Source organism: Lithobates pipiens, unplaced genomic scaffold (genome assembly GCF_037356315.1).
Source record: "Lithobates pipiens isolate NorthernLeopardFrog02 unplaced genomic scaffold, aLitPip1_a1.2 Scaffold_22, whole genome shotgun sequence".
Classification (NCBI taxonomy): Eukaryota; Metazoa; Chordata; class Amphibia; order Anura; family Ranidae; genus Lithobates; species Lithobates pipiens.
In genome coordinates this window covers 344,527,012-344,671,190 of record NW_027507784.1, presented here as the reverse complement: position 1 = coordinate 344,671,190, position 144,179 = coordinate 344,527,012, and the positions used below count along the sequence as shown (strand labels likewise).

Here is a 144,179-nt window from a genome sequence, read left to right as displayed (position 1 = left end):
CCGTAAAAAAAAAAAAAACATTGAAATCCATGTGTCCGGCGCCCTGCATGGAGATTAGGGGCTGGGCGCATGGATTGGGGGGCGTCCCTTATGGACGGGCCGCCCCTGGTGTCAACCTAGTCTAAGATTGGAAGATGAATGGATGAATTGTGAACCAATCAGTACATTGTGCACAGAGAAGTCACACAGATTCTGGTATTTTAAAGTACTTTTATATATATATATTTATATATTTGTTTTATTTATAAACAATATATGATTTTTTATTTTTTTTTTGGCAACGTCCATGATTTGAAATAACAGCAGATACGATACAATGGGGCCATACAAGCGATCGCTCCCACGTAGACAGATTTCACACTGTAGATTGGCTGATAAAGTGCATTATACTCGGGTCAGAGGACGCGGCTTTCTATGGAATAAACACAAAATAACGTACAACTTTCTCCGCTGCAAGAAAAAGTTTGATAGGCGATGCATCAATTTTCTTCTCTTTTTTTTGTAATCTTTTTCCACTTATATGGAAGGTGCAAAAATCAATGAGAATGCAATCTTCATATCTAACCAAATCAGCCTGTTCTAGTGATCCTCACAAGGGGGCGCTACAGAGCAGTGGATCTCATCAGAAGACAGAACGATTCACACACACGAGAGATCGTCAGCCAAGTTTTATGAAGAAAGTTCAAATTAAATAAAGTTTTGTTTTTAACTTTATCCAGAAGACGGTGATATCTTGTGTGCGTATATATTACTTTCTGTACAGGGCCACCGTTATAAATCATGGGGGCCCCCATACATCCTACCTGACAGCCCCCCAAAGCTTTGTTCACACAGAGGAGTAGAATAAGGCAATGTGCCAATGAGTGTGTGTGGGGGGGGGGGGGGGGCTTAAACTTCAGCACAGGTATCAGAAGTATGTGATGTACAGAGTGCAAGGGTCAGGAGAGTTTGACACCCAGCACGAAGGAGTCAGGATTGTGTAATGTACAGTGGGTAGGGGTCAAAAGTATGGAATGTACAGCGTGCAAGTTTCAGAAATATGTAATGTACAGAGCGTAAGGGTCAGGAGTAGGTAATGTACAGAATGCAGGGGTCAAGAGTATGTAATGTACAGAGCGTAAGGGTCAGGAGTATGTAATGTACAGAATGTAGGGGTCAGGAGTATGTAATGTACAGAATGCAGGGGTCAGGGGTATGTAATGTACAGAGCATAAGGGTCAGGAGTAGGTAATGTACAGAATGCAGGGGTCAAGAGTATGTAATGCACAGAATGCAGGGGTCAGGAGTAGGTAATGTACAGAATGCAGGGGTCAGGAGTATGTAATGTAGAGAATGCAGGGGTCAAGAGTATGTAATGTACAGAGTGCAATTGCCAAGAGTATGTAATGTACAGAGTGCAATTGCCAAGAGTATGTAATGTACAGAATGCAGGGGTTAGGAGTGTGTAATGTACAGAATGCAGGGGTCAAGAGTATGTAATGTACAGAGTGCAATTGCCAAGAGTATGTAATGTATAGTGTGCAGGGTCAAGACTATGCAATGTACAGTGTGCAAGGGTCAGGAGTATGTAATGTATAGTGTTGCAGGGGCCAGGCCTATGTAATGTATAGTGTGCAGGGGTCAGGTGTATGTAATGTATAGTGTGTAGGGGTCAGGAGTATGTAATGTACAGAGCACAGGGGGTCAGAAGTGTGTCATGCACACAGTGTGGGGGTAAAGGAATGTAATGTACAGAGTGCAGGGGTCAAGAGTATGTATAGTACAGAGCAGAAGGGTCAGAAGTGTGTAATGCGCACAGTGCAGGGCTTAAAATGATGTAATGCACAGAGTGCAGAGGTCAAGTATGTAATGTACAGAGCACAGGGGGCAGAAGTGTGTAATGTACATAGCACCCAGGGGTTAAAGGTAGGTAACCCAGTTTGGCACAGGCCTGGTACAGGAGGGGTTCCTGTATTCCCCCTATCAGCTGCCCTGGCTATATAGCGCCCCCTTGTGAGGATCACAAAAAAATCTGATTTTATATACAGCTTCCTTTGACTCAAACAGCTTAGTGTCCATCGGGGCTGAAAGTCCTTTGTGACTTTGTGAAGAGGGAGGAAGGGATGGTGATGACCCAGAAAACACACGGCTGGTCAGGAGTCGTCCAATCCAGAGAGAGGCTCAAGAGCAGAATTTCGGATATATAGAAACAAGGTTTTTTTTTTTGTTTTTGTTTTTTACATTTAGCTTATTTTCTGTTTTGTACATTTTTAGATCTTCGTCGTCTTCTCCTCCACATCGTCTATCCTGGTCTCATCCAAGTCCGGTGTTGGCTTCTTCATATCATCATCTTCATTGTCACCTTCCTTCAGGCCATCGGGGTCCACCGGAACTTAGAAGTATCCCATGATGGAGAAGATGATGGCTACAGCGACCAGGAGTGCGCCAAACAGGATAAACTCCGCCCAGGGGTGGACTGACAACTCATGGGGCCCCTGGGCAATAGATTATGGGGCCGCACAGTATACACAAACACACAGTATAAAATCAGACAGGTTACACATACATGTACACACACTATACACAGACATGTTTCTATTGGCTGAGAAGGTACTGGAGAGGCGGGGCAGCTATAATCTCAGGATTTTTAGACCAAAAGCATGTCGGTAAGGGAAAGGTAAAGGGAGAGAGGATTTATGCTAGGAGGGTGGATTTGTAGAGTAAGGATTTGTAGGAGGGGGTCATGCTCGGAGAAGGAGTTGATGGTGAGGAAGGGGGATTTATGCTGGGGGGGAGTTTTTATCCTTGGAGGGGGAATGATTAGTTCAAGGAGGGTGGATTTGGAAGGAGATTTGTGCTTGGAAGGGGGATTTGCGTTGGGAGGGTTGAATGAGGGGGAAGGATGGGGGATTTGTGCTAGGATGTGAAATTTTCTTTGGGGGGGGGGATTGTGCTAAGTGGGGGGATTTGAAGGTGAGAAAGGATTAGTGCTGGGGGAAGGGAATGGGGAAAGTAGATTTGTGCTGGAGTGGGGAATCGTAGGGGGGGATTTGTGCTAGGAGGGTGGATTTGTAGGAGGGGGGTTGTTCTTGGAGTGGGGGTTGAGGGGGAGGAAGGAAAATTTGTGCTAGAGAGGGGAGAGGATTACTGCTAGGAGTGGGGATTTGCAGAGGGGAGAGGGTTAGTGCTAGAGGTGGGACTTGTACAGAGGGATTTGTGCTGGGGATGGGATGGGGTGGGGGGGATTTGTGCTGTTGGGGGGGTTGTGCTAGGAGGGTGGATTTGAAAGGGGATTTGTGCTGGAGGCGAGAACGAGGGGGAGGATGGGGGGTTTGTGCTAGGTGGGGGGATTTGAAGGGGAGAAAGGTTTAATGCTAGGTAGGGGATTTGGGTGGGGATTTGTGCTAGGAGGGTGAATTTGAAAGGGGATTTGTGCTAGGAAGGGGAGAATGAGGGGGATGGGGGATTTGTGCTAGGAGAGTGGATTTGGAAGGGGACTTTGTGCTGGGGGGATAGAATGAGGACGACGATGGGGGATTTGTGCTAGGTGAGGGGATCTGAAGAGGAGAAAGGTTTGATGCTAGGTAGGTGATTTGGGGGGATTTGTGCTAGAAGGGTGGATTTGGAAGGGGAATTTGTGCTGGGAGGGTGGAATTTGTGCTAGGAGAGGAAATTCTGGGGGGGGGGGAGGGGATTTGTGCTAGGTAGGGAGATTTGAAGGTGAGAAAGGATTTGTGGTGAGGTAAGGGAATAGGGGGAGAAGATTTGTGCTGGGGGGAGAATCATAGAGGGGGGAGATTTGTAAGGGGGGATTTGTGCTAGGAGTGGAAATCTGGAGGGGAGAGAGGATTTACGCTTAAAGAAAGGAGAGGATTAGTGCAAGGAGAGGAGATGAGGGGATTTGTGCATGGAGGGGTGATGAGGGGGATTTGTGCAAGGAGGGGTGATTTGTGGGAAGGGGAATTGAGCTGTGAGAGGGGGGTGGAGGTACAAAGATTAGTGCTGGTAGGAGGGATTGCAGAAGGGAAGGGAGGGGGTGGGGATTTTTAGCAATTTTGTTTGGGGAGACTTTTGGCTTACAAAGGGAATTTTTGCTTGGTGGGGGTGGGGAATGTGCAGGTTAGTGCTACAATTATTATTATTTTTTTGTGGGGGGGGGGGATTTTGCATCTTTACCCTGGGCAGTTGAGTACCTTGTCCTGCTTGGCAGTATGCCCAATATAAGGATTCTACTGGGGGCTTTGCTCTACAAGAGAGTGAGGGATCGGGGAACGAGAGGTGGGACAGATGGGCATCAGAAGGCTTCATTTGCGCGGTATTATTGGAAAATCGCGTTAGCGGGAAATCGCTGTTATCGTATTGGGTTATGACTCTGATCATCAAACATTCACTGTTTTGAAATGGACAAAATTGCGGTTCGTTGTCTTCAGATTGGAAGACGCACAGATGAGGATTTTGTGCCTCAAATCCTCATTTGCAAACACCGGCGTTCGCCCCGCATATCCGCCACCGGCGAAGTTTATTACCGCAGCCAAAAAATAAATAAAGAGGATGAGATGGAACCCGCACACGGGGGAAGTGTCAGGATCCTCCTCACATTTTTATCCAAGTTGGGAGTTGACTGATGAATGTTACCTGTTCCATGGATCCGGCCTGGGCTACAATAAGCACGATGACGTTGCCGAAAGCCACGGTGAGCAGCCACCCGGCCTGGAGGACGGACTTCATACTGGCTGGAGCCTGGGAGCCGGGAGACACAAAGAGGTCACAAGTCAACATTTAGCACCTTCAGTGGCAAGAATCTAATCTAACTCTTTCCTCCCCAGCTTGACAGTCCCTGGCCCCCACCCCCTTTCATTCAGTTTGTTCAAATGAGTCCCTTCGAGACAGAGGAGACACCTCCATCAACCTCCTCACCCTCCATCATACGTGGAATTATCAGTTCTGGGTGGAGTGCCCCCTTTTACCCCATGTGTACCTTCTAGCAGGTGCAGGGGGAGACGTATTATCTCATTGTCAGTTATTACCTGGGAGTAGGAGAAGTCTAAGCCGGTGACTGAGAACATGACCTCTCCGGCGCTCAGCAGGACGTATTGGGGGACCTGCCACGCCACGTGCACGCTGTTCGCATCGATGTCCTCCACCTTGTAGGCTTTTATGACTTTCTTGGCTTCATCCACCTGATTAGAAAAGTTCACATGTGAGACGGAAACAGACATCAGCTGATACTGAGCTATTAAATATTTGATGTGTAAGGAAAAAAATAAAGACCATAGATCTCAACTGTCCCGGACTTGCCGGGACTGTCCCGGACTTGCCGGGACTGTCCCGGACTTGCTGGGACAGTCCCGCATCTTGACTAGGGATGAGCTTCGAGTTCGAGTCAAACCCATGTTCGACTCGAACATCGTCTGTTCGGCCGTTCGCGAAATTCCGAACATTATGGGCCGTTTCGCGCCAAATTCGAGTGGCGCGTCACGGCCCATAATTCACTGCGGCATCGCTGTGCATTGCTGGCTGCTGATTGGCCAAGCATGCACTATGACCCGCATGCTTTGGTCAATCACAGCGCAGAAAAGCAGGGTGGCTTTGGCCAATTATGTCTCAGGGGATTTGGTACACGCCCCACAAGGCCTGCATGGCGGCCTTGTGTAGTGTGTTGCGGCAGTGGTTAAAGACATAGAGAGAGAGTGTCATTTAATTTGAGTTAGATAGAGTAGGCAGGCGAGTTAGCTTCAGTTACAGTGTGTAGAGGATATATATGCATCCCAGGTGTTGTGTATATATATTTATACACTGTATTCAGTTTAGCTAGAACCCTTCCTGTTATTCTCTTCATAATATACTGACAGGCAGGGAGCTGCACTATTTTCACGTAGTGTACCGTGTCCTTTGCACAGTGTGCACCTAAAGCTTTACCTGAATGCAATTGCCGGCGTTCTCATACAAATACAGGCAGGAAGCTACAGTATTTTGTGTTAGTGTCCTTTGCACAGTGTGCACCTAAAGCTTTACCTGAATACAATGGCCGGTGTTCTCATACTAATAATACTACAGGCAGGCAGTTGATTCTGCTAGCTGCAGTATAATCAGTATATACATCCCAGCTTTGTGCAGCTACATCTCCCTGCAGGCCATTACTATGTCTGGAAGGCCAACAAGGAGAGGCAGACAGTCACGAGCCAATAAAAGAGGGCAAGCAGGCTCTGTGTCTAGAGGCAACAGTGCTGGTCATGGACACTGTGCATCCTCATCAGCACGTGGCCATGGGACATGCTTGTCCTTTTTTTTCGGCAGCTGGCCACGTTGAGCCACAACATGCCGAAGACTTGGTAGAGTGGATGACCAAGCTGTCCTCATCCTCTCTCACCCAGGCTCAGAGTACTTTGGCAAAGCAGCTGCCAACGCGGCCTCTTCCTTTGGCTCAGTGGCATCAGTCACTCCTTCCCTAGAATGTCCTCCTGAGAAGTCCCCCAAACTGTTTGAGCACAGTGTTAGGTACATGCTCCAGGAGGATGCCCAGTGTTTTGAAGGCTCTGATGATGGTACCCAGCTAGAGGAAGGCAGTAATGTGAGCCCAGAGAGAGGGGGTACCCAAGAAGGACAGCAATCTGGCAGTCATGTTCCCCCAGCTGCAGCATACTGCCAGGTTTGCTCCAGTGATGAGGAGGGAGGGGATAATGAGGTCACTAACTCCACGTGGGTGCCTGAGAGGAGGAGGAGGAGGCACATCTCCAACGAGGCAGGATACCTTCCAGGGGCCAGCTTAAGAGCAGCACACCGACTGCATCACACCGCAGAGCTCCGCATGTGCAGGGCCCTGCTGTCTCTGCGCGTTATTCCAAAAGTTCTTTGGTGTGGGCCTTTTTTGAGATAAGTGCATCAGATCGCACCGCTGCTATTCGCGTGGCCAAAACATCATGCTTGACCAGACATATGTCGACTTGCCATGCAGTTTGTTGGCAAGCATACCCAAGACTCACACCAAAGCACAAAGAGGACCTCTCCTTGCTCCTTATCAGCTGGGATCTCCAACCCCACTAGACCTTCAGTACTCTCTGAAACCTGCACTGAGAGGAATGAAGGTGTAGAATTAGGTGTGTCACAGCCAAGTACTTGCGAGCAATCTGCTATCGGTACACCAACGTCAGACTGTACCAGGCAAATTTCCCTGCCCTAGCTGCTACATCGCCAAAAGAAGTTCACTCCCAGCCATCCACATGCCCAGCGGTTGAATGCTAGCTTGGCTAAATTGCTAGCACTTCAACTGCTGCCTTTTCAGTTGGTAGACTCGGCCCCCTTCCGTGAGTTTGTACAATGTGCGGTTCCTCAGTGGCAGGTCCCCAAACGCCACTTTTTCTTACGCAAGGCGATTCCGGCTCTCTACCAGCATGTGGAAGGCAATGTCCTTGCCTCGCTGGACAGGGCGGTCAGCGGTAAGGTGCATATTACCACTGACTCATGGTTCAGAAGGCATGGACAGGGACGTTACCTATCTTTCACAGCGCATTGGGTGACTGCTGGCAGCTGGGAAGGATGCAGGACAAGGTGCAGTAGTGTTGGAAGTTGTTCTGCCACAACGCCTCCAAAATTCTACTAGTGGTGATTGTGCCAAACCTCTCTCCTCCACCCCCTCCTCTTCTTCTTCCTCCATGGCCTCTTCCTGTGCTTTGTCCTCTGAACCAGCGGTGCTCCATAGGCGTTCAAGGGGCTGCGCAAGTACGCAGGCAAAAAGATACCATGCGCTGGTGTGCTTGGGGGACAGGAGCCACACTGGGGCAGAGATTCTGTCAGCTCTGCAGGGGAAGGCTGAGAGGTGGTTGATGCCATGCCAGCTTAAGCCAGGAATGGTGGTTTGCGACAATGGCACCAACCTCCTCTCCGCCCTCCGACAGGAACAACTGACCCATGTGCCCTGTTTGGCTCACGTCCTTAACTTGGTGGTGCAGCAGTTCTTGGGCAGGTATCCGGGCTTACAGGATGTCCTGAGGCAGACCAGGAAAGTCTGTGTGCATTTCTGCCGGTCATATAATGCCAGTGCTCGGCTGGCTGACCTTCATAAGGAATTTAACCTGCCCAAGAACCGCCTTATATGTGACATGCCCACCAGGTGGAACTCAACATTGGCCATGCTGCAGCGGCTGCAACACGCAGCATCGGGCCATCAATGAATACCTGTGCGACTATGGCACCAGGACAAGGTCAGGGGAGCTTGTTTTTTTTCCCCACGCCAGTGGGCCATTATCAGGGATGCATGCACTGTCCTGTCACCATTTGAGGAGGCCATGAGGATGGTGAGCAGTGACAGTGCATGCATCAGCAATACTGCCCCTCTTGTCCACCTGATAGAGCACACGCTGCGTGGAATAATGGACAGGGCACTTGAGGCAGAACAGAGGCAGGAAGAGGAGGACTTCCTTACCGCTCAAAGCCCCCTTTATCCAGACAATGTTCCTACTGGTCCGCCGATAACACATGAAGAGGAGGAGGATTGTGTCAGCATGGAGGTGGAGCCTAGCATTCAGCAGCAGTCTTTAAGTAATCATTTACAGTCCCAAGAAACCCATGTACGTGGCTGCGGATCATGTCGTCCTTAGTGACCCAGCGGACTCCTGACCGAATGCCTCAGCAAACCTACTCTGCATGGCCTCCCTGATCCTGCAAAGCCTGCGGAATGATCTTCGTATTCGTCGGCTCAAGGAGAAGGATCATTGCTGGCTGGCAACTCTCCTTGATCCATGGTACAAGGGTAAGGTTGCCGACCTTATCGTGCCCTCACAGAGGGAGAAGAGGATGAAACATCTTCGGGAGGCCTTGCAGAAAGGTCTGTTCCCAGAGACTGGGAGGTTACCAATTCCTGGTCCTGGACAACATGTTGCTGAGTCTTCTGTCAGTCACAGAAGGAGCGGTGGAGAGGGTGTCTGTCTGACCGATGCGTTCAGACAATTTTTTAGTCCGCAGCCCCAACGTACGATCGGTTCCAGCAACCATCGCCAGCCTCTGATTTACATGGTGCAGGAATACCTAGGGGCAAGATCAGACTTGGACACCAATCCTCTGGGTTACTGGGTTTTGAGGATGGATCACTGGCCAGAGCTTGCACAGAATGCAATTGAGCTACTGGCCTGTCCTGCCTCCAGCGTTCTTTCAGATCGCACAATCAGTGCTGCTGGAGGCTTTGTAAACGATCACAGGGTGCGCTTGTCCACCAACTCAGTTGATTGACTGACCTTCATAAAGATGAATCAGTCTTGGATCACCACCAGCTACCAAGCACCAAATGCTGATGTAACCGAATTTTTTTTTTTTTAAATGTCAGATCCCTTCAAGGCTGCCTATGCTGATGCTGAGTGACTGTCCTCTTCCTCCTCAATGATCATGCTGATAGCTTGTAAGAACATTTTTGGTTCTGGGTGACGCCACCAGTTGCTGAGGACCAATTTTTCAGCCCCTGTTTAACAGGGGTGTGTAATTACAATTTTTGATGCAATACTTTGCAGCAGGGCTCATTCCTGCACTCCAACTAGAGTTTCTGTGAGGTGTTGCAGTGTTGTGGCACCAGTGCCTAAGGCCCAATTTTTCAGCCCCTGTTTAACAGGGACATGTAATTACAGTTTTTGATATAATATTTCACAGCAGGGCCCTTTCCTGCACTCACCAAGATTAACTGTGAGGACTTACATTGTTGTGGCACCACCACCACCAATGGCCCAATTTTTCTACCACTGTTCAACAATGGCATGTAATTACAATTCTTGATATAATAGTTCACAGCAGGGCGCTCCAGTGCCCACCAAGAGTCATTTTGAGGGATTACAGTGTTGTGGCAACACCAACCCCTTAGGCCCAAATTTCTGCAGAGCATATAGGGCAGGCCCCTACTTTCAAACATCCAACTTACAAACGTCTCCTACTTGCAAACGGAAGGAGACAACAGGAAGTGAGATGAAATCTACCCCTAGGAATGGAAATTCTCTCCTGTAAGAGTTGATATGGGAAAAACGTGTCTCCTGTCCACTGATGCTTTATTACCAATCCTTGTTTCACTAAAAACCCCACATTTAAAAAAAAAAACATTTGTCATTGGCACAGAAAGTGAGGTGAAATCTTCTGAAGAGGTGCACAGACAGCAAAAAAAATATATACAGGGGTGATAACCCTTCCCTATGTTTTCCAAAAAGCTTAAAAATATATTTTTTGACTGGAGCTACACTTTAAAAATGTACCAGTTCAAAACTACAAACAGATTCTACTTAACACAACAAACCTACACAGTCCCGGTCTTGTTTGCACCACCTGTATACTGCTGTTCTGAGTATATAGGGCCTGGGGGCCCCACACCTTTCCTTTTTTTAATTTGGGTGTGGGGTTCCGCTTAATATCCCAAAGACCCCAAGGGCATGGTAATAGAGGGGGGGGGGGGGGGTATCCATACCATTTGTTTCACTGATTTTCATCCATATTGCTGGGACCAGACATTACATTAAAGCCGCAAGCAGTTTTAAATGATTTGTATTCCTTTAAAAATTAAATTTTGTGCAGGGACTGTTCTAAACACTGGAAAAATGCGCCATTTTACAGACATACTATAGACACCCCCAGGTACGATATTTAAAGGAATATTTCACTTTTTTTTTTCATTTTCACTTTAAGCATCATTAAAGCGGAAGTCCGCCGTTTTTTTTTTTTTTAAAAGCCAGCAGCTACAAATACTGCAGCTGCTGACTTTTAAAATAATGACACTTACCCGCCCAGCGCGCCCGCGATGTCAGCACCTGAAGCCGATCTCTTGATTGTCTCTCGGGTGCTGCCGCCGCCATCTTGGGTATGGGAATCAGGAAGTGGAGCCTTGCGGCTTAATTTCCCGGTTCCCTACTGCGTATGCGTGAGTTGCGCTGCGCAATAAGGATGGTCCCCGCTGTCTCTGGGATCCGTGTGTTTCCCAGCAGACAGCGGGGGACCTTCGGAAAGGGGCGTAATCTATGCCCCTTTCCGCAGATAGCTATGCCAGAAGTGGGTGCAGATACCTGTACTGTACAGGTATCTGCACCCCCCCTCCCCCCTGAAAGGTGCCAATTGTGGCGCCGGAGGGGGAGAGGGTTCCAATGAGCGGAAGTTCCACTTTAGGGTGGACCTCCGCTTTAAAACCAGTGCTCCCGAAAAAAACGGTAGTTTTTAGAACTTTTTTTTTTGCATTGATACATGTCCCCTGGGGAAGGAGCCAGGTCCCCAAACCCTTTTTATGACAATAACTTGCATATTAGCCTTTAAAATTAGCACTTTTGATTTCGAATGTTCGAGTCCCATAGACTTTAACAGGTTTCTAAAGTTTGCGCAAATTTTCGGTCCGTTCGGGGGGGTTCGGCTCATCCCTATTCTTGACCCTCAGTCTAAAAATGATGATGTGTCCTGGGCCATGACCTGGGATCACAATTGTACCCTGATTGGGGGCTGTGCGTGGGTGGTCCCTGCATAACCTCAGCACATAACCCCACCCACAGTGTGCCTTAGGCCCGCCCAGTGACCAGGTGGTTTTGCCCACTCACTAGATTGAACCATCAAACCCTGCAGTTTAGGGTGTTCAGTATAGTGAGTAGGCAAAAGCACTTGGTCACTGGGCGGGCCCAAGGCGCACTGTGGGCGGAGTTGGGAACCCGGGACTGAAATGGTGCTGAGCATTTAAAACCAATTGTGGAGATTGTTGGATCTCTAAATATTGATAGTAGCAATTCTGCATTGCAATTCTGATCTGGGCAGGATAGTAATGAAAACAATGTATCAAATCAAAGCCTGAAATGAACACAATGTAAAGATTATATAGATGGAAAAATTTGTTATTGCCAATAGAACTAATGCTGCTATATTTAGCCTGAATGTCTTGTCATTAAAGACCTCTGTTCAACAAAGGGTTAAACACCACAATTCTTGTTCTGGAATGTTGTACTAGACGGGGGGCGGATTAAGAACATCAGGGGCCTGGTGCTGAGGATTTTGGTGGGGCTTTTATGAAACAAATAAATAAAAATGCAAACAATTTTTTATTATAACAAATTAAAGAGAGGGAGGGAGAGAGGGGTAAGGGAGGGAGGATGAGAGAGGGGGATGAGAGGGGTGAAGAAGGTGGGTGAGGGGTAAGGGAAGGGGGTGAGAGAGAGAGGATGAGCATGCATAGGAGTGACAGCAACACAGCCCAACCAAGGCAAGTGACTGTAGGCACAGACCCCGGAAGGAAGACCGAGTGAAGATGGAAGCGCCCGGGACCCGCCGGATTGATGACAGTGCAGCACTGGAGGGCTCCGTCTGGCAGGTAAGTGTGGCCTAATGTGCTAATATGCTGTTCATACTTGTACATTATGGCATAACCTACCTCAATGCCTCTAAAAAGTAGTAATGTTAGCGCAGTTTATTACCGCTTTAAGATCACAGGATCCCAGGAGCCTCTCTTGAGGCCCCCTACTGACCCGGTGGCCCTCGGGCAGTGCCCAAGTGCATAGTTGCCAACATTTCAAAAATAATTTCAGGGACACTTTTTTTTTATATATAAATATATATAGGTATATTTAGAGTAGCTGACATCCCCCGTGTTCCTCTATACATCATAATAGTGATTATAAAATGAAATGAGTACTAATAATGGGGCAGAACAAATATGAGGACTGAGAAGATTTCCTTTAGTTGAACTAACAAAAGTGCCCATTCTAGAGCTGGTAACATATATGAGGATATTCAATTTAATTTTAAATAACTGTTTTGTAGGTAAGAGGCACAGGGGAGGAGTATGGATGGTATAAAAGTGGAAAGTATGTGCAGGTGAGGGAGAGGAAAGTGGAGGGTATAACACTGGGCACTATGTACAGGAGAGGAGTGTGGAGGGTATAACACTGGGCACTATGTACAGCAGAGGAGTGTGGATGGTATGAGAGTGGGCACTATGTACAGGAGAGGAGTGTGGAGGGTATGATGGGGGGCAGTATGTACAGGAGAGGAGTGTGGAGGGTATGAGAGTAGGCAGTATGTACAGGAGGAGAGTGTGGAGGGTAAGATGGTGGACAGTATGTACAGGAGAGGAGTGTGGAGGGTATGATGGTGGGCAGTATGTACAGGAGAGGAGTGTGGATGGTATGAGAGTGGGCACTATGTACAGGAGAGGAGTGTGGAGGGTATGATGGGGCAGTATGTACAGGAGAGGAGTGTGGATGGTATGAGAGTAGGCAGTATGTACAGGAGGAGAGTGTGGAGGGTAAGATGGTGGACAGTATGTACAGGAGAGGAGTGTGGAGGGTATGATGGTGGGCAGTATGTACAGAAGAGGAGTGTGGAGGGTATGATGGTGGGCAGTATGTACAGAAGAGGAGTGTGGAGGGTATGAGAGTGGGCAGTATGTACAGGAGAGGAGTGTGGAGGGTATGAGAGTGGGCAGTATGTACAGGAGAGGAGTGTGGAGGGTATGAGAGTGGGCAGTATGTACAGGAGAGGAGTGTAGAGGGTATGATGGTGGGCAGTATGTACAGGAGAGGAGTGTGGAGGGTATGATGGTGGGCAGTATGTACAGGAGAGGAGTGTGGAGGGTATGATGGTAGACAGTATGTACAGGAGAGGAGTGTGGAGGGTATGAGATGGGCAGTATGTACAGGAGAGGAGTGTGGAGGGTATGAGAGTGGGCAGTATGTACAGGAGAGGAGTGTAGAGGGTATGATGGTGGGCAGTATGTACAGGAGAGGAGTGTGGAGGGTATAATGATGGGCAGTATGTACAGGAGAGGAGTGTGGAGGGTATGATGTGGGCAGTATGTACAGGAGAGGAGTGTGGAGGGTATGATGATGGGCAGTATGTACAGGAGAGGAGTGTATGACAACAGGCACTATGTACAGGAGATAAGTGTGGAGAGGATGATGGGGCAGTATGCACAGGAGAGGAATGTGGAGAGTATGACAGCAGGCACTATGTTCAGTAGAGGAGTTTATGAAAGTGGGCAGTATGTATAGCAGAGCAGTGTGGAGGGTTGACAGTGGGCGCTATGTATAGGAGAGAAGTGTGGACGGTATGACTCCGGAGAGCGGTGATGTCACTCCTGTATACTATACCTTATATCTGGAGAGCAGTGATGTCACTCTGTATAATATATCTTATATCTGGAGAGCGGTGATGTCACTCTGTATAATATATCTTATATCTGGAGAGCAGTGATGTCACTCTGTATAATATATCTTATATCTGGAGAGCAGTGATGTCACTCTGTATAATATATCTTATATCTGGAGAACGGTGATGTCACTCCTGTATAATATATCTTATATCTGGAGAGCAGTGATGTCACTCCTGTATAATATATCTTATATCTGGGGAGTGGTGATGTCACTCCTGTATAATATATCTCACATGTGGAGAGCGGTGATGTCACTCCTGTATAATATATCTTATATCTGTAGAGCGGTGATGTCACTCCTTCAATATATAACTTATATATAAAGTTTTAATGTACTGAAAAAGTGAGAGATTTAAATTGTTTGCTACCATTCAATCTCACCCTTTTCTGTTCTGTGGGCTGAAAAGTGCATCCGCCTTGTGATTGGCTGTTCTCTGGTGGCGGCCATGTTGTGGCGCAGCAGAGCGATGGTGTCGGCCTTTGTTCTATAACAGGTAATTGTTGTAGATGAGGATTTATGGAGGCCATATAACGGTATATACACACACATTAGCACACACAGCTCATATCAGCTCTAAGTCAATCGATCTCCGGCCGGGGAGAAAGTGCAGCAACCATTCTGGTAAAATCACCGGCTATAAAAGCAGCAAGTCTATATGACATTGTGATGATTGTGTGTATTGGTCCCATGATCCCGTGTACTGTGACCTCCAGCAGATAGCGAGGGTGGAAGATGGGGCCCCTGGGCTCCCCGAGAGGTGATTATCTGCACTGTGCTGCCAGGACAAGAAACAATAGCCGGTGTTCATAGTGCCCGCAGTGAAGGAGTGCTGTACAAATGCCTACAAGACCCCCCTCCCCCCCTCCCCCCCACCCCCACCCACCACCACCTTGCAGTGTATTGTTTGTCAGCTTCTGAAAATTGGGGCAGTTTGTTGTGGGCATGGCTATAGCTGCGCAAGCCATGCAACTGCATTGGGGCCCAGGACTCTGATTCTTGCAGGAGACAATAACCTTTTATATTTTTTTTATTAGGATTTTTCACTTTCAAAACAAAATCGAAAAGACAAAGAAAGAAATTGAAAAAAAATAAATAAATAAAGAAAAGTGATAATAATAATACTAATAATAAAACATAAAAACAATGCTAAATACATAATAAAAACAATAATAATAATAAACAAGGCTAAAAAAAATAACAAATACAGTAATAATAATACAAATGCTAATTACATGATAAATAATAATAAACAATGCAAAAATAATAATTAAAAAAAATAATAATAACAATAATAATAAACAATGCAAAAAAAAAAAAATAACAATAATAATAAAAATGCTAAATACATAATAAATAACAATGATAATAAACAATGCTAAAAAATAATAATAATAATAAACAATGCTAAAAAAAAATGACAACAACAATGATAATAATAAAAATGCTAAACACATAATAAACAATGATAATAGACAATGCTAAAAAATAATAATAATTAAAAAAAAGCTAAATATACATATTGAACTCTAAACAAAAAAAAGCATACATTTCCATATTTCCCAATATTGCATAGGAATCGTGTACTTTATATACGATATAATAATAAAAGATATGAACAATTTTATTGGAAAATGGGAAAACTTGACAAAACACATACTTTAAAAAAAAAAATGGGGGTGGGATGGTACCCCATGTCTTTAATTAAATAAGTATTTAATCATAATTATTTCAATTGGCCCTACTGGCCTTAACCACATAAGCCCCAGGCTTAATTTGCAGACCAATTTGCAGCCAAAGGACCAAGCCCCTTTTTGCGATTCGGCACTGCGTCGCTTTAACTGACAATTGCACGGTCGTGCAATGTGTCTTTTTTTCCCCCACAAATAGAGCTTTCTTTTGGTGGTATTTGATCACCTCTGCGGTTTTTATTTTTTGAGCTATAAACAAAAATAGAGTGACAATTTTGAAAAAAATGCAATATTTTTTACTTTTTGTTATAATAAATATCCCCCAAAAAATATATAAAAAAATATATCAGTTTAGGCTGATACGTATTCTTCTACATATTTTTGGTAAAAAAAAAAAAAAAAATCGCAATTAGCGATTATTGATTGGTTTGCGCAAAAGTTATAGCATTTACAAAATAGGGATAGTTTTATAGCATTCTTTTTTATATTTTTTTTTACTAGTAATGGCGGCCATCAGCAATTTTTATTGTGACTGCGACATTATAGCGGACACATCGGACATTTTTGACACATTTTTGGGACCATTGTCATTTATACAGCAATCAGTGCTATTTAAATGCAGTGATTCCTGTGTAAATGACACTGGCAGTGAAGGAGTTAACCACTAGGGGGCAGTGTAGGTGTTATGTATGATGTTATGTGTTTTTTTTTATTGTAGGGGGGCGTGGCCTGGTGTGACGTCACTGATAGTCTTTCCCTATAAAAGGGAAGAGACGATGGGCAACAGCCACAGTAGGAAGCACGAGGAGAGGTTTGTTTACACAGACCTCTCCTCGTTCTTCAGCTCTGTGACCCGATCGCGGGACACCAGCGGCGATCGGGTCCGCTGGCCGCGCGGCCACGATCACAGAGCTCAGGACCGGGCCGGTAGCGCGACGCGCTCCCGACCTACGGCTGGGCACATAAAAAGCAATGTACAGGTATGTGCTTGTGCCCAGCCGTGCCATTCTGCCGACGTATACGTGCAGGAGGTGGTCCTTAAGTGGTTAAAGTGGTTTTAAACCTCAGATATGAAATATGAGCAAAGCATATCCCTCTATAGTGTCTACTTGTCTCAATTTAGAGCACTGAGTGTCATTTCTCTCTGCTGCCTCCTTCCTCAGCACGAGTCACTTCTGACAGGGTTTTCTCTGACACCAAGAGATAAAAGGTGACAGGGGAGGGAGCTTCAGCACACAGCCTGTGACTGACAGCCTCAGCTCTGTTCCTGAGTACTGTGGGAAGGGGGTGTCCCTTCCCTCCAATCAGCTCTCAGAGCTCTTCTCTGTGAGTGTCACTTCTGTTCCCGCCCTCTGCATTCTGAAAGCTCAGACAAGCTGTATAAATTCTGGTCTCTGAATGGCTGTAGAGAAAAGAAGACTGCAGGTAAACAGGAACAACTTATGTAGGCGGAATTCAGGACAAGATGGCGGAGCCGGAACACAGCAACGTAGAAGAACACTGGGCTGGAAGGAAGACAATGTCGGACTCCATGACAAAGTAATTGTGTAATCCGGTTCTCGAGCCATGCAAACATGTTTCCATGTTTCTCCATAAATATCCGGATCTACAACAATTACCTTTTATAGAACAAAGACCGACACCATCGCTCTGCTGCGCCACAACATGGCCGCCACCAGAGAACAGCCAATCACAAGGCAGATGCACTTTTCAGCCCACAGAACAGAAAAGGGTGAGATTGAATGGTAGCAAACAATTTAAATCTCTCACTTTTTCAGTACAGTAAAACTTTGTATATAAGTTATATAGTAAAGGAGTGACATCACCGCTCTCCAGATATAAGATATATTATACAGGAGTGACATCACCGCTCTCCAGATACAAGATATATTATACAGGAGTGACATCACCGCTCTCCAGATATAAGATATATTATACAGGAGTGACATCACCACTCTCCAGATATAAGATATATTATACAGGAGTGACATCACCGTTCTCCAGATATAAGATATATTATTCAGGAGTGACATCACCGCTCCACAGATACAAGATATATTATACAGGAGTGACATCACCGCTCTCCAGATATAAGATATATTATACAAGAGTGACATCACCACTCTCCAGATATAAGATATATTATACAGGAGTGACATCACCGCTCTCCAGATATAAGATATATTATACAAGAGTGACATCACCACTCTCCAGATATAAGATATATTATACAGGAGTGACATCACCACTCTCCAGATATAAGATATATTATACAGGAGTGACATCACCGCTCTCCAGATACAAGATATATTATACAGGAGTGACATCACCGCTCTCCAGATATAAGATATATTATACAGGAGTGACATCACCACTCTCCAGATATAAGATATATTATACAGGCGTGACATCACCGCTCTCCAGATACAAGATATATTATACAGGAGTGACATCACCGCTCTCCAGATATAAGATATATTATACAGGAGTGACATCACCACTCTCCAGATATAAGATATATTATACAGGAGTGACATCACCGCTCTCCAGATATAAGATATATTATTCAGGAGTGACATCACCGCTCTCCAGATATAAGATATATTATACAGGAGTGACATCACCACTCTCCAGATATAAGATATATTATACAGGAGTGACATCACCGCTCTCCAGATATAAGATATATTATACAGGAGTGACATCACCACTCTCCAGATATAAGATATATTATACAGGAGTGACATCACCGCTCTCCAGATATAAGATATATTATTCAGGAGTGACATCACCGCTCTCCAGATATAAGATATATTATACAGGAGTGACATCACCACTCTCCAGATACAAGATATATTATACAGGAGTGACATCACTGCTCTCCAGATACAAGATATATTATACAGGAGTGACATCACCGCTCTCCAGATATAAGATATATTATACAGGAGTGACATCACCACTCTCCAGATATAAGATATATTATACAGGCGTGACATCACCGCTCTCCAGATATAAGATATATTATACAGGAGTGACATCACCACTCTCCAGATATAAGATATATTATACAGGAGTGACATCACCGCTCTCCAGATATAAGATATATTATACAGGAGTGACATCACCACTCTCCAGATATAAGATATATTATACAGGAGTGACATCACCGCTCTCCAGATATAAGATATATTATTCAGGAGTGACATCACCGCTCTCCAGATATAAGATATATTATACAGGAGTGACATCACCGCTCTCCAGATACAAGATATATTATACAGGAGTGACATCACCACTCTCCAGATATAAGATATATTATACAGGCGTGACATCACCGCTCTCCAGATACAAGATATATTATACAGGAGTGACATCACCGCTCTCCAGATATAAGATATATTATACAGGAGTGACATCACCACTCTCCAGATATAAGATATATTATACAGGAGTGACATCACCGCTCTCCAGATATAAGATATATTATACAGGAGTGACATCACCACTCTCCAGATATAAGATATATTATACAGGCGTGACATCACCGCTCTCCAGATACAAGATATATTATACAGGAGTGACATCACCGCTCTCCAGATATAAGATATATTATACAGGAGTGACATCACCACTCTCCAGATATAAGATATATTATACAGGAGTGACATCACCGCTCTCCAGATATAAGATATATTATTCAGGAGTGACATCACCGCTCTCCAGATATAAGATATATTATACAGGAGTGACATCACCACTCTCCAGATATAAGATATATTATACAGGAGTGACATCACCGCTCTCCAGATATAAGATATATTATACAGGAGTGACATCACCACTCTCCAGATATAAGATATATTATACAGGAGTGACATCACCGCTCTCCAGATATAAGATATATTATTCAGGAGTGACATCACCGCTCTCCAGATATAAGATATATTATACAGGAGTGACATCACCACTCTCCAGATACAAGATATATTATACAGGAGTGACATCACTGCTCTCCAGATACAAGATATATTATACAGGAGTGACATCACCGCTCTCCAGATATAAGATATATTATACAGGAGTGACATCACCACTCTCCAGATATAAGATATATTATACAGGCGTGACATCACCGCTCTCCAGATACAAGATATATTATACAGGAGTGACATCACCGCTCTCCAGATATAAGATATATTATACAGGAGTGACATCACCACTCTCCAGATATAAGATATATTATACAGGAGTGACATCACCGCTCTCCAGATATAAGATATATTATTCAGGAGTGACATCACCGCTCTCCAGATATAAGATATATTATACAGGAGTGACATCACCGCTCTCCAGATACAAGATATATTATACAGGAGTGACATCACCGCTCTCCAGATATAAGATATATTATACAGGAGTGACATCACCACTCTCCAGATATAAGATATATTATACAGGAGTGACATCACCGCTCTCCAGATACAAGATATATTATACAGGAGTGACATCACCGCTCTCCAGATATAAGATATATTATACAGGAGTGACATCACCACTCTCCAGATATAAGATATATTATACAGGAGTGACATCACTGCTCTCCAGATACAAGATATATTATACAGGAGTGACATCACCGCTCTCCAGATATAAGATATATTATACAGGAGTGACATCACCACTCTCCAGATATAAGATATATTATACAGGAGTGACATCACCACTCTCCAGATATAAGATATATTATACAGGAGTGACATCACCGCTCTCCAGATATAAGATATATTATTCAGGAGTGACATCACCGCTCTCCAGATATAAGATATATTATAAAGGAGTGACATCACCGCTCCACAGATACAAGATATATTATACAGGAGTGACATCACCGCTCTCCAGATATAAAATATATTATACAGGAGTGACATCACCGCTCTCCAGATATAAGATATATTATACAAGAGTGACATCACCACTCTCCAGATATAAGATATATTATACAGGAGTGACATCACCACTCTCCAGATATAAGATATATTATACACGCGGGACAGATGGGCACTGATGGGTGACACTGATGGGCATTGGTGGACAGCATTGATGGGCAGCACTGATAGGCGGCACTGACTGGGATGGCTAATGGGCACTGATTTGTGGCACTTGTAGGCAGTGTGGGCTCTGATCACTGGCATTGGTGGGCACTCCATTTTTTACACTTTATTTATATACTGTAATCAGGGCACTGATGATCAGTGCCCCGATTACTTCCCTAGCTGTCCCTTGTGAGGAGATGCCGCTGATCAGCTCTCCTCTCCTCACACTCTGTCAGTGCGAGGCGAGGAGCGCCGATTACCAGCATCTCCTTGTTTACTTGTGACCGCCTGTGATTGGACACAGCCGATCACATGGTTAAAGAGCCGCTGACTTCACACAGATCGGTGTCGCAACGTGTCGTCCACGACAATCATGTCGTGCCATGATTAAGGTCTGATGGCCGAAACGCGTTGGCCGACTTCCATGGCACCAGCCCTTCTCCTTCCTTGCATAAATGTATTTATGACTGGCAAAAGTGATACTGCACCTCATCCCTATAAATTAGTATAGACACCAAAAACAAATAAAGAGAGGACACTGGGTTGTTGGGTGCTACTGAATGGTACACAACATGTACAACGACATCTTATTCCTAAAAAACTTTATTTTATTTTGCATAGTTCTTTTAAAAAAATAAAAATTCTATATACAATAAGAGCCCATTCACACAGGGGCAACTCCTGATCCGACTTCAGGTCGCCCCTAGTCGCCTCAGGTCGCCTCAGGTCGGACAACATTTAAAAAGCAATGTAAGTGAATGAGAGCCGTGTTAATGCACGCTACTGAAGTCGCTCCGACTTCAAAAAAGGTTCCTGTACTACTTCTATCCGACTTGTAGGCGACCGGTACCCATTGATTTCAATGGAGGTCGCCTCCAAGTCGGATCTCCGTCTATACGGAGGCGACTTTGACAGAATTATCAGCTCTCAAGAGGGAACTCCACGGCAAATTTCTGAAAAAAAATTGGCGTGGGTTCCCCCTCCGAGAGCATACCAGGCCCTTAGGTCTGGTATGGATTCCAAGGGGAACCCCCTACGCCGAAAAAACGGCGTGGGGGTCCCCCCCAGATCCACACCAGACCCTTATCCGAGCACGCTACCCGGCCGGCCAGGAAAGGGGGTGGGGACGAGCGGGCGGCCCCCCCCCCTCCTGAGCCGTACCAGGCCGCGTGCCCTCAACATGGGGGGGTGCCTTGGGGGAGGGGGGGCGTGCGGCCCCCCCACCCCAAAGCACCTTGTCCCCATGTTGATGAGGACAAGGGCCTCTTCCCGACAACCCTGGCCGTTGGTTGTCGGGGTCTGCGGGCGGGGGGCTTATCGGAATCCGGGAGCCCCCTTTAATAAGGGGGCCCCCGGATACCGGCCCCCCACCCTATGTGAATGAGTATGGGGTACAATGTACCCCTACCCATTCACCTGTGAAATAAAGTACAATAAAACACACAACACAGAGAAAAAGTATTTTATTGCACAGCCGGGGGTCTTCCGTCTTCGGGGGTCTTCTCGCCGGACTCCTCCGCTATGTGTGTGTAGCTCTTTTGCCAGCGGAGGAGTCCGGCTTTCTTCCTCCCCGCCGCCGGCCTCTTCTCCCGACTTCGGGGGTCTTGTCCCCCTCTTCGGTTCTTCTGCCGGGCCACCGCGCCTGGTCCGGTGGCCCGGTCTTCTGTCGCCGTCTTCCGTTCTTCTGTCGCCGCCTTCGGTTCTTCTGCCGGGCCACCGCGCCTTCTTATAGCTCTTTTACAGGCGGTGGCCCGGTCTTCCGTCGCCGCCGCCGCCGCCGCCGCCTTCCGTTCTTCTCCTTCTTCTTCTCCTGGAGATGTTGACTCGACGAGCTCTCCGGCCACAATGCCAGGGACGCGCTCCGCTGCCTCTTATATAGGGACAATGGGGCGGTGTCACATGGGTTGATGTCACATGGGTTGGTCACATGGGTTGATGTCACATGGTGACCCCGCCCCCTTACCATGTGACATCAACCCATGTGACCAACCCATGTGACATCAACCCATGTGACACCGCCCCATTGTCCCTATATAAGAGGCAGCGGAGCGCGTCCCTGGCATTGTGGCCGGAGAGCTCGTCGAGTCAACATCTCCAGGAGAAGAAGAAGGAGAAGAACGGAAGGCGGCGGCGGCGGCGGCGACGGAAGACCGGGCCACCGCCTGTAAAAGAGCTATAAGAAGGCGCGGTGGCCCGGCAGAAGAACCGAAGGCGGCGACAGAAGAACGGAAGACGGCGACAGAAGACCGGGCCACCGGACCAGGCGCGGTGGCCCGGCAGAAGAACCGAAGAGGGGGACAAGACCCCCGAAGTCGGGAGAAGAGGCCGGCGGCGGGGAGGAAGAAAGCCGGACTCCTCCGCTGGCAAAAGAGCTACACACACATAGCGGAGGAGTCCGGCGAGAAGACCCCCGAAGACGGAAGACCCCCGGCTGTGCAATAAAATACTTTTTCTCTGTGTTGTGTGTTTTATTGTACTTTATTTCACAGGTGAATGGGTAGGGGTACATTGTACCCCATACTCATTCACATAGGGTGGGGGGCCGGTATCCGGGGGCCCCCTTATTAAAGGGGGCTCCCGGATTCCGATAAGCCCCCCGCCCGCAGACCCCGACAACCAACGGCCAGGGTTGTCGGGAAGAGGCCCTTGTCCTCATCAACATGGGGACAAGGTGCTTTGGGGTGGGGGGGCCGCACGCCCCCCCTCCCCCAAGGCACCCCCCCATGTTGAGGGCACGCGGCCTGGTACGGCTCAGGAGGGGGGGGGGCCGCCCGCTCGTCCCCACCCCCTTTCCTGGCCGGCCGGGTAGCGTGCTCGGATAAGGGTCTGGTGTGGATCTGGGGGGGACCCCCACGCCGTTTTTTCGGCGTAGGGGGTTCCCCTTGGAATCCATACCAGACCTAAGGGCCTGGTATGCTCTCGGAGGGGGAACCCACGCCAATTTTTTTTCAGAAATTTGCCGTGGAGTTTCCCCTTGAGCTCATTCTCTGCTTGGCCGCGGCAAAAGTCGCCTGGCCTGGGGCGACTTGTAAGTCGTCCCAAGTCGCGCTTGAAGTCATCACAAGTCGTTTTGAAGTCGTCCCAAGTCGCCGCTGTCAAGTCGTGTCCAAGTAGCCTGATCAAGTCGCCTACAAGTCGTGTTGCCCCTGTGTGAATGGGCTCTTACACAAGGAATTGAGAATCAGCAGAAAAATTATTTGTTTATTATGATCCCCCCCCCCCCAAAAAAATAAATAAATAAATAAACCCTCAGATACCTCACTGCTCAGCACAGTCTATTGCTGCGTACACACGGTCGGACTTTGCGACAGCAAATGTGCGATCGGAGCTTGTTGGAAATTTCCGACCGTGTGTAGGCTCCATCGGATAGTTTCCATCGCACAAAATTTGAGAGATCTGGTTCTCAAATTTTCCGACAGCAAAATCCATTCGCGTAAATTCCGATGCACAAAGCGCCACGCATGCTCGGAATCAAGCAGAAGAGCAACGCCGGATATTGAAACTTCATTTTTCTCGGCTTGGCGTACGCGTTGTACGTCACCGCGTTCTCGACGTTCGGAATTTCCGTCCAACTTTGTGTTACAGTGTGTAGGCAAGACAAGTTTGAGCCAAAATCCTTCGGAAAAAAATCCCATGGATTTTGTTGTTGGAATGGAGTCTCTATGAGACGAACTTGATTTTTTGAGGTAAGTGTTGATTCCACCAATGAAGTGTAGATGTGCCACAATGTGTTTTGCAGACCAAGGGCTCTACTTATAAGAAATCTATAGTCACAGCATTAAAGCGGAGGTCCACCCTAAAGTGGACCTTCCACTCATTGGAATCCTCCCCCCCTCCGGCGCCACAATTGGCACCTTTCAGGGGGGAGGGGGGTGCAGGTACCTGTACAGTACAGGTATCTGCACCCACTTCCAGCATAGATTCTGCAGAAGGTACGCCCCTTTCCGCAGAATCTACGCCCCTTTCCGAAAGTCCCCCCGCTGCCTGCTGGGAAACGCATGGATCCCAGAGACAGCGGGGACCATCCTTATTGCGCAGCGCGACTCGCGCATGCGCAGTAGGGAACCGGGAAATGAAGCCGAAAGGCTTCACTTCCTGATTCCCATACCCAAGATGGCGGCGGCAGCACCCGAGAGACGATCGAGAGATCGGCTTCGGGTGCCGACATCACAGGCACGCTGGGCGGGTAAGTGTCATTATTTTAAAAGTCACCAGCTGCAGTATTTGTAGCTGCTGGCTTTTAAAAAAACAAAAACGGCGGAACTCCCGGCGGACCCCCGCTTTAAGCGGTGAGCACTGAGATCTTTTCTTTTCTACCCATGAAATGAGATTGTGAGAGAAGTTTATGGTCCGTGTTAACCCTTTTGATACCCGCTTGCATGACCACCTGTTTGCACAGGGGGTCCATGCCATAAGGTGAGAGTGATTAGTTAGACCGGAGGTGGAGGGATTGTCACGCTACTGTGGGAAAAAAAAATTACTTACGTCAGTGCTACAGTTTGCATTTAAAAAGTATTTGTGTGAACTGTGAAGTTAAGTCATGGATTGTGGAAACGAACTAGTGTCAGGTGATTGTATATAGTGTATACCACATTTACCACTGACTTATGCAGAGTTGCAATGCAAGGAGATCAGCTAAAAAAGTAGTTGGATATGTATGTGCGTTATAATTAATCGAAATTAGCCGATTAATCGATTTTAAAAAAAATATCGATTAATCAAACACAAAATTTTTAATCAGTAACAGCCCTACTATATATATATATATATATATATATATATATATATATATATATATATATATATATAAAAATTTAAAAAAATACATATATATATATATATATATATAGTAGGGCTGTTACTGATTAAAAATTTTGTGTTTGATTAATCAATATTTTTTTTCAAATCGATTAATCGACTAATTTCGATTTTTATATATATATATATATATATATATATATATATATATATATATATATATATATTTTTTTTTTATTTTTATTTTTTTATTTTATTTTTTTTATATATATTTTTTTTTTATTATTTTTTTTTTTATTATTATTATTATTACAGAGAAGACGGACTGCAGTCCACTAATCTTCCTCCTGATTTTTATCTATTATGGAGAATGTAACAGAACAGACACACAACACCTCCCAGGTGGACAGGAACCGAACCATCAATTATGGTTGGGAAAATCATAATCATAATGTAAGGAGTCAACAGCTCACCCCACCTGTAACCAATATATGGCATTTGGGAGGACTGACCCTTTAATCCCTACTCCGGTACAATGAAGATCCCACATGCTGTTTGTTTCCCCGACACAGTGATGAAATACAGATAATGTTAATTATCACCATTAACCAGAGCAGACTGATAAACAAGTAAAACCTGTTTTTTTGTTTATTTGGTGTTCTGTATTTCTATTCTATTTTTGTGGTTTTGTCTGTATTGTGTCAATGTTGTTTTCATATAAAATAATAAAAAGGATTTGATTAAAAAAAAAAAAAAAGTTTTTTTTTTGTATAATTTTCCTGGCAGCATCTCATCCCTTGTGTGCCTAGATGGAGAGATAATTCTCATCTCCGAACACACCTCTTTCCAGCTCCGCATCCATCTAACCTGGCCTGGAATGTAAAGAGCCTTTGGAATGCAAGGACTCACCTGGATGGAAATGCAGTTAATAGGAAATGATTTGCAACATTATCTTTTTATTGGGATCTGAGTCCAGATTTCATCAGAGCCGGGGAAATCTCACAGGCGCCAGAGCAAGGCCTTGACATTAGAGGAGAGCCCTCCACCCCAGAAGTAGAAGGTTTTATCATTATTGACCTTTAACCACTTTCAGACCGGACCATTTTGCTGGTCAAAGACCAGACCACTTTTTGCGATTCGGCACTGCGTCGCTTTAACTGACAATTGCGCCGTCGTGCGACGTGGCTCCCAAACAAAATTGACGTCCTTTTTTCCCCACAAATAGAGCTTTCTTTTGGTGGTATTTGATCACCCCTGCGGTTTTTATTTTTTGCGCTATAAACAAAAATAGAGCAACAATTTTGAAAAAAACGCATTATTTTTTACTTTTTGTTATAATAAATATCCCCCAAAAATATATAAAAAAACATTTTTTTCCCTCAGTTTAGGCCGATACGTATTCTTCTACATATTTTTGATAAAAAAAAAAATCGCAATAAGCGATTGGTTTGCGCAAAAGTTATAGCGTTTACAAAATAGGGATAGTTTTATAGCATTTTTATTAATAATTTTTTTTTTTTTTTTTTTTTTACTAGTAATGGCGGCGATCAGCGATTTTTATTGCAACTGCGACATTGTGGGGGACCCATCGGACATTTTTGACACATTTTTGGGACCATTGTCATTTATACAGTAATCACTGCTATATAAATGCAGTGATTCCTGTGTAAATGACACTGGCAGTGAAGGGGTTAACCAGTGGGTGGCAATGTAGGGGTTAAGTGTTCCTAGGGGTGTGTTACTAACTGTGGGGGGGTTGGGCTTTCATTTAGTGAACACTGATCTCTGCTCCAATCACATGGAGCAGAGATCAGCGTCACTAGTTGCTAGGCAGAATGGGGAAATGCTGTTTACACGGCATTTCCTCCATTCAGCCGTCCCGTGAGACGATCGCGAGGATGCCCACGGCGATCGAGTCCGCGGGTCTCGCGACCGGACTCACGGGGGTTCCGACCAGCGCGGCAGAGCGGCATTGAATATTGGACGAATATTGCCAATATGCCTGCCCATGCCATTCTGTCGATGTACATCGTCGTGCGCTGGTCGGGAAGTGGTTAAAATGCAGTCTAAGCCCTTGTACACACGGTCGGACACTCCGACAACAAAATCCGTCGGATTTTTTTCATGACGGATTTTGTCCGAAACTTGTGTTGCATACACACGGTCGGACAAAGTTGTCGGAAAATCCGATCGTTCAGAACGCGATGACGTTCGTTCGTTACGGTGGGACTACGTTCAGGCTAGTAGCCCATAGCTTTGGTCTCATGATTTGATCTGAGCATGCGTGGCACTTTGTCCGATCGGAAATTCTCCACAAACGATCGGAACAAAGTCCGATTGGATCATGTTGTCGGAAAATTTTATATCCAGCTCTCAAACTTTGCTGGTCGGACATTCCGACGGAAAAAGGTCCGATGGAGCGCCCACACACGGTCGGATTATCCGACAACACGGTCCGATCTGACATTTTCCGTCTGAATTTCTGACCGCGTGTGCAAGGGCTAACAGGGAATGTTCTAGAACAGTGGTAGTCACCAAGGGCCCGCACTTTACATTCAATACATTTAATGCTACAAAAAAAAGTGCTGCAGACTTATTACAGAAGCTATGGTGCAGAAATGCTGGACAAGCTTGTTTGGAGACTTGGAATATACCACAGGAAGCCAGGGCCAGATTAAGAACTTCGTGGGCCTGGTGCTGAAGATTTTTGTGGGGCCTTTTATAAACAATAAATAAATAAAAATGCAAACTATTTTTGTTATAACAAATTAAATTAGAGAGAGAGAGGGAGAAAGGGGATGAAAGAGGTGTGAGGGGTAAGGGAGGGAGGGTGAGAGAGAGAGAATGCACATGAGCATGTTTGGGAATGACATCAAAGCAGCCTGGCCAAGGCAAGTGTCCGAAGGCACAGAACCCAGAAGGAAGACCGGGTGAAGATGGAAGTGCTCGGGCCCTGCCAGATTGATCACAGCACAGCACTGGAGGGCTCAGTCTGACAGGTAAGTGTACCCTAATGTGCTAATATGCTGGGCATAATTGTACATTGTGGCATAACCTACTCCAGGACCTCTAAGGCCGCGTACACACGGGCGGACTGTTCGCCCAACTTTGTCCGCTGAACAGTGTTTCGGCGGACAGTCCGCTCGTGTGTGGGCGTTCAGTGGACAGTTTCAGCGGACAGTTGGACGAACAAAGTTTTTCGGAAATTCCGAAAAACTGTCCGCTGAAACTTTGTTTGAGCGAACAGTCCGCCCGTGTGTAGGCTTGTTCGACAAACTAAGTTCCGCGCATGCTCAGAAAGGATTTACACGTCGGAAAGTTGCATTGCCGTGTATTGGACGTCGAATTTTTCGATCCGTCGTACGTGTCGAAACGTCATCGCGCACGGTTTCAGCAAACTGTTCGTTCGTCGTGTGTGGCCATGTCCGTCCATGCTAATTTTGAGCGGACTGTTTGCCGAAACTGTTTGACGGACAGAGTTGGGCGAACAGTCCGCCCGTGTGTACGCGGCCTAAAAAGTAGTAATGTTAGAAAAGTTTACTACCGCTTTAATATCACAGGCGCCTGTCATGGGCCCCCTACCTGTGGCCCTTGGGCAGTGCCTAAGTACATAGTTGTCAACATTTCAAAAATATTTTCAGGGACGCTTTTTTTACAAGTGCTATATCTGGAGTAGCTGACATCCCCTATGTTCCTCTATACATCACAATAGTAATTACAAAATTAAATAAGTACTAATAATGGGGCAGAACAAATATGAGGACTGTGAGATTTCCTTTAGTTGAACTAACAAAAGTGCCCATTCTAGAGCTGGTAACATTGAGGATATTCAGTGTAATTTTAAAGAACAGTTTTTGTAGGTAAGAGGCATAGGGGAGGAGTATGGATGGTATAAAAGTGGGAAGTATGTGCAGGTGAGGGAGAGGAATGTGGAGGGTCTAACAGTGGGCACTATGTACATGAGAGGAGTGCAGAGGGTATGGCAGAAGGCACTATGTACAGGAGAGGAGTGTGTAGGGTATGACAGTGGGCAGTATGCACAGCAGAGGAGTGTAGGGGGTATGACATTGGGCACTATGTAGAAAAGAAGAGTGTGGAGGGTATGACAATGAGCAATATCTACAGGAGTGTGGAGTGTATGACAGTGGGCCCTATGTACAGGAGAGAAGTGTGGAGAGTAGGACAGTAAGCAGTAATTACAGGGGAGGAGTGTGGAGGGAGGGTATGACAGTGGGCACTATGTATAGGAGAGGCGTATGGAGGGTATGACAGTGAGTAGTATGTACAGGAGAGGAGTGTGGAGGGTATGACAGTGGGCACTATGTATAGGAGAGAAGTGTTGGAGGTATGACAGTGGGCACTATGTATAGGAGAGTAGTGTGGAGGATATGACAGCGGGCACTATGTATAGGAGAGGAGTATGGAGGATATGACAGTGGGCACTATGTATAGGAGAGAATTGTGGAGAGTATGACAGTGGGCACTATGTATAGGAGAGGAGGATGAAGTAATCTGGGAATGAAAAATGTAAAGGTTTTTGGAAGGATGTTTAGGGACTGCGTAGTGCTTAAGCGGGCCATACATGGATTGAAATTACACCAATTAAGCAGAGACCAGCCATAGTTGATCTATGTATGGGCTAGCTGGTTTTACACAAGTCAACCTATTAACCGACTTGAGTACAACCAGCCTGTCAAGTTTTCCCCAAAACAATCAGTGCTGCCAGCTATAGTTAGCAACACTAATCATTGTATTCACTGGCAGAACACAATAACACTGCGGGAGTGATTGCCCCATTCACAGGTCAGCGGGTGAGAGGGTGTGTGGGGACAGGCTGGGGAGAGATACTAGTCAGTCCCTGGGTAGGCACTGGTTAGTATCAGAGCCAGATACACACAAGTTACATACGCCACCATCGTTACTGTGAGAGCAAGAATTCTAGCACTAGACCTCCTCTGTAACTCTAAACATGTAACCTGTAAAAAAATGTAAAGCATCGCTTAGTACACAACAAAAAATCGTGCTAACTTTAGCATTTTTTTTTAATGAATGAAACGTTTGAAAAATTGCTGCGCAAATATCGTGTAACATTGCAAAGACCACCATTTTATTCCATAGGGTGTCTGCTAAAACAATATATAATGCTTGAGGGTTCTGAGTCATTTTGTAGCATAAAAAAATGATGATTTTTACATCTAGGAGAGAAGTCTCAGAATGGGCCTGGGTGGCAAGGGGTTAATTATCATAAGTAATATAAAAATAATTATTATAAGCTATGTGAGTTCATCCTCTGAGTCTGCTGCAGAGTGTTCCAGCTTGTATTTATACTGACCGCTCTGTATGTAGCTTATGACAGTCTGCGCAAGGAGCCCCGTATCCATAGATGATAGCAGCCCCATATTTTAACCAGTGCTGGAGTGGGTCTTTAGCTACCTACTCCCCAAATGTGGGGTCTCTGTGACTGATTGCCGAGCTACAATCCTCGTACAAGTCTATCTTTAAAAAAAAAAAAAAAAAAAGAAAAAATTTTTTTTTTTTTTGGGCAAATGGGCCTATCTTGAGAAAGGGGCCTGGAGCTGCAGCTCCAATAGCCCCTATGTTAATCCGGCCCTGCAGGAAGCAATTAGAGACTGGGGAAATATTACATGAAACTGCTGGAGGAATATGGATGGCCTCTAAAAGCGATATCAATGGGTATTAAAACAAGGGTTGTACCATCATCCAAGACTTAATAAGATAAAGGGTTTTGGGAGCCTGGTCCCCCAGACAGGACTAACCAAGGAAAAGAAGAGCAAATGGACTATAGACTATAGGAGATAGTCCATTGGCTCCTCTTTTCCTTGGTTAGTCCTGGCTGGGGACCAGGCTCCCAAAACCCTTTATCTTATGAAACTTTTGGAGATCAAATACAGTATGTGCAGGCCACATAAAATTAGTGCCAAGCGACAGCTTTCATAGAGTACATATGGTGGTACAGAGAGTCCCGGAGAGGATGTGCTTCCAAGTTTTCTCCATAGCATGAGACCACAAGGCCTGGTGAGATTTAGTCAAGGAGCACATTGATTACTGGCTGCAAAGGAACATGGATTATGCACCAAAAGGTCCATGATAACCTTGGGTTGGTCACCAGGATACTAGAACGTTTCTTCCCCTAGTGACCTGGTAGGACAATTTGCCTCCCCTTAGGTTAATAATTTCAACAGTTTTTAAGCTGCCCATGGACATGACACTTTTTCAGTAGATCTGATGAAGATTAACCACTTGCTTACTGGGCACTTAAACCCCCCTCCTTCCCAGACCAATTTTCAGCTTTCAGCGCTGATGCACTTTGAATGACAATTGCGCGGTCATGCAACACTGTACACAAATGAAATTTTTATCATTTTTTTCCCACAAATAGAGCTTTCTTTTGGTGGTATTTAATTACAGCTCGGAGTTTTATTTTTTGCTAAACAAACAAAAAAAGATGCAAAAAAAAACATGTTTAATAGTTTGTTATAAAATTTTGCAAACAGGTCATTTTTCTCCTTCATTGAAGTGCGCTGATGAGGCGGCACTGATAGGCTGCACTGGTGGGCACTGATAGGCTGCACTGGTGGGCACTGATAGGCTGCATTGGTGGGCACTGAAAGGCATAGTTAAGGCGGCACCGATGGGCACAGATAAGGCGGCACTGATGGGCAAAGACGGGCACAGATAAGATGGCACGGATGGGTGGCACGGATGGGTGTCACTTAGGGGCACTGATAGGTACCACTGATAGATGGGACTGATGGGCACTGATAGGTGGCTCTGATAGGTGGCACTGCTGGGCACTGATGGGCGGCACTGCTGGGCACTGATGGGCACTGATGGGCGGCACTGCTGGGCACGGATATGTGGCACTGGGGTGCAGCACCTTTGTTGAGGCAGACTGTGGGCACTGCTGGGTGGCACTGTGGGCACTGCTGGGTGGCACTGCTGGGTGGCACTGTGGGCACTGCTGGGTGGCACTATGGGCACTGCTGGGTGGCACTGACAGGGGGACACATTTTTTATTCAGGCAGGCAAAGCAGGGGGCAGGTGGGCACTGGCAGGGGGCAGGTGGGCACTGGCAGGGCTGGCCGTGATCGGGACTGATGTCCCGATCACGGCCGTCAGTGATCGGCTTTTTAGCCGATTACCGGCTCCGTTATATCACATGATCAGCTGTCATTGGCTGACAGCTGATCACGTGATAAGGGGTCGGGATCGACCCCTTGCTCGGATCAGTGATCAGGCGAGTCTCGTAGACTCGCCGAGCACAGAGCGCGCCGCGCGCGCCCCTCAGGGGGCGCGCAGGCCGCTCATGCACGGGACTACTTCAATAGACGTAGTCCCGGAAAAGGAGATCCGCGCTGTAGCCGTCATTCGGCTATAGCGCGGGTCTCAAGTGGTTAAACAAAGTCTACCAAACTTAATAACAAACAAGAATTAAATATTACTCTAAAGCAGTCTCTCTCAAGCAGAGTTCTATGGAACCAAAGCCTTTGGGGGGGGGGGGGGGGGGGGAGGGGGCTGACACATGTAGGGGGCCTGGGCATCATATGCACTGCAGTTTTGCCAATGATTCTTTGGTGACTCCATGGTTGCTGTCCCACCTGCCGCCCACCACTGCCAGCATTAGTGGTTGGTTGCTGAGGCTGCCTGGCGTCTAGCAACCAACCATGTAGTAGGTCCGCACCCAGCATTCAGTGGAGGAGAAGTTAAACTGAAATTCCTCCTCCAGACCTGGCTGAGTCCACCATATCCCGCCCATCGAGTCCCACCTGCTAAGAGTTCTGGCTACTGGTATGGTGGTACCCCACCTCCCATTCAAAGGAATTCAATGTGGAGGACGCTGATGGGGACCTCTAATGATGAGAGTGTCCCATTACATTGTATCTCATTTTACAAAGCTGTATTGCATATAAGAAAAGAAAATCGGCTGAGAACAATAATTTTTACCTAGTTCACACAGAAGTTGATGGGGGACCGCTAATGAAGGGGACACCGATGGAGGGACCTTTAATGAAGGGGACACCGATGGAGGGACCTCTAATGCACTTGCAAAAAGATGGACTGCATGGCCGAGTCGCCAGAAGAAAGCTATTACTACGCAAATGCCACAAAGTATCCTGTTCACAATACGCCAAACAGCACAGAGACAAGCCTCAAACCTTCTGTGTGGTGTATGTAGGTCAGGCAGGTCAGTGTAATGGTCAGTGTCATGCAGGTGGGTTTAGTGGTCAGCATTGATGGGCACTGGTAAGTCACACAACCCCACCGCCCAGCCCCAAAAAAAGTCATGCCACATACAACACCCCCACCAAACCTCCCCCCCCACGGTTCTTGGACTTCAGGCTGAAGCCTCTGGTCTTTTTGCCACCTAGCAACGCCCCTGCCATGCAGTATACATAAACACACCCTAGGGACACATTTAACTCTTTGATTGCCCCTGATGTTAACCCCCTTCCCAGCCAGTGTCATTAGTACAGTGACAGTGCATATGTTTAGCACTGATCATTGTATTGCTGTCACTGGTTCCCCGTAAAGTGTCAAAAGGTGTCAGCTAGTATCAGAATGTCCGCCGTAATATGGCAGGCCCACTATGAGTCGCTTATCGCCGCCATTACTAATATAAAAAAAAAAAAAAAATATATATATATATATATATATATATATATATATATATATATATCCCATAGTTTGTAGACGCTATAACTTTTGTGCAAACCAATCAATATACACTTTTTTTTTAATTTATTTTTGCATAAATATGTAACAGAATACATATTGAACTAAACTGTTGAAGAAATTAGATTTTTTTCACTTTTTTTATAGCATATGTTTTATAGTAGAAAGAAAAAAATATAGATTTTTTTTTTCCAATTTTTTTTTGTTTTTTGTTTATAGCGTGAAAAATAAAAACCCAGAGGTGATCAAATACCACCAAAAGAAAGCTCTATTTGTGGGAAAAAAAAAAAGGACTTACATTTTTGTTGGGGTAAAGCATTGCAATTGTCAGCTAAAATAAAGCACTGCCGTATAGTAAAAAATGGCCTGGTCATGAAGGGGGGTAAATCTTCCAGAGGTCTAGTGGTTAAATAAAGTAATTCCCACCCACTGCTTGGTACCCCGATCCCCGTCGCTCCTTGGATGCCCGGTCCCCAACGCTGCTTGGATGCCTCGATCCCCACCGTTCCTCGACTGCTCGATCCCCACCGCTGTTTAGTGCCCTGATCTCCACTGCTCCTCAAATGCCCGATCCCCACCACTGCTTGGTGCCCCGATCCCCACCGCTCCTCAGATGCCGATCCCCGCTGCTCCTCGACTGCTCGATCTCCACCGCTCCTCAGATGCCCGATCCCCGCCGCTCATCAGATGCCCCAATCCCCACCGCTCATCAGATGCCCCAATCCCCACCGCTCATCAGATGCCCCAATCCCCACCGCTCCTCGGATGCCCTCTGATGCCCAATCCCTGCCGATGCCTGCCGCCTGGATGGGGTAAGTGGCGACGGACCGACCGCCAGACAGCGGGGAGGTTTGAGGCAGGGGCGTATCTAGAGCATTTGGCACCCGAGGCGGATCCTACATCTGGCACCCTCCCCCCCCACCATAAAATGTAAAAACACCCACCGTGTCCCCTGCATACCTCTGCATCCTTCAATATCTTTTTGTCACTACTGTGTACCCCCCCTCTCCACAACTGCACCTCTGTACCCCTTTAAATTACACAGCACCTTGCACCTCTGGACCCCTTTACATTACACAGGACCTTGCACCTAAGGACCTCTTTACATTACACAGCAGTCTACACCTCTGGACCCCTTTACATTACACAGCAGCCTGCACCTCTGGACCCCTTTACATTACACAGCAGCCTGCACCTCTGGACCCCTTTACATTACACAGGACCTTGCACCTAAGGACCTCTTTACATTACACAGCAGCCTGCACCTCTGGACCCCTTTACATTGCACAGCAGCCTGCACCTCTGGACCCCTTTACATTACACAGCTCTTGTACCTCTGGACCCCTTTACATAACAGCACCCTGAACCTCCTGACCCCTTTACATTACACAGTGCCCTGCACCTCTGGACCCCTTTACATTACACAGGACCTTGCGCCTAAGGACCTCTTTACATTACACAGCACCCTGCACCTCTGGACCCCTTTCCATTAGACAGGACCTTGCACCTAAGGACCTCTTTACATTACACAGCAGCCTGCACCTCTGGACCCCTTTACATTACACAGCAGCCTGCACCTCTGGACCCCTTTACATTACACAGCTCTTGTACCTCTGGACCCCTTTACATAATATAGCACCCTGAACCACCTGACCCCTTTACATTACACAGCCCTTGTACCTATGGATCCCTTTACATTACACAGCACCCTGCACCTCTGGACCCCTTTACATTAGACAGGACCTTGCACCTAAGGACCTCTTTACATTACACAGCAGCCTGCACCTCTGGACCCCTTTACATTACACAGCAGCCTGCACCTCTGGACCCCTTTACATTACACAGCTCTTGTACCTCTGGATCCCTTTACATAACATAGCACCCTGAACCTCCTGATCCCTTTACATTACACAGCCCTTGTACCTATGGATCCCTTTACATTACACAGCACCCTGAACCTCTGGACCCCTTTACAATACACAGCCCTTGTATCTCTGGACCCCTTTACATTACACAGCACCCTGCACCTCTGCACCCCTTTACATTACACAGCCCCTCACAGCTCTGGACCCTCTGCATGTTACACAGATCCCCTACAGTGCAGACCCCCCTCCCTACCATACAGACCCCCATCTACAGTGTAGACCCCCCTACAGTACAGAATGCTCCCCTACAGTGCAGACCCTCCTACAGTACAGACCCCTCCACCCTATAGCGCAGACCCCCCCCTACAGTGCAGACCCTCCTACAGTACAGACCCCTCCCCCTACAGCGCAAACCCCACTACAGTACAGACTTCCCTACAGTACAGACTCCTCACCTACAGTACAGACCCCCCTACAGGGCCGAATCTTCCCCTACAGTACAGACCCCCCCCCTACAGTGCAGGACCCCTTCTACAGTGCAGGACCCCTACAGTGCAGGACCCCTTCTACAGTGCAGGACCCCTTCTACAGTACAGGACCCCCCTACAGTGCAGACCCCACTACAGTGCAGACCCCCCTACAGTGCAGGACCCCCCCCTACAGTGCAGGACCCCCCCTACAGTGCAGGACCCCCCCTACAATGCAGGACCCACCACAGTAAAGAACCCCCCTACAGTGTACAGCCTCCCCTAAGGACCCGTAGTGTACCTCGAGCCCAAGGCAGCGGCATTGCAGGGGGGGGTGCGAACAGCACCCGAGTGGAGTGACACCTGTCGGCTCAGTGATCCGGCGCAATAATCCCCTTCTCTCTGTGGTCACGTGACTTACGTCGCGCCGTTCTGATCAGTCTCGGGCAGCGGCTGTCACTCACAGCCGAGCAGAGTGAAGCCGCCTCCCCCTCCTTGTCTACACAGTGCTGTGCATGGAGGAGGGGGAGGCAGCTTCACTCTGCTCGGCTGTGAGTGACAGCTGCTGCCCGAGACTGATCAGAACGGCCGCGCGACGAGACCACAGAGAGAAGGTGATTATTGCGCCGGGTCCCGGATCACTGAGCCGGCAGATGTCACTCCACTCGGGTGCTGCTCGCACCCCCGCCCCCGCGCAATGCCGCCCACTGCCAGTGCCTCGGGCTCTCTCTGTGTGGGCTGCGAACCGGAGGCACGGCGCGGTCTCCTCTTCATTTGCAGAAGGGGGGGACGGCGCTGGCCTGACACCCCCCCCAGTGTGTGGCACCCGGGGCGGCCCGTCCCCCGCCCCCCCACTTAGTACGCCCCTGGTTTGAGGTGCTGTGAGGGGGGGGGGTTTGTTTGCAGCCCCTGCCCAAAAGAAAAACCACTAGCCACCACTGGGAGCCGGTACAACAGTGCACAGACATGGTGTATCTGGATTTTGCAAAAGCATTTGACACAGTTCCCCATAAACGTTTACTGTACAAAATAAGGTGCGTTAGCATGGACCATAGGGGGAGTACATGGATTGAAAACTGGCTACAAGGGGGAGTTCAGAGGGTGGTGATAAATGGGGAGTACTCGGAAGGGTCAGGGGTGGGTAGTGGGCCCCCCAGGGTTCTGTGCTGGGACCAATCCTATCTAATATGTTCATAAACTACCTGGAGGATGGGGATGGGGGAAACAGCTCAATCTCTGTATTTGTGGACAATACTAAGCTAAGCAGGGCAATAACTTCTCCGCAGGATGTGGAAACCTTGCAAAAGATCTGAACAAATGAATGGGGGGAGGGGCAACTACATGACAAATGAGGTTCAATGTAGAAAAATGGAAAATAATGCATTTGGGTGGGAAAACTCTGAATGCAATCTATAGACTGGGGGGAGAACCTCTGGGGGGGATCTAGGATGGAGAAGGACCTGGGGGTCCTAGTAGATGATGGGCTCAGCAATGCCAAGCTGCTGCCAATAAAGCAAACAGAATATTGGCATTAAAAAGGGGATCAGCTCCAGAGATGAAACGATAATTCTTCCCTCTACAAGACTCTGGTCCGGCCGCACCTGGAGTATACTGTCCAGTTCTGGGCACCAGTCCTCAGGAAGGATGTACTGGAAATGGAGCGACTACAAAAAGGGCAACAAAGCTGATAAAGGGTCTGGAGGATATTAGTTATGAGGAAAGGTTGTGAGCTCTGAACTTATTCACTCTGGAGAAGAGACGCCTGAGAGGGGATGTGATTTCAATATATAAATACTGGGAGAAAACTTTTTCTGCGGAAGGGAGTTTAACAAGACTCGTGGCCACTCATTAAAATTAGAAGAAAAGAGGTTTAACCTTAAACTACTTAGAAGGTTCTTTACTGTAAGAGCGGCAAGGATGTGGAATTCCCTTACACAGGCGGTGGTCTCAGCGGGGGGGGGGGGGGGGGGCATTGATAGTTTCAAGAAACTATTAGATAATCACCTGAAGGACCACAACATACAGGGATATAAAATGTAATACTGACATATAATCACACACATAGGTTGGACTTGATGGACTTGTGTCTTTTTTCAACCTCACCTACTATGTAACACAGGGAGGGAGGATTTCAACTTTAGAGGCATTTCTTCCCCGGTTCCAGGGGGGTGGATTGCGTTGCGTCACATACAGCTGTCGTATTGCTCCGAGTCTCCCACTTACGTTCTTCATCATGTCAGCCGCACGTGTCTGCTGCACTGGGGATGAGTTAAAGTGTCACCTCGTCTAACATGGGACTTTGTTTTATGTCCGCCATAACCATAAATGAAGGTCTTAAAAATGAACAGTTCTCATTTAAAGTAAATGCAAGGCAGATGCAAAGAAAAAACAGTTCGCCTGACATTTAGTAACAGTTTACCTCCATGCCCGGCAATGGCTCATAAAGACACGGAGAGGGGGGAGGGGATTCAATTTGTTACAAAATGTAACAACTGACGGCCAAAAGGAAGCCAATGTCATTGGTGGACTTCCCTTTGCCCGGCTGTGATGCTGCTCCTCTGGCTTCAGTGTATTCTTTGCAGGTGATGAGCATTTTCAGAAACAGGTCAGCAACCGAACTTACATTTTAGGACAGATTTCCTTTCTTAAATTTTGCTGCCAGAACCATTTTTGCTTATTTTTACCGTGTGTATGCAACAGTTTTGGACAAGATCCGACGGACAAAATCAGACGGATTTGGTTGTCGAAATGTCCGACCGTGTGTGCAAGGGCTTAAAATGTGTTAATAAAAAAATCATGGCAACTGTGAAGCTTGGTGGAAGTTCCTTGCAAGTTTGGGTCTGCATTTCTGCGAATGGAGTTGGAGATTTGGTCAGGATAAATGATGTCCTCATTGCTGAGAATTACAGGTTACAGAGATTTCTCCATCATGCCGTACCATCAGGGAGCTGTGTGATTGGCCCCAAATTTATTCTGCTGCAGCAGGACAACCCCCCTCCCCCTTCCCAAACATACAGCCAAAGTCATTAAGAACCATCTTCAGTGTAATGAAGAATAAGGAGTCCTGGAAGTGATGGCTTGGCCCCCGCAAAGCCCTGATCATGGAGTCTGTCTTGGGTGAAGGATTGGAGACAGCCGACATCCACAGAATATCTGTGCTTAGTCCTCCAAGATGTACATAGAACAACCTACCGAGTTCCTACAAAAACTGTGTGCAAGTCTACCTAGAAGAAGGCAAAGGGGGGGGGGGGGGGTCACCCCAAATATTGATTGGATTTCTCTTCATTTACTTTCCATTTTGTTAATTGATAAAAAATAAAATACTAACACGTCTGTTTGAAAGCACTCTTCATTTATATCACTTTTTCACACCTGCCTAAAACTTTTGCACTGTAAAATATATATGATATATTATATATATATATATATATATATATATATATATATATATATATATATATATATATATATATATATTTTTTTTTTTTTTTTATTGTGCAAAAGGGGTATGAATACTTTTTGAAGGCAATATATAGAAATATTTTTTTATTATATATATATATATATATATATATATATATATATATATATAAAAAATAAAAAAATATTTATATATATATTGCCTTCAAAAAGTATTCACACCCCTTTTGCACAATAAAAAATAAATAAAAATTTATATATATATATATATATATATATATATATATATATACATACATATATATACATACACACACACATATATATCTCCCCTTCAAAAAGTATTCACACCCCTTGAAATTTTCAACATTTTGTCATATTAAAACCAAAAACAAATGTATTTTATTGGGATTTTATGTGATAGACCAACACAAAGTGTCACATAATTGTGAAGTGGAAGGAAAATGATAAATGATACAAATAAATAAATATGTATCATAGCGCCTCATATGAACTTCCTATTTAAGCCGTTCATTTGAACTTCCTTGTGCTCTCTCCAGCCAATATCTTGCTCTCATCTCTCCTGCTGCCCCCTGTATCGTCACTAACTCTCCTTCCCGACCTTTCGCTTGTACTGTGACTACGCTTCTGCTTGATACCAACTTGCAACCACTTGTTACTGACCTTTAGCTTATTTATTGACTACACTTCTGCTTGATCCCTACCTGCTATATCTGCTACTGTCCCCCAGGGCTTGTTCAACTCCTGGGTGGGCAATCCTGAGGACTGCAACCTGGTACTAACATGCAGCAAAACCCATCCCCACCATCAGGAGCTCTGGTGAATACCGGTTAATGCTTGGACCCTGCACCCCGGGTGAGCCTGTGTCACCCGCCAGGGTGACCTGCTTGTTTTCATATCCAGCTGGTCAGTGGGAGCCTCTCTACTGCTATAGTTACTGCCTGGTCTACGAGCCTGACTCCTGACCCCTGACCCTAACCAGCATAATAATTTAATAATGTGACCATTTGTGTGCAGGGCCAGGACAAGGGGTGGGGAGGAGGAGTGGCTGCCCTGGGCACTGTGGCATCATGTGAGGTGGGGGCGGCACCATGAGGGGCTTGGGGGGGAGGCAATTTGAGTTAGGAGAGGGAATTTGGAGGGTGGGTGGCAGGGGTAAGAATTGTTCTAGGAGGGGAAATTTGGGGAAGTGTGGTAGGAGTGGTGATTTGGATAGATTTGTGTGGGGCGGGGGGGGTGCCCATAGGAATGCATGGACAGTGCTTCAGTAGTGCCTGAAAAGTGCTTCTGAAGAGGTGCATCATGGGCGGTTTTAACCCATTTTTTCGGCCACTAGAGAGGGTTAAAAGTGCCCCCTCTAGCGGATAAAAAGCACCAATAAAACAAAGGTAAAGCACTTGCTAAAACGAGTGACGCTTTACCGCTAATGTGGCACAGCTACAGTGCGAAAGTGCGGGCTAAAGACCCCTCTGACACTGGGGCCACCTGTGCTTTAGCGCTAAAGCGTTTTTGGTTGTAACATGACAAAATGTGGAAAAATTTCAAGGGGTATGAATACTTTTTCAAAGCACTGTAGATGGGCAGACAACATCATGGGCTGCCTTTGGTCACAATGAAAGTGTTTGCAGTGTATTTGTCTCATTACATGAATAACATGTACAAAACTATAAAAAAAAAAAAAAAAAATCACATTTCCACGAAGGACAGTCCGAAGGTTGACAATCACCTCCATTCACATCTCATCCCGACCAGGAAAAAATAAATAAATAGGAAAGCTCGCTATTGGTGGCCGGATCTGCGGGTGAATGATTGACCACAAATTGGAAGAAGAAGAAAAGGAAGATGTGAAGGAGGAACGGCGCTCTTCCTTGGAGGACTGCGCAGGGAGAAAGGAGCGACCATGGGGGCAGGTAAAGGATGGAGAGAATCGCATTCACCTCTGCAGAGCTGTACTCGTATTGTCTGCTGCAGTCATGTGTTTATACATAGTAACAATAATAACAACTAATTATCAGCGAAAGGATAACTTTGAAAATATTTTGGGAAATATATAATTGTATCAAAAAAAAAGCAAATGTTTCTTAGTTGTAACTTTTATTGTAAAGCCCCATACACACTATCAGTTTTTCTGCTGAGTTTTTCCTTCAGATTTACCAAAACCATATAATATGAGGTCAAACCTTAGGAGTTTCAATGTGTATGCAATCAGGCAGGCCCTTCTACTACATGGTTTTGGTAAACCTGCAGGAAAAACTCAGCGGAAAAACTGATAGTGTGTATGGGGCTTAAGGTTTCATGTAGACTAGAAAGCCAAAAACTGCTTTAAAGAAATGCTATAAAAATCTTTATTTCCTGACAGACTCCATGGCAGCCTACATGTGGGTTTAGTCCCGCCCCCACTACCCTATAGGACGATACTCCCATAAATCTTTGCTCCCTGCCAGAGGCCGCGTTCTTTTTTGTCCTCCTCCGAAGGACCTATTTTGTGGTCTTCCTACCTGAAGATTTCCAATTATCTCCTGCGATGTGGACCGGCCGAGCTCCCTGGAGTCGCATAATTCCAATAAGCTCCAACTACTAGTAGGGTATGGAATGGGCGTATGGAAGAGGCGCTGAAGAGGTGTATTCCTAGTCGCTGACAGGCAAAACCGCGCTCTGGTCGTTTATCCTAGCTGCTAGCAGCAGGTGACCTTCACCCTACAAGTCCGGCATGCATGTTTGTTTACCTTTGGCCAGTTGTCGTTCGTGGACAGGGGCGGTCTGACAACTCATGGGGGCCCCCGGGCAATAGGAGATTAGGGGGGCCCCCGGGCAATAGATTAGGGGGGCCCCCGGGCAATAGGAGATTAGGGAGCCCCCCAGGCAATCAGAGATTATGAGGCCACACAGTATACACACACAGTATACAATCACACAGTATATACATACATGTACACACAGTATACACACACAGTATACACATACATGTACACACAGTATACACATACATGTACACACAGTATACACACACAGTATACAATCACACAGTATACACATACATGTACACACAGTATACACAGACATGTTTCTATTGGCTGAGAAGGTGGGGCAGCTATAATGTCCAGATTTTTAGACCAAAAGGATGTCGGTAAGGGACATTTCAGAGACGGATGTAAAAAAAAAACCACAGATTTTAACATACTGTCCCTGGTTTTACTGAGGCTGGCAACCCTGATGAGGCCCCCTAGTGACCCAGGGACCTTGGGCAGTGCCCGAGTAGCCAAATGGTCAGTCCGCCCCTGCGTGGGAGGGGCGAGTTTGTTCCTGTTGTGTCCATGGCAGGTGTTTTTGTGCTGGTCCCACGTCTTTCCCCTTGTTTGCCTGTGTTTCCCCACACACTGTTTTTTAAGTGTGTCTGGCTGGCATGGTGGCTGGTTCCTCTGCGTTCCAGCCACCGATCCACCTCCTCGTTCGTTCTCATGATCGCTCTGCGCTGGCGCAAGTGCGGCGTGAGAACGAGGCTTGGTTCGCGCATGCGCGTAGCGGTATTCGCGCACGCGCGCCATGGCTGTCGCATTGATGACATCATTAAGGGCGGCAGTTTTAAAAGGAAAAAAACAGCTTGCAAGCCTTGGAATGCTTGTTGGTTTGCGGCAGTGTTCCTGTGACTTGGTTTTTCGCTTCTAAGGTATGGGATCTCTAGGGGACAGGTATTCTTCCTGTCTTTCTGCCGTTTTATATTCTCCTAACAAGGCTGTTTTCCTTGCAGCCTGATGGACCCTTCCAGAGCCCTGGATCCGTCACAGCGCCTGCTAGTGGCCAGCCCTCTCGCAGCAGGTATATGGTGGGGGGGAGGTCTCCCTTGTAGTGCCTGCAGGGGGGGGGGGGGGGAATTGTTGGATCATCAGTATCTGATGGCTTCCATTAACACAGATGATTCCTTTCTCTTTGCCAGCCCTTCTAGGTCTATCCAGCAAAGGAGTTCATGCAGAGGAAGTGATTATTCAAAGTCACATCACCGGCGTTCCTCTTCCAGATCCAGACACCATGGTTCTCCCTCGAGATCCAGTCACGGTAGCCGGGAATCATCTCGACCTATCTATGGCTCACTCCAGTCATGCAACTGAAGGTCTCTGCTGGGGATGTAGGACTTATGTCCCCGTTAACAAGTCCCTCTGTGAAAGCAACTGGCGAAAGGAGTGATTCTGACCAGCAACTAAAATCTCTGGTTGAGAAGATGGTTAAGGACAGTTTAAGGAAGCTGGAGGTTCCCCACGTCTCCCATTGAGTCTCCTCGATCCCCAGCAAGGGATTTTCAGGCTCAGGATGCCTGGGAGTCCTCTTTACCGAGCCATCCATCCGCTGCCCTCTCAGAGAGTGAATCTGAAGAAGAAGAGTCTGGCACCGGTTTTGATTTCGCTTTACTCCCTCCTTTGGTCAAAGCCATCAAGGAAACTTTAAATTGGGAAGAGCCAGTGATGGCTCCTGCAAAACAGAGGAAATGTTTCAAGCAATTAAAGCGGTTGTATACCCGCTAATGTGTTGTTGTTTTTTTGCCACCTGCAAAGGAAAAGGCATAATGAGCTAGTATGCACCGAATACTAGCTCATTATGAAATACTTACCTTAGAACGAGGCCCCGACATCTGGCCCAATCCACGCCGAGGGAGCTGACATGTTCCCTCTGCGTTTCTTCCAGGTATCGCGGCTCCGGCGCTGTGAGTGGCGCTGTGAGTGGCCGGAGCCGCGATATAGTTACTCCCGCACATGCGCGTGGCAGATGTCATCCCGGCAGCATCCGGTGTCTGCCGGGCTTTCAGCCGAGAATCCCCTTGTGCACATGCGCCGCTGCAGTCAGCGGCGCATAGCGAGGGGAGATATTTTTTTTACCTACAGGTAAGCCTCATTATAGGCTTTCCTGTAGGTAAAAGTCAAAAAATTGACTATACAACCGCTTTAAAGAAGGAACGTATCAGCTTTCCTTTTCTTTCTGAATTGGGTGAAGTTATTACGGACGAATGGGGGAAGGTGGAGAAGAATTCCCTCCTCTCTAAAATTCAGAGGCTTTACCCCTTCAAAGAGGAGGAGGTCAAGCAGTTGGAGTCAGCTCCTCTGGTGGATGCAGCCGTAATGAGGCTGGTCAGGCACGCGAACCTTCCTTTAGAAGACACAGTTTCATTCAAGGATGCCCTGGATAGAAGGATAGATTCTGACTTAAAATTGGGTCTATCTTACAGCAGGCATGGCTTGTAAACCTGCCGTGGCTCTAGCCACATTGTCTAGAGCGATGGAGATTTGGTCTGACAATGTGGATGAGACATTCAGAAATGTCTCGGAAGACTTGGCCAAGAGCTCACCCATCCAAGAGTTGAGGTTGGCCTCGGCCTTCTTGGGGGAGGCCTCGATTGATATAATCCACCTGGTGGCCCAAGTTATGTTGTCTTCTGTCACTGCCAAGCGTGCCCTATGGCTTCGTCCCTGGTTGGCTGATCCTGAATCAAAACAGGTTTGGTGCCGGATCCCTTTTGATGGATCGTCTCTTTTTGGCAATAAGTTAGACTGTGCCATAACTCGGACTACTGGGGGCAAGTCGGGTTTCTTCCTCAAAACAGGCACCTACAAGGCCAAAGAAGATACTTTCCAAGGAGACAGAATCAAGATCGTGCCAGAGAAGCGCGTAGTTATAGGCCTGGACATGAATTTTCCAGGTCATGGAAGTCCAGGCAGTCATCTTTCAAGAAGTCAGCAAAGAGCAGTTCGACGGGGGAAAAGGAACCGACCAAGTCCTTTTGAGATCGGGCCCATCCAGACAGGCCAGGTGGGGGCTCGTCTTCTTCACTTTTGGCATGTTTGGGCAGCCTCGTTCCAGGACTTCTGGACCGTCAGAACGGTCTCTTCAGGCCACACCTGGACCTTCAGCAGCGCTCCCAAACTCAAGTGTGTTCCCACGACTCCTCCAGCTTCAGAGGAAAAAAGGCAAATCCTATCAGCCTACGTAAGATCTTTATTGGATCAAGGCGCTGCTATTCCCATTCCAGCCGATCAATGTGGTATGGGAATGTATTCTCCTCTTTTCATGGTCCAAAAGAAGAATGGGGCTTGGAGACCCATAATAGATTTGATGCATCTGAATCGCTTCATCAAAAAAGAAAGGTTCAAGATATAGACTCTGTCCACGATCCAACAGTCAGTTCAGCTGGGAGATTGGCTTGTCTCCATAGACCTCAAGGACGCTTTACTTCCACGCCCCCGTGGCAACAGACTTCCAACAATTCTTACAATTTACATGCCTTCCCTTCGGTCTGTCGACTTCATCACGTGTCTTCTCAAAGGTCCTTTTGGCGATTGTTGCCCTGTTAAGGGCCAGAGGGATACGTATCCATCATTACCTAGACTATCTGCTCCTTCTGGCTCAGGACAGAGATCGTCTCTTGGAACACAGAGATCAAGCTATCTCAACTCTCAGGGAATTTGGCTGGCTCCTGAACCTGGAGAAGGGTCAGATAGATCCTTCTCAGTCTCCTGTGTTCCTCGGAGCTCTCTTCAACACGGTAAGAGGTACCATCTCTTTACCCGAGGAGAAGATTGTAATAGTTTGGGACAGGATTCGTCTGGCTCTCTCGTCCCCTTATCTCAATGCGCGTCATTGTCTAAGGATCATAGGCACCATGGTGTCCACAATACCAATGGTGAAGTGGGCACAATGGAGGATGTGCCCCTTTCAGAAAGGGTTTCTTCACCAGTGGTCAGGAGACAAAGCCCAAATTATTCGCATCACTCAGGTTATGAGGAGTTCCCTTTTCTGGTGGCTTCAACTGGAGAATCCTCGAAGGTGTCATTCTATTCTGCCAACTACGTGGATAACAGTAAAATTGGATGCCAGCAGCAAAGGTTGGGGGGCTCATTGTCTAACAGAAGTGGCTTAGGGCACTTGGGATTTCCCCTCTCGGGAATAGTGTCAAACATTCTAGAGTTGCATGTGGCCTTCCAAGCGCTGTTGGCATTTCATAATTTGATAACCGGGGCTTCTGTAGTTCTCAGATTGGACAATACGACAGCCGTTGCCTATATAAGGAAACAGGGGGGCACCAGAAGTCGGTCCCTACTACAAGAGGTGGAACCGATCATGTCTTGGGCACATAAGAATCTGGCCAACCTAATGGCAACTTATGTTCCTGGAACTCTCAATGTACAAGCGGACTTCCTGTCGCGAGTCCACTTAGACAACAACGAGTGGTCTCTTCACGAGGATGTGTTCAAATGGATCCTAACCTTGGGGTTCTCTCCAGAAGTAGATCTCTTTGCTTCCCAGTTCAACAGGAAGCTGAAGTACTACTCGAGGTTCCGGGACCCTCAAACCTACGGGATGGACGCATTGATAGAGCGTTGGTGGTTCCACAGAGCATATGCCTTCCCATCGTCTTTCAATTCCTGAGGAGACTCAGATGGGAGGTAGTGGAAATAATAGCTATGATTCCTCATTGGCCCAACAGGCCCTGGTTTCCTCTCCTTTCTCTTCTCAGTTTCCAAGAGCCTGTTCCTCTTCCAACCAGACGGGATCTCCTCTCCCAAGGCAAAATTCTCCACCCGTGCCCAGCTCACCTACAGTTGAGGGCTTGGTTCTTGAGAGGGGAAGGTTGGAAGCATTAGGATGTCCCAAGGCAGTTATTCCCACTCTCCTGAATGCAAGAAGACGGAGTACTAACAGAGCGTATGAACGAATTTGGGCTAAATTCTCGTCTCATATGTCTTCCAGAACCAATTCATGTGGTACACCTACAGTTCAAGACAGTTTTAGTTTCCTGCAATCAGGTCTGGATTTACCCTTATCTGTTAGATCCCTTCGCGTACAGGTGTCAGCTATCTCAGCCTTTACTGGGGTGTCGTGGGCCAGACACGCTCTTATTCAACAATTCTTCAAAAGAGCAGTTAGATTAAGACCTCAAAGGAAACCCAGGTTTCCCAAATGGGATCTGCCTCTAGTTTTGGATTTTTTCTCACATCTCGATAAACCACTATCCGTCAGAGAGCTTACTATTAAAACTACCTTTTTGATGGCCATCACCTCGGCGAAGAGAGTGTCTAAAATTCAGGTTCTAGGAGCCAAAGAACCTTTCCTTACCTTTTTCCCGGACAGGGTGGTCCTGGTCCTGATGTTAGGGTCAAACCCTAAGGTCACTTCAATTTTTCATGAGAAACAAGAAATCTCTCTCCCCACCTTTAGATCCATCGGAATCTCAGATGTTCACCCTCTTGATGTTGGTGGGTCCATGAAGTAATATTTGGATGTAATAGCTCCTTTCCATCAGTCGGATTTTCTTTTTGTTCTGTTTTATGGGAAAAACAAGGACGGTAACAGCGCACTCAAGTCTTTCAAGAAGTCTTTCAACCTCATGGGCAGCGTCTCACCATGTGGCTCCTGAAGTGATCTGCAGAGCGGCATCTTGGTCATCGATTCATACCTTTATGACTCATTATTGTGTTGAGCCAGCGGCTTTATCCTCAGTTGACTTTGATGTTAAAGTACTGTCGGTTGATGGTATTAAATAAATCTTTGTTCTGCATTTTTTCCCACCCGGGTGTGTACTGCGAGTTACCACACGTTGCTGCCATGGAGTGTCAGGAAAACTGAAAATTCCTATCAAAATACTTAGTGTAATTTTCCTTTCCTGATGGACTCCATGGCAGCAAGAGTTCCCTCCCAAATGGCTGGAGTAGGCTAGTTCCCGAACGCGGCCTCTGGCAGGGAGCAAAGATTTATGGGAGTATCGTCCTATAGGGTAGTGGAGGCGGGACTAAACCCACACGTAGGTTGCCATGGAGTCCATCAGGAAAGGAAAATTATGGTAAGTGTTTTGATAGGAATTTTCCGTTTTTTTCATTTTTTTAAATTGCATTTGAAAGACCAGAGGTCCTCCCCATCACATCAGAGGTTCCCCCATCACATCAGGGGTCCCTCTATCATATCAGAGGTCCCCCCATCACATCAGAGGTCCTCACATAACATCAGAGGTTCCCCAATCACATCAGGGGTCCCTCTATCACATCAGAGGTTCCCCCCTCACATCAGGCTTCCTCCCATCACATCAGGGGTCCCTCTATCATATCAGAGGTCCCCCCATTACATCAGAGGTCCTCACATCACATCAGAGGTCCCTCTATCATATCAGAGGTCCTCACATCATATCAGAGGTCCCCCCATCACATCAGAGGTCCCCCATCACATCAGAGGTCCCCCCATCACATCAGAGGTCCTCCCATCACATCAGAGGTCCCCCCATCACATCAGAGGTCCCCCATCACATTAGAGGTCCCTACATCACATCAGTGGTCCCCCCATCACATCAGAGGTTCCCCCATCACATCAGAGTTCCCCCCATCACATCAGAGGTTCCCCCATCACATCAGAGGTTCCCCCATCACATCAGTGGTCCCCCCATCACATCAGGGGTCCCTCTATCATATCAGAGGTCCCCCCATTACATCAGAGGTCCTCACATCACATCAGAGGTCCTCCCCATCACATCAGAGGTCCCTCTATCATATCAGAGGTCCTCACATCACATCAGAGGTCCCCCATCACATCAGAGGTCCCTACATCACATCAGTGGTCCCCCCATCACATCAGAGGTTCCCCCATCACATCAGAGTTCCCCCCATCACATCAGAGGTTCCCCCATCACATCAGAGGTTCCCCCATCACATCAGGCTTCCTCCCATCACATCAGGGGTCCCTCTATCATATCAGAGGTCCCCCCATTACATCAGAGGTCCTCACATCACATCAGAGGTCCTCCCCATCACATCAGAGGTCCCTCTATCATATCAGAGGTCCTCACATCACATCAGAGGTCCCCCCATCACATCAGAGGTCCCCCATCACATCAGAGGTCCTCACATCACATCAGAGGTCCTCCCATCACATCAGAGGTCCCCCCATCACATCAGAGGTCCACCATCACATCAGAGGTCCCTACATCACATCAGTGGTCCCCCCATCACATCAGAGGTTCCCCCATCACATCAGAGTTCCCCCCATCACATCAGAGGTTCCCCCATCACATCAGAGTTCCCCCATCACATCAGTGGTCCCCCCATCACATCAGAGGTCCCTCCATCACATCAGAGGTCCCTCCATCACATCAGAGGTCCTCACATCACATCAGAGGTCCCCCATCACATCAGAGGTCCCCCATCACATCAGAGGTCCCTCCATCACATCAGAGGTCCCTCCATCACATCAGAGGTTCTCTCATCACATCAGAGGTCCTCCCCATCACATCAGAGGTTCCCCATCACATCAGAGGTCCCTCTATCATATCAGAGGTCCCCATCACATCAGAGGTCCTCACATCACATCAGAGGTTCCCCCATCACATTAGAGGTCCTCCCCATCACATCAGAGGTCCTCCCCATCACATCAGAGGTTCCCCCATCACATCAGAGGTTCCCCCATTACATCAGAGGTCCCTCTATCATATCAGAGGTCCCCCATCACATCAGAGGTCCTCGCATCACATCAGATGTCCTCCCATCACATCAGAGGTCCCTCCATCACATCAGAGGTCCCCCATCACATCAGAGGTCCCCCAATCACATCAGTGGTTCCCCCATCACATCAGAGTTCCCCCCATCATATCAGAGTTCCCCCATCACATCAGAGGTTCCCCCATCACATCAGAGTTCCTCCATCACATCAGTGGTTCCCCCCATCACATCAGTGGTTCCCTCCATCACATCAGTGGTTCCCCCCATCACATCAGAGGTCCCCCATCACATCAGAGGTCCCCATCACATCAGAGGCTCCTCCATCACATCAGAGTTCCCCCATCACATCAGTGGTTCCCCCCATCACATCAGTGGTTCCCCCCATCACATCAGAGGTTCCCCCATCACACCAGAGCCCCCGCATCACATCAGAGGTTCCCCCATCACATCAGAGTTCCCCCATCACATGAGTGGTTCCCCCCATCACATGAGTGGTTCCCCCCCATCACATCAGAGGTTCCCCCATCACATCAGAGGTCCCCCATCACATCAGAGGTTCCCCCATCACATCAGAGGTTCCCCCATCACATCAGAGGTTCCCCCCATCACATCAGAGGTTCCCCCATCACATCAGAGGTTCCCCCCATCACATCAGAGGTTCCCCCATCACATCAGAGGTCCCCCCCCCACACACACACACACACCATGGCGATTCATGATTCTAAATCAGGGCAAATCCAATGCTTACGGCACCCCAGGGGAACCCAAGCAGCACCTGACCCCCTTGGTTGAGAAGCATTGCCCTAGAAGACCTCCAGCTTGACTGATTCAACCTTGTCCTCTAATAGTAAATGACCCATAGATTTTATTGGCGCTTCTTTTCTCTATAGCTGTCCTTGTAGCACTCGGGGGGTATGTGCAGAATTTCTCTTCTACAAAAGGCGAGACGTGTGCCAGGATGTCATGCCACCCTATTGGCAGGATGCCAGGGAACGGCTGGCTCTCTATAGGCTGCTCCCATTGTTGGCTGATGATTAATTGGCATCCTAATTCATCGTCTCCCATAACAGGCGCCGTTTTACTTTGTTCGCATAATGAAGGTTTATGTATTTAAATACACCAGAGAAACCATCAGCATCAGCGGTGCTCCCCTCCTTAGCAGTTCATGTTTTCCTCTGTACCAGGTAGGAGCACAGCTGGATTCATTAGTGGGCTTTATTAGTGCACAGCTATTTTTGCATTTTCTTTTTTATTTAACATTAAAAAAAAAAATTACAGGTATATACAGTATATAGCGCCAACAGTTTACATAGCACTTTACACTTACATCAGCCCCTGCCCTCTAGGAGCTTACAATCTAAGGTCCCCACCTCACATACATGACCTGTATCGGGAGTGGTGATCAGTGTCGTGTCACACACAGCCCCCCCCCCCCCCCACAGCTAGAATCACTCCCTAGGACACACTTAACCCCCTACAGTGCCACCTAGTGGTTAACCCCTTCACTGCCAGTCACATTTACAAAGTAATCAACGCATTTTTATAGCACTGATTGCTGTATAAATGTGAATGGTCCCAAAATCACGCCAAATGTGTCCGCCATAATGTCACAGTCACAATTAAAATCTCTGATCGCCGACATTACTAATAAAAAAAAATATTAATAAAAATGCCATAAAAATATCCCCTATTTTGTAGACGCTCTAACTTTTGTGCAAACCAATCAATAAACGCTTATTGCGTTTTTTTTTTTTTTTTACCCCAAATATGTAGAAGAATACATATCGACCTAAACTGAGGAAAAAAATGTTTTTTTTATATATTTTTTTGGGGATATTTATTATAGCAAAAAGTAAAAAATAATGCGGTTTTTTTTTCAAAATTGTCGCTATTTTTTGTTTATAGCGCAAAAAATAAAAATGTACCCATAACCACTTGGAAAATTGAGATGTAACCACCTGATGACTGCTCACTGTAAATATACTGCGAGTGGGTGGCAGATGCAGGCACAATGACGTACCTGTATTTTGGCTGATTCTCTCGGGTTTGGCGGCACGAATGAACACAGAACTCTGTGTACTGTAAACAGCAATCTGGCTGCTTCTTCCCCTTGCAAAGCAGGGAGACAAAACAGCCAGATAATAAAGTAAAAGCAGCCCACATTACACAGAGTTAGGCACATAGTTAACCCCTTCATCGCCCTACATCACATATGTCGAAGACAAGGCCTGCGGGCCCTATGCGGCCCTCCAGGTCTTGTCATGTCATTGTCACGTGGCCCTCACACCCAATTTTGCAGCCAGAGCATGGCCGAAGCTCCATTCTTGCCGACTCCTCCTGCTCTCACCCTCTCCTCCCAGAGGATTCTCTTTTACAAGGGAAAGCTTTTCCCTCAGTGGCTACCGGATCGACCAGATTGCTGCATGCACTCAGGGCGGGGCCAAACTGTGCATAGTACACCCCTAAACCTGCACAAAACTCACCCCTAAACCCTGCACTCTGTACAAAACACACCCCTAAACCCTGCACTCTGCACAAAACACACCCCTAAACCCTGCACTCTGTACAAAACACACTTCTAAACCCTGCACTCTGTACAAAACACACCTCTAAACCCTGCACTCTGTACAAAACACACCCCTAAACCCTGCACTCTGTACAAAACACACCCCTAAACCCTGCACTCTGTACAAAACACACCCCTAAACCCTGCGCTCTGTACAAAACACACCCCTAAACCCTGCATTCTGTACAAAACACATCCCTAATCCCTGCACTCTGTACAAAACACACCCCTAAAACCTGCACTCTGTACACAACACACCCCTAAACCCTGCACTCTGTACAAAACACACCCCTAATCCCTGCACTTTGTACAAAACACACCCCTAAACCCTGCACTCTGTACAAAACACACCCCTAAACCCTGCATTCTGTACAAAACACATCCCTAATCCCTGCACTCTGTACAAAACACACCCCTAAAACCTGCACTCTGTACAAAACGCACCTCTAAACCCTGCACTCTGTACCAAACACACCCCTAAACCCTGCACTCTGTACAAAGCACACCCCTGCAGTTACCCAAGCAGACCCCGGCTGGCTGGTAGCGGGCTAGGGCAGGCAGCGCCGGGTTTTGGAGGGTAGCAGGCTCCGGTGGCAGCGGCAGGCTTCAGCGAGCAGCGGGCTCCAGTGGCACTGGCAGGTTTCGGGCTTCGGTGGGTTGCAGGCTCTGGCAGTGCTTCAAAAAACACACCTCCCACGCCCATCCCCGGCATAGGAATTCATGCGCCGGCATCCTGAAAGGAGCTGGGCGCATGGATAGGGAGGGCGGTGGGGCATGGATAGGGAGGGCGGCAGGGCATGGATAGGGAGGGTGGTGGGGTATGGATAGGGAGGGCGGCGGGGCATGGATAGGGAGGGGGGCGGGGTATGGATAGGGAGCGCCCACAATAGATGGGCCACCAATGCAGACAGTGTCTCCTAGCCATCCTATCATAGTCACAATATAAGTCACTGATCACCGCCATTACAATATAAAGTCTAAAGCTTTGTAAATCCCACTATACATCCCCTAGTTTGTAGACCCCATTACTTTCACACAACCTGATTAATATACATTTAGGCCCCTTTCACACTGATGTCCCGTTCAGGCCCGCCTGTCAGTTTTTCAGGCGGACCTGAACGGGTGCTCCATAGAGCTCTATGGAGCGTCGGATGTCAGAGGTGACAAGTCCGCTGACATCCGACCCGCTCCGATCCAAAAAAGTGTAACGGAGGAAAAAGCTATTTTTCCATCCGTCCGCGGATCGGATCGGGTGACGACGGGCACTGCGGTCCGTCGTCATCCGATCTCCCATAGGGGAGAGCGGCGCTGTGACAGGTCCGTCCCTGCGCAGTGTGCAGAGACAGACCTGTCATCTCCCTGCTCAGCGGGAATCGACGGAGTGATCCCCGCTGAGCAAACGGATATCCACGGGGCGGATCAGAAGTGATCCGCCCCGTGTGAAAGGACCCTTATTGTAATTTTTAATTTTATTTTTTATTTTTTTTACCAAAGACGTAGCAGAATACAGTTTAGCCTAAATTTATGAAGAAATTCGATTTTTTGGGTTGGATATATTTTTTTTAACAGCAAGTAGGAAATATCGCGTTTTTTCTAAATTTTCCGTCTTTTTTTGTTTATATAATAATAAAAAAATAAAAAAACGCAGAGGTGATCAAATACCATCAAAAGAAAGCTCTATTTGTGGGAAAGAAATTATATCAATTTAATTAGGGTACAGTGTTGCATGACCGCACAATTACTAGTTAAATAAGCGCAGTGATGAATAGCCAAAAAATGGGCTGGTCATGAAGAGGGTAATACCTTCTGGAGGTCAAGTGGTTAAAGCTTGTGGGCCCCGATGCAAAAGTTGACCTGGTGCCCCCCTCTCTACCATCTGCCATTTCCACCGTTTGCCAAGATACTACCAGTACATGCCAAGCTACTCCTGCTGCTGCCTGCTCATGCACACGAGGTGGGGACAGGCAGGCCACACTCAGAGCTGCTGGGTGAAAGCGGTGGGCTTCAATGTAAAAGAGGAAACTCGGAGGGCCCGGCCTGGGCCCCACCAGGGGTGTGCGGACCCCCTGACTTCCAGATTCTTACACACCCGGCAGCTTAGAGTGTAGCCTGCCTGTCCCCACCTTGTGTGCAGGGCTGGGAAAAGGGGGTGGGCAGGAGGGACGGTTGCCCTGGGCACTGTGGTATCTTGTGAGGTGAGATGGGGGGCGGCGGGATTTGTGTTGGGAGGGGGAATTTGGGGAGCGGCAGGGGGTAAGAATTGTTCTTGGACGGCAAATTTAGGGAGGTGCAGTAGCTAGGAGTGGTTATTTGGAGGGATTTGTCCTAGGAGGGGGGAATGGGGAAGAGGATTTGTGCTAGGAGGGGGGATTTGTGCTATAAAAGTAATATGGTAGAGAATAAATATTTTTGAGGGGGGGGGGATTTGTGCTAGTAGGGATGACTGGGGGAGGGGAATCTGTTCTGGAAGAGGGGATTTGGAGTGGGGGGGGTGTGTTTGGAGAGGCTTTTGAAGAGGGGTAGAAGATTTGTGCTAGGAGAGGGATTTTTTTTTAGAAGGGGGAATTGTTTTTTTGGGGGGCGAGAGGATTTGAGCTGGGTAGGATGAGGGGGGCAAATATTTCAGCAGGTTGCGGATTTGTAATGAGAGGAGGGGGAGTTTAGGTTTGAGGGGGTGAGCATTTAGATTAGTTATCGATTTTTTTTGGGGGGGGGGGTTTCCCCTGAGACATAATGCTCATACATCTTTTTTGGAGGGGGGGGGGGTGCAATTTGGCAAGCTCATGGTGTAGAACATGACGTGACAGGGAGGCCACAAGGGCCCCCAGGAGCATAGGCGGGGTCACCATTGCGACCCCTCGAGCTCCGCCCATACTGGAGGTCGGCAAACTCACCTGAAAAGTTTCACTTTCTGTAAAAACAGAAGCGCTGCGCGTTCTCGCGCTTTTTTGTAGGTAGTCTACCCTCTCCGAGCCTCCCAGGTTGTTGAGTCTTTTTCAATAAAGAAAATTTTTTTTTTTTGTCTTTTGAAGTTTTGGATAAAGCTTTGCAGCCGTTTCTCAGACTAACAGAGGAGCGTGTGAGAGGTGCGAGCCGTATTAAAAGTCCTTTTGATTGTGCAGAATTTTATTTCAAAGGGAGGATTCTGCACTTTTTATCTGAGGCTGAGATATTTGAAGGAAGATTTGAGCAATCGAAGCGGAACAAACAGAAAGTGACACGCTGGAGTCGATTTCCATATCTTGTGCTTTAGCGTGTCGGAGAAAATAAATAAATAAACGCACTGCAGAGATGTCAGCTGTGATAAATCAGAGAGGTCTGTATTCCTCCCAACGCAGCCCGGCGCTGAGACAAGGACACCGGCGCTGCAAAGGAACTTGTGGAGCTCTGAGGGCCGCTTGATGCAGAATTACAGCTGGTGCTAAATGTATAAAACGACGGCGTGTAAAGCCATGCTGCTCAACTTATAGGGGACAAGGGACCCCCCCAATGTGCCAGCTTAAAGCACCATAGGGCCACACATAATATTTAGTAAATGTAACGTTACAGAAGACTGTCAGAAACATCCTACAGGAGATGGTCAGAGACTGCAGACATGATACAGGAGATGGTCAGAGACTGCAGACATGATACAGGAAATTGTCAGAGACGGCAGACATAGAGATGGTCAGAGATTGCAGACATATTGCAGGAGATGGTCAGAGACTGCAGACATGATACAGGAGATGGTCAGAGACTGCAGACATGATACAGGAGATGGTCAGAGACTGCAGACATGATACAGGAAATTGTCAGAGACGGCAGACATAGATATTGGTCAGAGACTGCAGACATATTGCAGGAGATGGTCAGAGACTGCAGACATGATACAGGAAATGGTCAGAGACTGCAGACATGATACAGGAGATGGTCAGAGACGGCAGACATAGAGATGGTCAGAGACTGCAGACATATTGCAGGAGATGGTCAGAGACTGCAGACATGATACAAGCGATGGTCAGAGACTGCAGACATACTAGAGGAGATGGTCAGGGACTGCAGACAGGATACAGGAGATGGTCAGAGACTGCAGACATACTACAGGAGATGGTCAGAGACTGCAGACATACTATAGGAGCAAAGGCATGTGTACAGGGCGTGCCTGGGCACACCCTAATCACCCGCGCTGTCTCCCAAGATCTGCCCTGAAATGTTGCACTCAAGAGCGTGTGTGTAGCCTCCGATTGTGAGGTTTACCAGAGCCGCTGAGTGTGTGAACTGTCATATAATGTCACGGCTTGCAGAGAGAGAGACCAACTGTCAAAATTCACCGGTGATGACGGGGGTGGGCGGGACCAAACAGCTATCAAATACCAGCCAATGAGAAGGGGTCTGGTTGGGCTACTACATTTATGTGGCCCAGCCCCGTTCTTAAGCTGCCCAATCATTGGCTGGTGTTGATAGCTGCTTGGCCCCGCCCATCCCAGACATTGCGGCTGAGTTGTGATATCTCCTCTCTCCCTGTAAGTAGTTACATTATCTGACAGTTTCACACACCAAGCGGCTCTGGCAAGTCTGTCTGCTGCATGTGAAACTCCTCCTCTCCCCTGCCAGTGCAAATCAATGCTGCCTATCAGTGCCAGTGTCAACCAATGCTGCCTATCAGTGCCAAATAGTGCCAACCAATGCTGCCTATTTGTGCCAACCAATGCTGCCTATCAGTGCCAACCAGTGCCAACCAATGCTGCCACTCAGTGCCAACCAAAGCTCCCTATCAGTGCCTAAGCAATGCTGCCTATCGCTGCCAACCAATGCTGCCACTCAGTGCCAACCAGTGCCAACCAATGCTGCCACTCAGTGCCAACCAAAGCTCCCTATCAGTGCCAAAGCAATGCTGCCTATCGCTGCCAACCAATGCTGCCAATCAGTGCAAACTAATGCTGATTATCAGTGCCAACCAATGCTGCCTATCAGTGCCAACCAATGCTGCCTATCAGTGCTAACCAATTTTGTCATGCCAATCAGTGCCAATCAATGATGCCAATTAATGCCTATCAGTGCCAATCAATGCTGCCAATCAGTGCCAACCAATGCTGCCAATCAGTGCCCATCAGTAATGCCTGCCAGTGCCCATCAATGATGCCTATCAGTGGCAATCAGTGCTGCCTATCAATACCCATAAGTGTTGCCAATCAGAGCCCATCAGTGCTGTCTATCAGTGCCAGTGTCCATAAGTGCTCTAATCAAAGCCCATCAGTGCCGCCTATCAGTGCTGCCTATCAATGCCACCTATCAGTGCTGCCAGTCAGTGCCACCTATCAGTGGCACCTATCAGTGCTACCAATTAGTGCCCATCAGCGCTGCCAATCAGTGTGGCCTATCAGTGCTACAACTCAGTGCCCATCATTGCTGCCAATAAGTGGCAATCATTGTTGCCTGACAGTGTGCCCATCAGTGAACCCTACAGACTAATACACCATTAAAGTTCATGTGCGTGTAAAGGCTGTAAAGGTGTCCCAATACTTTTGACAATATAATGTGCGTGTATGCGTTTGAGCTTTGGGGTGCACATCCTAATGCAATAGGCTGTGCACACCTATGTACCGTAGAGGGTCAGAGACTGCAGACATACTACAGGAGATGGTCAGAGACTGCAGACATAGTACAGGCAGGGCCGTCTTCCCGAGCGGGCACACCTAGGCACAGCCCAGGGGCCCCAGATGCACATGGGACCCCAATGGGGCTTGTCAGATCTAGAGTGAAGGCATTGGAATTGCCTCCGCTCTGCTCGCTGTCACACACAGCCCCGCCTCCTCCTAACCCCACGCTTGTGATAGACAGAATGCGGGTCCAATGCTAGGATGTGTTCTGCCTATCACAGGCGCGGGGTTAGGAGGAGGCGGGGCTGTGTGTGACAGTGAGCAGAGCGAAGACAATTTCATATAAGCGGTAACAGCGTGCTATCCGCCCTGTGATCTCCGGCTCTCCTCTTCCTTCCTCTTCCACAGTGGGTCTGCAAGGGAGGGCACAGTGAGGTTGCAATGGGGGCACGGTGAGGCTGCAATATTGGGCACGGTGAGGCTGCAAGGGGTGCAGTGATGCTGCAATGTTGGCACAGTGAGGCTGTGAGGCTGCAATTTTGGGCACGGTGAGGCTGCAATGTTGGCACAGTGAGGCTGCAATGTTGGCACAGTGAGGCTGCAATGTTGGGCATGGTGAGGCTGCAATGGTGGGCATGGTGAGGCTGCAATGTTGGCACAGTGAGGCTGCAATGTTGGCACAGTGAGGCTGCAATGTTGGGCACGGTGAGAAATTATACTTTAATTCTTGAGAGTAGGTGCGAAAATTGGGATAGGCTTGTAGGGGCCCCAGTGCATTACTTTGCCCAGGGCCCATGATGCTGTTAAGATGGCCCTGACTACTGGAGATGGTCAGAGACTGCAGGCACACTACAGGAGATAGAAAAATAGAAATTACAGCGCTAAAAAAAAAACAAAAAAACACAATAACTAAAATAAATTAAAGCAGTTGCTAAAACTGTTAGATACACACATGTACAGATAAGAAACTAAATGTAGCTGCTCTATAAATATAAAAACAAATAAAATAACACAAAAAAATAAAATAAATTAAGACTAATCCAAACAGTGACAAAATAGACATTTTCTCTTTTTTCCATTGTGGACAAAACTTCAGCTGTGCGTTTACATTCGCTGGGACCTTCAGTCATGAGAGGATTAGTCTCTGCAACAACCCGTGCACCTTGGCCCATAGCAGGGGTGCCCAAACCTTTTGAAGAGTGAGGGCCACTTAAGAGACTTGGTAACCGGTCGTGGGTCACAATGAGCGGAGCGGGCGGATTACAGGTCCGTGTCTACTCTGCATATGCAGAGCAGACACAGACCACTCTTCTCTACGGGCCCTCTGATCTGTTCCTCCTAGACATCCACCATAGAGGTTAATGGAGGGACCTCATTGTACCAATCATGTGAAAGGGGCCTAAGGCTGCTTTCACACTGATGCACTGTGATTTACCTGCACCGTGGGTGCAGCACAGTGCACCTGTGGCTTTCCTGCGGGTTAACTGCACCTTGCCATAGAATTCTATTATATCCCGCAGGTGTGGTGCACCGAATCTCCTGCATTCAGGACTTCTGGTGAGCTTTCAGAAAGCGCACCAAACCCACAGGTAATAACAGAAGTCTATGGCTCAGTGCAGGTAGCCCACAGGTGCACTGTGCTGCACCTGTGCAGGGCCAGTGCTACCACTAGGCAAACTAGGCAGCTGCCTAGGGCGCACTGCTGCCTAGGGCGCCTGGCCACTGGTGTTTCTACTCTCTTCTCTTTCGAGCAAGCAACTAAGTCTCAGCATCAGCAGGAAACCGCCGCTCCATTCGCACATAGTGTCAGAGGCGCAGCAGCGGCGAAGAACTATGTCTGTGCCCCGACTCCCGAATGAATGGAAGCAAGCAAACATTCACTGATGGGCGCTGGTGAGGCTGCATTAATGGGTGCTGGTGAGACTGAATTGATGGGCGCTGGTAGGCTGCATTGATGGATGCTGGTGAGGCTGCATTGATGGGCACTGGTAGGCTGCATTGATGGGCGCTGGTAAACTGCATTGATGGGCACTGGTAGGCTGAATTGATGGGCACTGGTAGGCTGCATTGATGGGCGCTGGTAGGCTGCATTGATGGGCACTGGTAGGCTGAATTGATGGGCACAGGTAGGCTGCATTGATGGGCGCTGATATGCTGCATTGATGGGCACTGGTAGGCAAAATAGATGGTCGCTGGTAGGCTGCATTGATGGGCGCTGGTAGGCTGCATTAATGGATGCTGGTGAGGCTGAATTGATGGGCACTAGTAGGCTGCATTGATGGCCGCTGGTGAGGCCTGACCCGGCTCCGTTGACTCCGCTGATCTCTCCTGCTCCGACCCCGGCTTGTTTGACCCTTCTTTGACTGATTCCTGTTGCCGAACCTCTGCTTGTTACCTGATTCTTCTGCTGGCTCCTGCTTGCTTCTGTGTCTGCTACCTCCTCATCCAGAGATCCTCCCATCCTGGTTCCACGGTCCGTGGCCTTTCTCCACCAGCTGCCTTCTTGCTACAGAGAGCTCCTGCACCTGAAGATCTCTATCTACCTAACATCTGCCGCTGCACCTGGCTGGATCCTCCTACCCCGCTGCACTCCTGTCTCCCTGTTCCCATTCCAGAGAGACTAGAACCAGAGCCGTAAGAGAGGTCCCCTTCCACCAAGTCAGACTCACTATCTGAAAATCCTAACACCCCCTCAACCATACCCATTAATCCTCGGGGGGTATAGAATCATTCCTTGTCAGGATAGTCACATTCTTTATCAAGGGTTGTCGTAAAACAACTTTGGAGACAAGCCCTTTCCAGTCTGGGCCCCCCATATACATGCTCCAACCACTCCCAAAACAGATTCAGTGATTCTGGACATACAAATGACAAATCATATTCATAGGAACCAGCCGGACTGATAAGAGCATAAATATCCTCCGCCTTAAACCCCATGGCTAGGAGCTTATCCACAACCTCCCTCCTGATAGGTGGAATACCTCCTCCTTCCCACCTGAGCTGTACCACATTTCTGAGTTTAATAGAAGAAGGTGCGTTAGGTGGAAGTCGCACAACTGGCTCCTTTCCACTAGCAGCAGCATTACTTTGTCCCAACACAGCCTTAGCATAATTCCTAACTGGGACAAATGACACATTAACTGGCTGTGTAGGAACCTCTGAAATCTGGTTTGGTAAATTATCCACCACGTGATCCTCCCTCCTCCCATCCAGCACAACAGTCCCGCTCACCATAGTCCCAGAAGTACTACAGTTACCAGCAGTCCCGTTATCACGTAAAGACTTCTGTTTAGAACCCGAGTACCTGTCCCAGTCCATCTGAGTACCCGAGTACTGGTCACAGTTCATCTGAGTACCCGAGTACCTGTCACAGTCCATATGAGTACCTGAGTACCTATCACCGCCCTTCAGAGTACCCAAATACCAGTCACCAGGCCATCAGAGAACCTGTCATCAGGCCATCAGAGTACCCCAGTACCTGTCACCAGGCCATCATAGTACCTGAGTACCTGTCACCAGGCCAAGTACCCGAGTACCTGTTACCAGACCATCAGAGTACACAAGTACTTGTCACCAGGCCATCAGAGTACTCAAGTACCTGTCACCAGGCCATCAGAGTACTCAAGTACTTGTCACCAGGCCATCAGAGTACTCAGGTACTTGTCACCAGTCCATCAGAGTACTCAAGTACCTGTCACCAGCCCATCAGAGAACCTGTCACCAGGCCATCAGAGTACCTGAGTACCTGTCACCAGGCCATCAGAGTACCCGAGTACCTGTCACCAGGCCATCAGAGTACCCGAGTACCTGTCACCAGGCCATCAAGTACCCGAGTACCTGTCACCAGGCCATCAGAGTACCCGAATACCTGTCACCAGGCCATCAGAGTACCCGAGTACCTATCTGCAGCCCATCAGAGTACCCGAGTACCTATCTGCAGCCCATCAGAGTACCCGAGTACCTATTTGCAGCCCATGCCTCAAAGAATATACGTTGGGGTGTTTGCTTTCCAAAATGGGGTCATTTTGTGGGTAATTCCACTGTCCTGGTGCTCCTGGACCTTCAAAAGTGTGATGGGTAGGAATGAAATGAGATGTGTCATTTATGCTCCTAGAACGCCTGAAGGTACTACTTCAATGTTCGGCCTCTGTATGTGGCCAGGCTGTGTAAAAGTCCTACACATGTGGTATCGCCATACTCGGGAGGAGTAGCAGAATGTGTTTTGGGGTGTAATTTTTGCTATATACATGCTATATGTTAGAAATATCTTATAAATTCCAAAAACTTCTGGAAAAAATATTAACCGTTCAAAAGACTCATTATGCCTCACAGATTATACATTGGGGTGTTTGCTTTCGAAAATGGGGTCATTTTATGGGCAATTCCATTGTCCTGGTACTCCAGGGCCTTCAAAAGTGTAATAGGTGGCTGTGAAATGCTCGTAGAACATCTGAAAGTGCCACTTTAATGTTGGTGCTCTGTATGTGGCCAGGCTGTGTAAAAGTCTCACACATGTGGTATCGCCGTACTCGGGAAGAGTAGCAGAATGTATTTTGGGGTGTAATTTGTTGTATGCATATGCTGTGTGTGAGAAATAACCTGATAACACGGCAATTTAGTAAAAAAAAAATATATAATAATTAAAAAAAAAATCTTCATTTTGCAAAGAATTGTGGGAAAAAAATTACAACATAAAAAAACTCACCATGCTACTTACTTAATACCTTGGAATGTCTACTTTCTAAAAAGGGGTCATTTGGGGGGTATTTGTACTTTCCTGACTTGTTAGCGTCTCAAGAAATGAGATACACCTGATGTACTGAAGGCCTGATCAGATGTGATCAATTTTCAGTGATTGGCACCATAGTTTGTAGACTCTATAACTTTCACAAAGACCAAATAATATATACTAATGTGGGTTATTTTTACCAAAGATATGTAGCAGTATAAATTTTGGCCAAAATCTATGAAGAACAATTACTAATTAGCAACATTTTATGACAGAAACAAAGAAAAGGGCATTTTTTTCACAAAATTTACATTTTTTATAGCACAAAAGATAAAAAACCCACTAGTGATTAAATACCACTAAAAGAAAGCTCTATTTGTGTGGAAAAAAGGACGCAAGTTTCATATGGGTACAGCGTTGCATGACTGAGTAATTGTCATTCAAATTGTGAGAACGCTGAAAGCTGAAAATTGGTCTGGTCAGGAAGGGGGTGTAAGTGCACTGTACTGAGGTGGTTAAAGGAGACTGAAATAAAATCATTATATGAGTTTACACAGTGCTGGGGGTCCTCATAGCAGCTCTCTGCTCAAGCTGTATCCAGAGAAATGAGGCTCCATCTAAAACCGAACATACAATGTCCCCAAGTCCCTTCTGCCTTGCAATGAAGCTGAACAAATTGATCTTTCTGCTTAGTTAGCCATTTCAAACCTGATGTAGATGCATTAAGTAATTGCAGGATTAGTGTAACATCAGTGTATATAATTACCTGTAAGACCGGCTCCTCCCTCCTGGAAGAGTGCACCGACTTTGCTCTTAAAGCTGAACCCTGAGCAGTTAGAAAAAAACAATAATTAACACCGGTATGAGTTTTATTTAAATACTGATCAGCATGCTGCTGTGCATTGGGGGGGGGGGGGGGGGGGGGTTGGCTGCCTGAACCCGGAAGAGGTAGATGGTGTCCTATCATATACAGTCCCCCATCAGATAGTGTCCGCTGTGTACTGCGCATGCACGTTCTAGCCCCACCATCCAAGTGGACATAGAGTTGGAATATAAAAGAGCTGAACGCAGCGAGGCCGAGCCCGAAGCGTGGCGAGTGAAGCGAGCCCACGAGGGACCCTCTAATTTTCCCAACCCTATCTCCGCTTGGATGGTGGGGCTACCACCTCCACTCACGGCGCAGGCGTCGTTCATCTTCAGAGATTTTCCAAAGCTTCTTCTGCTCCGTACTGCGGTGCGCAGTATGGGGCGGACACTATATGATGCCCGGACTCTATATGCCAGAACACCGGACACCTGATGACATCACAGAAGAAGGTTGGATGTCATACCTGGGCAGTAGATTGCAGCAGGGCAATGCTGGATCCGCTGAATAGGGGAGTCTCTGAATCTAGAGCCCTCTGGGGGGGGGGGGTTTAGGGGAAGTTCCTTTTTCAGTATTCAGGGGCCCTAAATTTGGGGTGCTGATATACAAATAATGAGGGCACCTCTCTATAGTTTGAGTGGGGCACGGCAAGACGCCAACTTTACAGCTGGAAAGCGATGAGATAGAAGAAATAATTCTCAGCGTGTGCTGGTCAGCGTGCCACCAACTTGAATGACTTCTTAATTGCTGGAGGGCGCCCGGCCTCCCATGAAGGCTCATACACCCGCGCAGCCTTCCACAAAGCCCCATAAAAAGGCGTTCTGGTAATTTGGAACATAAGAATCACGAGAACACCATGTGGCCTCCAGCTGATAATTCTTCACAGAGAACAATTCCTCATTTATCTGCAGATTATTCCAATCCTCCTCTTATATCTCCGCTCTGCAATCACAGACAAGTATTTAAAGATTTGGAACAAATGGGATACAAAACAAAGAAGTGTAAAAGTATTTCCTTCAAATGTATCAATTCTATTATTATTATTACACTGAATATAAGAAACAAATGTAACCAGATGTATTACTTTTATTATCATTATTATATTGCACAGTATAGAATGTAACAAAATGTGTTATTTGTATTATTATTATATTAGAAAACATAAAATACAAATGTAACAAAATGTATCACTTTTACTATTATTATAATTATTATTATATTACACAATATAGAAAACAAATGTAACGAGATGTATCACTTCTTTTCTAATTATTTTATTACACAATATATAATACAAATAGAACAAGCTGTATCCATTTTTTGGCACCTTGAAAGCAATGATACAATTTTCAGGTTATTTAAAGCACTTTTCATGATTTACATTTCATTTTAATAAAATCTGATTGCGTATTATTGGATGATTGAAGTGAGCACAGCTTCACCCTATTTACTAAGCTTAGTAAACAATCACCAATCATTTGGTCCTTACCATCTCATCCTATAATATCTTTATTTTTCTATTATATGTGCAAGTATAAGGAGTCACTCCACCCAGAAGTCTCATATCACGTGGGGTCTGTTCTGCTGAGATATCTGGTCTGTTCACCCACTGTGCCTATTATGAGGGGTTCCCACCATCCCTGTGCTGAGTTCTTGGGTCTGTTCACCCGCTGTGCCCATTATGAGGGGTTCCCACCATCCTTGTGCTGAGTTCCCGGGTCTGTACACCCGCTGTGCCCATTATGAGGGGTTGTCACCATCCCTGTGCTGAGTTCCCGGGTCTGTACACCCGCTGTGCCCATTATGAGGGGTTGTCACCATTCCTGAGCTGAGTTCTCGGGTCTGTACACCCACTGTGCCCATTATGAGGGGTTCCCATCATCCCTGTGCTGAGTTCCCAGTTCTGTACACCCGCTGTGCCCATTATGAGGGGTTCCCACCATCCCTGTGCTGAGTTCCCAGGTCTGTAGACATGCTGTGCCCATTATGAGGGGTTCCCACCATCCCTGTGCTGAGTTCCTGGGTCTGTACACCCGCTGTGCCCATTATGAGGGGTTCCCACCATCCCTGTGCTGAGTTCCTGGGTCTGTACACCCGCTGTGCCCATTATGAGGGGTTCCCACCATCCCTGTGCTGAGTTCCTGGGTCTGTACACCAGCTGTGCCCATTATGAGGGGTTCCCACCATCCCTGTGCTGAGTTCCTGGGTCTGTACACCCGCTGTGCCCATTATGAGGGGTTCCCACCATCCCTGTGCTGATTTCTGGGGTCTGTGCATCCGCTGTGCCTATTATGAGGGGTTTCCACCATCCCTGTGCTGAGTTCCGGGGTCTGTACACCCGCTGTGCCTATTATGAGGGGTACCTCCCTCTAGCAACAATACATATCTCACACAACAATAGACCTCTCCCTAGGGTTGCCTCCTCGTCCCTTTAAATCTGAGCACACATTAATTACACAGGTTCTGAGGCTGCGGTAATAAAACTCACTAAGTGCCTTATCTGCATTACATGAACCTCAGAACCCGTGTAATTCATAGGTGTTCGGGTTTAAAGGGGTGTATTTGTCCAGAGAGTCCAGGCTGAAATCTGGAGGCTCAGTTTTATGTCTCTGGGTACCCTGGGGGTTCCCCATCCTGAGTCCCAGATGTGGGTCCCCTACAATGTCTGAAAGGTGAGATAGAGAAAATAGATATGGCGCTATACCTTTTTAAACTCACTAAATATAAGTGTCATAGAAATGTACAGATTTTCCAGCTTGCTGGCTTATAATTTTAAACTCTTAAAATCCTGAATGAACCAAGATATACTAAAATAGTAATAAACCCAATAAATAATATAAATAGTATAGTGCTAAGAATCAGTCAATATTAAATTGTGAATACAAAAATGAATATAAATTTTCCAGCGTGCTGGTTAATAAATTAATATAAAAATAGGGTGAGAATAAGAGTAGGAATAAAAAATGTATAAATATAAATGTGAATTACACAATATAATAAATGAATTAGATAGCTGAAATAAATGGATGAATGATTGATGCTATGTATACTAAACTCAAAGTGCCTGTGACTGTGGTGATGGCGTAACCAAGTGCTTTGGTTTACAAATTCAAAAAAAGTGTGACCATAAAACAGAAACCAAAAATCAAATTTGTACAATTGTGAACACAAGTGAAAAATGAAAAGTGCAACAAAAATATTGTGTTAGGTTTCAAAAAATTCCCAAGTAGAGATCAGAAAATTGGGAAAAAATACAAGTAAAAATCCTCCAAGACATTGTCATCATATCAGACCTCAGAGATGACTCGTATCTTTTCTCCTCCTCAGGGACCGGGGTCAGAAAGTTCTTCTCCAGAGATTCAGTGCCGACCAAGAAAGTGCCGGTAAGTTGTCCTGCAGTTCCTTAACCATTTTCTTACCAAGAAATCACTGGGTTGGGGCGGCTGTCATCCAGACATCCAAAGTTCTGAGCCGGAGAGGGACATCAGCCTGAGATCATGTAAGATGGGAGTTTATGATTTTCTGTTGTTCGGATTTCTGGCAACAAACACACAAAGCGAGTATCACACCGAGTACAGCTACAGCCTAACCCAATGAAGGGTGGAGACCGCTCCGCTATGCCTGGTACTCCAGAGAGTCCTTCTCCACCACATCTATTACTATAGAAAGTCTTGCTTCATCACATGCACTATATTGCCAAAAGTATTGGGACGTCTGCCTTTACACGCACATGAACGTTAATGGTATCCCAGTCTTAGCCCGTATGGTTCAATATTGAGTTGGCTCCGCCATTTGCAGCTATAACCACTTCAACTCTTCTGGGAAGGCCGTCCACAAGGTTTAGGAGGGTGTCTATGAGAATGTTTCACCATTGTTCCAGAAGAGCATTTGTGGGATCAGGCACTGATGTAGACGAGAAGGCCTGGCTCGCAGTCTCTAATTCATCCTAAAGGTGTTCTTTCAGGTGCAGGCCAGTCAAGTTCCTCCACCCCCAAACTCGCTCTTCCATGTCTTTATGGACCTTGCTTTGTGCACTGGTGGGCAGTCATATTGGAACAGGAAGGGGCCGTCCCCAAACTCTTCCCACAAAGATGGGACCATGAAATTGTCCAAAATGTCTTGGTCTTGTCTTGTCTTGGACGCCTTAAGAGTTCCCTTCACTGGAACTAAGGGGCCAAGCCCAACCCCTGAAAAAAAAAACCCACATCATAATCCCCCCTCACCACCAAATGATTTGGACTAGTGCACAAAGCAAGGTCCATAAAAACATGGATGAGCAAGTTTAGGGATGAACACATTTGGGATGAATTAGAGCAGAGACTGTGAGCCAGGCCTTCTCATCCAACATGAGTGCCTGGCCTCACAAATGCTCTTCTGGAAGAATGGTCAAACATTCCCCATAGAGCCACTCCTAAACCTTGTGGGCGGCCTTCCCAGAAGAGTTGAAGCTGTTATAGCAGCAAAGAGTGGGGCCAACTCAATATTGAACCCTCCGGACTAAGACTGGGATGCCATTAAAGTTCATGTGCGTGTAAAGCCAGGTGTCCCAATACTTTTGGTAATATAGTGTATATTAGGCAATACAGACTTCACTTGATTACCGATAACTCTGCTACGTTCTCTCCTGCAGCGAATATGTGGAACCAACTACCCGCTGAGTATTATGTTCATCATCGTCAACGAGTTCTGCGAGAGATTCGCCTACTATGGAATGAAAGGTGAGAGCAGCCGGCTGATAACACCACTCACATATGATTGCCAATCTTTGCCGTGTAGATGTACAGATGGACGCGGTCCAAAGTTCCGGGGGAATGCCAGCTAAGCCTCCATTAGCCCTGACCTTGGATATCGCTGTAACTTTTATTGCTGTCATTGGCTGTAAGAGGGGCGGGGTGCAGATAGATAACGTTCTCTGAACACAAGAGATAAACAGATAAATTGCAGAATATACGTTTGAAGCCTCCAGCAGAACAGGTATATAAAAATGAAATCCCTTGGATGACGCGTTTCGACCAATGAGGTCTTTATTAAATCCAATGTAAAAAGGTCCCATTACCTACTCGCTGTCTGACATATTAATAGGTCCTGACAGCAGGTGGTTATACCAGGAGCTGCAGACATGATTCTGGTACCGTTTTTTTTTTTAGTCGGCGATTGGGTAAAACTTTTACAGCACTCGGAAGGACCCTATCACGTACCTGGTGGAGTCTGGAATGGGATAGAGTCCTCCCTTGCTCCTCCCGCCAGGGGCGTAACTATAGGGGGTGCAGCAGTTGCGACCGCAACTGGGCCCTGTGATGCAGGGGGCCCATGCAGCCCCCTCTACATATGGCCGGCAGCAGCATAGGCAGCTAGGGGTACCAGTGCACCATGCACACAGGTGGCTGGAGGTGGAGGGTGACTAGCAGAGCTCCATGCTCGACTATCGCACTGGCTGCTCTTCAGTTGTGCATTCCCCGCATGACCTGTGTCCTCGGCCGGCTCCTCAGACTACCCCTCTCCTGCTCCATGCATTGCCACTCATTCCAATGTCTGTTCTCCCCAGCCAGAGTCCCGCCCCCCCTTGAGTCCGGCCCACACTGCACTGCATACTTCTCCCGGGTAAACAAACGTTAAGCACACAGATGCAGTGCAGCCCTATGAGAGCCCCCCGAAGGACACTGCAGGCTTGTCTGCAGCCCCTCTCCTCCCCCGTCATACACAGATGATGAAAGGTCTTTCTGGGAGAAATGCTGATCGCCCGTCCAGCACACTGGATGGAGCCCAGGCCAACATGGATGAGTGCGCGGCCTACAGCTTGGTCATGGTGAGTGAGAGGACCCCATCCCCCCACACACCATTACATACCCCCTCCATCTCCCCCTGGGGACAGGGACCCCTTCTCACGTGGGGACAGGGACACCCAACTCCCCTGGGGACAGGGACCCCTTCTCACCTGGGGGCAGTAACTTCATCTGCCCTGGAGAAAAGGTCCTCATCTCTTCTAGGAACGGGGACCCCATCCTGCCTAGGGACAGTCCCCCAATGGGGCACCTAAAAAAAAAAAACTACTAATACCTGTGGTGGAACTACAGGGCTCACAAAGGTCATACCTGTGACCACGCCCTGGAGTTCCACCGCCGGACTTGGAGGGAAGGGCCCTGGCTGGGGTTTAGGGGGACCCTTCATGGTTTCTTGCATCGGGGCCCTGAAGGTTCTAGTTACGCCACTGCCTCCCACCTACACTCCTGAAGGTGGGAATAGAAAGTGTAAAGGCAAGGAGTGGCAGGAGTGCCGGGTAGCTGGCTGGTGATGTCCCCTCTGAAGGTGGGTAGAGCTGGCAGTCACGGTCCTTGGAGCAGGAAGTAGAAGCAGCTGGGTACCAGAGCGTGGACAGGAGCGAAACCAGAAGAAGAGCAGTAGTCAGCAACAACCGGGCAGCAGATTACCGAATCAGCAGGCAAAAGCAAGTCCAGAGGGCAGGCCAAGGTCTGGTAACGGCCGGGCAAAGTGATACCAAGGCAGATCAAGTCCAATAAACAGGCCGAAGTCAGGATACCAGGTAACAGAGTACAGGAGCAAGCAGAGGGGAAGTCCAAAGGCGAGCCGGGTCATAAATGAACAAACAGGAGCAACGGATCAGGACTTGGTGGGTCAGGAAGGAGCTGAAGATCATCCAGCACTTGTTTGCAGTGACAGAGCAGTTTAAATAGGCCATTGGGCGCCAAGTGCCAATGTGTATGCAGGCGCGCATGTACGCTCGCAGCTGCGAGCACATGCACACTCGTTCGCGCACAAATGTGCGCACGTGCACATATCCGTTGCGTGATGAACTGGCATTGCGCGCATTATGTTGGTCCTTTGCTTATGAATATTAGCACGTGTGCATGGTGTACGAGCATGAGCAGATATCCGCACTGGTCTTTTAGTGGTGGAGGTCTGGTTTACCTTACAGGCCCTCCCCATCTTCTGCCACTGCCTGTGGTATTTCTCGGTCTCCAGGAAGCTCAAGACCAGAGTTAGGCAGTTGGGATGGCTTCCCACAAAGGAGATGGAGGAACATCCATTCCCCCATCTCCTCTGTGACATATAAAGTCATGACCCCATTTATTACAATGGATTTCGGGGTGTGTATGCACAGAATGAAGAGGACCCAGCAGGGACACTCTTGGAAGAACTCTTGTGCACCTCCAGGCCGGATTTCACAATGAAGATCACCAGAATGGAGACAGGGATAAGTACTGGACCAGGTGGGCTGCATTATGTTGTTGTTTTACCTTTATTTACCATTCTTTGCATTCTGGCAGTGTTTGCTCCTTATTCCAAGGGAGCCATGCCACCCCCCAGAATGACATCCTCATGTCATATATAATGAGAGGGTATGTAGGAGGAGCCTAGAGAAGGGAAGTGATAATACAGTAATATTACCCACAAGTAATCTGATGATCGGCTTTATAGTGAAAATTTCAAAATGGTGTGACAAATGTCAGCATGCCCAGGAAAACATGTCCTGTGGTGTGCACCATGGCTAATGGTGGTCAGGTATCTCCTAAAGGTGGGAGCGGCCTAAAAGAGGATGATTACACAGAAGGTGAGGCTAGTCGTTGTATATACTGCACACGTATGATGGGGGGGGAGAGGGAGAAAAAGAGGGGGGAAGAGACAGGGGACAGAGGGGGGGAGAGAGAGGGAGACAGAGAAGCGGGAGAGAAAGAGAGGGAGGGGAGAGGGAGGGAAAGAGAGAGGGAGGGGAGAGGGAGGGAAGAGAGAGGGGGGAGAGGGGGAGGGAGGGGGACAGAGAAGTGGGAGAGAAAGAGAGGGAGGGGAGAGAGAGGGGGAGGGAGGGGGGGGACAGAGAAGTGGGAGAGAAAGAGAGGGAGGGGAGAGAGAGGGGGGAGTGGGGAAAGTGATTGAGAGAGGGAGAGAGATGGAGGGGAGAGCGAGGGGGGAGAGAGGAATGAGAGGGGGGAGGGAGAGAAAGGGTAGGGGGAAAGAGGGGGGAGATAGAGAAAGAGTGGGAGTTGAGAGGGGGAGGGGGAGAAAGAGATTGAGGAAGAGAGGGGGGGAAAGAGGTAGGGGGAAGAGGGAGGGGAAGAGAGATGGGCAAAGACAAGCAGGTGTGAAAGAGAGGGAGGGGAGAGGAGGGAAGGGAGAGAGAGAGAGATGGGGGAGAGTGAGGGGGGAGAGAGGAGTGAGAGAAGGGGGGAGAGAAAGAGTAGTGGGGGAGGGATGGGGGAGAGAGAGAAAGAGTGGTAGGAGAGAGGGGGAGGGTGGGGGGACAGGGGAAGAGAGGGGGAGAAAGAGATTGAGATAGGGGGAGCAAGGGGAGAGAGGAGCAAGAGGGGGGAGAGAAAGAGTAGGGGGAGGGGGAAAGAGGGAGGGGGAGAGAGAGAAAGAGTGGGAGGAGAGAGGGAGGGGTGGTGGGGGTAACAGGGTAAGAGAGGGGGGAGAAAGAGATTGAGAGAGGGATAGGGGGAGCAAGGGGGAGAGAGGAGCAAGAGGGGGGAGCAAGAGTAAGGGGAGGGGGAAAGAGGGAGGGGGAGAGAGAGAAAGAGGGGGAGGAGAGAGGGGGAGGAGAGAGGGGGAGGGGGTGGGGGGAACAGTGTAAGAGAGGGGCGAGAAAGAGATTGAGAGAGAGGGGGAAGAAGGAGCGAGAGAGGTAGAGAGGGAGGAAGAGAAAGAGTAGGGGGAGGGGAGGGGGAGAGTGGGGGGGTGCAGAGAAAGAGTAGGGGGAGATATCTGTGTGTTTGGCCTCCCCTGTAAGCTGCTCCTGGCTGCGGTTGCACTTTTGCCACCAATGTACAATGCAGGGTTAGTAGCCCAGGACTGTGCATGATGACGGTAAGGCTCTGCCCGCAAATGAGATTTCGGGGAGATAACGGCGATAGAGCCCGCTGGAACAGGTAAGTAATACAGACTATTCTGAAGCTCCCTGGACTTAATGAGCATTTAACTCCTAGGCGGGTTGTAGTCACATAGGTAACATCCACAAGTGATGCTGAGAAACCACAATCGAAAGAACTGAAATCGAATGAATGAAAGGTGGACGGGGCCAGGAAAAGTCAGTTTGGGGAGGAAAGGGCTAGATGATGCTGGACGTCATCCAGCCAGGAAATGAGGCGGGGCTCTATCTGACTTGCTGCAGCTTCTAATGTACATTTGAGACAGTTTGGGGGAAACTTGACTGGCCTGCTCCGAGTCCTGACCTCAACTCGATACAAAAACCTTTCCAGAAGAGTTGAAGCTGTTATAGCTGAAAAGGGCGGAGCCAACTCAATATTGAACCCTAAGGACTAAGACTGGGGTGCCGTTAACGTTCATGTGGGTGTAAAGGCAGGCGTCCCAAAGCGCAATTTACAATGTTGCAAGGATAAAAATGAGAACTTGGGTTTTCCAAATTGTGCTCAGTCTGACATGTTTTAGGCACTGGGGGATAGATTATGATATTATATATATATATATACAGTAGGTATTATTCTTTATTACAGGTGCATCCCTGTAAAATATTCATTCAAATTGTCTCTCTTTACAGCTGTCCTGACACTTTACTTCCTGAACTACCTGGGATGGGACAGGAACCGCTCCACCACCATCTACCACGCCTTCTCCGGGCTCTGCTACTTCACCCCGCTCATCGGAGCCCCCATCGCTGACGCCTGGCTGGGCAAATTCAAGTGAGTTCAATGGTGTCTTCCCTAACCAATCTCAGGAAATAAAAGAATACTTCTGCCGCCAAGAAATCTGGCCTCAAGAAATGTCCACTGGGACACAGCCAATGACTGATCAGTGTACCGGCTCGGGGCCAGTACCATGTGACCTCCCTGACCAATCACAGCAGGTCGCATGACAGTTGTAGACAATGGATGGCATCCTTTCATGCCATCCATTGTGTACAATGGTGTTGCTAGCTGTGATTAGTCAATTTGATCACATGGTACAGAGACAGGGCCAATCGCAGCCCATCTGTACCATGTGAGTAGCTTTGACCAATCACAGCTGGTCACAACCATGATTCAGTTTCATTCAGTAAAATGCTTGCCAATAGCAACGTAATTCACTGCTATAAGCAAACATAATGTGTGGAAAAAAAGTCCCAATCACTTCCCCAGAGTAGTACAATGTTACTATGGTAATATTGTATTGCTCTGGTCACAGTGTGTTAAAAAAAAAAAGTAAAAATAAAATAAAAATAATAATAAAAAATAAAAAAACAAATTAAAAAAGAAACTTTAATTTATAACTTTTTTTGTACTATCATCAGTCAGTGTCCCTGATCACCGCCACACCAGTTATATGATGACTCTGTACTGCACTAGTGACAGTATGTATAAAAAAAAAAAAAAAAAAAAAAAAAGCACTTTTTTTTAATTTCTTTATTTTCTTTATTTTACAAAAAAATTGTGACAAAAAAATTGCTGAAAAAAAAAAAACTTGCAATACCTCTTACTAAATAGCTTGAACTGTCTACTTTGTAAAAAGGGGTAATTTTGGGGGGTATTTGTACTGTCCTGGCATTTTAGGGTCTCATGAAATGAGATCGGCCTTCAGTACATCAAGAACATTAGTACATCAATTTGATCGATCAATTTTCAGATTTATATCCCATAGTTTGTGGACTCTATAACTTTCCAACAGACTAAATAATATGATTTGGGCTCTTTTCACCAAAGAAATGTAACAGAATAAATTTTTGGATACAATTATGAAGAACAATTATTTATTTGCTAAATTTTCTAACAGAAACAAAGAAAATCGTTATTTTTAAAAATAATAATAATAAAATCTTTGGTCTTTTTTCATTTATTTAGCAAAAAATAAAAACCCCAGTGGTGATAATACCACCAAATAATACCACCAAAAGAAAGCTCTAGTTGTGTAAACAAAAGGATAAAAAATTTCCTATGGGTACATTGTTGCATGAAAGCGCAATTGTCATTCAAAGTGTGACAGCACTGAAAGCTGAAAATTGGCCTGGGCAGGAAGGGGGTGAAAGTGCCAGGTATTGAAGGGGTTAACTGGCAATTGCGCGGCCATGCAGCACTGTACCCAAATTAAATTGATATAATTTTTTTCGCACAAATAGAGCTGTGTGAAGTATTTGATGTATTTGAAGTATTTGGTGGTATTTGATCACTGCTGGATTTTTTAAATTTTTACTATATAAACAAAAAAAGAACAAAAAGTAAAAAAAATTAAAAAAACAATATTTTTTACTTTCTGCTTTCAATAAAACGATTTAAAAAATTCTAATTTATTCATAACTTTAGGCCAAAATGTATTCTGCTACATGTCTTTGGTTTAAAAAAATCCCAATAAGTGTACTGTATATTAACTGGTTTGCGTGAAAGTCATAGCACCTACATTTTTTTATATACCAGTAATGGTGGTGATTAGACATGGGCCAAACACCAACACCCAACCCCCCCCCCCTCGATTCGTGGCAGAACTTTTGAATATCGCAAAAATTTGGAACTGAATAACAAACCCCATTAAAGTCTATGGGACCCAGACTAGAGAAATAAAAAGAGCCCAATTTAAAGGCTTATATGCAAGTAATTGGGCATTCAATGGTTTTGGGGGTCCGGGCACTGCCCTGGGGGACATCAATGAAAAAAGTTTGTAAAAAACATAATTTTAAATGAGCGGTGATTTACTAAAATGAGAAATAACCATAAAAATGAAAAATTCCATTAAATGTAGTGCTTCCTGTAAAGTGGTACATCTGTACCATGTATAGAACCTGCTGCAGCAATAATTACATTTATAAAGCCAACAAAAATTACATTTTTTATTCAAGCTTTCTTTATTTTTTTGGATACATTGTGGTGTCTCTTTCACAGACTTTGTATAGAAGCAACAGGTGGGGAAAAATTGGTCTTTGGGTGTCGGTGGTGCCTTCACACCATAACCCTATAGAGGTACTCTTGATAAAAGCAATAATTGGCCTTGCTGTCAAAACTTTAAATGATATGCACCTGTCAAACAGTGGTGGAAAAATTGGTCTTTGGGTGTTTGGTGGTGCCTTCACACCATAGCCCTATAGAGGTACTCTTGATACATGCAAGAATTGGCCTTGCTGTCAAAAAATGAAATGATATCCACCTGTCAAACAAGTGTGGAAAAATGTGTCCTTGTGTGTATTGTGCCCATGAAACCAACACCAAAAAATGTCTTCCAGATGAAATAAACACCCACAAAGCTAGGCAGCCTAGACAGTCTTTCAGAGATTCCAAATCCAGAGAACACCTAATCAGCGACATCGGCATCAGGGGCTTGATATAGCTGCTGATAATCCAGGAGTGATTAATTTTGATAAATGTCAGCCGGTCCACAAAGTCTGTGAACAGACTGTCAGAAACCATGAAATCAGGCCAAGACAGAAGTACAGTTAAATCACACTTGTTTAATAATAAAAGTAGAAAGAACAAACGTAGTCAAAACATAGCCAGAGTTCAGAAACCAGAACGGATAGTCAAGCAAGCCAAACGTCAGGGAGCTGGAGATAAAGAAGTATATTCAGTAGTATAAATAGTAGTAAAACAGCAAGCAGGATGTGGAGCCAGAAAGGATGTAAGCCACGCAAGTCTTTAACAGGAACACAGGAGATAGTCTCTGTGATGTTGACCAAGGGGAAGGCAGAGATCCTCTGCAGTGAATGGCTTAAGTAGGCAGGACTGACGAGCAGGATATCATCAACAGCTGAGTAACTGTGGAGAGAGATGGCAGATGGCAATTAGCCGACAGCTGAGCGGCCAGCTCAGAGAAGGAAGGGCTGAGCCCAGCCCTGACTCAGACACGCTCTCTTATCTGTCACAAAATGCCCGGCAGCACTGAATGCCCCTTCGGAAAGCACACTGGATGCAGGGCGGTTCAGCAGCTCAATTGCATACCTGGCAAAGTAAGTGGTACTAACAAGGTAGAACTGTAAGAATTCTTTGCAACAAATTAAGTTAATTGGCAACAGGTCAGTAACATGATTGGACATAGAAAGAGCATCTTAGAGAGTCAGAGATAAGTAAAGATGGGCAGAGGTTCACCAATCTGTATAAAAGCTGCATCTAAAAATTGTCAAACAGTTTCAGAATGTAGTACAGACCTGCGACGGGCCACACTGATTTGCCACGGATTCTCTACCCAAATGGGTGTACAAGCAGCCAGGGACCCATTTTCTCCAATTAAACATTTGATATGTTATAGATTTTCTATTGTGACTAAAGTCTGGATCAGGATTGTAAACCACATCAGTGCCCATTTTGAAATCAATGGGGGTGTGGGGGGGGGGGGGGGATCTTATTGTAGATACATTGTATGATCTCCGCTCCTCATTACAACACTCCTCTGTTCCCACAGCACTATCTTTTGGCTGTCCATTTTGTACGTGTTCGGTTATGTGATCGAGTCTGTGGGCGCCATCCCGAGTATTGGAAACAAAGATTTGCATGTGTAAGTATAACCGCCCCCCCCCCCCAACCACCTCCCAAAAATACCATCATAACTTTGGTCAATGTAAGTGAGAATAGGATGGTCCCCTGTATGCAGGAGTGGGGGGGGGGGCAGGTAAGTGGACCCCATTATACATAATCTTTTGTCTATGTCTCTTTCTCAGAGTTCTGTCTATGATTGGTCTGATTGCCATCGCATTCGGGACCGGCACTATCAAGCCCTGCATCCCGGCTTTTGGTGGTGACCAGTTCGATGCAGAACATGTAAGATTTTATCTCTTTGGAAAGTGAGAGATGCTAATAAAAGCCCAGAAACATGAAACTTATAAATAAACTTTTCCCGTCTTCTCCAGGTAAAAGAGAGAGGAAAATTCTTCTCCATCTTCTATATGGCCATCAACGCCGGCAGTCTCATCTCCACCTTCGTGACACCGATTCTCAGAGGTCAGTTATTTTTATGCACCTCTGGTCCTATGAATAGGTCCTACAAATGTTGAGCTGATTGTTTTCTACTCTCATATATTTCTTTAATGGGGCTCCCAACAGGACGTCGTCTGTGTGCAGCAAAGTAATTCCCCCTCCGATCACAATATTACTTCCAATCTTCATGTTTGATCAACAGCTGTCACGTTGTGAAGACCCCCCCCCCCCCCCCCCCCCATACACAGCTCCATTCTTCATCTACTGACCATACACTATACAATCTGGTTGTACAATCTCAATAAGATCTACCATTAACCATGCTGTGCTAGGGCCTGCCTGATTGAATACAGATCAAATACATTGTTTAAAGTAGTTGTGAACACTCAATGTTATAGACACTTTCTAATCCAGTTATAACTATGGCACCACCAGTGGCGGCCCGTCCTTTAGGGGCGCAGGGGCACCGCCCCCCTATTCATGTGTCCTGCCCCCTAATCTACATGCAGGGCCTCGGACACATGGATTCCAATGGGGTTTTTTTTTTTTTTTTAAGCATATAATTAGAGCCTGAGTCTCTAATAGGCTATAAAAAAGGGTGGACTCGGGGCGCAGAGCAATGCACCTTGAGCCCACCCAGTTGTGTGAAAATAGAGAATGAATTATTCCCTATTATCACACTGATTCTCCTCCTGGCCAATCAGGAAGCGAGTCCTGAGACCTGGCCGAAAGGAGAAGCGAGACGAATGGCTGTCAGGAGGAGGAGGAGGGAGGAGACGCATGGGGAAGCCCGACCTACCCAACAGCCGCCACTGCGAGTCAGCGGGCTCCCATTTCTGGTGTACGGCTCCCAGCTCTGCGCTGTATACACTGTCTAGTCCACATGTCGGGATGAAGGCTCCAAGCATCATCCTGCCCTCCACACCCTGGCCTGCCTCCCATCCAGTGGCGTAACTAGAACCTTCAGGGCCCCGATGCAAGAAACCATGAAGGGCCCCCCTGAACCCCAGCCAGGGCCCTTCTCTCTGAGTCCGGCGGTGGAACTCCAGGGCGTGGTCACAGGTATGACCTTTGTGAGCCCTGTAGTTCCACCACTGGTATCAGTAGTTTTTATTTATTTATTTTTTACATTTTTAGGTGCCCCATTGGGGGACTGTCCCTAGGCAGAATTGGGTCTCCGTCCCCAGAAGAGATGAGGTCCTTTTCTCCAGGGCAGATGAAGTTACTGCCCCCAGGTGAGAAGGGGTCCCTGTCCCCAGGGGAGGTGGGGGTCCCTGTCCTCACATGACAAGGGGTCCCTGTCTCCAGGGGGATATAGAGGGGGTATGTAATAGTGTGTGCTAGCTGCCTATGCTGCTGCCGGCCATATGTAGAGGGGGCTGCATGGGCCCCCTGCATCACAGGGCCCAGTTGCGGTCACGACTGCTGCACCCCCTATAGTTACGCCCCTGCTCCCATCACACACCCTTCACACGCCGGGAGGTGTGTCTCCTTGTGCGGGCACACCTGCCGATCCCCCGAGCACCTGGAGTGAGGTCACAGAAGTCGCTGTACACCCCTGATTGGGGTGTACAGAGAGCCCAGAGAGGTCAGAGATGGGAAGAGACCTAGTTGGGGGGGGTCATTGGATGAGGAACCCCGGTGTGCTCCATCTATTGGGATTGCTCTGTCTATGGGGATGTCACCATGATCCGATCTCCACACTCATCCCATCATTATCCAATCACTGGCCAAATATGCATGTATCAGGGAAGAAACCAGAATCACCCCCGTCAGTTTTGCCATTTCCCTTCGCGCATGCGCGGCAGAATGGCGCTGCGGCGCACACGCATTCGCGGCTCAGTTGAACGGCGTGTGCATGCGCACTAGTGCACGCATAACGTGAATCCCGTGCTGGACTATAAAGCTGCCTGACTGTTCAAACAAATTGCTGGTTTGTCTCTCAGCTTTCCTTTGATCTTGTACCTGTTTCCTGCTGATCGTTTACCTGTTGTGACCCGGATTGCTTTGACCTACGCTGACTCTCTCCTGGACCTGACTTCTGGCTTGTTTTATGGACTCTGCTTACCTCCTGTGTTTGACCCTCGGCCTGTACCCGGATTTGTCTCCAGTCTCCTGTGCCTTGACCCTCAGCCTGTACCCGGATTTGTCTCCAGTCTCCTGTGTTTGACCCTCGGCCTGTACTCGGATTTGTCTCCAGTCTCCTGTGCCTTGACCCTCAACCTGTTCTCCGGATTGTCTCCTGTCTCCAGTGCCTTGACCTCCTGCCTGTTCCTGGACTTCCGGCTTTCTCCTGTGTTTGACCCTCGGCCTGCTCTTGGATTTCCTCTACCTGAATCCCGACTCCCAGCCAACCTAAGGACTTGTCTCTGCTGCTGGTTTCCCAGGCTGTTCTGGACTTGTTGTCCTACCTACCGGCGGGATCCAAAACTACCAGCCTTGTACAGTTATCCAGTCCCTCGCTGATCTTCACACAAGTCCTGTTCATCCTGTTGGTAGCTTGTGCCTCTTTGTGCAGTTCACCCTCTTTACCATCTCCAGGGGTGGAGTGCGCTTAGCTCTCTGCATCTTGGCCTTGGTGAGTACCCCTTTCCTGACAGTATGGCTTGCTGGAGAGGACTTCCCCACACAACCATCATGAGCAGCAGAATCAGTTTCTTTGAGGTGAGTACCAGGATCTGCACAATCTCTGTGCATTCTGCCAGATCACCCCTGCTGCTGTATGAGCTGCTAGACTGTGGGGTAGGGGGTGATGTTAGTTTGCACCCCCCCCCCCCCAAATATAGAGCGCTAGCCACCACTGGCTAGCACCATACAGTGGTGTGAAAAAGTGTTTGCCCCCTTCCTCATTTCCTGTTCCTTTGCATGTTTGTCACACTTAAGTGTTTCGGAACATCAAACCAATTTAAACAATAGTCAAGGACAACACAAGTAAACACAAAATGCAATTTGTAAATGAAGGTGTTTATTATTAAAGATGAAAAAAAATCCAAACCATCATGGCCCTGTGTGAAAAAGTGATTGCCCCCCTTGTTAAAACATACTATAACTGTGGTTGTCCACACCTGAGTTCAATTTCTCTAGCCACACCCAGGCCTGATTATTGCCACACCTGTTCACAATCAAGGCATCACTTAAATAGGAGCTGCTTGACACAGTAAGGTCCACCAGAAGATCCTTAAAAGCTACACATCATGCCGAGACCCAAAGAAATTCAGGAACAATTGAGAAAGAAAGTAATTGAGATCTATCAGTCTGGAAAGGGTTATAAAGCCATTTCCAAAGCTTTGGGAATCCAGCGAACCACAGTGAGAGCCATTATCCACAAATGGCGAAGACATGGAACAGTGGTGAACCTTCCCAGGAGTGGCCGGCCGCCCAAAATTACCCCAAGAGCACAGCGACGACTCATCCAAGAGGTCACAAAAGACCCCACAACAACGTCCAAGGAACTGCAGGCCTCACTTGCCTCAGTTAAGGTCAGCGTTCATGCCTCCACCATCAGGAAAAGACTGGGCAAAAATGGCCTGCATGGCAGAGTTCCAAGGAGAAAACCACTGCTGAGCAAAAAGAACATCAAAGCTCGTCTCAATTTCTCCACAACACATCTTGATGATCCCCAAGACTTTTGGGACAACATTCTGTGGACCGATGAGACAAAAGTGGAACTCTTTGGAAGGTGTGTGTCCAAGTATATCTGGCGTAGAAGGAACACTGCATTTCATAAAAAGAACATTATACCAACAGTAAAATATGGTGGTGGTAGTGTGATGGTCTGGGGCTGTTTTGCTGCTTCAGGACCTGGAAGACTTGCCGTGATAAAAGGAACTATGAATTCTGCTGTCTACCAAGAGATCCTGAAGGAGAATGTCCGACCATCTGTTCGTGTACTCAAGCTGAAACCAACTTGGGTTCTGCAGCAGGACAATGATCCTAAACACACCAGCAAGTCCACCACCGAATGGCTGAAGAAAAACAAAATGAAGACTTTGGAGTGGCCTAGCCAAAGTCCTGACCTGAATCCTATTGAGATGTTGTGGTATGACCTTAAAAAGGCCGTTCATGCTTGAAAACCCTCTAATGTAACTGAATTAGGACAATTCTGCAAAGATGAGTGGGCCAAAATTCCTCCAGGACGCTGTAAAAGCCTCATTGCACATTATCGCAAACGCTTGGTTGCAGTTGTTGCTGCTAAGGGTGGCCCAACCAGTTATTAGGTTTAGGGGGCAATCACTTTTTCACACAGGGCCATGATGGTTTGGATTTTTTTTCACCTTTAATAATAAACACCTTCATTTACAAATTGCATTTTGTGTTTACTTGTGTTGTCCTTGACTATTGTTTAAATTGGTTTGATGTTCCGAAACACTTAAGTGTGACAAACATGCAAAGGAACAGGAAATGAGGAAGGGGGCAAACACTTTTTCACACCACTGTATCTTCTTTTGCCTAGTTTAAGAAATTTTTTTACAAGGTTAAAGAGTTCTGTTATGTGACAAATCATCTCTCCTTCCTCACAGTGGGGGGCGGGGTTACAGGACTCTGTGCAGAAACACCGGGTGCCTGTATTCCAGAGTCTGTTGAGCCTGAGGAACGGGGGGCATGTTTAAGAGGCAGGCTGTGATTGGATGGCGTGTATGCCAAAGGCAGGCTGTATTTGAGAGGGGGTGTGTGCCAGAGGCAGGCTGTGATTGGGAGACGATGTGTACCAGAGACAGGCTGTAATTGGGAGGGGGTATGTACTAGAAGCAGACTGTGATTGGAGGGGTGTGTGCCAGAGGCAGACTGTGATTGGGAGGGTGTGTGTGCCAGAGATAGGCTGTGAATGGGAGGGGGCGTGTACAAGAGGCAGGCCCTGATTAGGGAGGGGAATGTACCAGAGACATACTTTGATATGGAGGGGGTGTGTACCAGGGGCAGGCTGTGATTGGAGGGGGTGTGTACCAGGGGCAGGCTGTGATTGGAGGGGGTGTGTACCAGGGGAAGACTGTGATTGGAGGGGGTGTGTGCCAGGGGCAGGCTGTGATTGGGAGGGGTGTGTGCCAGAAGCAGGCTCTGATTGGGAGGGGGATTGAACAAAAAACAGGCTGTGATTGGAAGGGGGTGTGTACCAGAAGCAGGCAGTGATTTGAGGGGGTGTGTGTCAGAGGCAGGCTGTGATTGGGAGGGGTTTGTGCCAAAGACAGGCTGTGATTGAGAGGGGGTGTGTACAAGAGACAATCTGTGATTGGAAGGGGGCGTGCACCAGAGGCAGGCTCTGATTGGGGAGGGGAATGTTCCAGAGACAGGCTGTGATCGAGAGGGGACGTGTACCAGAAGCACAAAGTGATTGGAGGGGGTGTGTACCAGAAGCAGGCAGTTATTGGAGGGTGTGTGTACCAGAAGCAGGCAGTGATTGGAGGGGGTGTGTGCCAGAGGCAGGCAGTGATTGGAGGGGGTGTGTACCAGAAGCAGGCAGTGATTGGAGGGGGTGTGTACCAGAAACAGGCAGTGATTGGAGTGGTGTGTGCCAGAGGCAGGCCCTGATTAGAAAGAGGAATGTACCAGAGACAGGCTGTGATTGGAAGGGGTGTGTGCCAGAGGCAGGCTGTGATTGGAAGGGGGTGTGTACAAGAGGTGGGCTGTGATTGGAGGGGATTGTGCCAGAGACAGGCTGTGATTGGGAGGGTGTGCGTATCAGAGACAATCTGTGATTGGGAGGGGGCGTGTACCAGAGACAGGCTGTAATTGGGAGGGGGTGTGTACCAGAGGCAGGCTGTGATTGGAGGGGTGTGTACCAGAGGCAGGCTGTGATTGGGAGGGGGTGTGCACCAGAGGCAGGCTCTGATTGGAAGGGGGTGTGTGACAGAGGCAGGCTCTGATTGAGGGGGGTGCGGCAAAGACAGACTGTGAATGGGAGGGGGCATGTACCTAAGGCAGGCCCTGATTAGGAAGGGGAATGTACCAGAGACAGGCTACGATTGGAGGGGGTGTGTACAAGAGGAGGGCTGTGATTGGAGGGGTGTGTGCCAGAGGTGGGCTGTGATTGGGAGGGGGAGTGTACCACAGGCGAGCTGTGATTGGGAATGGGTGTGTGCCAAAGGCATTGGTCAGGGGGCATGGTGGCTGAGCAAACTCTCCAATCCAGGCATGCCGTGTGTCTGCACAGTGTCCTTTACCTCTGAATGGCCAGCCAAAGGATGAAAACTGACCACGCTAACACAGATCAGCTTCTATACTTTGTGTAGTCAGTTTAGATTAAGGAAGGTGACTGGCAGGATTAACTAAGAACTTCAGATGGAAGAAGTACATGGAAATGATAGATACTATGGTTTATAGAATACACAGATGTGACCATACACCATATCCTGAAAAAAAAACATCTCCACTTCTGGAAACATCTCCAAGTTTCCAGAAGTAGGGGGAGGTATCAGAGATGCCTGTAAGTCATCCAGCCCTCCTTGAGTGACTCACACCCTGACCCAGAATACACCCCGGCCTGGCTGCCAGCCAAGCCAAATTTACCTATGCTAAACAAACTATGCACAATCCCTATTCTAGCACACTAGATGGTGCTACACATGGCACATGTGTCAACTTTCCCTGTTGAAGGGTAAACAGGAGGTTTGTGCCATTATCGCACATCACCATTCCTGGCTCAACTTGGCATGGCATGAACCACCTCTGGGCCTGTCCCTACAGAATCTCTGCTCCGGTGGGGCTCCTGTCCCCTAGACATACCAGCTGAAGCACTGCATGGCATCTTTTAGCCTGACTCCTTGAATAGCTCCTAGAATGCTTAGAGGGTACTGGTGGTTCATAGGACAACTAAGCAGAGGAGGGCATGGAGGAGGAGGAGGGGGTGGAGCTAATATATCTTGCATCATCACCACCAGCTATATGGAGACGTTTCAAGAAAACAAGCTCCAGCACTGAGCCCTTTCCTGCATCCTTCTGAGTTGCAAGCAGAGCTACCCAGTGTGCAATGAACGAAATATAGCGTCCCTGACCATGCTTGCTGGACCATGTGTCAGCAGTAACATGGACCTTGCTTCTGATTGCCTTGCCCAACGCTGCCACAACATTGCTTTCCCACATGTTTGTACTGAGCTGAAATGTGCAAAAAAATAGCAACTGGGAACCTGCCATTGTGGTACAGCACATTCCGCAAATTCACAAAAGGGGGCAGAATCAAACAGATGGAAAGGCAGGAGTTGTGAAGCCAGCAATTTGCACAAGCTGGAATTTAGACGCTTGGCATGTGGGTGGCAGGGAGTATACTTTTTTATTTTATTTGCAGCAGCTAGGGCAGAGAAAATTGCCTGCCATACTCTACAGCTGGTGGTGCTCTGCTGGCAGACATGTTGCAAGGACTTTTGACACCTTTCGCTATACCATCATCCCTGTCAGTGGAGACTGCTGAGAGGTCATGATATATAGCAGGGGTAGACCCGAAAGACGGCTGCAGCATGGACAGCAAGTGGTTAATAAGGCAGGCCACCACCTCTTCTGCATGCTGTGGCTGGATAGCATGGGCAACATCACTAAACAGAGGAAATTATGCCCTGCCTGAGGAAACCCCACATCGGGTTGCCACCTGTCCGGTATTGACCCGGACAGCCCGGGTTTAGACACTCGTGCCCGGTTTTCAGTCCGCCTGATACCCAGACACAGGGTCAGGACAAGTGGCGGTGGAAAGGAGGAGGAGCCCTGTGCGCAGCAATTTACTGGGGGAGGGGGGCGCAAGTGAAATCCCTCACCATGCAGACAGGCTACTAAAGTACAGAGATTACTGGGGGCTGCAATATGCTGAGTGCACCCGACACAACTGTCTACAACCAAACACATTCTTTTCCCTGCCAGGCAGAGTGAGCTCCGCCCGACAGATGCCTTCTAGAGCCAGCCCCACCGTGACATCACTCAGAGGCTCAGGAGGAGGGACAGAAGAGAAGAAAGTGCTGCTGGCGCTGCAAGGGAACAGTGTGCATCTGAGTAATAACCTGGCAGATCCTGCTCCCTTATGATCCTGTGTTCTGCTGTTCACACTGCATACTGCGGAGCCCAAGAGCTCCCAAGAGCCCCCAGCTCAGCTCTCACACTTCCTTCCTTGCAGTAGCACTGATGCACTACATTATACTGCAGTAAAACTGCACTGACGCCCTACAATATACTGCGGTAAAACTGCACTGACGCACTACAATATACTGCAGTAAAACTGCACTGACGCCCTACAATATACTGCAGTAAAACTGCACTGACGCACTACAATATACTGTAGTAAAACTGCACTGACTCTCTACAATATACTGCAGTAAAACTACACTGACACACTACAATATACTGCAGTAAAACTACACTGACACAATTCAATATACTGCAGTAAAATTGCCCTGACACACTACAATATACTGCAGTAAAACTGCCCTGACACACTACAATATACTGCAGTAAAACTACACTGATGCACTACAATATACCACAGTAAAACTACACTGACACACTACAATATACTGTAGTAAAAATGCACTGACACACTTCAATATACCGCAGTAAAACTACAGGCACACTACAATATACTGCAGTAAAACTACACTGAGACACTACAATATACTGCAGTAAAACTACACTGAGGCACTTCAGTATACTGCAGTAAAACTACACTGACACACTACAGTATACTGCAGTAAAACTACACTGACACGATTCAATATACTGCAGTAAAACTGCCCTGACACACTACAATATACAGCAGTAAAACTACACTGACGCACTACAATATACTGCAGTAAAACTGCACTGACACATTTTAATATACCGCAGTAAAACTGGAGACACACTACAATATACTGCAGTAAAACTACACTGAGGCACTACAATATACTGCAGTAAAACTACACTGACGCACTACAATATACTGCAGTAAAACTACACTGACACACTTCAATATACCACAGTAAAACTGCCCTGAGATTATAATATATTGCAGTAAAACTACACTGCCGCACTTCAATATACAGCAGTAAAACTGCCCTGACACACTACAATATACTGCAGTAAAATTACACTGACGCACTACAATATACTGCAGTAAAACTGCACTGACATACTCCATTGACACTACAGTAAAAAAGGAAGTTCGCCACTACACTGACGTTGCACTATCACTACATTCACACTACACTGACACTCTCTACACTCACAATAGAATCACAATAGCACACTATAACACACTATGTTTTTTCCCCCCAAAAAAATTGCATCTGCAAAACCACGGCACAATTACCGTGTGACATAAAAAAAATTGCAAAACCCACTATTTTATTCTATAGGGCCTATGCTAAAATATATATATATAAAATGTTTGGAGGTTCTAAGTAATTTTCTAGCAAAAAAAAAATGATTTTTACAAGTGTAAGAATTGGCCCGGATGGCAAGTGGTTAAGGAGCTTGTACAATCTGATTGTATAGTGTATGTCCACATTCATTGCCTCCCCAGCACATCTGCAAATAAAAATTTTATACTGAAATCCTAACTTACATACACTGCAAATTTTCCCCTGAATACTTCACCGCAAATGTTATGGCGGATGATTGGCGGTCACGGCGAGTGTGATCCAGGAATGGAAGGTTTCAGATTCACCTTTGTTTACAGACATCCCTTCCATTCATTGTCTCATCATGTTAAAGTCATGCCCGATGCCTCCTCTCACATCACCTCTCCCCCCGTGTCTTGCAGGAGACGTCCAGTGCTTTGGGCAGGATTGTTACGCTTTAGCGTTTGGCGTTCCGGCCGCTTTTATGTTTTTTGCTGTGGGTAAGTAAACCGATTTATTGGCAATTCTTTATGTTATTATGTAATGTATTGAAGTATTTTCATGAGAACAAAATGACAGGCATGACCCTGTAAATAGTACAGGAAGCAAGTCAAACTTTGTAACCGATTTTTTTGGTGGAGAAGATCAAATGAAAGATAACAGGAAGGACATTGGCGTCTGATAAAAAGGACGGCACAACGATGAAATCCCACCTCTGGCCTTCAGACTTGCACAGTTGCACCGACTCCTCTCCTGGACTAAAATTAGACACGTGCGGTTCATTTCGTTCCGAATGAAAATTCAGACAAATTTATGTTTTTCAGAAAGTTGAATGTATCCGAATTTCTGAATTAGAATAATACCGAATTTAAATGAATCTGAAATAACTAAAATATTGAATTCGAATAGTTTTTGAAAACTTTTCAAATTTGAATAGTTTTCAAATTTTTATTAGAAAACCACTAGAATTCAAAATCTTTTCGATTTCCAAAATTTTTAGAATTCAAAATTATTCGAAATTGATTTGAAAACTTTTCGATTGTCAACATTTTTAGAATTCCAAAACTATTCAAAATTGATTTGAAAACTATTCAAAATTGATTCGAAAACTATTTGAATTCCAAAAAATTTTAAATTCCAAAACTATTCGAAATTGATTTGAAAACTATTCTAATTCAAAAACGTTTCAATTTCCCAAATATTTCGAATTCCAAAACAATTAGAATTCCAAAACTATTCGAAATTGATTTGAAAACTATTCGAATTCGAAAAAACTTTTAGATTTCCCAAATTTTTCTAATTCCAAAACTATTAGAATTCCAAAACTATTCGAAACTGATTTCAAAATTATTCGAATTCGAAAACTTTTCGATTTCCCAAATTTTTCGAATTCCAAAACTATTAGCATTTCAAAACTATTCGAAATTGATTTGAAAACTATTTGAATTCAAAAAAACTTTTAGATTTCCCAAATTTTTCCAATTCCAAAACTATTAGCATTTCAAAACTATTCGAAATTGATTTGAAAACTATTTGAATTCGAAAATTTGAATAAATCAAGTCGATCCCCGCTGAGCAGGCAGATGACCAGTCAGTCTCTGCACACTGTGTAGGGACCGACCTGTCAGAGCGCCGCTCTCCCCTATGGGGAATCGGATGAAGACGGACCGTAGAGTCCGTCGTCACCCGATCCGAAGATGGATGGAAAAATAGGTTTTTCCACCATCACACATTTTCGGATTGGAGCGGGTCCGATGTCAGCGGACATGTCACCGCTGACATCCGACGCTCTATAGACCTCTATGGAGTGTCCATTCAGGTCCGCCTAAAAAACTGACAGGCGGACCTGAACGGTCCATCCATGTGAAAGGGGCCTAACAAGTCAGGAAAACCCCCCAAATGACCCCTTTTTATAAAGTAGACATTCCAAGGTATTAAGTAAGTAGCAAGGTGAGTTTTTTTTTAAGTTGTAATTTTTTCAATTATGAAGATTTCTTTTTTTTTTTTCTTACAAAATTGTCATATTATCAGGTTATTTCTCACACACAGCATATGCATACAACAATTTACACCCCAAAATACCAAAATACATTCCGCTACTCTTCCTGAGTATGGCGATACCACATGTGTGAGACTTTTACATAGCTACACAGCCTGGCCACATACAGAGGCCCAACATTGAAGTAGCACCTTCAGACGTTCTACGAGCATAAATGACACATCTCATTTCTCATCCACCTATTAAACTTTTTCAGACCTTGGAGCACCAGGACAATGGAATTGCCCACAAAACTACCCCATTTTGGAAAGCAAACACCCCAACATATATTCTACGAGGCATGGGCTGCAGATAGGTACTTGGGTATTCTGATGGGCTGCAGATAGGTACTCGGGTACTGGGACGGGCTGGAGACAGGTACTCGCGTAACTTGATGAGCTGCAGACAGGTACTCGGTACTCTGATGGCCTGGTGACAGGTACTCGGGTACTCTGATGGCCTGGTGACAGGTACTCGGTACCCTGATGGCCTGGTGACAGGTACTCGGGTACTCTGATGGCCTGGTGACAGGTACTCGGGTACTCTGATGGAGTGGTGACAGGTACTTGGGTACTCTGATGGGCTAGTGACTGGTATTCAGGCACTCTGAAGGGTGGTGACAGGAACTCGGATACTCAGACAGACTGTGACAGGTACTCTGGTATTTATATGGACTGTGACAAGTACTCAGGTACTCGGGTAATCAGATGGACTGTGACAGGTATTCAGGAACTCGGGTACTCAGATGGACTGTGACAGGCACCTGGGTACTCAGATGGACTGTGACAGGTACTCGGTTACTCAGATGGACTGTGACAGGTAATCAGGAACTCGGGTACTCATATGGACTGTGACAGGTACTCAGGTACTCGGGTACTCAGATGGACTGCGACAGGTACTCTGGAACTAAGATGGACTGTGACAGGTACTCGGTTACTCAGATGGACTGTGGCAGGTACTTGGTTACTCAGATGGACTGTGATAGGTACTCAGGAACTTGGGTACTCAGATGGACTGTGACAGGTACTCTGGAACTAAGATGGACTGTGACAGGTACTTGGTTACTCAGATGGACTGTGGCAGGTACTTGGTTACTCAGATGGACTGTGATAGGTACTCAGGAACTTGGGTACTCAGATGGACTGTGACAGGTACTCAGGTACTCGGGTACTCAGACGGACTGTGACATGTACTCTGATACTCAGATGGACTATGACAGGTACTCAGGAACTCATATGGACTGTGACAGGTACTCAGATGAACTGTGACAGGTACTCGTGTGCTAAGATGGACTGTGACAGGTACTTGGTTACTCAGATGGACTGTGGCAGGTACTTGGTTACTCAGATGGACTGTGATAGGTACTCAGGAACTTGGGTACTCAGATGGACTGTGACAGGTACTCAGGTACTCGGGTACTCAGACGGACTGTGACATGTACTCTGATACTCAGATGGACTATGACAGGTACTCAGGAACTCATATGGACTGTGACAGGTACTCAGATGAACTGTGACAGGTACTCGTGTGCTAAGATGGACTGTGACAGGTACTCGGGTACTCAGATGGACTGTGACAGGTACTCGGGTACTCAGATGGACTGTGACAGGTACTTTGATGGCTGGTGACAGGTCCTTTTTATGGGGGGGAAGCAATCAGTGTGTGTTGTTGTACACTGTTACTGCTCTATGTTTACATTTTATTGATCCTTTCACAGCCGATAACGTGGTAAACAGCCGCCGGCCAATGGCTGTTTAGCAGCGTCGGTGACGAGCAGTGTTCCCGGGGAACAGTCCACCACCGACATTCATGAGCAGTGCATTTGCAATCGCGCGCATGCGCCGTGCAAAGTAGGGCGTTACCATCTGGGATCGGCCGTGACTTCATCAGGACCGATCATGTGGTAAACAGCCATGCGTAATGGCTGTTCACCCCCCATCGGTGGCGAGCGGTGTCTCTGTGACACGGCGCCACCGAAGGTACAGGGCTGCGCGCACATGATCACGCGCATGCCCTGTTTAAATGGACGGACGTCATATGACGCCCACCCAGAACAAGAACCTCGTTGCCTGGCCATCAGTCCTCCAGACTGACATCCATCAATCAAGGTGTTTTAATATTTGCATAACTCCTCCCAAGAGTCCGCCCACTGCTTACATCAGGACTGAGGTCTCTTGAGAGGACCACTGAGGCCGGGGCGCTGTGATCGATTAAATGTCAGCATTAAAGCATATCAAGATTAGATTCCCTGTTATGTTTTTACAGCTGTCTACAGGCGTTAGAAAAATATTGAATGCCATCACTGATCTTTCCTTCCAAAAAATGCCAGTTTGCCTGGCTGTCAGGCTGATCCTCTGGAGGCAGATTGGAGCATTTCTATCACCGGCCCCTCGGCCCCCCATCCGGAGTATTGCAGAGAGATCTCCCATCATCAGATTAGTCAGTTTGAACCATAAATAAATCACAGAGACGTCTTTAATTCTGGAAATGTGTGTGGCCCCCGGGGGGCCCCTCTGACCCTGGTGTGCGGAGCTCACACCCCCCCAGATGTGTTTGTGAATGATTCCCTTCATGTAGATGGAGGACGGTCGGGTCATGTGAGGACAGATGTCTGACTTTGTGTTTTCTCTCCTGCAGTTGTGTTTGTCAGCGGGAGCGGGATGTACAGGAAGTACCCGCCGCAAGGAAACATCTTAGCCCAAGTCTTCAAGTGTATCGGAGTGAGTGATATGACCACAACCAACTCATAACCAACTCTAAGATTTCACCCATTGCAGGACCAGTCCACCAAAACTCAGCACAGGGATGGTGGGAACCCCTCATAATGGGCACAGCGGGTGTACAGACCCGGGAACTCAGCACAGGGATGGTGGGAAGCCCTCATAATGGACACAGCGGGTGTACAAACCTGGGAACTCAGCACAGGGATGGTGGGAAGCCCTCAAAATGGGCACAGCGGGTTTACAGACCCAGGAACTCAGCACAGGGATGGTGGGAACCCCTCTTAATGGGCACAGCGGGTGTACAGACCCGGGAACTCAGCACAGGGATGGTGGAACCTCTCAAAATGGGCACAGCGGGTGTACAGACCCGGGAACTCAGCACAGGGATGGTGGGAACCCCTCTTAATGGGCACAGCAGGTGTACAAACCTGGGAACTCAGCACAAGGGTGGTGGGAACCCCTCAAAATGGGCACAGCGGGTGTACAGACCCAGGAACTCAGCACAGGGATGGTGGGAACCCCTCTTAATGGGCACAGTGGGTGTACAGACCCGGGAACTCAGTACAGGGATGGTGAGAACCTCTCATAATGGGCACAGCGGGTGTACAGACCCAGGAACTCAACACAGGGATAGTGGGAACCCCTCAGAATGGGCATAGCGGGTGTACAGACCTGGGAACTTAATACAGGAATGATAGGATCCCCTCATAATAATCCAGAGACTCAGAAATGGATGGTAGGAAGGAACCCCTAACAATGGGAAGAACAGGTGTGCAGAGCCAATGCCCCGGTTTCATGCTAAGTTATGGGCCGTCTGTTACTTCTGTAAGTCCTCTACAGGTAAGTGGGTGGTATGGGTCTCTGTTCGCTCTCCTCGCACAATATATTTCAGTTTTTTTGAGCTGGACCCAAATTTCCCCATGATTTGCCCACAAGCAGGTTCAGGGAGTCGTGCCCTCTTCTTACCTCCAGAGTGAGAGGAATCCAATTCATCTCCATGCTTTATCTTTCTCGTCTTTAGTTCGCCATCAAAAACCGCTGGAGGCATCGATCCAATCAATTCCCCAAGCGGGGGCACTGGCTGGACTGGGCCTCTGAGAACTATTCGGTAAGTGTGAGCGTCTTCTGCCTGCTCATAGGTCACCCCAATGTCCTTTCTCTGTTTCGTGACATCAATTTGGTCCGCGTTTGATATAAAAAAAAAGTATTGTTAGGGCACAGGGCCAATCATGCCAAATTCCAACTTTTGAAGGGTTTTTCATGTCAACCAGGGTGTCCCTGGGGGGTCCCCAGAGAAATCTAGAAAGTATGTCAAAAGAACATCACAAATCTAAAACGTCTTTGTATCAGGAGATCAAAGGATGAACCCAACGCGTTTCGTGGGCTCAGAACGCCCCCTTCTTCAGGGTTCATTCTTGTTCTTATATCCCTGATGAAGGTAGAGCTCTGAGCCCCTGAAAAACGTGTTGGCTTTTACCTTTGACCTCCAGTCATGAATTCCTTTTAGGTTTGAGGTCCTCTCATACCTTTACATATTTATTTGGCTCATGGTAGACATAGGCACAAGTGACCCCCATCTCCATCATGGTCACATTCCTTCTATCAAAAACGCACTCTATTATTTAAAGAAGAAATTTGTTAGTGTATCTAAATCCGCTAGTACATCGGACCGTGAGCCTTTTTTCCCAGTTCTCCGATATTAAAAGCGTAGCAGAAGTGCTGACCCTTCTCCACTGTCCGATATGTCTTCTTATATAAGCCAACAATTACCAGGGGCCCCTATTCCAGGATGTCCAGTTATATTAGCAGAAGATTCCTCAACAATATGGTCACTAATTATATAGAAATGTGATACAAAGTATCCTTCATAACTGTCATCACATACTCCATGCAATCTGTAATTCCTTTATTCTCAATGTGCTTCTCTACACTGTACAATTTTATTTTTTTTATCAGAAAAAACTCATCACAGAAGTGAAAATGGTGACCAAAGTCCTCTTCCTGTACATCCCCTTCCCGATGTTCTGGGCTCTCTACGACCAGCAGGTAATTCTCAGGTCCAAAACATACGGAACACAAATTCCAATCACTCACTGCCCACTTTATTAGGTCCCCCCTTGCTAGTAGCGGGTTGGACCTCCTTTGGCCTTCATTCTTGGTGGCATAGATACAACAAGGTGTTGGAAACGTTCCTCAGAGATTTTGCTCCATAGTGACATGATGCCAATCTCCCATTCCACCACATCCCAAAGGTGCTCTATTGCAGGGGTCTCCAACCCCCGGGCCGCGGCCCGCTACCGGGCCGTAGCCTGTTTGCAGCCGGGCCGCAAAGTGTCCACTGAGATGCGGCGGCGGTGAGCAGAGCGATCACCGCACTTCCGCCTACACAGCCCTGCCGCTACACTGCTGGGGTGAAGCAGACGAGCAGAGAGATGACATCATCTCCCACCGCCTGCCCACTTCACCGCTGTTGCGCCCACACAGCCCGGCCAGTATACTGCTGGGGTGAAGCAGGGGAGCAGAGAGATTACATCATCTCTCACAGCCCGCCCCGCATCACCTCTGTGCACTGCACTTAGTGACAATTTGCATTTAAGATGCTTCATCTAGTGGCATGTGTCTGTGGCAATCTGAATCTGGTGGCATGTGGCAAGTGACTGTGGCAATCTGCATCTGGTGGCATGTGTCTGTGGCAATCTGCATCTGGTGGCATGTGTCTGTGGCAATCCGCATCTGGTGGCATGTGGCAAGTGACTGTGGCAATCTGCATCTGGTGGCATGTGTCTGTGGCAATCTGCATCTGGTGGCATGTGTCTGTGGCAATCTGCATCTGGTGGCATGTGTCTGTGGCAATCTGCATCTGGTGGCATGTGTCTGTGGCAATCCGCATCTGGTGGCATGTGGCAAGTGACTGTGGCAATCTGCATCTGGTGGCATGTGTCTGTGGCAATCTGCATCTGGTGGCATGTGTTCGTGGCAATCTGCATCTGGTGGCATGTGTCTGTGGCAATCTGTATCTGGTGGCATGTGTCTGTGGCAATCTGCATCTGGTGGCATGTGTCTGTGGCAATCTGCATCTGGTGGCATGTATCTGTGGCAATCCACATCTGGTGGCATGTGGCAAGTGACTGTGGCAATCTGCACCTGGTGGCATGTGTCTGTGGCAATCTGCATCTGGTGGCATGTGTCTGTGGCAATGCGTATCTGGTGGCATGTGGCAATCTGCATCTGGTGTCATGTGTCTGTGGCAATGCGCATCTGGTGGCATGTGTCTGTGGCAATGCGCATCTGGTGGCAAGTGACTGTGGCAATCTGTATCTGGTGACATGTGGCAATCTGCATCTGGTGGCAAGTGACTGTGGCAATCTGCATCTGGTGACATGTGACTGTGGCATGTGTTAATCTGCATCTGATGGCATGTGGCAGTCTGCATCTGGTGGCAGGCGATGTGGCATGTGGAAATCTGGTGATAGGCAACGTGGCAAGCTGGTAGCAAGTGACAAGCTGCATCTAGTGACAGATTCTGCATTATGGTGAGTTGAACTATTTCATTTTATATTACAATATAATAATAAAAATGATGCACTTCAATCATCCTGACACAACATTAACCATGGTGTTGTGATGACGTGCTAAGACCAGCCATTTCCTGACAAATTGGCCGCGAAAAGCCACATCGTCCCCCATGCGCCCACCCCCGGGCCTTGCCACAATTTTCATCCACAATGCCGGTCCCCGGTGCCAAAAAGGTTGGGGACCACTGCTCTATTGGATGAGATGTGGTGAGTGTGGAGACCATTGGAGGACAGGGACCTCATTGTCCGGTGGTGAGATGATTGGAGCTTTGTGACATGGGGCATTATCCTGCTGGAAGGAGCCATCAGAAGATGGGGACACTGTAGTCATAAAGGGATGGACATGGTCAGCAACAATACTCAGGTAGGACGTGGTGTTTAAACCATGATCAATTGGTACTAAGGGGGCCCTAAGTGTGCCCATCCCCCACACCATTACACAACCACCACCAGCCTGAACCGGTGATACAAGGCAGGATGGATCCATGCGCCGAATTCTGACCCCACCATCTGAACGTCGCAGCTGAAATCCAGACTCATCAGATCAGGCAACATTTCTCCAATCTTCTATTGTCCAATTTCGGTAATCCTGTGCAAATTGTAGCCTCAGTTCTTAGCTGACAGGAGTGGCATCCAGTGTGGTCTTCACCACATCTAGATGCCTAAATGCATTGAGTTGCTGCCATGTGATTGGCAATTTGTGTCACCAAGCAATTGAACAGGTGTACCTAAAAAAAAGTGGCCAGTGAGTGTATATGTGCGAAGGGTTTAATTGTCCTTTTAAATGAACATACGTTAAAGCTAAAAAAAAAAAAACATACATGTATGGAGGTGGTTTTACATGACAAATGATTTGTATTTTTGTCCAACCATGACTGAGATTTACACAGCTCTGCCACATAGCATGGCCAGCCTGGTGGCCAGAACCTTTTCTGATGTAAATAGAGCAATGGAGCTTTCCTGCATCCCAGCCTGTGATTGGACAGTGAGGGAGGAGCAGAAGACTTCATGGGATTCTGGTAGCCCTGCTAATGGTGAATCTGCAGCGACTGCGACTGCGCCACCTTTAAACCCGGAACACATACGAATTACACGGGTTCTGGGGCTAATTTAATGCAGATAAGACACTAAGTGAGTTTAATTACCACCTTAAAGCGGGAGTCCGCCGGGAGTCCGCCGTTTTTTTTTTTTTTAAAAGCCAGCAGCTACAAATACTGCAGCTGCTGACTTTTAAAATAATGACACTTACCCACCCAGCGCGCCCGCGATGTCGGCATCTGAAGCCGATCTCTCGATCGTCTCTCGGGTGCTGCCGCTGCCATCTTGGCTATGGGAATCAGGAAGTGGAGCCTTGCGGCTTCATTTCCCGGTTCCCTACTGCGCATGCGCGAGTCGCGCTGCGCAATAAGGATGGTCCCCGCTGTCTCTGGGATCCGTGTGTTTCCCAGCAGACAGCGGGGGACCTTCGAAAAGGGGCGTAGATATCTGCGGAAAGGGGCGTATATTCTGCAGATATCTATGCCGGAAGTGGGTGCAGATACCTGTACTGTACAGGTACCTGCACCCCCCTCCCCCCTGAAAGGTGCCAATTGTGGCGCCGGGGGGGGGAGGGTTCCAATGAGCGGAAGCTCCACTTTAGGGTGGACCTCCGCTTTAATCAGCCACAGAACCTGCGTAATTCAAATGTGTTCGGGGTTTAACCTCTTGCCGACCGCCTACCGCAGATGTACTGCGGCAGGTCGACTCTATTGCGCGAAAAATTACGTACCTGTACGTCATTTCGTGCAATAGACACTGGGGGCGCGCGCGCGGGCGGACTGGACAGAAGGGGGAGCCAATCGGCGGGCCGCCGGCTATCCGCGATCGTTCCCCAGAGAGGCAGAACGGCGATCTGCCTCTGTAAACAAGGCAGATCGCCATTCTGATAGGCAAGAAGCTAGAGATCTTGTGTTCCTGCTTTAGCAGGAACACTGAACTCTGTCTTCACCCAGTCACAGCATCCCCTAGTGACAGTGTATATTTTTAGCACCAAATCACCGTAATAATGTCACTGGTTCCCGAAAAAGTGTCAGTTAGGTGTCCGATGCCATGTCGTGGTCATGCTAAAAAAAAAAAAAAAATCGCTGATTGCCAACATTATTAGTAGAAAAAAATAAATAAATAAAAAAGCCATATAATATCCCATGGTTTGGAGACGCAAAAATGTTTGCGCAAACAAATCAATTTTTGCTTATTGGGATTTTTTTTTTTTTTTTTACCAAAAGCATGTAGCAGAATACGTATTGGAATAAATTTATGAAGAAATTCGATCTTTTAAATTTTATGATTGGATATGTTTCATAGCAGTGTAGCGCCGGCTCCTGTGTTTTTTGAAATTTAAAGTTAAACTTAAAAACGGCAGTTTGGGTTGGGTATTATTATTCCAAATTATGGTCTCGGTATCAGTTTGGCTGGACTGTTTTGTGTTCTGCCTGGTCATAGGTGTGGGTGTCACCTTTGGGAGGCATTGGAACGCAGTCTGGTTGGACGCATTGGGTGCCAATCTATCTCTCGGAGCCAATCAATGAGTGCGTTTGTCTCGCTGTGTATTCCGGGAGAGGGTACTTAAGGTGCTGAGGTCACGTGGTTCTGGGTTCCCGGGCCAGAAGTATGTTCTGATTCCCTGGTCCTGGTCCTCCTGAACAGCCCCCAGAGGCCCTTGTGGCCTGGGGGGGCGGATCCATCCGTTTCCGAGTCTCGGGGCTGGCTAGCCCGAGGCACAGTAACTGGAAGGAGGGTTCCGAGGTGGTCCGGCGCCGTCTCGGGTTTGGAGAGGCCCAGCAACTGAAAACACGACCAGGGAAGGACTCTTCAGAAGAGGGCCACGCACGAGGCCGGCTGCTCGGCAAGAGCCTGGAAGCTAAGCTGGAAAGGACACCAAGTGAATCCGCATTCTTATGGTATCGACGGACCGGCTGCAAGATTCTGGTACCGTATGGGAGTTCCCTAATTTCATCCTTCAGTTACAACCAAGTCTGTGGCAGAGACTTTGCTTTATCTAAATCACCTGTCGGTTGCTAAATTCACAAAAAAGGGGATTTATCCGATAGATGTAACATCCAGTTGTGAATGGCTATTCCCTGGATTGCATAGAGAGAGACATTTCAAGTGTCAGCAGTTCCAAGAGTACCTGAGCTTCCCTACCCCTACCCTCTATTCCCTACTGAGAGCTTCCCTACCCATACCCTCTATTCCCTACTGAGAGCTTCCCTACCCATACCCTCTATTCCCTACTGAGAGCATCCCTACCCATCCCCTCTATTCCCTACTGAGAGCTTCCCTACCCATACCCTCTATTCCCGACTGAGAGCTTCCCTACCCATACCCTCTACTTCCTACTGAGAGCTTCCCTACCCATATCCTCTACTTCCTACTGAGAGCTTCCCTACCTATATCCTCTACTTCCTACTGAGAGCTTCCCTACCTATATCCTCTATTCCCTACTGAGAGCTTTCCTACCCATAGCCTATATTCCCTACTGAGAGCTTTCCTATCCATAGCCTCTATTCCCTACTGAGAGCTTCCCTACCTATATCCTCTATTCCCTACTGAGAGCTTCCCTACCCATACCTTCTATTCCCTACTGAGAGCTTTCCTACCCATACCCTCTATTCCCTACTGAGAGCTTCCCTACCCATACCTTCTATTCCCTACTGAGAGCTTCCCTACCCATACCCTCTATTCCCTACTGAGAGACTGTGTTCTGTTCAACGTTTTTTTGCAAATAAAAATCCCTAAAGTGGATCAAGCATCGGTCTCTACAGTTCATTGGGCCATCTACCTCGGGAAACCCCTAGATGCACATGAGGTGAAGAAGGTAATGGCAAGCCCATTAAAACCAGCCGCTCCTTCGGGGGGTCAGTGCTACAGCAGAAAGTAAAAAAATATTGTTTGTTTTTTTTTCAAAGTTGTTGCTATTTTTTTGTTTATAGCGCAAAAAAATAAACACCGCAGAGGTGATCAAATACCACCAAAAGAAAGCTCTATTTGTGGGGAAAAAAAGGCCAACGCCGCAGAACCGCGCAATTGTCAGTTAAAGTAACGCAGTCCTGTATCGCAAAAAATGGCCTGGTCATTAATGGGGGGGGTAAAACGTTCCGGGGCTGAAGTGGTTAAAGCGGACAAGGCGGCAACCCTACTGTGCATTCATCACACTGGGACATTGGGGGGACATTTAGGGTCTCGTCACCTGGCGTTTCAAATCACAGATCAGGTCGCTCCTTAGATTTTGTTATAGACATCCTGGCAGCAGTCCACACCCCCGAGGAGCTTACAATCTACAATTTAGACCGGAGACAATTAACCCCCCATATCTGTTACTCTGCAGGGATCGCGATGGACTCTTCAGGCTACAAGAATGAATGCCGATTTCGTAAGTGAATATTTATTTTCATAGTTCAGTCCCTGCATCCAGATTGTGACCCCCTGTATTCACATTCATCGCTACACCACCATTTCCACCCTCGTCTGGGAATTCATTCGACAATTGTGTTTTCAAGATAATGTAACATTGAAACATTTGTATCCTCCTCCCCAGCCCCCAACCCCCCCACCCCCACCCCCACCCCAATCCCCCAATATCACCTGTGAATGCTGATTAATTATTTATTATCAATTCTGTTTACAGACTGCATTTGTCATTCAGCCGGACCAGATACAGGTATGGAACAGCCATTGTACGTTTATCACTGTGTTACTCACCTGGCAGTTAATGTTTTAAAAGTATAATAAGTCATAGAAAGAGACAAACAAAAATCATTGCAAGTCCAAAAGTTTTAATTGTTCAGCTGGTAACAATAAAAAGAGCAAAAGGACAGCCAACGTGTTTCAAGGGCCACAACCTCTTCATCAGGGCTTGATAAAAACAGCATAAATATCATTATACAGGATGTTAATTAGCACCAACAGTTTGCGCAGCACCCTACTATATAAAGGGAGATGGTACAGTTAAAATACAATCAAGCAGAAGAATTAGGAGGGCTCTGGTCATGGAGCTTACAATCTAAAGGCAGGAGGAGGTGGTATAAAAAGGTAATAGTTGTGGGGGATAAGCTGATGGAGGTAACCAAAGTACAGTTTTTGGTTAGAGGTGGGGTAGTTTTCAGGGATCACCTAAAGGCGGACAGGATAGGAGATAAGCAGACAGATTGGGTAGGGAGTTCCAGAGGATGGGAGAGGCTATAAAGAAGTCCTGGAGGAGGGCAAAAGGAGGAGGTAACAAGAGGACCAGAGAGTAGGTGGTGTTGGGAAGAGCGGAGTGGACAATTTGGGCGATATGTGGGGATGAGGTGGGTGTTGTAGCTCTGGGGAGAGTTGTAGGTGGCTTTGTAGGTTGTTCTTAGTATTCTGAGTTGTATATGTTGAACTAAGGGAAGCCAGTGGAGGGATTGGCAAAGAGGGGCAGCAGTTATAGACTGATTATTAAGGTTAGTAGAAGCATTCACTAAAGATTGAAGAGGGGACAGTCTGTATAGAGGTTGTCCAGTAAGAAGAGAGTTGCAGTAGTCAAGGTGGGAGGTAATAAGTTGTTCAGAGGTGTCGTTAGTTAAAAAGGAGCAAATTATGGAAATGTTACAGAAGTTAAGTTGGCAAAATTTAGCCAGTGATTGAGTTTGAGGAAGTGGATTAACTTTAAACTACGTAGAGGGTTCACTACTGTGAGAGCTGTAAGGATGTGGAACTCCCTTTCACAAGCAGTGGCATCACCAGGGAGTGTCGATAGTTTCAAAAAACAATTAGATGAGTATCTTAACAATCGCAACATAATGGGATATCGGATTTATTATTGACTCACTAACACACACACACCACAGGTTGAACTGGAAGGACTGGTGTCTTTATTAAACTTTACCAACTACGTAAATATGGTGTGACATTCCATACTGAGATGTTGATCAGTTACTTTGCGATATGTGAGGAGATTGAGGGGGTGAGCTGAGGAGTAGAGAGGCAGATCTGGGTGACGTTGGTGTAAAGGTGGTATTGGAAGCCATGAAGTGATATTGGAAGCCATGGGATGTCAGTGTAGAGGTGGTATTGGAAGTCATGGGATGGCCATGTAGAGGTCCTAATTAATGCCGTGGCATGTCATTGTAGAGGTGGTATTGGAAGCCATTGGCTGTTAGTGTAGAGTTGGTATTGGAAGTCATGGGATGTTGGTGTAGAGGTGGTATTGGTAGCCATGAGATACTGGTGTAGAGGTGGTATTGGAAGTCATGGGATGTCGGTGTAGAGGTGGTATTGGAAGCCATGGGATGTCGGTGTAAAGGTAGTATTGGGAGTCATGGGATGTCGGTGTAGAGGTGGTATTGGGAGTCATGGGATGTCGGTGTAGAGGTGGTATTGGAAGTCATGGGATGTTGGTGCAGAGGTGGTATTGGAAGTCATGGGATGCTGGTGTAGAGGTCGTATTAGATGTCATGGGATGTCATTGTAGAGGTGGTATTGGAAGCCATGGGATGTCGGTGTAGAGGTAGTATTGGGAGTCATGGGATGTCGGTGTAGAGGTGGTATTGGGAGTCATGTGATGTCGGTGTAGAGGTGGTATTGGGAGTCATGGGATGTTGGTGTAGAGGTGGTATTGGAAGTCATGGGATGCTGGTGTAGAGGTAGTATTGGGAGTCATGGGATGTCGGTGTAGAGGTGGTATTGGGAGTCATGGGAAGTCGGTGTAGAGGTGGTATTGGGAGTCATGGGATGTTGGTGTAGAGGTGGTATTGGAAGTCATGGGATGCTGGTGTAGAGGTGGTATTGGAAGTCATGGGATGTCGGTGTAGAGGTGGTATTGGAAGTCATGGGATGTTGGTGCAGAGGTGGTATTGGAAGTCATGGGATGCTGGTGTAGAGGTGGTATTGGAAGTCATGGGATGTCAATGTAGAGGTGGTATTGGGAGTCATGGGATGTTGGTGTAGAGGTGGTATTGGGAGTCATGGGATGTTGGTGTAGAGGTGGTATTGGAAGTCATGGGATGTCGGTGTAGAGGTGGTATTGGAAGCCATGGGATGTCGGTGTAGCGGTGGTATTGGAAGCCATGGGATGTCGGTGTAGAGGTCGTATTGGAAGTCATGGGATGTTGGTGTAGAGGTCGTATTGGAAGCCATGGGATGTTGGTGTAGAGGTCGTATTGGAAGCAATGGGAGGTTATCAAATGGCCCAAGGAAAAGTTGTATTGAGAGAATAAAAGGGGCCCAAGGACAGAGCCTTGGAAATACTCAGAATCAGGCTGCTCTTTTGCAGACGATATTGTAAACCACAGCCAGTGATGGTATTAACAGAAGAAATGGCACGTTAAGAATTAATATCAGATACAGTACATCTCACCTTGTTCTGTGTAAGGGGCTCATTCTGACCTCACATTATTAGTTCCTACAAGGTCACAAGGTCAGCCCACTCTAACTATACATAATTAGAATCTCCTCTTGGGGCCATAATTTGCTGATTTCACCTCAATATTAGTACAACAAATGTGATTTGCTAATCATATATATAAATACACACACACACACACACACACACACACATCTATAACACACATATTACACACAATAAATCAGATTAAATGAAAAAAAATTCTAAAAAGCCAGATTGTGCAAATACGGTAAGTGTCCAGAGTTTGAACAATATGAATCCCAATCCAGGTCAATCTCCACCTCCTTTAGAGCCCGGGAAAAGGCTTACCAGAATATATATATATATATATATATATATATGAGAGACTCTCAAATTATAGAGAAGTCATATTGCATGATGTACTGTAACTAACAATAGGCAGAGCACAGGCTTCTATAGAAGAACCACCAACAGGAACACCACATATCACTTATTCCTCAATTCGGCATCCTATAAACACTATGTTGTTAAAAGAAAGGAGACCATGCGCTCCACACAGTATAGAACCCCTGATAATATAATATATTAAAGCAAAGTAATTGCACTTACATATATAAAGACTCAACAGCGCTGGTTATAAATGGGCAAATCGCACTCTGGGGGACACTTAACGTTGCGTGATGACATCACCATATGTAGCTCCTTCCAACGTGTTTCGTCAGAGTTGATGACTTCTGGGGCATGGTCCATGGTCCAAGGTTTATCACAAGGAAGGCAAAAAATAAAAATAAAAAAACAACTTATTGTGCATGGTCCATTGGAAATAAAATTCCTTTCTGATTCCCTAAGGCAAAACAATCTACATGGAGTCAGTATGCTGCCCATGATATACATTATTGCACAAATTTAATGAGTTATTTTATGAGATTTAGATCTTCCATGTAAACAGAGTGGTGGTGATTGAATGTCTCATCTCTCCAGGTCCTGAACTCAGTTCTGAACCTCATTCTGGTCCCGGTGTTTGATCTGGGGATCTACCCTCTCATCAAGCTTTGCAAGATCAACTTCCAGTGAGTAACAAAGTCCGGCCATTGCAGTGATTGGTCGGTGTATCTGTGGGCCACCCATTCACCTGTAATTATTCCTCCTCTCCGCAGCCCCATCGCAAAGATGGCCATCGGCATGCTGCTGGCAGCTCTGGCGTTCGCTGTTGCCACTGTTGTGGAGGTCAAAATAAATGTGAGTTAAAGTCTCAAGTCACTTATCTGCTTCCTGTTACTAAAAGTAATACAATGTAGACTTCTAATACTTCTATAAGTTTGGTTTAAAGGGTGGGGGGCATTTTTCAGAGCAGGTTTAGGTTGGTCCTTACCTGTAACAGGAGGATTGTTCAATACTAACTAAAGTATATTGCTGAAAGAGTAGTGGATATGTGGAGCACACTTCCAGCAGAGGTAGTGAGCCCATCAACAGTAAGCGCATTAAAAAACGTGCTCTGGACAACAATTTATTTTTTATTTTTTTTAAAAAGGTTCGATGGATCGCTTGACCTTTTTCTGTCGTTGATTTTTGAAATCATAAAAAATGGTGCCAGCCCTGCCCAGTTGTCTTTTGATAAACTAATGAATTCCTCCTCCTCATCTACACTGCATGCTGGGTCATGGTTTTGTGGTCCAAGATAAGAACTGGGAGGGCTAATTGGGCTCCTTGAGATGACACCGGACGGGTCTGAATTATTATTTTTTGCGCTTATTGAGCAATATTTGAATATAACAAAACACTCTCTTCTTAATAACACGGTGGAAGGGGTGTTCTGTGGCCGTAGAATACCTGGGAACAATGTAACAGTGGGGGGGTGGGGGTAGCAGGAACCTGCCCTGGGAGCTGAGTTGGCCGGTCTCCCCGCTACTCACTGATACAAGTGGCTGCAGTGTCACTCCTGTCAGAAGGAGCAACGGCCAATAGCTGCTGTGCTGGAGGGAGGATTTGGCCTTCTCCATCCAGCCTGCATGGGGCGTAGAAGACCCGGAGCTGAAAAAGAGAACTGTCCTCAGTCTCAGCGTGGCACTGCTGCGGAAGGAGGTTGGACTGCGTACTTCTCCATCTCTTAGGCCGCGTACACACGTGGGGACTGTTCGCCCAACTTTGTCCGCTGAACAGTGTTTCGGCGGACAGTCCGCTCGTGTGTGGGCTTCAGCGGACAGTTTCAGCGGACAGTCTGACGAACAAAGTTTTTCGGAATTCCCGTTAGACTGTCCGCTGAAACTTTGTTTGAGCGGACAGTCCGCTCGTGTGTAGGCTTGTTCGACAAACTAAGTCTCGCGCATGCTCAGAAAGGATTTACACGCCGAAGGTTGCATTGCAGTGTATAGGACGTTGTTTTTCTAGTCCCGTCGTACGTGCCGTTCACGTCATCGCGCACGGTTTCAGCGGACTGTTCATTCATCGTGTGTGGTCAAGTCCGCTCATGCTAATTTTGAGCGGACTGTTTGTCAAACTGTTTGACGAACAAAGGTGGGCGAACAGTCCCCCGTGTGTACGCGGCCTTACTGTTGTCATGCGACCTCTCACATGACTGGATAAAGGAGGCGCTGTGAGTACAGAGTACAAGGGGGGGAAGGGGTGACAAATTGGAAGTATTGGAACACCTGATGTAAAGAGGGACTTTATTGGGGACTTCCTGACAGGTTGAATGGGGGGGGGGGACAATTCACCATCTTCGCCCTGGGTGCTGGATGACCTCTGACAGCTCGGACAAGGTGTATAAATTCTGCACTTTGAATGGCTGGGAAGAAGAGAAGAGTGCAGATAAACAGGTACAACTTATGCAGGATTTGTTTCTGTGTATCACCTGAGGCCAGTCACTTCACTGGGTGTATGGAGAGTTTCCAAGCACTTTAAATAAATAAACTACAATATTTCCATTTCTTTCATTTCCGGCATTCCAGGAGACGAATCCGCTCGTTCCAAAGGCGGGAGAGGCCACTCTGCAGGTTCTGAACTTTGCAAACCAAGGGGTCACCGTTCGGGTTCCAAACAATTCCCCATTCACACAGCCATCGCTGATCGTCGGAGATTTCCAGGTAAGAGATGCGCCACCTGAGCAGTCACATGACACAGGGGGAGGGGAATGAACATTCAGAACAGTGAAATTAAAGGGGAACTCCAGACTATACTCTTTTCATTCTGGATGGAGTGTAGTCGTGTGGCGGAGGGTTTACTTGTCCCAGTGACCCCCCCCCCCCTCCCCCATTCCCCTCATATTTTCCACTAGTGTCACTGGGAAGAGAAATGAGTATTGAGATTGATGTGATTGGCTCAGTGATCTCTGTACAGTACTGCGGTATATGTCAGAGCTATATAAATGTATAATAATAATAGTGTGTGACTGTGGGGGAGGGGACATTAGAGTGTACTTTTTTTTTTTAATTAAAAAATCCTACATACAGCTTATTAATAAAAACACATTTACACAAAAATAACAACAACAACTAAACAAAAACAAGCGTGCTTACATCAGCAAGTAAAGAAAAACGTTTCCTGACAAGATAACATATTAAGAAACATTTTAATGACAAGAAAAAAGAGACTACAAACCCCGAACCTCAACTTAACCACAATCCAGACTAAGAAACATTCTGAGACGTAATCTCCATCAGAATGCGATTCCAACCCCCACCCCCCCCCCATTAACCCCTCCCCCCACATCATTCACCTTGCATTCTGCACCAACCACTCTCATTCCCTTCACATCTCCCCCCTCCACCATCATCCAATCCATCCCTCACTCCACCCCTTGGTGTCTGTCGACCTCCAGCCGCACTTCTGCCACGCCAAGGAGGAGGGGTTGGCACCACCATACATTCTGGTCCAGCACCCTCCACTGCCTTCATTACACTAGGAGCAGACACAGACTTGACAACCACACTTTCTGACACTGACTGGGGAACCACGGACTGGGGGGACACTGACACCACAGAGGGACTCACAGACACAGAGACACTAGGATTCCCTGGTACAACCTCTGCCAACCCAGACTCTTCTCTATCCAGACTGAAGAATTCCTCCACTAACTCTGGCTTATTGTGCAAAGCCTCAGGGCACCGTCTATAAGGGTGACCAACCTTATCACATAGGTTACATTTAATGATGTTACAGTCCCTTGCCAGATGCCCCAGTTCCCGGCGCAAAGAGCACTTCTGTTCTGGACATTTAGAGGAGAAATGTCCCTTGACTCCACATTTATGGCACCTTAGGTTGACCAGGGTAGACGACAGTAATCATACGTCTACCAATAAAGGCAGAGGAGGGCAAATGCTGGACCACATTCCCACACACACACTCAACCTCAATGACATCGACCACCCACCCGTTCAGATTCCTCTATCACTCACAATCTTTTTTAGGGGACACAACGTTTCACCAAACCTCTTCAACTACACCCATAAATCCTCGGGGGGGTATAGACTCATTCGTTGTCAGGATAGTCGCATTCTTTATCAAGGGCTGTCGTGAGACAACTTTGGAGACAAGCCCCTACCAACCCAGCTGGCCCCTATATGCATGCTCATACCGCTCCCAAAACAGATCCAGCGATTCTGGACACACAAATGACAAATCATATTCAAAGGAACCAGCCGGACTGATAAGAGAATAAATATTCTCCGCCTAAAATCCCATGGCTAGGATCTTATCCACAACCACCCTCCTGATAGGTGGAATACCTCCTCCTTCCCACCTGAGCTGTACCACGTTCCTGCGTTTAATGGAAGAAGGTGCATTAGGTGGAAGTCGCACAACTGGCTCCCTTCCACCACCAGCAGCATTACTTTGTCCTGACACAGCCTTAGCATAATGCCTAACTGGGACAGATGAAACATTAACTGGCTGCGTACGATTATTAACTGACTGCATAGGAACCTCTGAAATCTGGTTTGGTAAATTACCCACCACTTGATCCTCCCTACTCCCCTCCAGCACAACAGTCCCTCTCACCATAGTCCCAGAAGTACCACAGATACCAGCAATCCTGTCATCAAGTAAAGTCTTCTGTTTAGAAAAAACACCAGCTGTTTCAGCGTTCATACGGCCCTCCTGCTCTGCAGTTTCAATGTTCATGCGACATTCCTGCTCTGCACTGTTAGTGTCCATGTGGGACTCCTCACAGCCAGCTAATCCTGCATTCCCTGCTGATTGCAAGGATCTGTTGGCAGATGCAATCTCGGGAAAGTCCTCCACACATTGAGAGAGATTTTCAGCAAGCACTCCTTTATCATGATCCTCATCTGATGAGTCGTGCCTCTCAAGGCAGATTCCATTTCTGTAATGGCCTGCAGCAATGTGCCATTTTCCTCAACCTCCTCCTGAGATGACCCAGGCTGCTGGGGAGGGAGGGGGCCAGATACTGACTCAGACATGACAGATCCTGAGACAGGGGTAGTACTGGGGCCACCATGTGAAGCCACTTCATTACCCCCCCATCCATACTGTCGCCATCGCTCTAGTATCCACCCTCTGGCTGGTACTGGCACAGGCACTTTCCTTCATCTGTTGAAATCTCTCCCCATTCTCCCACTTTTCTCTGAACACACTGCTGCTCTCCTTCAGAGAAGCAACCAACTTCTGCTTTTTCAATGCCTCTTCCAGAGACTTCAGCTTGGAGACTTCCCTCTTACTGTTTCGACTTACTGTGCAGGGATTACTTTTTCCTGAGATCTTCTTTCATGACAGCAAGTTTCTGTTCCTCTTGAGCAATGCAGCAAAGTCTGTTTACCACTCTGTCCTGGAGGACTGGTAAGGATTCCTCTTGCATAGGAACAGGCCCAGGATCCATTGCAGATTGAACACATGGAGTAGGCCTCAGTGCCTTTGGAGACCCTCCAACTTTGTCTTCCCCAACATGGTCCATACTTGCCTGGGAAAAGCCTGCATGAGAGGCCCCAGGCTTGCTGCTTCTCTCAGCTGAGATCACAGCAGAGTGAGCCAACAGCACCCTGCATAACAGCACCACTTGGTGGAGAAGCTCCTCTGGTGCAGAGACTGATGTGACTGTGGGGCGGGGGGAGGGGACATTAGAGTGTAAGCTCCTCTGGTGCAGAGACTGATGTGACTGGCTCAGTGATCTCTGTACAGCACTGCGGTATATGTCAGAGCTATATAAATGTATAATAATAATAGTGTGTGACTGTGGGGGAGGGGACATTAGAGTGTAAGCTCCTCTGGTGGACAAACCTAATGATCTGTGTGTTTTGCTGCTACAGGACCCAAATTACGTGAAGGTTAATTTCACCGGCACTACAAATGTGAATGTAGAAATTGGGGTACAAAGCATTTCCTGCTCAGACATTCGTGAGGAAGCCACGTACTCCTTATTGGTGGATACAAACACGGATGGTAGTCTGTATTGTAGAAAGGTAAGTTGAGCAGAAATATCCTACAAGTGATATATGAGGGGTTTGAGAAGGAAGAGGGTGGGTATGAGATAGATAGATAGATAGATAGATAGATATAGTAAGATTGGGGTGATCAGACTCAAGGGGTAGGTGCGTTTTCAATGATTGCACCGGTCCAAAACTATATTTTTAAGGGCATAATAACCCATTTTTATTTAAAGCGGGAGTCCACCGGGACTCCGCGTGTTTTTTTTTTTTTTTTTAAAAGCCAGCAGCTACAAATACTGCAGCTGCTGACTTTTAAAATAGTGACACTTACCTGTCCAGCGCGCCCGCGATGTCGGCACCGGAAGCCGATCTGTAGATCGTTTCTCGGGTGGTGCCGCCGCCATCTTAGGTATGGGAATCAGGAAATGGAGCCTTTCGGCTTCATTTCCCGGTTCCCTACTGCGCATGCGCGAGACGCGCTGCGCAATAAGGACGGTCCCCGCTGCCTCTGGGATCTGTGTGTTTTCCCAGCAGGCAGCGGGGCACTTGCGGAAAGGGGCGGGACTTGTATACTAATATACGCCCCTTTCCGCAGAGAGCTATCCCGGAAGTGGGTGCAGATAACTGTACTGTACAGGTATCTGTACCCCCCTCCCCCCTGAAAGGTGCCAATTGTGGCGCTGGAGGGGGGGAGAGTTCCGATGAGCGGAGGTCCACTTTAGGGTGGACCTCCGCTTTAAAAGAATGTAAAAGTTCACAAAAGACATCAGTAGCCCAAGCAGGGAGTGGCACCATTACTGTAACTTACACAATCAGAATTCTACAGCCTCCTGGATTACTCTTGCCACACGGCTGGTTCAGGCTTTCTCCTTAGACCAAAAGACTTCCTAAGGCTGCTTTCACACTGGGGCGGTATTCAGGCGTTACAGCGCTATAAATAGCGCCTGTGTAACGCCTGAAAAAAAACGGCCCCTTTAACTCCAGTGTGAAAGCCGGAGGGCTTTCACACTGGAGCGATGCGCTGGCAGGACGGTGAAAAAAGTCCTGCCAGCCGCATCTTTGCAGCGGTGAAGGAGCGGTGTATTCACCGCTCCTATACCGCTGCTACCCATTGAAATCAATGGGACACCGCGGCAATACCGCCGGCAAAGCGCCGCTGCAGCGGCGCTTTGCGGGCGGGTTTAACCCCTTTTCGGCCGCTAGCGGGGGTTAAAACCACCCCGCTAGCGCCTGCACACCGCCGCTAAAACGACGGTAAAGCGCCGCTAAAAATAGCGGCGCTTTACCGCCGACGCTGCTCTCGCCCCAGTGTGAAAGCAGCCTTAGAGTCAAACTCTCTCCTAGCTTACTCCCAATCAGCTCCTTGCTGCTTTGTTAAAGATTAAATCTGCCTCTTGCAGACATGCATGCCCCCATGCAGCCTCTCTAACTCCTGGAGAGGATGGGAGCCCATCTGACTCCCCTCCACAGATGTAAAGGGGGACTCTATTGGAGACACCTGATGTAAAGGGTGTAGTCCTGACCCATAGCTGATACACAGCCGTGCAATCAGCGTGCCTGCTTCTCCAAAAATCTGGCAGTAAACCAGCAATCTTCTGAGTTGCACGGGGTCCCACTGCTACAATATATACAGCACCTTGAAAAAGTATTCACACCCCTTGAAATTTTCCATTTTGTCATGTTACATTCAAAAACATGAATGTATTTTATTGGGATTTTTATATGATAGACCAACACAAAGTGGCACATAAAATTGTGCGGTGGAAGGAAAATGATGAATGGTTTTCAATTTTTTTTTACAAATAAATATGTGAAAAGTGTGGGGGGAGGGGCATTTGTATTCAGCCCCCTTTATGCTGATACCCCTAACTAAAATCTAGTGAAACCAATTGCCTTCATAAGTCACCTAATTAGTAAATAGAGTCCACCTGTGTGTAATTTAATCTTAGTATAAATACTGCTGTTCTGTGAAGCCCTCGGAGGTTTGTTAGAGAACCTTAGTGAACAAACAGCATCATGAAGGCCAAGGAACACCCCAGACAGGTCAGGGATAAAGTTGTGGAGAAGTATAAAGCAGGGTTAGGTTATAAAAAAAATCTCCCAAGCTTTGACCATCTCACAGAGCTCTGTTCAATCCACCATCGGAAAATGGAAAGAGTATGGCACAACTGCAAACCTACCAAGACATGGCCGTCCACCTAAACTGACCGGGCCGGGCAAGGAGAACATTCATCAGAGAAGAGCCAAGAGGTCCATGGTAACTCTGGAGGAGCTGCAGAGATCCACAGCTCAGGGGGGAGAATCTGTCCACAGGACAACTATTAGTCGTCTCTCCACAAATCTGCCCTTTATGGAAGAGTGACAAGAAGAAAGACATTGGAGAAAGAAAGTCATAAGAAGTCCTGTTTGTAGTTTGTGAGAAGCCATGTGGGGGAGGGGGCAGCAAACATGTGGAAGAAGGTGATCTGGTCAGAGGAGACCAAAATAAAAATGTTTGGCCTAAAAGCAAATTGCTATGCGTGGGGAAAACTAACACCGCCCATCCCCCTGAACACACCATCCCCACCGTGAGACATGGTGGTGGCAGCATCATGTGGTGGGGATGGTTTTCTTCAGCAGGGACAGGGAAGCTGGTCAGAGTTGATGGGAAGATGGATGGAGACAAATACAGGACAATCTTAGAAGAAAACCTGTTAGAGTCGGCAAAAGACTTGAAACCGGGGCGGAGGTTCCCCTTCCAGCAGGACAACGACCCGAAACATCCAGCCAGAGCTACAATGGAATGGTTTACATCAAAGCACATTCATGTGTTAGAATGGCCCAGTCACAGTCCAGACCTAAATCCCATTGAGAATCTGTGGCAAGACTTGAAAATTGCTGATCACAGACGCTCTCCATCCAGTCTGACAGAGCTTGAGATATTCTACAAAGAAGAAGAATGGGCAGAAATGTCCTCTCTAGATGTGCAAAGCTGGTAGAGACACCCCCAAAAAGACTTGCAGCTGTAATTGCAGAGAAAGGGGGTTCTACAAAGTATTGACTCCGGGGGGCGCCATACAAATGTCCCTCCCCCACACTTTTCACATATTTATTTGTATCGTTTATCATTTTCCTTCCACTTCACAATTATGTGACACTTTGTGTTGGTCCATCACATAAAACCCCAATAAAATACATTTATGTTTTTGGTTGTAACATGACAACATGTGGGGAATTTTAAAGGGTATGAATACTTTTTCAAGGCATTGTATGTAAAATATATATATATATCTTATTTAATGCTTTAGTGTTGAGTAGCCAGTACAATGCCAATATTTTGGGGTGATATTTATCACATTATAGAGCTGTTTAGTTCCATATAATCCATATGTTTGTTTGTATTTTAGTACTGAACAGTTACAGTGTAACAAAAAATAAATAATTTCTATCTCTGTAGATTGAAGATCCCAATAATAAGCCAGAAAATGGATTAGCAGGGGTCAGGTGCGTCTTACTTTCGTCTGATGATTGAAGATTAAATAAACGTTTCTCTGCACAAAACCACTACAAGGCAATTGAGTCGATGTTCTAAAGGAGTAGAAAACATCCACTTAGTGGTCTGTTTGAAAAAAATTGCCATTGGTCCCGTGAATATGAATTTTCATTTGTTCTATGCACAGTGGAGAAAAACATATGTTCTTTAGGCCGTTTTCTCTTGGGGAAAACATGTTTTAATATGAGCAATGCACTGCAATATGGCCACTAGATGGCGCTGAGGAGCCAAGGAAATACATGCATCTTTGTAACAAAAAATACAATTTGACAATTCTAGAAAACGCTAGAGGGAATTGCCAAATATCCGGCTGCCCTGCCACAAAACTATATCTTCTGGAACGCCATGCCTGAAGGAGTGAGATGGATGCGGGGATGGGTAGAGCCAGGCTACCTACCGGGCTTGTTAGTGGTGAAAGAACGGCCCACTGTGGCGTCGCCCGCGCTGAACTGCAGTTCTGGAGAAGGCAGGCAGCCCAAAGGTGTCTGAGCTGCAGCGGTGACACCTGATCACAGGAAGTGAAGGAAGAGCCTTGCCAAGGCACAGATCACAGATCCCTTTTTGACTTTTATAAGCAAACTAGTCAAAACAATCATGCGCTCCCAGCTCGGAAATCCAGTTTTATACTAAGTAATAAAATATAAATACAGCGCTCACAAAAAAAAAAACCCATAATAAGTGATGACAAAAACATAAAGTTCATATGAAACTGTGAATGTGCTTCATAAATAATGTGTAAAAAAAAAAAAAAAAATGCAGGGAATGCTTCACATCTGGTGTGCAGAAAGTGCAGAGAAAATGTTGCAGAAACATTTTCAGGTGTACCCAGAGAACCCCCACGTGTGTCCCCCTCCCCCACCCCCCCCCCCCACTCACCAAATCACAATGACACCCAGATTTGCAGCCTGGGAGCCAAAATAGGCTTATAGGGATATCCAGAGGATGTTGCAGGATGGCAGGTTCACTGATGAGATGATAAACGATCCTTTAATGCTAATACTCAGCCATACAAAAACAGGTACCCAAAAAGGAAGAAAAAAAAAAAGGGGGTGGGACCAATAGCGAAGTAGGTTAAGACTGAAAATTTATTGTGCATAAAAAGGTTATACTTACAAAAGTAAGTTAAAATCAGGCATTGAAATGATCAGAGGATTCAGCAAACACTGTTCATTAGTGTTCCTACAAGACCGGAAATGACAACAGTACCGGCCGTGTGTCACTTCAATGCATTTCGCCCTCCCACAGGTCGTCATCAAAGGACCTATCTTCTGATTGGAACTGACTGCCTTATATCACAAAGGAGAGGGGTACACTCCCCTTCCTCCACCAATCAGACTGAGAGAGGTACACCTTCCTCCACCAATCAGATCGAGAGAGGTACACCTTCCTCCACCAATCAGATCGAGAGAGGTACACCTTCCTCCACCAATCAGATTGAGAGAGGTACACCTTCCTCCACCAATCAGATTGAGAGAGGTACACCTTCCTCCACCAATCAGATCGAGAGAGGTACACCTTCCTCCACCAATCAAATCGAGAGAGGTACACCTTCCTCCACCAATCAGATTGAAGAGGTAGACCTTCCTCCACCAATTAGATTGAAGAGGTAGACCTTCCTCCACCAATCAGATCAAAGAGGTACACCTTCCTCCACCAATCAGATTGAGAGAGGTACACCTTCCTCCACCAATCAGATTGAGAGAGGTACACCTTCCTCCACCAATCAGATTGAAGAGGTAGACCTTCCTCCACCAATCAGATCAAAGAGGTACACCTTTCTCCACCATTTAGATTGAGAGAGGTACACCTTCCTCCACCAATCAGATTGAAGAGGTAGACCTTCCTCCACCAATCAGATTGAAGAGGTAGACCTTCCTCCACCAATCAGATTGAAGAGGTAGACCTTCCTCCACCAATCAAATCGAAGAGGTACACCTTCCTCCACCAATCAGATCAAGCTAAATATATATATATATACTAAGGCCCCTTTCACACTGGGGCGGGGGCGGCGTTGGCAGTAAAACGACAATATTTTTAGTGCCGCTTTAACATGATTTTAGCAGCAGTATTCGGCAGCTAGCGGCCCGGGTTTTACCGCGCTGCTAGCGGCCGAGAAAGGGCTAAAACCACCGCAAAGCACTGCTGCGGCAGCGCTATGCCGGCGGTATAGCCACGCTGCCTCATTCATTTCAATGGGCAGGAGCGGTGAAGGAGCGGTATACACACACAACGCTGCAAAGGACTTTATTTAGCGTCCTGCCAGCGCACCGCTCCAGTGTCAAAGCCCTCTGGGTTTTTACACTGGAGTGTGAGGAGCGGCTCTTTCAGGGCGCATAGCAGGCGCTATATTTAGGGCTGTAGCGACTGCAAAGGGCCCCAGCGTGAAAGGGGTCTAAGGCCTCATTCTCACCTCAGCATTTTGTAGCTTGAAGTGCCAGAACACTGGAAGGAGAAAAAATCTATTATTCTCTATGGAGTTGGTTCACGTCTCCACTATAAGTTGCGTTTTTTGCGCAATTTTCTGCCCAATTGATCACAATGTATATAAACAATGTTACTTTGTATCTCTCTATCTCCCGTCTGGGCAATGTTTATAAACAATGTTACTTTGTATCTCTCTCACATCTGACCAATGTTTATAAACAATGTTTCTTTTCAGCTCTCTGTCTCTCGAATAAACAATGTTCATAAACAATGTTACTTTGTATCTCTCAATCTTCTGTCTAATCGTTTTTTGAAACAATTATACTTTGTATCTCTCCATCTCCTGTCTGATTGATGTTTATAAACAATGTTACTTTGTATCTCTCTATCTCCTGTCTGATCAATGTTTATAAACAATGTTACTTTGTATCTCTCTATCTCCTGTCTGATCGATGTTTATAAACAATGTTACTTTGTATCTCTCTATCTCCTGTCTGATCGATGTTTATAAACATTACATTTAATTACATTACGTTACGTTACATTTAATCTCTCCATCTCCAGTATAAATGATGACCATAAACATGTAATGTAAAATGTTACACATTTAATCGCTTTATTATCACAGTTGTGATGCGCGAAACACATTGATTACCCTTCTGTCCTCACGGCATCATAGTGCTGTATCTGTTCACTTTAAGAACCCTTTCACACCACACCGCCGATAGCGTGGGCGGTAAAACGCCGCTATTTTTAGCAGCGTTTTACCGCCGGATTCGCGGCGGATTTGTGGCACATTTTGGCCGCTAGCGGGGTGCTTTTACCCCCCGCTAGCGGCCAAGAAAGGGTTAAAACCGCCGCCAACACGCTGCAATAGTGGCGTTTTGCCGGCGGTATTACAGCGCTGCCCCATTGATTTCAATGGGGAGCAGCGGTGGAGGAGCGGTAAACACACCGCTCCTTCACCGCTCCAAAGAAGCTGCTGGCGGGACTTTTCCCTGACGTCCTGCCAGCGCACCGCTGTAGTGTGAAAGCCCTCGGGGGGATCACACTACATACAATGGTGCAGCTTCTTTAGGGCGGATTGCAGGCGCTATTTGTAACGCTATAGCGCCTGCAAAACGCCCTGGTGTGAAAGGGGTGTTAAAGATCAATAAAGTTGGATATTTGGATGGGCAGCCGTTCAGATTTTTGGGTTTTAATTCTTTGTCCCATTTTGCATTATTTTTTTTGTTTTTGTTTTTGTAGTACAAATGTATTATACTTTAAAATGGTTTATTGTAACATGGTAACCTTCTTATCACCTGCCATAGTCCGCCCCCCCCCCCCCAATCTTCCCCTATTCCACCCCTGACTGACCTGTCTGCCCCATTATATTCTAATTCACCACCCCCTCCCCCCCCTCCAGTCCTAGTTTAATTACCCAGCCCCCCATAAACCTCTCCCCAGCACAGCAGACACGTGTATTGTTATGTGTATGGTGTATGATACATTCTATAGGCTCCTTTATCGTTGGCTCATTTCTGATTTCCCGTCTCTTGCAGATTCGTCAATTTGCTCCCAGAACCCGTCTACAATATCCATATTGCCGATGCAACGATCAATGTTACCAACAACGACATATCGGAATATCTCACCCAGAAAAGAGCTCTGTGAGTGGATTCATTATTGAGTTTCTGATTTTGCCCGACCCCCCAGGCCTAATAGATGGCCAGCCAGATCCTTCCCCTGCCTGTATACAGTGTCCTCTTCTTCTCCCACCAGCACCAAACTAGCCGTGACTTACAAAGGGGCGGAGCACACGATCGACCTGGATCTACTGGACTTTGGTGCAGCGTACACAGCAGTACTGAAGGGGGTAAGTAACATTTTGGCTTTCCTATCTCCCAGAGAATCCTACAGACCCCCCCTTATTGATAGCAGAATCTATTTTCACTCTTTATTTTTTTTCCATAATACATTTTATTTAAAAAAAAATAAGAAATGTAAGAAAAACATAAAAGTTTTGATATATAGAAACAAACCGACGTCAGGAACAAAGCAGTGTAATAGGCAAGTATAGCAAAGTTATAAACATCAAACAATCACAGAAACATTTGTGGAGTCCAGACCTCGAAGAACCAGGAAATAGCAACATCATTCTTATGAAAGAAAACAAATAACACACATATATATATATACATGAAAACAATAAAGAAAGCCCCCGTTACAGTCACATAATACACTATATTTTCAAAAGTATTGTGATGCCTGCCTTTACGCCCAAATGAACTTCAATGGCATGCCAGTCTTATGCCCTGTACACACAGTCGGAAATTCCGATGGAAAAGGTCTAATCGGTTTATGTTGTCGGAAAATCCGATTGTCTGCAGGCATGTACTGGCCATCGGGACTACCGGGAGTTTCCCAGTGGGCCGATGGCTCGGTGGGCCACTCTGATGTAAAGGGGCTGCTGATGGGACACTCTGATGTAAAGGGGCTGCTGATGGGCCACTCTGATGTAAAGGGGCTGCTGATGGGACACTCTGATGTAAGGGGGTGCTGATGGGACACTCTGATGTAAGGGGGCTGCTGATGGGACACTGATGTAAGGGGGCTGCTGATGGGACACTCTGATGTAAGGGGGCTACTGATGGGACACTCTGATGTAAGGGGGCTGCTGATGGGACACTCTGATGTAAGGGGGTGCTGATGGGACACTCTGATGTAAGGGGGTGCTGATGGGACACTCTGATGTAAGGGGGCTGCTGATGGGACACTCTGATGTAAGGGGGCTGCTGATGGGACACTCTGGTGTAAGGGGGCTGCTGATGGGACACTCTGATGTAAGGGGGCTGCTGATGGGACACGCTGATGTAAGGGGGCTGCTGATGGGACCCTCTGGTGTAAGGGGGCTGCTGATGGGACACTCTGATGTAAGGGGGTGCTGATGGGACACTCTGATGTAAGGGGGCTGCTGATGGGACACTCTGATGTAAGGGGGTGCTGATGGGACACTGATGTAAAGGGGCTGGTAATGGGACAATCTCATGTAAGGTGGTGCTAATGGGACACTCTGTTGTAAGTGGCTGGTGATGGGACACTCAAAATGTAAGTGGGCCGGTCTGGATGAAGTCCAGGGCCAAATTTCTGTCCCAGTCCAGCCCTGATTGTCTGTGGGCTCTATCGGACTTTTTCCGTCGGAAATCCCGATGGAAAAAAATTTGACAGCAGGATCTAACATTTTTCCGACAAAAAAAACCCGATCTGACTTTTTCCGATCGTTTGTAGAGAATTCCGACGGACAAAGTGCCACGCATGCTCAGATTGGCTACTGGCCTCTACGTAGTCCCGTCGTACGCAACGAACGCCACCACGTTCCGAACGATCAGATTTTCCGTCAACTTTGTCCGCCCGTGTGTATGCAGAACCAGTTCTGACAAAATCCGTCTAAAAAAATCAGACGGATTTTGTGGTCGGAATGTCTGACCGTGTGTACAAGGCATTAGTCCGTAGGGTTCAATATTGAGTTGGCTCCGCCCCTTTGCAGCTATAACAGCTTCAACACTTCTGGGAAGGCCGTCCACAAGGTTTAGGAGGGTGTCTATGGGGAATGTTTGACCGCTCCTCCAGAAGAGCATTTGTGAGGTCAGGCACTGATGTTGGACGAGAAGGCCTGGCTATCAGTCTCTGCTCTAATTCATCCCAAAGGTGTTCTATCGGGTTGAGGTCAGAACCCTGTGCAGGCCAGTCAAGTTCCTCCACCCCAAACTCGCTCATCCATGTCTTTATGGACCTTGCTTTGTGCACTGGTGGGCAGTCATGTTGGAACAGGAAAGGGGCCATCCCCAAACTGTTCCCACAAAGTTGGGATCATGAAATTGTTAAAAAATGTCTTGGTATGCTGACGCCGTAAGAGTTCCCTTCACTGGAACTAAGGGGCCAAGCCCAACCCCTGAAAAACACCCTCCACACCACATAATTCCCCCCCCCCCCCACCACCAAATGATTTGGACCAGTGCACAAAGCAAGGTCCATAAAGTCATGGATGAGGGAGTTTGGGGTTGAGAAACTCGACTGCCTTAACCCAATAGAACACCTTTGGGATGAATTAGGGTGGAGGCTGCGAGCCAGGCCTTCTCATCCAACATCAGTGCCTGACCTCACAAATGCTCTTCTGGAAGAATGGTCAAACATTCCCAAAGACACCCTCCTAAACCTTGTGGACGGCCTTCCTAGAGTTGAAGCTGTTACGTCACGTACACACGATCGGAATTTTGGTCGGTAAAAGCTCTGATGGTTTTCCCGACAGAATTCCGACGAGATATCGCTCAAGCTGTCTTGCATACACACGGTCACACCAAATTCCGCCCGTCAAGAGCGCAGTGACGTACAACACGTAGGACTAAAAAAAGGAAGTTCAATAGCCAGTAGCCAATAGCTTCCATCTCGAAGTTGAATCTGAGCATGCGTGAGTTTTTTGCTCGTGGGAATTGCCACAGACAATCGCATTTTCGGATAGGAACTTTTCCCGACCGAAAAATTGAGAACCTGCTCTCAATCTTTTACTGGCTGGAATTCGGCCAGCAAAAGTCAGATCCAAATTGCAGCCTCTGTGTCCACTAATTGTAGCCTCTGTGTGCCCACCAATTGCAGCCTCTGTGTGCCCACCAATTGCAGCCTCTGTGTGCCCACCAATTGCAGCCTCTGTGTGCCCATTAATTGCAGCCTCTGTATCCACTAATTGCAGCCTCTGTGTCCACTAATTGCAGCCTCTGTGTCCACTAATTGCAGCCTCTGTGTGCCCACCAATTGCAGCCTCTCTGCCCACCAATGTCAACCTCACCATTTTCTGGGTAACACAGCGCTCTCCTCCCTCTGTCCTTCGGCGCTCATATGTCATGGAGCTGGGTCTGTGTGCAAGGTCCCGCCACCCTAGACTAGCTCGTGTGATAGGCGGAACACTGATTCAATCTACTATCACACGAGCCGGTCTAGGGGGGTGGGACCTTGCACACAGACCCAGCTCCATGACATACGAGCGCCGGAGGACAGAGGGAGGAGAGCGATGCAGTCGTCGCTCAAAGCGGCTCCAGGGCAGGCAGCCTACCGGGAAATTTCCCGGTATCCCGGTAGGCCAGTCCGGCCCTGCACAGGAGACATCCACACAGCCACAGGGGGAACATGCAAACTCCAGGCAGATAGTGCTGGGGTTTGGATTCAAACCAAAGACCCTAGTGCTGCCAGGTGGAAGTGCTAACCACTTAGCCCTGTACCGGAGTTGTCCACCCTCATGGCCATTAATATGGAGTTACCCTCCTCCTCCCCATAATCATTAATATGTGGCAATAACATCCTCCACTCCTCTTTGAAGACTTTCCACCAGATTTTGGAGGGCGTCTGTGGGAATTTGTGAACATTTGTGAGGTCAGATACTGATGCTGGATGAGAAGATCTGGCTCACACGTTGAGCCTCAATTTGGGCACCAAAAAAAGAGACTTAGTTCACAATAAGCTCTGTGCAGGACACCTGAGTTCCTCTACACCAAACTGGTCATTGCGGCCTCACTGTGTGCACCAATGCGGCCTCACTGTGTCCACCAGTGCAGTCTCTCTGTGCCCACCAATGCAGCCTCGCTGTGCTTACCAATACAGATTCACTTCATTGCAGCCTCACTGTGCCCATCAATCCAGCCTCACTGTGCCAACCAATGCAGCCTCTCTGTGCCCACCAATGCAGCCTCTCTGTGCCCACCAATGCAGCCTCACTGTGCCCATCAATGCAGCCTCCATGTGCCCACCAATCCAGCCTCACTGTGTTCACCAAAGCAGCCTCCTTGTGCCCATCAATGCAGCCCCCATGTGCCCATCAGTGCAGCCACCCTGTGCCCATCAGTGCAGCCACCCTGTGCCCATCATTGCAGCCTCTCTGTGCCCACCAATGCAACCTCACTGTGCCCACCAATGCAGTTTCTCTGTGCCCATAAATGCAGCCTCACTGTGCCCACCAATTGCAGCCCATGTGTGCCCACTAATTGCAGCCTCTGTGCCCACCAATTGCAGCCTCTGTGTACCCACCAATTGCAGCCTCTGTGTGCCCACCAATTGCAGGCTCTGTGTGCCCATCAATGCAGCCTCGCCATGCCCATCAATGCAGCCTCGCTGTGCCCACCAATGCAGCCTTGCCGTGCCCACCAATGCAGCCTCGCTGTGCTCATCACTGTAGCTTCATGGTGCCCATCAATACAGCCTCTCTGTGCCCATCATTGCAGCCTCACTGAGTCCACCAGTGAAGTCTCTCTGTGCCCACCAATGCAGCCTCGCTGTGCTTACCAATACAGCTTCACTTCATTGCAGCCTCACTGTGCCCATCAATCCAGCCTCACTGTGCCCACCAATGCAGCCTCTCTGTGCCCACCAATGCAGCCTCGCTGTGCCCATCAATCCAGCCTCGCGGTGCCCATCAATCCAGCCTCTCTGTGCCCACCAATGCAGCCTCTCTGTGCCCACCAATGCAGCCTTGCTGTGCCCATCATTGCAGCCTCACTGTGCCCACCAATGCAGCTTCTCTGTGCCCATGAATGCAGCCTCACTTTGCCCACAAATTGCAGCCTCTGTGTGCTCACCACTGCAGCCTCTGTGTTCACTAATTGCAGCCTCTGTGTGCCCACCAATTACAGCCTTTGTGTGCCCACCAATTGGAGCCTCTGTGTGCCCACCAATTGCAGCCTCTGTGCCCACCAATTGCAGCCTCTGTGTGCCCACCAATTGCAGCCTCTCTGCCCACAGATTGCAGCCTCTCTGCCCACCAATGTCAACCTCACCATTTTCTGGATAACACAGCGCTCTCCTCCCTCTGTCCTTCGGCGCTCGTATGTCATGGAGCTGGGTCTGTGTACAAGGTCCCGCCACCCTAGACTAGCACGTGTGATAGGCGGAACACTGATTCAATCTACTGTCACACAAGCCGGTCTAGGGGGGTGGGACCTTGCACACAGACCCAGCTTTGTGACATACGAGCACCGGAGGACAGAGGGAGGAGAGCGATGCAGTCGTCGCTCAAGGCGGCTCCAGGGCAGGCAGCCTACCGGGAAATTTCCCGGTATCCCGGTAGGCCAGTCCAGCCCTGCACAGGAGACATCCACACAGCCACAGGGAGAACATGCAAACTCCAGGCAGATAGTGCTGGGGTTTGGATTCAAACCAAAGACCCTAGTGCTGCCAGGTGGAAGTGCTAACCACTTAGCCCTGTACCGGAGTTGTCCACCCTCATGGCCATTAATATGGAGTTACCCTCCTCCTCCCCATAATCATTAATATGTGGCAATAACATCCTCCACTCCTCTAGGAAGACTTTACACCAGATTTTGGAGGGCGTCTGTGGGAATTTGTGAACATTTGTGAGGTCAGATACTGATGCTGGATGAGAAGATCTGGCTCACACGTTGAGCCTCACTTTGGGCACCAAAAAAAGAGACTTAGTTCACAATAAGCTCTGTGCAGGACACCTGCGTTCCTCTACACCAAACTGGTCACACCAAGACAAGATTCTGGTGGGATTTTGTGCTCATTTGTGAAGTCAGCTACTGATGGTGGATGAGAAGACCTACCTCACTATTGGTGTTCTAATTCATTCCAAATGTGTTCAGTAGGGTTGAGGTCAGGACTCAGTTCCTCCCCACCAAATTGGTCAAACCATGACAAGATTCTGGAGTGTGTCTGTAAGAATCTGTGTCTATTTGTGATGTCGGGTACTGAGGTTGGATGAGAAGACCTGGCTGACACATTGGGCCTCACGTTGGGCACCAAAAAGCGAGTCTTAGTTCATAATCAGATTTTCAATTCACCCCAAAGGTGTTCAGTAGGGTTCAGGTCGCAGCTCTGTGCAGGACACTCAAGTTCCTCCACACCAAACTGGTCTAACCATGACAAGATTCTGGAGTGTGTCTTTGGGGGTTTGCGAGGTCAGGTACTGATGTTGGATGAGAAGACCTGGCTAGCTATTGGTTTTTAATTCATCCTAAAGGTGTTCAGTAGGGTTGAGGTCTGGGCTCTGTGCAGACCACTCAAGTTCCTCCACACCAAACTGGTCAACCCAATTCTTTATGGAGCTGGCTTCGAACACAGAGGGGGTTCAGTGATGGTGGAACAGAAAAGGGTCTTCACCAAACTGTTACCACATGGTTGGAAGAGCACAATTGTCTACAATATCTTTGTATGATGGAGTATTATCAGAACCCTTCATTGGAGACACATGAATTCCATCATCTGGGGGGGGGGGGGGGGGTGAGTTCACATACCTTTGGCCAAATAGTGTATCTCTCTGATTTTCTGCACAGCAGCTGTGCTGGGACTTGTAGCTTGGTCAGTACCGTTTTTAAGGCAGGGCAAAAGGGGCAGCTGCCCTGGGCCCCATCATTATTGTGGGGCCCAAAGCAGCTGCCTCATACTTGCCAACTATCCTGGTTTAAATTCCCTTACCCCTTGAAGATTTAGTCCCGTGATGTGTCCCAATATCTCAATGTGAAGTTCTGTTACTAATGCTGCCGAGCTTTGCTCTACATGATTCAGAATTTGCCACAGTGTACTGCCTCCTAACCAATCCCATCCCACCCCACTGCCACTGATCCAAACGCCCCCTCCCCCAGCACTGCCACTGATCCCAGGAGTTTTCTGTCTATTGATGGGTCCCTTCACCTCCTCAGTCAATGGTGTGCATGCAGTGAGGTGATGTGCTGTAACCTCTAGCAACCAATCATTGAGTGGTAAGGATATGCAGTAACCTCTAGGAACCAATCAGTGAGTGGTATAGATGTCCAGTAACCTCTAGCAACCAATCAGTGAGCAGTATTGATGTACAGTAATCTCTAACAACCAATCAACAAGCAGAAGTCATGTGCTGTAACCTCTAGAAAATAAACAGTGACCCATAATGTGTGCTCTAACCTCTAGCAGCCAGTCAGTGAGCGGTAATGATACACTGTAACCTCTGGCAACAAATGGCAATCGTTGCCTGATCTCATTCAATAAACTGATTTTGAGTCTAGCTGCTATTTAATGTATGTCTCAAAGCATGTGGAGAGTGAAATTGCATGTAGGGGGGCCCAAGAAAATGTTTGCCCAGGGTCCAATCAATGTTAAAGATGGCCCTGAGCTTGGTGGGTGGTTTTTGATCTCAATAGTGCACAATGCTTGATCCTCTTAACCCTTTAATGCCAAGATATTCATGCCTAGTATAGCAACATTAGTTATATTGAGAATATCGAAGTTTCCCATCTATATAATGTTTACACTGTGTTTTAAGGACATTTCAAGCTTTGATTTGATACATTGTTTTCATTATATCCTACTCCGATGAGACTTGAAACACAGAATTGCTACTATCATCTCCACAATTAGAATCTGCAGAATGGTCCTAAATACTCACCAACATTTCAGTCCTGGTTCCCGGGACACAACCCCGCCCACGGTCTGCCTTTGGCCCGCCCAGTGTTTTGGCCCACTCACTAGATTGGACCCACCCAAACCCCGTTTCTAATTATGCAGGGACTACCCATGCACAGCCCCAAACCACCCTAATGAATAATTTATTAGGGTAACATTGTGATCCCCGGACATGGCCCAGGACACATTATTTGGACTAAGGTGCAAGGTGTGGGATTGCCCCAATCTGGGACAGTTGACAGCTATGGTCTCTATTTTTGGATATTTCCATCTCACATGTGAACTTTTCTAATCAGGTGGATGACACCAAGAAAGAAATAAAAGCCTACAAGGTGGAGGACATTGATGCAAACAGCGTGCACGTGGCGTGGCAGATCCCGCAATACGTCCTACTGAGCGCCGGAGAGGTCATGTTCTCAGTCACCTGCTTGGACTTCTCCTACGCCCAGGTAACAGCTGATAATGAGATAATAGGTCTCACCCTGCACCTGCTGGAAGGTACACATGGGGTAAAAGGTGGGACTCCACCCACAACTGTTAATTCATTGTTTGGTGAATGCTGGAGCCTCTACAACTGGAGGGAAGGCCGGAGGGAGGATTTAGGTTTATGGTTAACCTCAGATGGTAAAGTTAATTGCTGGGGTGAAGGACTAAGCGTTGTGGGTTTTCGTTGTTTTGGCTGGGGTTTCCTTTTAAGGATATACTGTAGTTTGTGGTACCTTTGTTAATAATACCCCCACAGCCACCTGCGAAGATATATATTACAGTATATAAAGTATTAGATAAAGCCGGCAATGTCAGATTAGATTCTTGGCACTGAAGGTGCGAAATGTTGACTTGTGTCCTCTTTGTGTCTCCCGGCTCCCAGGCTCCAGCCAGTATGAAGTCCATCCTCCAGGCCGGGTGGCTGCTCACCGTGGCTTTTGGTAACGTCATCGTGCTTATTGTGGCTGAGGCCGGATCCATGGAACAGGTAACATGAACTCTCAACATGGATACAAATATGATTCTGGATACAGCCAGTGTCCCGTGTGTGGCTTCCATGGCCGCTGATAGGCCAGTACAACTGGCCCTGTTGTACCGGGCCCAGCCAGCAGGGGGGCCCGGGCAAGCTGAGCAGATAAATAATTAATATAAAAAAAATCCTCCAGCCATGGCCGATCAGAGTCCGTCTGAATCAACTACCAACCAAATAGCCCCCACCACCCCCCGGTTATTTTTACAGGTTTTTTTTTTTGGTGCAGATAGCTATCCGCAGACTAGGTGGCGGCAGGGGAGGGACTATTTCCTCTATTTTGGGTGCGAAAGAATGCCTATTCATGGGTGGCACTGTCTGCAGCAGAATATGGCATGAGTGGCAATGTCTGCAGGTAGTACATGCGTTATGGCCCATAAGACATGTACTGCCTGCAGACAATGCCACCCATGCTGCCAATGCCATATTGTGCTGCAGACAGTGCCACCCATGACGCTAATGTCATAACGCATGTGATGCCTGCAGAGACAGTGCCACCCATGCTGCCAATGGCATGGGTGGCACTGTCTGCAGCACAATAGGGCATTGGTGGCATGGGTGGCGCTGTCAGCAAGTAGTACATGCGTTATGCCATTAGTGTCACGGCTGGCACTGTTTGCAGCACGTTACGGCATTGGCGGCACTGTCTGCCGGTAGCACATGCATTATGGCCCATAACCCATGTGCTGCCTGCAGAGACAGTGCCACCCGTGCCGCCAATGCCGTAATGTGCTACAGACAGTGTCGCCCATGCCGCCAATGCCATAATGTGCTGCAGACAGTGCCACCCATGCCTATCACTTGTAGACAAACCTGAACTTTGTTTCAAGGTGGGGTCTGGGGAGGGGCCAGGGGCAGGGCGGGGCTGAAGGAGGGACCAGGGGCGGGGCTGAAGGAGGGACCGGGGCAGGGCCAGGTGGAGCTGAAGGGGGGGCCCCATCAGGTAAGCTGTATGGGGCACCATGATTTCTATCAGCGGCCCTGCTTCCGTCTCATCACTTATTTTTTTTGCTGCAGTAATAATCTTTGCAGGCTCTTCGGCAGCGCTGCCCACTCATTTCATTTGGGCCCCAAAGATGCTGCTTGCTGGACTTTTTCTAACATCCCGCAAGCGCACCTCCCGAGTGTGAAAGCATTTGGGCTTCCACACTGGGGAGCCATGGGTGTCCTTTTACAGGAGCTTTACGGGCGCTATTTCTGGCGCTAAAACGCCTCAGTGTGAAAGTGACCAGGCCCTTTTTTTGCGATAGGGCACTGCGTTACTTTGTGCGACACTGTACCCAAATACAATTGATGCCCTTTTTTCCACACAAATAGTTTTCTTTTGGTGGTATTTGATCACCTCTGCCGTTTTAGTTCTTTTACGCTAGAAACAAAAAAAGAGCGAGCAATTAAAATAAAAAAAAAAATAAATAAATATATATATATATATATATAAACATTTTTAAAAAACATTTAAAAAAATCGAATTTCTTCATAAATTTAGGCCAATATGTATTCTGCTACATATTTTTGGTAAAAAAAAATCCCAATAAGCGTGTATTGGTTTGTGCAAATGTTATATAGCATCTACAAACTCTGGGATATTTTTATGCCATTTTTTTTTTTTTTTACTAGTAATGGCGGCGATCAGCTTTTTTTTTTTTTTGCGGGACTGCGATACTGCAGCAGACAAATCAGACTCCCAACTGACATTTTTTGGGGAACCAGTGACATTATTGCAGCGATCAGCGCTGCAAATTGCACTGTCACCGTACATCAGTGGCGGCTGGTGCTCGAAAAAAATTTTTTTGGGGGGTGGGGGTGCAAACAAACTGAAAAAACAACCTCATCAAGCGCAGCCACTGTGCCCATCAAGCGCAGCCACTGTGCCCGTCAAACACAGCCACTGTGCCCATCAAACACAGCCACTGTGCCCATAAGTTGCCACCAACGTGCCATCAAACACAGCTACTGTACCTATCAATTGCCGCCACTGTGCCCATCAATTGCCGCCACTGTGCCCATCAATTGCCACCACTGTGCCCATCAATTGCCACCACTGTGCCCATCAATTTCCGCCAGTGTGCCCCATCAATTGCCACCACTATGCCCAATCAATTGCCGCCAGTGTGCCCAATCAATTGCCGTCAGTGTGCCCCATCAATTGATGCCGGTGTGCCCTATCAATTGCTGCAGGTGTGCCCCATCAATTGCTGCCGGTATGCCCCATCAATTGCTGCCGGTGTGCCCCATCAATTGCCGCTGGTGTGCCCCATCAATTGCCGCTGGTGTGCCCCATCAATTGCCGCTACTGTTCGCTATCAAATGCTGCGATTGTGACGCCCTCCCCCGCCCGGCATTTTCCTGTCTCGGCACTGTCCTCCACGCTCCGAGTCCTCCATGTCTTCTCTCGTTCTCTTTCTGTCATCTCTGCTATGATTGGAAGCCTGATAGGCGTCCAATCACAGCACCTGTCGCTTCAGCCAATCAGGTAGGGTTGCCACCTTTTTTTTAAGTCAAACCCGAACACTTTATTTTTTTTTATAGTATAAACTATACATATATGTTGCTATTAAATAACATTTCTAATCATATGAAGTTAAGAACAAGAGTCCCCCTTTACATCAGAGTCCACAGTATGTGTTTGGAGAAGGGTTGTTAGTGCTGGCTTTGGGCAGTGTGAAAGAGTGTAAAAGACACTCTCAGCTTAGACAACTGCAGCCAGCAATGCTGCTGGAAAGCCATAGTCCAGTCTAAATAATGTGTCTGGGTTTCAGGCAGTCTGAAACACGGACACTTGATTCCAAACCCGAACTGTCCGGGTGAATCCTGGACAGGTGGCAACCCTACAATCAGGTGTTACTGATACTAATGACACTGGCAGGAAAGGGGTCAACACCAGGGACGATCAAAGGGTTAAATGCTTCCCTAGGAGGTGCTTGCTAACTTTGTGGGGGATGGTCTGACTGGCTGAAGACAGAGATTGGTGTTCCTTGCTTAGCAGGAACATAAGATCGCCATCTTCACCCCTGTCAGAACGGCGATCTGCCTTGTTTACATAGGAAGATCGCCGTTCTGCCTCACTTGGGAAGGATTGGTGGATCCCAGCGGACATCGCATTCTGCCCAACCTGCTGATTGGTTTCCCCTCTGGCCAATCAGCATGCTTGCCCCCCCCCCCCACCCCCGCTGTCTATTGCACAAAATGACGTACAGGTACGTAGTTTCTTGCAATAGAGCCGACCTGCCCGAGTATACCTGCAGTAGGCGGTTAGCAAGTGGCTAACAACCGATTACTCATCAGCTGTCAGCGGGCTTTCCGGTTTTCCAGCACTAACCCTATTCCCCCTCTATATCCTCCCTTCTAGCACAAATCCTCTCCCCTTCAAACTTACCCTCCTAGCACAAATTTCCCCCTATCCTCCAATCACCTTTCCAAGCACCCCCCCCCCCCATCCCTCTTCTAGCTCAAATCCTCTTCCCTCTATCCCCCTTCCCAGCACATCCCCCTCTTCACAAACAATTCTCACCTCCCTCTGAATTCCCCCTCCTAACACAAGTCTTCTCCCACCTGCCTCCTCCCAGCACAAATCCCCCCCAAATTTCCCCTCCTAGGACAAATTACACCCTCAATTCACTCCCCTAGCACTAATCATCTCCCCCCTCCAATTCCCTCCTTATCACAAATCACCTTCCCCCATTCCACCTCCCAGCACAATTCCCCCCCAAGCACCCCTCCTAACACAACCCCCCCCCCAAACCTAACAATAATCCTTTCCCCCCTCCAAATCCTTCCTCCTAGCGCACTAATTCTCTTCCCCCTCCAAATCTCCTTTCCCCCTCCAAATTCTCCCCTCACACACACTCACACTCACACTCCTTTCCAGCACAAATCCCCCTCCTAGCGCACAACCCCCCTCCCCAAATCACCCCTTGTAGCACAAATCCCCCCACCAGCACTAATCCTCTCCCCCCTCTAAATGCCCCCTCCTAGCACTAATCCTCTACCCTTCTAAATCCCCCTTCTAGCACAAATATTCTCCTCCTCATTGATTTCCTCTCACTTCCTGTTGTGTCTTCTGCATAAGAAGTGAAGGGAAATCTCCCCACCAATCCATAACTGATGAAAAACACATTTTGGCTACACTTGTATGTATCCTGCAATATGGAATACTGAAGTTGTATATATTGATAACCATCCTTCTCTCTCCTCGCAGTGGGCGGAGTTTATCCTGTTTGGCGCACTCCTGGTCGCTGTTTCCATCATCTTCTCCATCATGGGATACTACTTCGTTCCGGTGGACCCCAATGACCTGATAGAAGACGAGGACACAGACGACGATCTCAAGAAGCCAATACCCGACTTCTATGAGACCGGTATAGACAATATAGAGGAGAAGAAGACGAAGATCTAAAATGTATAAACCAGAAAATAAGAGAAATTTTCAAAAATTTCTATAAATCCGCAATTCTGCTCTTGAGGAGCCTCTCTCCAAACTGGACGACTCCTGACCAACCGCGTAAGGTTTTCCTGGGTCATCACCATCCCTTCCTCCCTCTTCACAAAGGACTTTATCTTTCAGCCCCGATGGACACCAAGCTGTGTATGAGCCAAAAGAAGCTGTATATAAAATCATCTTTTCTTTATCGTACATCACGGGACACAGAGCACCATAGTAATTACTATGTGGGTTATATGCCACCTATAGGTGAATGGACACTGGTACACTCAAAAAGACAGGAAGTCCCCTTCCCTATATGACCCCTCCCATACCGGGAGTGCCTCAGTTTTTTTCGCCAGTGTCTAAGGTGTTGGTCACGATTAATGAAGTGCTAAGAAGAAATCCCTGACGGGATCAAGGGGCTATGCAATCGGATCCATCTAAAGTGCCTGAAAGAGCCAAATTGGATGGTACCCGAGCCTCATGGAAGAAGGTTTCTGCCTGTAATGCTTCTCTTTTGAGAGCTGGACCCTGAGTTCCGACACCTTGGTCACGTGTAAACTATACCAAAGAGTTGCTCTGGCAGGGTGCTGTACAGGTCCAGGGGAGTGGACTCTATATACAAGGAGGACCCGGTCCCTGAAGGTCTGTCATGACAAAGCTCGCCGTGATGAGTGAAGATTGGACTCCTGTTATCTACAGAGTCCTGCAGAATGGCCAGTCTGCATTTGTTTGCAGTTTCTCTTTTTAAATAGAGAGAGATCTGACTGTCTGTTTTTTACCGGTAGCCACTGGGAGCAGTGCGATTCATGCTGTGTGCTCTTACTCATGTGGGCTGCTGTTTCTTCCCCAGCCACTAGAGGGTGCAGGTTTGCTCAAGTCTTATTTAGAAGAAGGGCGGACATTGTCCTGTGGTGACAGGTCAGATAGGCCATGGAGACAGAGCGGCAGCCCGTGAGTGTGTGAGTACTTGCTTGGGAACTGGGTGCAGACAAGTCATGATTGCAAATGTTCTGCCTATCCAAGGGGCATGTATATCTGTAAAGTAGATACACCCTTGGATGATTAGCAGTTCACTTTAACCCTTTCATGACTAAGCCTATTTTTTTGACATTTAGTGTTTACAAGTTAAAATCTGTATTTTTTTTGCTAGAAAATGACTTAGAACCCCCAAACATTATGCATAGATAATAAAATTAGTGATTGTTGCAATATTTTATGTCACACGGTTTTTGTGCAGCGTTATTTTAAACGCAACTTTTTCGATAAAGGGACACTTTCCTGAATTAAAAAAAAAAAGAAACCGTAAAGTTAGCCTAATTTTTTTGTATAATGTGAAAGATGATGTTACGCCAAGTAAATAGATACCAAGCATGTCACGCTTTATAAGAGCACGCACTCGTGGAATGACGACAAACTACGGTACCTAAAAATCTCGCTTAAAATTGTTTTCTTTTTACGGTTACCAGGTTAGAGTTACAGAGGAGTTCTAGTGTTAGAATTATTGCTCTCGCTCTAACGATCGCGGTGATACCTCACATGTGTGATTTGAACACCGTTTACATATGCGGGTGCGTCTTCCGTATGCGTTTTCTTTGCTGCGCGAGCTCACGGCGATGGGGGCGCTTTAAAAAATTATTTTTTCTTATTTATTATAAAATTACTAAATTTGTTAAAAAAAAAAAAAATATATATATATATATATATATATATATATATATATATATATATATATATATATATATCACTTTTATTGCTGTCACAAGGAATGTAAGCATCCCTTGTGACAGTAATAGGTGGTGACAGGTACTCTTTATGGAGGGATCGGGGGTCTAAAAGACCCCCCGATCCATCCTTTACACTTCAAACTATTCCTATTGCCATTTTCGGCGATTCTGAATACTGTATATTTTTTTTTAATTGGCGCCATTGGCAGCCGAGTAAACGCGAAGTGACGTCATGACGTCGCTTCCGTGTTTACGATCAAGACACTGGAATGAAGCTGCTTATGGCTTCATTCCAGTCTGTCCCTAGGCACCGGAGGCATCGGACTGTTGATCGGGGCTCCCGATGGAACGGGAGCCTGGGTAAGAGTGACGGGAGGGGGTGGATGTCCCCTCCCTTTCCTCCGGCATAACAGCCAAGCGGCTTTTAGCCGCATCGGTTGTTATAGATGGAAAGCCGATTACCGGGTATAAAAAAAAACGGTACCGGGATGATGCCTGCAACTGTGGGCATCATCCTGGTATAACCCCCCGAAAGCCGAGTACGCACATCTGCGTACGCTCGGCGGCAAGGGGGTTAATAGTGTTATTTTCTGCTTGTGGGCAGGAACAGCATAATATGCGTGCTTGCAAATTTATTACTTAATTGCATGTTTTTAAAGTACGTTTAAAAGACATGAGCGTGGGTGCATTTTAGGGAGTTGTATCTCCAATATAGTGCATATGTGCTTGGTATCCTACAGGTCTAAAGTATAGGACCAACTGCAGCTGAGCAGGTGTTTGCTTACAAACATGCTGAAGTGCACAGATGCTAAAGCGCACAGTTGCTAAAATGCACAGATGCTGAAATGAACAGTTGCTAAAAACATACAGATTCTGAAACGCACAGTTGCTAAAACACACAGCTGCTGAAACGCGCAGTTGCTGGAGCACACGGTTGCTGAAACACGCGGTTGCTGAAACACGCGGTTGCTGAAACACGCGGTTGCTGAAACACACGGTTGCTGAAACACACGGTTGCTGAAGAGAACTGACATTTTTTTCATAGTCACATAAAAATGCTTGATCACATAAAGATGCTTGATCGCATAAGGGTGCTTAATTGCATAAGGGTGCTTGGTCGCATAAGAGAGGCTTGATCGTGCAGAAAGGCTTTATCGCATAAAGATGCTTGATTGCATAAAGGTGCTTGATCACACGGTTGCTGAAACACACGGTTGCTGAAGAGAACTGTTTTTCCTGGTTCACATGTTTACATAAAGATACATGATCAAAATGCATGTTTGGGCAAAAAATAAAAATTAAAAAATAAATCATGTTTTATTGTTGATCACATAAAAACGCGTGATCGCATAAAAGTGATAGGATCGCTTAAGAATGCATAATTTTTTTCATAGTCACATAAAAATGCTTGATCCCATAAAGATGCTTGATCGCACAAGGGTGCTTAATTGCATAAGGGTGCTTGGTCGCATAAGAGAGGCTTGATCGCGCAAAAAGGCTTTATCGCATAAAGATGCTTGATTGCATAAAGGTGCTTGATCACACGGTTGCTGAAACACACGGTTGCTGAAGAGAACTGTTTTTCCTGGTTCACATGTTTACATAAAGATACACGATCAAAATGCATGTTTGGGCAAAAAATAAAAATAAAAAATAAATCATGTTTTATTGTTGATCACATAAAAACGCGTGATCGCATAAAAGTGATAGGATCGCTTAAGAATACATAATTTTTTTCATAGTCACATAAAAATGCTTGATCACATAAAGATGCTTGATCGCACAAGGGTGCTTAATTGCATAAGGGTGCTTGGTTGCATAAGAGAGGCTTGATCACGCAGAAAGGCTTTATCGCATAAAGATGCTTGATTGCATAAAGGTGCTTGATCACATAAAAGTGGCATGATCGCCTAAAGTGGCATGGTTGTATAATGAGGCATGTTAATACATGTTTACGTAAATATACATGATTCCTCATGATCACATAGGAATATATGTTGCGGAATGTTGCATAACACCTTTCATAAACGCATGCTTGCTTTGCAAAGATGCTTGTTCCACGGCACATGTGCTACATGAATACGTGTGTACAGCACACACTTTTCATATTCTGCCTAAAAGCATATTTGTATGAACTTGTGCTAAAACCATGAACGCACGCTTTCATAGAGGCATATTGCTTTAACACATGCTGCATACATTAAAGCTGTATACGTATGTGCTTGTTTTGTCTGGAACTATTTACCTATGTGTTTATTTGCATAGGACTGCAGAAGTGCCTGAGGGCAGAAGCCTACAAAGCAGAGTCCCAAGGACTCCTTATGAAGGGGCGCCCCCACTCGATCGAATGGGGGGAAGACTTTGGTGATTTTCAGAAGAAGCTTGGCAAGAGGAAATCCAAGACAAATGGGTGCTCTCTGTGGTAGCCCTAGGCTACAAACTAGAGTTCCAAGAGTTTCCACCATTTTGTTTTCTAAGATCAAATGTTCCCAAGGACCCAGTAAAGAAAAAGTCCTTATTTCTGGCACTGGACCGGTTAATGTCTCAGGGAGTAATAATCGAGGTCCTCACAGAAGAGAGGGACATGGGGTTTTATTCCAATCTCTTTACGGTACCAAAACCTAATGGAGATGTCAGACCCATTCTAGATCTCAAGTATCTGAATCACTTCCTAAACCTCTGCTCCTTTCGCATGGAGTCAATCTGGTCAGTCATATCCACCCTACGGGGAGGAGAAGTTCTAGCATTCATAAATCTCAAATCTATCTACATGTGGCAATATTTCCCACTCACCAGAAGTTTCTGCAGTTTGCGGTAGAGCAGCACCACTTTCAGTTCGTGGCCTTGCCTTTTGGGTTAGCCACCGCTCCCCGAGCATTTACAAAAGTTCTAGCCCCAGCACTAGCAAGACTAAGGGGCCAAGGTATAGCAGTGATGGCATTCCTAGACGACCTGCTACTGGTAGATCAGTCAATAGCACGGTTAAACTATGGGGTGTCCAGAAAGGTCAGTTATCTGGGACACATGGGTTGGATTCTCAATCTACAGAAATGATCCTTACGGCCGGTAAGAAGGCTGGAGTATTTGGGCCTGGTCATAGACACAACCCAGGAAAGGGTGTTTTTGCCTCAAGCAAAAGTCAACGCTCTAAGAGAGCTGGTCCAGGTGCTCAAGGCAAGGAAGGGTCCTTCCATTCTCCTTTGCACAAGATTTCTTAGATAAGACGATCGCTTCTTTCAAAGCGGTTCCCTATGCCCAGTTTCATTCAAGACTGTTGCAACACAGTATTCTGTCTGCTTGGAACAAACAGATCCAAGCCTTGGATTGTCAAATGAATCTGGCTCCAAAAGTACCCCAGAGTCTCAATTAGTGGTTGATAACCAGGAATTTACAGAAAGGAAAATCCTTCATTCCAGCTTCCTGGAGAATAGTAACAACGGATGCCAGCCTATGGGGCTGGGGAGCAGTTCTAGAAGAGACCACTATTCAAGGAAAGTGGTCAGAGTCCAAGAAGACCTTGCCCATCAATATCCTAAAGATTTGGGCAGTACGTCTGGCTGTAATAGCCTGGACGTTCAGGTTGCGGAATTCTCCTGTCAGGATACAATCCAACAATGCCACAGTAGTGGCCTATATCAATCACCAGGGGGGCACCAGATGTCACGCAGCCCATAGGGAGGTGGACCATATTCTGTCTTGGGCAGAGAAACATGTTCCTTGCCTATCTGCAGTCTACATTCCAGGAGTGGAAAATTGGCAGGCAGATTTCTTGAGCCATCAACAGTTGTTGCAGAGAGAATGGTCTCTACATCCCAATGTCTCTTTGGCCATATGCCAAAGATGAGGTACGCCAGACGTAGATCTATTGGCCTCCAGGTTCAACAAGAAGTTGGACAACTTTTGTGGCCAGAACAAGGGATCCACTTGCATTCGGAATAGATGTGTCAGTGACCCCATGGGATAAGTTTCACTGATTTATGCCTTCCCTCCAGTTCAGCTACTACCATGACTGCTCCACAGGATTAGGGAAGAAGGGAAGCCGGTAATCTTAGTAGCCCCGGCATGGCCCAGAAGACCCTGGTATGCAGGAATCACGAGAATGGCAGCAGGGGAGTCATGGACTCTTCTATCTCATCTGGACCTGCTGTTGCAGGGACCGGTATTCCATTGTGCCTTACAATCGCTAAGTTTAACGGTGTGGCTATTGAAGCCCACATTCTAAAATTTTTTGGGGCTTTCAGGTTCAGTAGTAACCACCCTGATTAATGCCAGAAAGCCGGCCTCCACGACCATTTATTACAGGGTCTGAAAAGCCTATGTCGCCTGGTGTGAAACCAAGGGTTGGCATCCTCGAAAGTATGTCATAGGAAGAATTCTGCCCTTTCTAAAGTTAGGAGTAGAAATGAAGCTGGCCTTGAGTACAATCAAGGGTCAGATTTTGGCCTTGGCAGTGTTTTCCCAAAGGCCGCTTGCTTTGCATTCTTTAGTCCGGGCATTCATACAAAGGGTAACTCGGATAACTCCGCCAGTTAAAGCATCCTTGTGCCCATGGAATTTGAATCTGGTATTGTCAGTGTTGCAAAGACAACCCTTTGAACCTATACGTAATATTCCTTTTGCTCCTTTTGACAAGGAAATTTGGTCTTCTTAGTTGCGGTAACCTGCGCGAGAAGAGTTTCTGAGTTCGCTGCTTTCTCCTGTAAAGAGCCATACTTAATCATTCATAAGGATAAGGTGGTGCTGCGAACTCTCCTCACTCAACCTTTTTACTAAAGGTAGTGTCTGGTTTTCATCTGAATCAAGATGTTTCCCTACCTTCCTTTTTTTTCCAGAACCTCATTCTGCAGAAGAAAAATTATTGCATTCTCTCAATGTAGTGAGAGCAGTTAAGGCCTATCTGAAAGCGACAGCTCAGATACGGAAAACTGATGTTTGGTTTGAGTTGCCAGAAGGCCCTAGAAAGGGTCAGGCAGCATCGAAATCTACTATTGCGAAGTGGATTCGTCAGGTGATTAGTAAGGCTAAGACCCCTTTCACACCAGGGCGTTTTGCAGGCGCTATAGCGTTAGAAATAGCGCCTGCAAAACGCCCTAAAGAAGCTGCACCATTGTTTGTAGTGTGAAAGCCCCGAGGGCTTTCACACTACAGCGGTGCGCTGGCAGGACGTCAGAAAAAAGTCCTGCCAGCAGCTTCTTTGGAGCGGTGTGTTTACCGCTCCTCCACCGCTGCTGCCCATTGAAATCAATGGGGCAGCACTGTAATGCCGCCGGCAAAACGCTGCTATTGTGACGTATTGCCGGCGGTTTTAACCCTTTCGCGGCCGCTAGTGGGGGGGGTAAAAGCACCCCGCTAGCGGCCGAAATGCGCCGCAAATCCGGCGGTAAAACGCCGCTAAAAATAGCGGCGTTTTACCGCCGACGCAAGGTGCGGTGTGGTGTGAAAGGGGTCTTATGGTCTGAAAAGAAGGGTTCCACCTTTTCACAGATTAAAGCGCATTCTACCCGGGCAGTCAGTGCTTCATGGGCAGTGCATCACTAAGCCTCTGTGGCTCAGATTTGCAAGGCCGCTACTTGGTCGTCGGTACATACATTCACAAGATTCTATCAAATGGATGTAAGATGGCAGGAGGACACCGCCTTCGGGCACAGTGTGCTGCGGGCAGCAGTATAGGTCCTCACGCCTGGCGGTGACTGTTTTGCTTTCTGTCTCCCTCCCCTCAGGTGGCATTGCTTTGGGACATCCCACATAGGTATTACTATGGTGCTCCTGTGTCCCGTGATGTACGATAAAGAAAATAGGATTTTTATAACAGCTTACCTGTAAAATGCTTTTCTTGGAGTACATCACAGGACACAGAGGTCCCTCCCCTCTTGTTGGGAGATATATATACTGTATATATTGCTTTGCTACAAAAACTGAGGTACTCCCAGTATGGGAGGGGTTATATAGGGAGGGGGAATTCCTGTCTTTTTGAGTATACCAGTGTCCATTCACATATAGGTGGCATTTAACCCACATAGTTATTACTATGGTGCTCTGTGTCCCGTGATGTACTCCAAGAAAAGGATTTTACAGGTAAGCTGTTATAAAAATCCTGTTTTTTAAATTGATCCTCACAAGGAGGCGCTATATAGCCAGGGCAGCTGCTAGGGTGGTACAGGCAGCCCTCCCATACAAGGCCTGGGCCTAATTTGATTAGTGGGTGGCCCACAGAGCCCCCCCCCCCCGCACCAGAACTCCCTGTATAGACTTTATACATCCTGCCACACAGTACTGAGGCATATCGTGTCCTCCAGGCCACCATCCTGACCTTAGAAAGAAGTGCCAAGGTTTCCATGGTGATGGGGGCGCCGGCCATGGTGTCACAAGATGTAATCTGGTGGATGGTGGACATTGGCATATGCCAGGCACATGGTCAGTGATGGGTGGAGGGGCTGAGGGTATTGATTGCTGGTAGAGGTGGGCACAGCCTGTAGTAGGCCAGTAATCTAAGCAATAATGGGAGGCCAAGGAAAGCCCTGACCCCTTTACTATGTACATATCACCCCCGACCCCTGCACTCTGTGTATTACACCCCCCGACCCCTGCACTCTGTGTATTACACCCCCGACCCCTGCACTCTGTGTATTACACCCCCCCCCAACCCCTGCACTCTGTGTATTACACCCCCCGACCCCTGCACTCTGTGTATTACACCCCCCGACCCCTGCACTCTGTGTATTACACCCCCCGACCCCTGCACTCTGTGTATTACACCCCCCGACCCCTGCACTCTGTGTATTACACCCACCTGACCCCTGCACTCTATGTTATCCACTCCTGACCCCTGCACTCTCTACACTACACACCCCTGATCCCTGCATTCTCTGTGTTATCTACTGCTGACCCCTGTACTAGGGTTGCCACCTGTCCAGTATTCACCCAGACGGTCCGGGTTTTGAATCATGTGTCTGGGTTTCAGCCTACCTGAAACCCGGACACTTCATTCAGACCTTGCTGTGGCTCCCCAAGTAACCAAGATAGTCACACAGAATCTGTTGCCATCCGGGAGCTGTGGGCAGCTGTCTGGGGCCAAGTTTTAGCATCACTGAAAGGCGGGGTGACGATATAAGCAAAAGCAATTTGGCCACACCCACCGTTCGCCATGGCGCGCTCTGTACATTACATACTCTTGACCCCAGCACACTATACATTACATACTCTTGACCCCAGCACACTATACATTACAAACTCTTGACCCCAGCACACTGTACATTACATACTCCTGACACCTGCACTCTGTACATTACATACTCCTGACACCTGCACTCTGTACATTACATACTCCTGACACCTGCACTCTGTACATTACATACTCCTGACACCTGCACTCTGTACATTACATACTCCTGACCGCTGCACTTTGCATACTCCTGACCCCTGCACTCTGTACATTACATATTCCTGACATCTATGCTCAAGTTTTAAACACAGTCCACTGCACCATTTTGACACCCTGCCTCAGTCTTCTCCTCTGCATGACCAAGAGAGGAGGAGCCTATCCGTTGGGCTATACAGGGTCCATGACTTCTAAAGGCAGCCCCGTACATAGCAGTGGGCTTTGCAAACTGTAATATATATGAATACAAAATATCATTGACCAAGTCACTTAGATAAAGTTAAAAGATTCTATTCAATTAACTTTATTTACAAGACTTGGTGGACAATATCTCATATGGTTTTGGTTAAAATCCTCTGCTCTTTGGCGCCCCCTTGTGAGGATCACTATATTGGGCTGATTTGGTTTGATAGAATGATTGCACTTTCAGTGATTTCTTCGATATAAATGAAAAAAAAAAGAAAATTGATGTATCTCTTATCACACTTTTCTTGAAGCAGAGAAGGTTGTGCGTTATTTTGTGTCTCTTCCATAAGAAGCTGTGTCGTCTTCTGCCCCCAACATAACGCACTTTACCAGCCAATCTGCGTTATGAAATATGTCTGCATCGGACCAATTACCTCCGTCTGTCTTATCTGTTGTTATTTCAAATCATGGACATTGTCAAAAATAAAAAAAATTCCTACATTGTTTATAAAAAAAAAAAAAATATATATATATATAAACTACTTTCAAATCCAAGAATCTGCGTGATTTCTAAAAGAACAATTTGCAACATAACGATTCATTCACGAGTCATCCACTCATCTTCCAATCTTCAGTTGGGTTCACACCTAGCGCTCGCGTCTTGGCAGTGGCGGCCCGTCCATAAGGGGCGCCCCCCTAATCCATGCGCCGGGCCCCTAATTCACATGCAGGGTGCCGGACGCATGGAATCCAATGGGGATTTTTTTATCTTAGAAGCACATGACTAGAGCCTGAGAATCTAATTGGCTTCAAAAAAGGGTGGGCTCAGGGCACAGAGCACTGCGCCCCGAGCCCATCCACTTGTGTGATAATAGAGAATTAATATTCGCTATTGTCTCTCTGATTCTCGTCCCAAAAATATATATATAAAAAATATATATACACATTATATATATATATATATATATATATATATATATATATATATATATATATATATATATATATATATATATATAAATTGGAATGGAGGTGAGGATTACAATTATCTTATCCATACTGAGTAGATCTCCCTTAAATCTTCCCTTCAGTCTTGCACAGGTGTACCGGCCCCTCCCCTTCAGTCTTGCACAGGTGTACCGGCTCCTCTCCTGGACTGAAATGGTCTCCTCTGATTTCACTGCACACTGTGAGCTACTCACAAAATCACTGCTCCCGAAAAAACTTCTATTTTTAAAACTTTTTTTTGCATTGCTATGTAGCGGATGACATTTTGGACAAAATGTCATCCGCATGTAAATTTAGTTTTTGCCTCAGAACAGTAGTGGGGTTCTGAGGGTTGATTACGTAGGTTGGACTTGACATCAGTCTGGCCGGGTTGTGTTGGAAGTTCTGCCTGGTCATGTGAGCAGTGAGGTGCACATGACAGGCCAGAACCAGGCCTGGTTGAACGTTTTGAGTATCCACCTTCTCGGAACCAATCAGTGGGAGTGCTGGGGCCCCGCTGGGGAGTCTGGGAAGGGGTACTTAAGATGTGTGGGTCACGTGTTTTGGAGAGAGGAGTTCGTGAGGCCCGTGTGGTCTGTTCTGGTTCCAGGACCGGGGTAGTCCCGGTCATGGGGTGCTCGACATCCCGCAACATGTTCCTGTTAGAGGCCCCTGGTCTGGGGTAGACCTGCCTGGTCTGGGGTAGGGATCCGTCTGTTCCCGAGTCTCGGAATTTGCTGGTCCGAGGCGCAGTAACTGAGGGAGGATTCAAGGTGTCCGGGTGTCCGGGTGTGCTCTCGGCTTGGAGAGGCACCACAGCTCGTGGAAGTGACCGGGAGTACTCTTCGGAGGAGGGCCGGCAAGTGGCATCCTGGGAAGTGCCTGGTTACTGAGTTGGGAAGGACATTGACGAATTCACGTCTTCCAGTACCATTGAGGAGACAGAGAACGTTCCAGGTACTGAGGAAAAGGTTCCTGCTCACCCTTAGTTACAACTTGTACATGTTCACAGGATTGCTTCAAGTTTTGTCTCAACGTGCTGACTGGCATGATCTCTGGCAAGAGATCTGTTCAGCCTTGAAGTACCCAGCTGCGAGTGGCTACTCTCTGGGTGTAATTAGAGACTTTGCTAGACCTGCAGTTCATGGTGCCTGAGTTCTTCAACCGTGCCCTCTGTTCCCACAGGAGACTGTGTTATTGGATGTTATTACTGCAAAATAAAACCTTTCAAATGAACTTTATTCTTGTCATTGTTCAAGTCGTTGGGTATCAACCCTGGGAACCCCTAGATGTGGAAGAGCAGGCCAAGAGGAGGTAACTGGAAAGCCCAATAAGTCAAGTCCGCCCTGCAATGGGTGGTGGCCGCTACAGATACATGTCCCCTGGGGCAGGACCCGGGTCCCCAAACACTTACAATACAACCGGGTGTGAATAAGGTCACCTGGCTTTGTTCTGTGTCTATTTCATGGACACCCCCCTTTAAGTAACATCACAGTCCTCCAGTCTGGGTTTTTGACCAAGCTTGCAGGGACAGGAAGTACCCGTCTGTAACCAACTAAATCTGTGGTAATAACAAGCAAACACTATTTACATGTACAGACAGTAGAGGAGGGCAGACTCCTACATGTGCCCAGAGAAATGCCCAGAGAAGTGCCCAGAGAAGTGCATACGACCACAACCAACATGCACTGCTCACTCCAACTGAATGAAGTTGAGGAGAAAAGGAGAGGTTTGGGAGCACACAGAGGTTGTTATATACAGGCTGAAAAACACAATAAGAAACAATCTGAAGAAGAATAGATGACGGGGTCATTAAGTAGTGGATGTGTATGGATTATTTTTGAAAAATATTACGTGGTTTTGTATCACTTTAAGGAAGCAAATTTGCATAATTTTGAAAAAGGTTATTTACAGTTAAAAAAAAAAATCTGCAATAATGTAAGAGGGTGGGGGGAGGGGGCATGTTGTGGAAATGGATGAAGGTCTGCTGTAACCGATTGGTGATGTAGAGAAAGAAGGGAAGTCGAATATGCAGCCAGGATCCAGTCATTCCAGCCAAGACTTCTCCGTTTCTTAGATGCACCATAAGGCCCCTTTCACAGTGGGTCGGGAGCGGCGTCGGCGGTAAAGCGGCGTTATTATTATTATTATATTATGTTATTATTATTATTATATTATTTAGTGGTGCTTTACCGTAGTTTTAGCGGAGGTATGCTGCCGCTAGCGGGGTGGTTTTAACCTCCCACTAACGGCCGAAAAAGGGTTAAAACTGCCTGCAAAGCGCCACTGCAGCTGTGCTTTGCCGGTGGTATAGCCGCGCTGCCCCATTGATTTCAATGGGAAGGAGCGGTTTAGGAGCGGTAAATACACCGCTCCTTCACCGCTCCAAATATGCGGCTAGCAGGACTTTTTTCACCGCCCTGCCAGCGCACTGCTCCAGTGTGAAAGCCCTCCCGCTTTCACACTGGAGTGAAAGGGGCCGGGTTTTTCAGGTGCTACACAGGCGCTATTTTTAGCTCTGTAGCGCCTAAAAGCCGCCCCAATGTGAAAGGGGCCTAAATACGCTCTGTTCAGCCAGATCTACTTGTTATTTTGGACGAATGGTACACGAAACATTGAACTGGGGTAGGGCGGAGCCAACTCAATATTGAACCCTACGGACTAAGGCTGGGATGCCATTAAAGTTCATGTGCGTGTAAAGGCAGGTGTCCCAATACTTTTGGTAATATAGTGTAGAGGGGGAAACAATTAAAAAAAAAAAACACTTTTCCTCTGTTAATTGCCCCTCCCCCCCCCCCCCCCCCCCCAACCCTGCAGACTTCACAGGATCCGTGGCTTGACCCCTCATGTCTGCCACACACTGAGGAATGGTCTGCCAGCCCAGGGCAGTCCAAAGGTCAACAATCACCTCCACTCATCCCAACCAGTGAAACAATAGGAATGCTATTGGTGGCCGGAGGAAAGGCCGGACCTGAATGATTGACCACAAATTGGCAGAAGAAGAAAAGGAAGATGTGAAGGAGGAACGGCGCTCTTCCTTGGAGGACTGCGCAGGGAGAAAGGAGGGACCATGGGGGCAGGTAAGGGATGGAGAGAATCGCATTCACCTCTGTAGAGCTGTACTCGTATTGTCTGCTGCAGTCATGTGTTTATACATAGTAACAATAATAATTCTTAGATTGTAAGCTCTAAAGCCCCATACACACTATCAGTTTTTCTGCTGAGTTTTTACTTCAGGTTTACCAAAACCATGTAGTAGAAGGGCCTACCTGATTGCATACAAATTGAAATTCCTAAGGTTTGACCTCATATTATATGGTTTTGGTAAATCTGAAGGAAAAACTCAGCAGAAAAACTGATAGTGTGTATGGGGCTATAGGATCAGGCACCTCTGCTTCCTCCTGTATTGATTTGTATTGTAACTGTCTGCCCTGAAATTGTGCTGGGCAAACTGTTGGCGCTATATAAACCCTGTATAATAATAACCAATATAACAACTATTATTATTATTCAAGTGAAAGGATA

The 144,179-nt window shown here is 47.1% G+C and overlaps 1 protein-coding gene and 1 long non-coding RNA gene across 2 annotated transcripts; both read left to right on the top strand.

The window, feature by feature from the left end:
• The first annotated feature begins 41,970 nt into the window (after window positions 1-41,970).
• On the top strand, window positions 41,971-131,600 carry LOC143925108 (solute carrier family 15 member 2-like). The gene is made up of 23 exons (XM_077449723.1): window positions 41,971-42,045; window positions 67,668-67,723; window positions 68,971-69,058; window positions 73,852-73,993; window positions 77,670-77,762; window positions 77,926-78,025; window positions 78,115-78,205; window positions 87,897-87,974; window positions 92,150-92,232; window positions 93,257-93,343; window positions 94,192-94,281; window positions 100,177-100,221; window positions 100,477-100,509; window positions 104,161-104,249; window positions 104,337-104,418; window positions 106,128-106,262; window positions 109,440-109,592; window positions 112,996-113,042; window positions 117,060-117,167; window positions 117,280-117,373; window positions 125,235-125,387; window positions 125,807-125,911; window positions 130,152-131,600. The coding sequence occupies exons 1-23, from the start codon at window positions 42,036-42,038 to the stop codon at window positions 130,347-130,349; spliced, it is 2,160 nt and encodes a 719-aa protein (XP_077305849.1). The 5' UTR covers window positions 41,971-42,035; the 3' UTR covers window positions 130,350-131,600.
• A 456-nt stretch (window positions 131,601-132,056) lies between these two features.
• Window positions 132,057-140,194, top strand: LOC143925110 (uncharacterized). The gene is made up of 2 exons (XR_013261938.1): window positions 132,057-137,852; window positions 138,124-140,194. It is a non-coding gene; the product is annotated as an uncharacterized LOC143925110 (long non-coding RNA).
• Window positions 140,195-144,179: the final 3,985 nt, after the last annotated feature.

What these genes read in the sequence shown, in the direction of transcription:
- LOC143925108 (XM_077449723.1), top strand. An exon ending in GCCTGGCTGGGCAAATTCAA is followed by an intron (nt 73,994 to 77,669) that starts GTGAGTTCAATG and finishes CTGTTCCCACAG; the next exon opens with CACTATCTTTTGGCTGTCCA. An exon ending in AAGTCTTCAAGTGTATCGGA is followed by an intron (nt 92,233 to 93,256) that starts GTGAGTGATATG and finishes TCTCGTCTTTAG; the next exon opens with TTCGCCATCAAAAACCGCTG.